Source organism: Sinohyriopsis cumingii, chromosome 2 (assembly GCF_028554795.1).
Source record: "Sinohyriopsis cumingii isolate HCF-2022 chromosome 2, ASM2855479v2, whole genome shotgun sequence".
In the NCBI taxonomy this organism is placed as follows: Eukaryota; Metazoa; Mollusca; class Bivalvia; order Unionida; family Unionidae; genus Sinohyriopsis; species Sinohyriopsis cumingii.
In genome coordinates, this window is record NC_142962.1 from 11954257 (window position 1) to 12057202 (window position 102946).

The 102946-nt window shown below is 35.0% G+C and overlaps 1 protein-coding gene across 4 annotated transcripts; it reads right to left on the bottom strand.

Annotated features, from left to right (window-relative positions):
• Positions 1 to 3107: 3107 nt before the first annotated feature.
• LOC149804339 (uncharacterized) lies at positions 3108 to 91149 on the bottom strand. 4 transcript variants are annotated; one of them, XM_089932563.1, is made up of 15 exons: positions 91047 to 91149; positions 80981 to 81072; positions 78144 to 78194; positions 74125 to 74347; positions 71869 to 72192; positions 70713 to 70788; positions 60235 to 60353; positions 47498 to 47551; positions 44283 to 44405; positions 27416 to 27523; positions 25209 to 25354; positions 16750 to 16858; positions 11836 to 11928; positions 10466 to 10858; positions 3108 to 3454 (listed from the first exon to the last, which is right to left on the bottom strand). In XM_089932563.1, the coding sequence occupies exons 3-15, from the start codon at positions 78174 to 78176 to the stop codon at positions 3399 to 3401; spliced, it is 1857 nt and encodes a 618-aa protein (XP_089788689.1). In that variant the 5' UTR covers positions 78177 to 78194; positions 80981 to 81072; positions 91047 to 91149; the 3' UTR covers positions 3108 to 3398. The 4 variants fall into 4 exon arrangements, with proteins under 4 accessions (XP_089788689.1, XP_089788698.1, XP_089788676.1 ...); XM_089932572.1 differs by lacking the exon at positions 91047 to 91149 and adding an exon at positions 90691 to 90926 and having other exon boundaries at positions 11836 to 11925; XM_089932550.1 differs by lacking the exon at positions 91047 to 91149 and adding an exon at positions 90691 to 90926.
• Between the last annotated feature and the right edge of the window lie 11797 nt (positions 91150 to 102946).

Consider the following 102946-nt stretch of genomic DNA (forward strand, 5'->3'; position numbering starts at 1 on the left):
AAGGAATGTTCATTTTGTGCCTTGCAGGGATCAATATTGTTTCTGATAACACAACTCTAGCACATTCCATCAAATTTGATTTAATCACATCATATGACAAAATGGTGTCCCCAATAGTCAAACTGTGATCCAATTTTGCTTCCTACTTTTTCAAGGAAATCCAATCTTAACACTCCTTCTGTTGTCCAGCCCATGTTGCAATGATAACGCAATACTCGTGGCATTCCCCTCTGAACGACAAGGTAAATCTTCCTTTTACAACTGCTTTTAGTGGTTTCCCATCTGCACACAACACTCCCAGTAACCTAATGTAACCTAAGTCGATATTCCTTTGCCATCCTCTCACAGACACCCTTTACTATCATGATAACCATAGCAACTGTGTCTATTAAGGTGACACCCATTCCGTGTACAGATCCAGGAAGGTACAATTCCCAGCATCTTTCATTGTTGCACAACCAGTTATATTCCTTAGGCTCTGGAATAACAGTCCCACCCTTGGCCCATGGGGTAGGCCCAACCTAGTTTTCTGTCTGGGCTTACTTCTTTTGAAATGCCTTATTTCTCTGCACTTGTAACGAGATCTTCGCTTCGTTCTGTTTTTCCCTGCAGATTTTTCCTTCAAATCCTTTGAGTTCTGCTACCTCTCTCTTAAGTTCCTGGATATTACTTAGTCCGGTATCAGACATTGTCACGTTTCATGCATATCTTCCCAAATCTTTTCACTGAAGTTCAACTCTATCAAAGGCCTCTAGTTCTACTCCAATCTGAATTGCTCCATCAACGGTTTTAGGATGTGCCTGTTGTATTCTTAACCTAAATTCACTGTCAGTTAAAGAATTGATAAATTGCTCCTTTGCCAGTATTTTGAGTAATTCTTCTGGCGCCTTGGGTTATGCTTGGGAAGCGAGTCAGTGTATTGCTTGTCCCAATTCTGGGAGTGTTTCATGTTCCCTTCTAAGGCAGCTTTATAGCTGTACTCTGTAAATTTCCATTTTGCTTTTTTGGCATGAACCTTCTTTCTATCAAATCCATGAGCCTGTCATAACCTGAACTTCCAGATAACTTAGCTGTTAGGCCTAACCCTTGAGACTCAATGCCAGATACAGCCCTTTCTCTTCTTGAGTCCATTTGTTTATCCCAGCACACGTACTAATGTGCGCTTGAAAATCCATCGATGGTGTGGTACCATAGAATGTTTGTGGTGTTACCATGTTACCAGTAGCTGTTTCAGTTTATTTTGTTCCTAAAATTCTAATCTTTGTGGAGCTTGATTTCTTTCACGGGATCTTGATGGTGTCATTTGATGTTAAATTCCGAGAGTCCTGCAGACGCTTACTTCAATTTCACGTTCCAGTTCAAGATTTCATGATTTTTTCTTTCTTGTGTATCCATCATTGACGATTGTCTGTGATTGCACCATTTTCGTTGACTTATAAGGTTTCCCAGGGTTTGCGGCTACTTTACAAAAAATAATCCCATCACTGCCACCAAATAATGAAACATGCAACCCAGTCTAGATCTTACCATGGACTCTCTTATACTGACCTAAGGTCTAGATCTTACCGTGGACTCTCTTATAATGACTTAACATCTAGATTTTCTCAGATTTTTCTATCCTCCCTATAACTCTTCCTGACATATTACAATCTTTTTTAAGATCATAAGGTCATTGACCTTTCTTCTTTAGCCTATAACAATATCATTCCCTAAAGAACACCCACCCACCACCCTCTGTTCTTATCAGATTGTTTCTCCATTTTTACTGTGCCATTAGACAAACACTGACCTAGTGTGGTCTCTATCATTTAACAGGCTTAGCTTTGGGAACTATTTATAAAGACAGCAAAGATAACTTGCTACAGTACATATTTTGTAAACCACATTGCTTCACTCTTTTATCCTCGAACAATACATTCATTTATTTGACCCTTTTGGAGCAGTATATTTTGATAATGAGAAGTAAAAGTGATAATTTTTTAAATTAAAAAAAAATTATATTTCTGACTCTGTAAACCACTTGAAAAATTATGTACCAATGATACAAAAATTCTGTAACAATGATACAATAATAAAGCTTATATCTGTAGAATTCACAGACATGGAAAAATGTACTGCCACCATATTTTCAAGGAAAACAATGTACATTTGCCCAGTTTTAGTCATTTAAATCTGAGATGATGTCTCACATATGGTTGGAAATAATACATGTACATCTTTTCACTGAAAGTATCCTCTTGTTTCTATCAGTTTTGACAAAATTATATATGAGGACTGAAACTGGTTGTTCCATTGGTATAAATTTAATTCCAATTTAAAATTTTAACTTAGAATAGGAGTTGAAGAAAATATGTCTCTTGCAGCAGAATACAGTTACAGTCAACTAAAATCTCCAAGGCAGGTACAAGTACAGCTGTAATTTATAACCCATAAATTATGGCCACTTTTCCTTTCCTCTCCAATCACTGGCAGCTTCATTTGGAATTTAATAGGGAATGGGTGATATCTGAGAATTCGGTAGAGTTTCCAATCTTCACTCATAGCTACTTGTAAACACTGATATGAGAGCATATACGCTTTCTGTACAAATGTAAATAATTATGTAAAATACATGGATTGGTCCAGAAACTGGGAAGTCAGCTGCTCAACATATGTCCCAACCTTGCACCATGCAGCACTCTTACACTGTATGTGTCCATTATACATACAACTTTTTGAGCAAAGTATGGATGTTAGAATGATGAATGCTTCAATAGTTGCAAAACAAATTCCCTAAAGGAGCTGCCTTACTAAGCAATGCTCAGACGAACTTGGCTTTCATGCATCTCCAGTTCAAAAAGAAAGTATTTTTCATTCCTCTTCCTCTCTTCCTGTTATCAGACAAGGTAAGTTACAGTAATATCTATTTCCCTTTGTATAATCTTAGAGTTCAAAACTAAAGGCAGATAAAATTAAAAATCCAGTTACAAAAAGGCATGTATATGTGTTTGGGTCAAAATCTGATACTTGTCAATATATGTATATATATATATATATATATATATATATATATATATATATATAGAGAGAGAGAGAGAGAGAGAGAGAGAGAGAGAGAGAGAGAGAGAGAGAGAAAGAGAGAGAGAGAAAGCAGTTCTATCACAATATATCTGAATTTTTTATCACAGGACAGCTGAAAAAATATTACAAATTAAACAATATGAAAAGACAACAAATGGCATCATTAGTCACAATATAAAGTAAACATTGTTAATTACAATCTATAAACAACAGGTACAAGTGTATGCCAAAAAGAATTACGGAAAGATAGATGCAAATTCCCAAGACACATATAAATCAGAATTGCAAAACTAATTCACATGTGATCAAAGTTAGGATGCTAACTACAAAGCTGTCACTCAAATTTCTTTCACTTTTGTTTCCTCATCATCTGCTTCACTGGAATTTTCTGATTCTGAAACAAAGAGTAAACTCTTTTTGCATAATAACAATAACAAAAACTTGTGGAATACACATAACATCAAAAATATGCATAACCATAGCAAAAAGATCATGTGGGATATGCATAACCACAAGAAAAATCCTGTGGAATATGCATAACCACAAGAAAAATCCTGTGGAATATAAATAACCACAAGAAAAATCCTGTGGAATATACATAACAACAACAAATATCATGTAGAATATGCATAACCACATGATCAATCATGTAGAATATGCATAACCACAAGACAAATAATGTGGAATATACATAACAACAACAAATATCATGTAGAATATGCATAACCACAAGAAAAATCCTGTGGAATATACATAACCACAAGAAAAATCATGTGGAATATACAGAACAACAAGAAAAATCCTGTGGAATATACATAACAACAACAAATATCATGTAGAATATGCATAACCACAAGAACAATCATGTAGAATATGCATAACCACTAGACAAATAATGTGGAATATACATAACAACAACAAATATCATGAAGAATATGCATAACCACGAGAACAATCATGTGGAATATAAATAACCACAAGACAAATAATGTGGAAATATACATAACAATAATAAAAAATCATGTAGAATATGCATAAACAAGAAAAATCCTGTGGAATATGCATAAACAAGAAAAATCCTGTGGAATATGCATAATCACAAAAAATCATGTAGAATATGCATAACCACAAGAAACATCCTTTGAAATATACATAATCACAAGAAAAATCATGTAGAATAAGAATAATCACAAGAAAAATCATGTGGAATATGCATAATCACAAGAAAAATCCTGTGGAATATGCATAAACACAAGAAAAATAATGTGGAATATGCATAATCACAAGAAAAATCATGTGGGATATGCAATAAACACATGAACAATCATGTGGGATATGCATAAACACAAGAAAAATCATGTGAAATATACATAACCACAAGAACAATCATGTGGAATATGCATAACCACAAGAAAAATCATGTGAAATATACATAATCACAAGAACAATCATGTGAAATATACATAACCACAAGAAAAATCATGTGGAATACGCATAATCACAAGAAAAATCATGTGGGATATGCATAAACACAAGAACAATCATGTGGGATATACATAAACACAAGAAAAATCCTGTGAAATATACATAACCACAAGCAAAATCATGTGGAATATGCATAATCACAAGAAAAATCATGTGGGATATGCATAAACACAAGAACAATCATGTGAAATATGCATAACCACAAGAATAATCATGTGGAATATGCATAACCTTAAGAAAAATCCTGTGGAATATACATAACCACAAGAAAAATCCTATGGAATATACATAACTGCAAGAATTATCCTGTGGAATATGCATAACAAGAAAAATCCTGTGAAATATGCATAAACAACAAAGTCCTGTGGAATATGCATAACCACAAGAAAAATCATGTACAATATGCATAACCACAAGAAAAATCCTGTGAAATATGCATAACCACAAGACAAATCCTGTGAAATATGCATAACCACAAGACAAATCCCATGGAATATACATAACAGCAAGAAAAATCATGTAGAATATGCATAAACACAAGACAAATCCTGTGGAATATACATAACCACAAGAAAAATCCTGTGAAATATGCATAACCACAAGAAAAATCACATGGAATATACATAACAACAAGAAAAATCATGTAGAATATGCATAAACACAAGACAAATCCTGTGGAATATACATAATCACAAGAAAAATCATGTGGAATATGCATAATCACAAGAAAAATCATGTGGAATATGCATAATCACAAGGAAAATCATGTGGGATATGCATAATCACAAGAAACATCCTGTGAAATATACATAACCACAAGAAAAATCATGTGGGATATGCATAATCACAAGAAACATCCTGTGAAATATACATAACCACAACAAAAATCATGTGGAATATGCATAATCCCAAGAATAATCATGTGGGATATGCATAATCACAAGAAAAATCATGTGGGATATGCATAACCACAAGAAACATCCTGTGAAATATACATAACCACAAGAAACATCATGTGAAATATGCATAATCACAAGAAACATCCTGTGAAATATACATAACCACAACAAAAATCATGTGGAATATGCATAATCCCAAGAATAATCATGTGGGATATGCATAATCACAAGAAAAATCATGTGGGATATGCATAACCACAAGAAACATCCTGTGAAATATACATAACCACAAGAAACATCATGTGAAATATGCATAATCACAAGAAAAATCATGTGGAATATGCATAATCACAAGAAAAATCACATGGGATATGCAAAATTGAAAGAAAAATCTTGTGGAATATACATAACCACAAGAAAAATCATGTGGGATATGCATAATCACAAGAAAAATCCTGTGGAATATGCATAAACACAAGTAAAATCCTGTGGAATATGCATAATCACAAGAAAAATCATGTGGGATATGCATAATCACAAGAAAAATCCTGTGGAATATGCATAAACACAAGAAAAATCCTTTGGAATATGCATAACCACAAGAAAAATCGTGTGAAATATACATAACCACAAGAAAAATCATGTGGAATACACATGATCATAGAAAAATCATGTGGGATATGCATAACCACAAGAACAATCATGTGAAATATACATAACTACAAGAAAAATCATGTGGAATATGCATAATCACAAGAAAAATCATGTGAGATATGCATAAACACAAGAAAAATCATGTAAAATATGCATAAGCACAAGAAAAATCATGTGAAATATACATAACCACAAGAAAAATCATGTGGAATATATATAACCACAAGAAAAATCATGTGGAATATGCATAATCACAAGAACAATCATGTAGAATATGCATAATCACAAGAAAAATCATGTGGAATATAAATAACCACAAGAAAGTTCCTGTGGAACATGCATAACCACAAGAATAATCATGTGGAATATGCATAACCACAAGAACAATCTTGTGGAATATGCATAACTGCAAGAACAATCATGTGGAATATGCATAACAATAGGATTATAATGTGGAATATGCATAACCACAAGAATAATCCTGTGCAATATGCATAATCACAAGAAAAATCATGTGGAATATGCATAACCACAAGAACAATAATGTGGAATATGCATAACCACAAGAAAAATCATGCAGAATATGCATAACAATAGGATTGTAATGTGGAATATGCATAATCACAAGAACAATTCTGTGGAATATGCATAACCGCAAGAATAATCCTGTGGAATATGCATATTCTTAAGAAAAATCCTGTGAAATATACATAACCACAAGAAAAATCCTGTGGAATATGCATAACCACTAGAAAAATCATGTATAATATACATAACCACAAAAAATTCTCAACATCATATGCATAACCATTTTTTAAAAAATCCTGTGGTATATGCATAACCACAAAAAAGTCTTGTCGATGAATGTTTGTCTCAGTATAAAATGATCCACATGTAAAGACGATAGAATCTCATGTTTGCCACCCATTATTCCATTTAGTTCAATAATGGTTAGAAAACATGATTCATCAATTTATTTGATTGATAAACACATAACCTTTGTATCTTTCTTGGGCTTGGGAAGTAAAATGCCTATTATCTTTATTAAAAAGAGGGGAATATTCTTGTAACAAGATGCCCTAGTGGGCCCTAGACCTGCCGATTTTGCCTAACAACAAAATACAAGATCAGTTGACCAAGAAATCTGGGTCAGAAAGGTACTTTTTTTCAAAAGTTTTTAAAAATCTTCATCCATATTTGATAGCAAATTAGCATAATTTGCCTTATACTAAAAGTCCTTTATGCGAGAATGTTAAGTTGGTGTAATTCTGTCATGTTTATTTCTTCATTTTAATCTTGGCATCCATCCGTCTATGGGAGACGATGGCGTAGCTCCAAAGTAAGCTTCATTTTAATATAAAGTTCTTTTGGTGTTTTCTATTTTAGTAATGGCAGCTATATTTGACATTAGATTGGCATCATTTGTCTAAATTTGGAAATGTCTTCTGCTAAGCAGTTTTGAAGAAGTTATGTTATGCTTTTCTATTTTTAGACTCTTATCAACCATATTTGATACACATAATTTGTACCAGTTTGAAAGTCCTTTGTGACCAAATGCTATCTGTAAAATGTGGTCAAATTCAGTTGATTGGTGTTTGAGAACAAGTTCATTAAACGGTTGATTATTTTAGTATATTTCATTTGTGTCAAGAGAAATTGTGCAAATACGTGAAAGTCCTTCAGCTAAGAATGTTTTGTGTCAAATTTGGACAAATTCTGATAAGTAATTTTTCATAAGTCATTTCAAGTTGAATTTTTTTCTGTTTTTAGTAACATTGGCAATATTTTATTGCAGACTGGCATAATTTCGATTCAGTTCAAAAGCCTTTATGCCAAGATATGTTCTGCCAATATTGTTTAAATTTGGTAAAGCAGTTTTTAATAAGTCATTTCATAGTTTTCCTCTTTTTTAATGATGGTGCCATATCTGATTGCAAGTCAGCACCATTTATACAAATTTGAAATAGCAAATCAGGATGCATTCAGTCAAATTTAAATAATGTTTTAAATAATTTTCCAGTATTAATAAATGCATCAAGTTTAATGGTACATCAGCATAGTCCTAGCTATATAGTGCCCAGGAAGTTTAGCTATCCCTATTAAGGCACACAAAACAGGCACATCAGCACAGTCCTAGCTATATAGTGCCCAGGAAATATCCCTATTAAGGCACACAAAACAGGCACATCAGCACAGTCCTAGCTATATAGTGCCCAGGAAATATCCCTATTAAGGCACACAAAACAGGCACATCAGCACAGTCCTAGCTATATAGTGCCCAGGAAATATCCCTATTAAGGCACACAAAACAGGCAAATCAGCACAATCTTAGCTATATAGTGCCCAGGAAGTTTAGCCATCCCTATTAAGGCACACAAAAAACAGGCACATCAGCACAGTCTTAGCTATATAGTGTCCAGGAAGTTTAGCTATCCCTATTAAGGCACACAAAACAGGCACATCAGCACAGTCTTAGCTATATAGTGCCCAGGAAGTTTAGCTATCCCTATTAAGGCACACAAAAAACAGGCACATCAGCACAGTCCTAGCTATATAGTGCCCAGGAAATATCCCTATTAAGGCACACAAAAAACAGGCACATCAGCACAGTCTTAGCTATATAGTGTCCAGGAAGTTTAGCTATCCCTATTAAGGCAAACAAAACAAAGCTCAAGACAAAAATGGATACAATCCTTCAAATAACATTTTACAAACTCCAAGAGCTATTCAACTGGAACATTAGAATGGGATGCAGCTCACAGCAAAAAGGGCTATCAGATGCCTCCATCAGTTGCCCCTTAAGACATGCAGGTTGGCATATGGGGCAATATTAGCCACATTTAACCCATAACCTCATGCAAGCACCTTTTGACGCTTCTACTCCATTCTCATGGAAATGCCTTTTGAACCCCTATACCATTCTCATGGAAGCACCTTTTAATGCCTGCAGTAAACATCAGCCATTTTGAGTATGTTTTCATAGTGCCACCTTTGTGGAAAACCCCCTATTAGATACCACATTCATTGGTGTGAATAACCATTATGTCAGATCACGTGGTCGCTGTGTAAGATCTGGTAGAAATCTGCTATTTAAAGTAACTGGGTTGTATTCTCAACGTGGATTTCATTCAGTATTTACTTGAGTTTTCATGATTAGAATCACAACTATGAAAGCTTTAATAACTTAGGTAAAAGCTCTGATATTGATGTAGGCAGCAATTATGTTTTATAAATTATCAAATTCAGATGATCTAGTGATGTAGACGCAGACAGAGAACTTGTAAATTTCAGGTATGAGAAACAGCTACGGTTGGTCACTTGACTTCACAGATATAACGTTGAATGAGTTCTCTCAAGATTTAAAAGCCCATAAAAAATTCATCCATGAAAAATAATTATGCAGTTATAATGATCAGATATTACTCTTAAATCTTTCTATATGTAATATATGTGTACTGAAAATGTAAAATGGTCAGAATTGAAGTTAAACATAATATAGTATACTGCTTAACAGTGACTAGGCAGGCCTATGTGTATGGAGTCGAATATGTAACAGGTGTTCTATTTATAGTGCACTGCACTGTGTAACTTGGCTACATGTATATCGAAGGGCTAAAAAGCCATACACTCTATGAGGTAATGGGGTAAAGGCAGAGTGGCATCTTTTTGTACCAATCTTAAAGCCCTCCATGCAAGGATACTGTCACATTTAGTTTGCGTAGATGTTTATAGGCTTTTGTAATTTCTGTAATGCAGTCATATCTGTTTGTTGATTAGCATCACCTATCAAAACTTGAAAAGCCTTCATTCCAGGATGCTTCCTACCAAGTTTGGCTGAAATCTGTCCTGTGGTTTTTGAGAAGTAGAAAATATAAAATTGTTGATGGATACATGATGGACAATGCATGAAAGATGAAGGGTCATACCATAAGCATCCTTGGATTTATGGTCAGGTGAGTTAAAACTGTTAATACAGCTAATCCCTGACTTATGCAATCCCAAGAGTGGATGCATAACTCGAAATCACATAACCTGAAATGTTTGGTTTCACTGCTTTGAATCATCGAAAAATACCATTCATTATAGCTGTTTATGAATTCTAAATTTTTGGACAAATAATTTCATTTTTATTTCTTCACTAAAAAAAGAGATTAAATTTAAAAAATTCATATGAAATCAAATTATTGCAAAATTGCGCAAATCAGGGGGTACCTGTACTTGATAATTCTCTTCAGAGGATACCTATAAATCCATATATTAATGACCAAGGATTTAAGTTGTAATAATCCAGCTTTCCATTTTTTGACATCATTCATATTTTAAAGCTGACAATAGTTTCTTAAATACACATTACATATGCTATATACCTCCTTGTTCATCTGGCTGATGTGCTTCTGTCGATGTATATATCTCTGTTTCTTTCAAACTCATGTTGCCACCTGCTGGTAGAGACATATCTTTTCCCTTAATCTCCTCTGTGAATGACTCCGGGGTCCATACTTCCTTTTTCTTTGTTTGGTCATCTGCAACATCTTCTTCTAGGCTGCATAACTCCTTTGACTTTGTTGGATCATTTGCAACCACTTCTTGTGGACTCCATACTTCCTTTTTCTTTGTTTGGTCATCTGCAACATCTTCTTCTAGGCTGCATAACTCCTTTGACTTTGTTGGATCATTTGCAACCACTTCTTGTGGGCTCCATACTTCTTTTTTCTTTGTTTGGTTATCTGCAACCACCTCTTGTGGGTCCCACACCTCATCTAGGGAAAGGATATATTATTTGTCATGAGTTGCATTGAGATAAAATTCATGGCCTGAACACAAACAGTTCTCACAATGGCAGATTCCCTGGTTTGTGATTCCCTTTATCTTTAAGCATGATCATGTCAATGATTAGAAACTTCCATAGACTCTTCACTACTAAAATTATTCACCAGTCCAAGCCTTTCACATACTACATTTCTAATACTACCAGTAACCTTTCACATACTAATATACTACTACTGTGCCTTTCACATACCACATTTATACTACTACAGAGCCCTTCACATACTACATTTATAATACTACCACTAGCCTTTCACATACTACATTTATACTACTACCACTAGCCTTTCATATACTACATTTATACTTCTACTGAGCCTTTCACATACTACATTTATACTACTCAGGTACACCAACATGGTCTTCTACCATAACATTCACTTTGAAAATTTTAATTATTGACAACAATTTCTTCAAACACATACTACTATCTCAATTGACAAGATTAATTCATAAAATAAACTTTAGTTAAAATGTCTACAATTTCTGAGTTCTCAAAAACAGGAGAGCAGCACTGGGAGATACCTCGAAACTTACTGCAAACTTAAATATAATTTCAATAAAGAGACCTATTTGGAGACTTGAGATAAAACATTTAAAGGAACAACATGCTTTTCTATGAATTAGTATACATCCACTTCACATAGAAACAGGTAGGTATTCCAAAATATTTACTTACATAAATAAATAAGGCAGCAATTAGTTTTTATAAATTATCAATATACTGAAATATAAATTGGTTATCAATACTGGGTTCATTATTTGAAATATAGGTTGTTTATCAATACTGGGCTTATTATTTGAAATATAGGTTGGTTATCAATATTTGAAATATAGGTTGTTTATCAATACTGGGCTTATTACCTGAAATATAGGTTAGTTATCAATACTGATGCTAACATGTTCATACCTAGATGTATGTCCTCATGTTCCACTGGCTTTTTTGGTATTGTGACCATGCTTGTTTCATCAGTCAGAATGCTCTCCTCCTGCCTGGATTCTGCTACAAAGAAACCTAGATTTGTGTAATTTGTAAAACACTACCTGCCCCCATATAAACTATTGCCATTGATTACATAATTTATAATGTATTTAATGCACTGTACTAAAACTAAATTATAATAATAAAAATAATAATTTATAATAATAATAATAATAATAATAATAATAATAATAATAAAAATAATAATAAGTTGTTAGCAATAGGTATATTGCAAGGGTTCACACTCACTACAATTTTCTCAATGGCAAACTTGTGTTGGGAATACAAAGTCTAGAGATGAGTATTCAGCAGAGGTACTATTAAACTGGAGTTGATGAAAACCAGAGATTAATTTTGTTTTTCTCCTATTTAAAAAAAGATTCAGTCATTTTAAAATCTCTTTCTGTAGCTATTATTGTTGTACACCCCTAGAAACCAAAAGACTGTTGTGCAGTTATTAATATGGAAGGTTTACTGCTGAATAAACATTCCTACTTCCAACTTCTGTGTAAGCTTGGATGTATATAGAATGGAAACTTTAAGGGGTCAGGGACAACATACAAATACTTAACATACATTAGCACAGCGCTAAATATAGGTCACAGTGATTTTCTTAAGTTTTAAGGGTGTAATACTAACAGATATGCATCAAATTATCAAGTTTAATGAATAAAAAATAAATAGCACCTAAGAATGAGCTTTAAACTCAACATCTCAAGAAAGTCACTATGCATAAAGTGTTGGTCATAGCAACCTCATTTTATAATCAGGGTCTTGTACTTATCAAAATGCAGCACCACACCAAGTTTCTCATTTTAAGAAGGATAGTATATTATTAAAAAATCTCATCTGGTCATGAGCTAAATTTAATCAAAGACAGTACAAGATGAAAAGTAGGTCACAATAACCTTCTATTTGTTGTATGGGTATGGTACTAACAGAGATGCAACTGTTCTCATGAGCTAAATGTAAAATATAAACTTGAGCTAGTAAAATGCAAAATGTTGGTCACAGTGACCTTTTTAATATAGTTGTGGTATTAACAGATCTGTATTCAGCAACTAGATTAATGATTCTAATATCAACAGTTAAAATACAAAAAGTAGGCAAAATCAATGGTTCAAGAAATATGAGTCACTTTTGTGTTGGTATTGTATTCCTAAAGATGCAGTCCCTCACAGAGTTTCATGATTTTAGGTATAATAGTATATATACAGGTATAATATTATATATACAGGTATAATGGTATATATACAGGTATAATAGTATGTATACAGGTATAATAGTATATATACAGGTATAATGGTATATATACAGGTATAATAGTATGTATACAGGTATAATAGTATATATATACCAGTATATATATATATATATATATATATATATATATATATATATATATATATATATATATATATATATATATACACACACACACACAGAGGTATAGTAGTATATATACAGGTAATATATACAGGTATAATAGTATATATACAGGTATAATAGTATATATCCAGATATAATAGTATATATACAGATATAATCGTATATATACAGGTAATATATATAGGTATAATAGTATATATACAGGTATAATAGTATATATACAAGTATAATAGTATATATACAGGTATAATAGTATATATATACAGGTATAATAGTATATATACAGGTATAATAGTATATATACAGGTATAATAGTATATATATAGAAGTATAATAGTACAGATACAGGTATAATAGTATATGTACAGGCTGCAATAAATGATATATGGTGAATGAGTTAAATGCAAAAACTTAAGAGCCAGCAAAATGTGAAATGAAGGTCATGGTGTCCATCATTTGTTTTTAGAGTGTGGCACTGAATGATTCTTACATGAACATGTCTTTATAAATAAACTGAAAGCACAAAATTTAACCAAAGTCAGTAAATCATGAGATATAGGTCACAATAAACCACTTTTATTCTGAGGGTGTAGTACTTGTCAAGACCTATGACCAAATTTCATGGTTCCAGGTATAAAACAGGTGTATAGGATGCAAATAAGAGTACCATTTTGTGCCCACCCTGTGCTTAACAGTACTCTCTGTCAGCACTAGTATGGGATGGATTACTCTTGAGATTATTGACCAATAGGCCTCAATGACCACAACCTTTGGTCAAGGTGCAATGTCCTAAACTGAACTTTATGTGTAGAAGCTATTATTTTTTTATTACACTTACTATGACCATGACCTCTAACCTTAGACTCTAAAATCTATTCATCATTTCTTTATTATCCTAAGTGCTTGCCATCAACAAAGACTGATCAAAGAACTTATTTAAGAACACAAATTACTTTGCCAAACCAATTTCTGAGTCACAATTATCCAGATCTTTGACCCCCAAAATCAACAGGCCTGTTCAAATACCATAAGTACAAGCCCATAATAAACATTGGTCATGCAAAGTTATTATGTAAAAATTGTTCTCCTTCTCTCAAGTCAGTGACCATGACTTTTTATCTAAAATAATATACTCCTCTATTACTTAAATTGTAATATATGTACACCCACAACTTTTGGTTGAAAATTGAAATTAGTTTGTGTTATGTATATTTGATTTAATTTATATCTGATTTAATTTACTTGTTTGTAAGTTTTAAAATCTTTTTATTTTTAATTTCATTACATGACAAAGTAATGTAATTTTGTTTACTAGGAATTTGATATTTTCCAGAAAATTCAGTTTGACCTGAATCTTTTCATAAATACTTAATAATAGAAATACTGTTTCTATTTTTGACTTAGTTCCCAATCTTGATTCAGAAATCACTGAGACAAGTAAAAAACTTTCTATTTTTATTTTATTCTTGGAGTAAAATGATTGGTTTGTATCAAGGTCATACTGGGAGTATGTGACTTTAGATTGTAAACAGCCCTATTTCACAATTCTGGGTTTTCCGAAATTGTGCAGTAGTTAGATTTATTAGCGATGTTTAGAGAGATATTTCTCAGTTTGGGCTTTTACCTCGGACACTGGAAAAGTGTTTGTTTGTGACCAGTTTGGAGATACATTTTAATTTTATTTCAAATTATTTAGATTTTAAAAGATTAATTCTTTTTCATATATTTTTAAATATTTTTAATCCTGATTGGTTACACTAAATAAGGGAAGTGGTTCCCACATGAAAAATGCTTGGGGTTAAATTGTCTCATCAAAAGAAATCTAGCCATTCTGCAATTTTCCTTCAAGAGTGAAAATATAAGGGACTCCGAGACTAAATTTGGAAGAAATTCTCTCATATTACATTGGTCAAAGAAACCGGATGTCTGGAAAGTCATTGGACACAATTTTGGCAGTAGAAGCGAACAAAGCTTGAAAGCACAAGGTATTTGCATACATTTCATGTAGTTCATTGATACCAATATAATGATTTGCTTGAATTTAATTGTTTATATTTGCATGATTTGTTTAAATTCATAGACCAATATTCTTGATATGCATATAACAGTGTTGAGTCCAGATATATGAATTCGTAAAATGATCTTCTTTATATTAGTTGAGAAATTGTTTGAATTTGTTGTCTTTTTTGTATAGGAATTTGGTATTCTAAGATTTCATGCATTACTTTAGTTGATATGAATTACGAGAATCCATTTGAATTCACTGATCTTAGATGATTTCATGTATGATAAAGACTTGAATGTGTGTATTCACTGGAAATAACATAGTTAAACCGTGTAATGAATTTCATTCATTCATTTGTGCATTTGAGACGAGAACAGAACTGTTATGTCATGTGTAATGTTAATGGAAATTAGTAATGAAATAGCCATTAAGAAGTGCATTAACTTTGTGAAAATAGGTTTGTTTATGGTCTGCCATGTTTAGCTTGACCAGATAGCCTTTGGTCTGTTCAAATTCTGATAGAATGATATCTGACATGACAAGCGGGGAGTAATGATCTGTTCCCAGTAGGACAACTGATATATTTAGGTTGCTTTTGCTTATTTTGAAAGGGGAAATAGCTCCATGGATGTATCCACCGACCTATCCACTGATGTATCCACAGACATATCCACTGAAGTATCTACTTATGTATCCACCTACCCACACAAAGTTTGAGGGCCAAAAAGAGGCAAGACAGTAGGAGGTCAGAAAAGGGAAAAAGGGAAAGGAACTGGCAGAACCACCACAGTGAAGTTGGAGAGGAGTGGAATAAACAGGTTATGAAGTTGTACAACGCAATGACATCAATCGTTCACTTGATTATATTATGAACTAATTCTATCATTTAAACAGATCAGCTATTTAGATAAATATATTTGTGTTTGAAATTCAGTGAAAGATTTATTCCAAAATGAAGTGTTTCTTCCTAATGTAATGTATTATCACAGTTGTTTATGTAATTGATTAAATTTTTGTTTTCCATATACGGGGGCTCGTGTCATTCTGTTCTATACATCTGCTCAGATCTCTGTTTATTCCAGCTATAATTTCACACTATATTTTAATATTTACTTGATCCAGGCAACATCAATACTGAGGGTGATCACCCTCTAGATAATGATAACAAAATAAAGCGAACACTTTGTAAGAGGGTACAACCTCATAATACCACACCATCAGTAGCAACTGCTACAGGAATTTTGGAAACATGTGCAAATAAAAAAAATTGGAAAGAATAAACCTTAATAAAAAATGATGTTGCAGTTACATGTGCCAGAAATGTGCATGCTAATTTGCTTCCGAATACAGTGTTTTCAACAGCACATCACAAAACACAAAAACAAAAAATAAATAATGCACCACATGGAAGCATATAAAAAAGTTGATGTAAAATATGAAATACATACTTGGCTGAGGCAGGTTAAAACCAGGTCTATGTGGATTTGGGTTTTCAGGATTTTCTGCTATCAATCTTCTCTGATCTGAGCTCTCCATGGATTCAGAATTGTCAGTATCCTGTGATTTATTTGATATAAAAAAACAAGACAAATAGCATACAATATAGCAAACCATTTATTTACACTAATTCCCTACAGTTTGAAATCCTATGGTGACTCAAAATACACTTATCACAGTGATCAATGATACAAATTTGCTACCATTTTCTTTCATAGGTGCCTTAGTATATAAACTTTAATCTTGTTGTTATGGGGTTTGATGCCATTTTTCAGCACAATATACATGGTGGCCAATATAACCTATGGAGGAAGAATCTGGGAAAAGCCTGGGAAGAACCACCTACCACGAGAAGCTACTGGCAAGCTTTCTCAATGTACCCACATCGGCCGAGCCTGAGACTTGAACCCGTGCAAGCGGAGGTGAGATGGCAGTGATCCGAAATAGTTAGTGCTTTGGACCACTTGGCCACTTGGGGCCCCCTAGAACTTTAATAACCTGCAGATAGTTTGGAGATGTCCAATTAAAGATCAGTCCTTTAATTAAATCAACCCTATGCTAAACAGTGCCACCTACTAAGTGATTTCAACAATTAGGTGCCAGACAGTTGTCCAACTTTAGAGATGCCCCTCACATGAGGCTGACATCCTGATGAGAAGCTACCTTGTCTTACACTGTAAAAGAATTTTTTGTCCAAAACTCCTTGAAAACCCTCCCCCTCCATTATCAGACCACCTTGTTAATTAAAACAGAATGGTTTGCCTAATACAAGGATAATTTTAACTTGAACATGCTGGACTATTCTTGTGAGGTTTGTATGGCTTTACATTTGTAACATAGTCACATATAGTTCATATTTTGAAGCAAAAACAAGAATATAATGGATGTAAAAATTTTAAGTTCAAAGTCCAAAAGCTCTTTGCCACATGTAAATATACAAAAATGTCCCCACACTTGAGGTATCACACCAGCACTGTGTTTTACCTCATGTTACAAATATAATCTAACATTCACAACAATTTTTGAGATAATAATTTAAACAGTCTGATTTATTGGCTTGAAAGTTACAGCAAGTTTAAATTCAGATGACATTATATAAAGAATAACTTGTACACATTTTTAGGCAGATTCTGCCTGGATTTTAGGTGGATTCCAGGCGTATTCTGCTTAAAACCCCCAAATACCAGACAGACTTTAGGCAGATTCTGCCTGGATTTTAGGTGGATTCCAGGCGTATTCTGCTTTAAAAACCCAAATTCCAAACAGATTTTAGGCAGATTCTGCCTGGATTTTAGGTGGATTCCAGGCGTATTCTGCTTAAAACCCCCAAATTCTAGACAGACTTTAGGCAGATTCTGCCTGGATTTTAGGTGGATTCCAGGTGTAGTCTGCTTTATAAACCCAAATTCCAAACAAACTTTAGGCAGATTCTGCCTGGATTTTAGATGGATTCCAGGCATATTCTGCTTAAAACCCCCAAATTCCAGACAGACTTTAGGCAGACTGAAACTAAGGCTAAGGTGACTGACCGAATCAGTCTAATAGTTAAAAATAATATTTTTCATATTCTCCTCATGAATAACTGTTAGAAATCTTCTGATTGTCAAGTTCATTTTCCTACTGTAAGTCGGATTTTGGACTTAAGACTGTTTTTAGAAGAAATGTTAGGTGTAATTATGAACTTTATCAAAAGGACGACAAGCACAGATGGATTTTGGACTTAGAAAATTTGGTGTAAGGCGGATTCGGACTTGATCTGATTTTTCCTATGAGAAATATTTATTTTTTGCTTCCTATCAAAATATGCTCTACAAAAATCATTCCCTAGTGAAAATGACCGAATTAAATTTTATTGAAATCTCAGAGAAATTTCACTGAAATTCACTAAAATGTCCTTTTTCACCAAAAGTATTGTAATTCACATTCAGTTTAAATATCAGTGAGATTTTGCCAAAACTTCTGTCAGAAAATATCAGTGAGAATTTGTGAATGAAATTTCGCAAAGATTTGCCAAAATTTCTGAAAATATATCAGTAAGATTTTGTGATTGTAATATCACTGAATTTCAGTGAAAAATAACAATAAGAAACATTACTTTACTGATATAAAAACAAACTTTTGTCCCATTTTAATAAATTTACCTTTTGTTTCTCACACATTTTGAATGATTTTCAGTAAAATTTATATTTCCCACTTCTGATAGCTCTAATTTTATTGTTCATTTTCTTTCTACATCTCTCCTTATTATTATTTTTTTAAAATTCAATTGGATTTAACTTCCCTCAGACAACAAGACTGTTTTCTGCTTTAAAGCAGAATTCCATTTTTTCTGGACCTGAATAAGATTTTCCTCGATATGGACTGTTTTTGTTTTTTTCATGTTGTTCTGAAACTGTTTGTTTGGTTTTTGTAATGATCTGACCAGTCTCAATCTGCAATGATCCTTATAATAAGTATTTGTTCTGTGTATTATTTAAAAGACGATTGCTGTAAAGAGAATTCTGATTAGTCGAAAGTTTGTACTTGTCTAAAGAATCTTCACATGATGGAAACTGATGGGAATGAGCATTCTTGCCAAACATGGCATTTTGAATTTTTGAGCGAGACATGAGTTTAAATAACCATTTGAAAATTGTGTGGAAATGAAAATGGCTTGAATGCAAAGTCCATGGGAATGTAATTGGTCAATCTGTAAGAAAGCTGAATGCCAGGACTAGCATTTTGTGATTTTGCCATAAATATCTGAACTATTTTCTGCTCTACAGCAGCGGCTAACATGTTAAATGAGAAGGAATTGAACAAGGACACGTTTGAAGTTATACAACTCTAAACCGATTCACTTCCAGAATTTTGGAGGGACATCATATAGATCACTGGTGGGAATTGTTCATATTGTTGCCAGATATCACTGTCTATCAAAGAAAGTCAAATCTTTCAAGAATTGTATTATGGCCGACAACTTGTGGCACTGCATGGTAGAATCATCTTTGAATGTCCTGAGTGACATTGTGTTTACATTAGCAAAATATTGTTGTCGTATTAGAATTCTGAGTAAAATCAGTATAATTATATCATAATAAACATTTGTTATGGCTGCTTACTGATCAAGGACACATTCAAGCAATCATAAAAGCAGTCTGTACATTCAAAAGTTGAGTCTGCAGTACAATTCTTATATCTCGTGAATGTCATATCAGCCATATCATTTTGTTTCATGTAACTGAAATCATGGTTCCCACGCTTTTCTAAAGATAAATTTCCAGGTCATTTCCAGGGGTTTTCCAGGATGAAATTAATTTTTTCAAGGTTCACATAATTATGATCATTACTGAATGGAGTTAAAGAACATTTTAAATTATAAAACATGCATTTTCTAAATCTAAGGATCCTTCTCTTTCAAGACTATAAAACATCTAAGCCAGAAAAGAGGATCATGAACAAAACCACAAAATGTACCACACAAATCAAGCCTGATTATATTCCTTTAAATTGGCATGTAAAGTCATTTCAGTGTACAAAATAAATATTATAGCTTTATTTTGATGACTTGCATTATGTTGCTAAGTGGGAACAACATAATGAACATAAATTAGTTTTGTTTCCTTTCAAACATTTAATTCTAAAGAATTCTAAAGGAATATGTATGTGCATCTTCTAGAAAGTAAACATTTCCTATTATAGTATTTTTTTAAAAACCAATAAATGCAAATAATTAGAATCTTGTCTTGTAACAAAGATTGTTTAACCCTGAATTTATCTGGGCCAATAAAATCCCAAGAAGATTTTTCAAACAACTTAATCTTCTTAAGATGATCTGGTTCAAAATCCATCATTTAAAAAAACATTTTCAAAAGAGTCGATTTAAATTTTGACAAAAGACCTTCACAATTATATATTGGTGTATAAACAAGGACTGATTTTTCTGTAAAATCAACTTCTTGTAATTCATTAAACCAGTCCCCAAACCTGTATTGATACAGGGGCTCAAACCATTTTTTAATATATTATAAAAGGGACAACAATTTCTCATTTCAGCTCTGAGATTCAATAAATATGGACTACAAATTTGGTTTAAAACAAATAGCAGTCCATTTTCTAATCCAGATTTCCTCCGAATATTCCCACCCCATTTTTCAAATTGGGACATTTAGGCTGGGATGTGGGGTCATTGCAATTGCTTATCAAAAATTTGGAATTTGCCACCATCATGCAGTAGCAAAATATGGTTAAGTCACTTACCAGCGGGCCTAGAAAATTTAAACTTATGTTATATCGACTTATATCTGCATGAAATCAATAGGAAAATGATTTATTTATAAGATAAACATAGAAAATGTTGTGTTCTTTCGTTTTTGTATTTTTATTACAACCACAGAACTGCCAACCCTCCCGACTCACAATTAGTGAAAATTGGGATAAAATTAGTGAATTTTGAATGCAATTAGTGAACAATTAAAACATGACACTAACTCCATCCACTTCAATGATCAGTACTGCACTATATGAAAATCCCAAAATAAAACATATTGTTTACACTGATTACATGTACTACGTTATTTGCAGCCAAATTTACTGATATACACAAACTTCACGCTATTTGTCATGATATGATGCTGTGGCAGTTTTTAACTCAATCAGGCTTTGGTAAATTTGTTTTCAAAACAGTCCAGGCTTCTTGCCTGCTGGTTAATCTTGGTGACTAAAGTTTGTCTTATTTTTCCTCACAATAGGAAATAATCTTTCACAGTCACTGTTGCTGATCTTCAACTGAGAAAGACAGGTTATGTTCAACAAGAAAACTCACAAACAATGCTTCATCATTGGTGGCATGCAGGACTTGAGTAGGTGTGCTTAAAGTACTCTGAAACTGAAATCTTCTTGGGTGCAATGTGCTTTTTCACATCGTTCTGCCACATGCCCATAAGGGCTCGTATTGTTGCCTATAATTTATGTCATACATGTGCTATATAATAATATTACTACATGGTACATGTATGATAAGCAAATTGCTGATAAGCAAATTGTAAGAAACAATACCAGCCCTTGTGCACATTCCCAATTGTAAAATTTGCAGCACACTACTGTGCAAAAAGCATTATTTTCATTTGGCATATTCCAACCTATACTTCACTTTTTGTGGAATTCAAATCTTTTCCCTTGGAGGTGAAAACATTTTAACTGCAGTGTAGCTTAATTACGAAATGGTATTAATCCAGAAGATGAAATGTTGAACAGTGAACGATTAGTAGTGTCGGTACATATGCACAGAAAACTGAGAACTAGAGCAAGTTACGACATATGCTAATCTTTCAATCTAACAAATTCCAACACTCAAAAAAGCTGTCTTCATGTAGTTTCCCAACCTCTATATGCTTTTAGCTACCTATGTGCTTCCTCATATTGTCTCTGCCACCATGCCCAATGCTAAAATTTGTGGCACACTGTGTGCAAAAAGCATGACGTATATCGGTATTTGATTGCTGAATGCACAGCCAATTTTTGGTATATTCCAAACTAAACTTCATTTTTTGTATAATACATTTCTTTTTCTTTGGTGGTGAAGACGTTTTCAAGATGCGATGCCGAATGGTAATTCAAATCAGTGTTGCATATGTGGAAAGAAATTCTGGTTTCTTTCAAAAGCATTTGTAAAACTACTCTTATATATATATATAGATTAAAATGTGCTAAAATGCTTGCTATAATGGTATAACTGTATGAATCGGCTCTAGTTCTACTAATACCATGACTAACAGAACCAGACGATTTTGGCAACTGTAAATGTCACAACTAGCACTTCATGGGAAAATTTAAAATAATTGAGAATTGGGGAATTTATGACTTTTTGGCATGCGGTGTGATTCTGTGAATCGTTGTAGAAAGTCATGAAATTCACGCCAAAATCGTGAGGGTTGGCAGCTGGTTGAACCAGTATAAGACTTTCATTTAATATCTTTTTTATTTTTTCTCTACAACATTTGAAAATGTGGGTTGTTAGATTTGAGTAGTACTGTACTCATGTGACTAGCAATGCAAATCGCAAGTACCAGGTCACATTTCATCAACGCCGTAGTTTTATCTTGTCTTTGAGCAGATTAAAGACGTAACAATTTTAATACTCACAATTTCTGAGAAAATAAGTAATTTTCATATCAAATTTCATGCATGTATCACTCTATCTAACAATGTTTAAAGTTTGCTAGGCCAGCCGGTAAGCGGCTACACTATGCCTCCACAATGTTTGCCTCTTGTGATACTAGAGTGGTTTTCATACCTTCCACATAAGGAAAGATACGGATATCGAGCTGACTTTGAAAATAAAAGTCTAATAGATGAATCTAATCCACTGAGCATTTGGATTGACTCAGCATAGATGTTTATTGCAAGCACCAAAATGATCCATACTGCACCCTCCAAATATTCTGGTCAGAACTTGATAAATTAACTTTCATTAATATTTGCAAAATTCCAGGATTTTTCATGGTCGGGAAAAAAATTATCATTTCTCCTGACTTTTTCCCATATTTCCCGGTAGCGTGGTATCGAACCCTGTGAAATATTACAGTGGTTAATAAAGTGCTGAACAATTTGTATCCTTTATTTCATTTGAAACCTTTTAAAATGTCTGTGAAAAATTACTTCAGTAAAATATTAACAAAACTTCAGTAAAATCTCACCAAAATTTTGAGTAAAGTCTCACCAAACTTTCAATGAAATTTTAGTGAGACCTTGCCAAAATTTCAGTCAAAGTTTTGGCCAATTTTTGTGTGAAATCTTGCCAAATTTTCAGTGAAATTTCAAAGACCTCACCAGAATTTCAGTGCAAGTTGTTATCAAAATTTTTGTGAAACCTCAACAAATTCAGTGAAAGTTTAGTGAGATCTAACCAAAATTTCAATGAAAGGTTTTGGTCAAACTTTTTCTGAAATTTCACCAAAATCTCAATGAAATGAAATAGACAAATGATGACATTACAGAACAGGCTTTGTAAGCAAGAAAGAAAATGAGGACAAGAAAAACCTAAATCTTGTTTGATGTCTGTCCCCTCCAAAAATTATGATCCACGGTAAAAATTACTGTATTTATCATTGATTCACAATAATTCCTAAGCATCATTAGGTTCTTGAATAGACATTGGAAGAAGATTTTTCTTAGGATGATTTTTAAGTGGACATTTTATTCAGTTTTTATTTTAGGCAGAAATTTCATGCGGATTTTTTTTTTCAGTTGGAAATCTCAGGCGGGATTTAATTTCAGGCTGAAATCTCACAGAGGGATTTTATTTCTGGTGGATTTTTATTTCTGGAGGAAATCTTAGATGAATATTTTTGTTTAACCCATTACCTCATACAACCGTCTTTGGACGCCTCTACAAAAGTTACATTGAAGCGACTTTTGATGCTTCTACAAAAGTCCCATAGAAGCGCCTTTTGATGTCTGCTGTAAACATCAGCCATTTTAAGCCGGTTTTCGTAGCGCCACCTTCGGGGAAAACCCCTTATTAGATACTACATTCATTTCTGTTAATGACAATTACGTCAGATCACGTGGTCACTGTTTATGTACTGGTCGATATCTGCTATTTAAAGTAACTGGGTCGTAATCTCCACTCTCCAAAATGGCGGTCGCGGATTTCATTCAGTACTTACGAAGTTTTCATGATTAGAATCACAACTATGAAAGATTCAATAACCTAGGTAAAGGCTCTGATATTGATATAGGCTGCAATTAGTTTTTATAAATTATCAAATTTAGATGACTTAGTGATGTAGACACAGATGAAAAACTTGTAAATTTCGAGTATGAGAAATGGCAGCTCTACGGTTGGTCACACGGCCTCACTGACATGATGGTGAACGAATTCTCTCCAGATTTTAAAGCACATAGCAAATTCTTCCGTGATAAATAATTACACAGCTATAACAATCGGACTTTACTCTTAAATTGTTCCACATGTAATAGATGTGTACCAAAAATGTAAAATGGTTAAAATTGCTGTTAAACATAACATACACTACATTGCTTAATAGTTCACAGGCAAGCTATGCGTATGTGGTCGACTAGGTAACCTGTGTTCTATGTATAGCGAGCTGCACTTTGTCACTATGCTCTATGAGGTAAAGGGTTAAGGGGAATCTTAGGTCAACTAATTTGCATATTTCACCAAAAATTCTGTCCTAAATCCAACTAAAGTCCGCTTGAAATTCGCCTAAACTTCTTTAGTGAGTTGCTTATGGTTTAGGTAGAAAATGCTTAAAAATCCCATCAGAAATCTGCATTAAGCCCGCCTGGAAAATTTTCTATGGGAAGCATTAAAAATATGCAAACATTACTCAGTTTTAGTTGGATTTATAAACAAAGCTCTCTGGATTTTTGAGACTTTCAGGTCAAAGAAGTGAAAAAAGATTACCTCAGTGCCATTTGTATGGTTTTCATTGGTAGTCTGTGTTCTGTTTTTCTCTCCTGTAATGATAGTGTACCCTGTTCCACCCTGAACTTTGGTTATTTTGTCTTTATTTATATTAAATGTACAGTTATTATATATGGCTGGTCCCACTGTAAAATAAAAGGTTAAATCAATTAATATGTGAATCATACTGTTCTACCTGGCTTACCTGCTGACTCTGACTGTGATTGGATGAATAACTTGGGAGGTTTAAAAAAAAATTAACTTACTGGTATTATCAATATAACCATGCTGAAATAATGATATAGTAATATAAATTTTTGAAAAACCCTTGTAGTGGACACAGGCAAAATTGCCACAAATTTCAAAGATGTTATAAATATGTCCAAAATATGAGATCCAGTCATGTAAAACATATTTACATACCCACATACTATACATGTATTTATCACAATTATTGAACATGTGAAACATGAGTATTCTTTAACATATGCAAAACATATATATGTGCCAACTATTATCTGGACAATCTTGTTTTCCATGTTTTATACATATAATATTCAACATGTTTAACATGTGTGGAAACCTGTTCATGATTTACCATATATACTCCTAGATAAATCAAACTTTTTATCATTAAAAAAGTCAACAGAAAATGGTTGCAACCTACCTATTTGATACAGCCAAAAATCCCTTATGTTTTCATATAGGGACAGCAACATTAATAAATTTTTCTCACAAGTGGTCTATCATGATGCTAAGTGTATACTAACAATGAATTAATAAATACACTTTCAACATAAATTGCATTCACCTATGAATTTATCAATACTGTAATGATTATAATAAATGATGTTATGAAATATAACTTCCAAATATTAGACATGAATCTGTCTTCTTTTATCTTTTAATCACACTGAGTGCATTCAAGTTGTTTCACCCACCATACCTATATTTCTAAAACAAGGTTTTCAAGATGACAATGGTGGCCATATTGGAGGTAAGATCATTTTTTGGGGGACCAACTAGACCATGGGATGAAAGTTTGTGCAAAGTATGATAATAATTCTGAGAATTGTGTGGATTTATCTGTCTTAATTTATATGAATCATGTAGGTTAGGAATTGATTTTACTCTGTCTGGAAATGTTATGTCAAAGAATTACTAGTTAGCGAGTAATGTATTTAGGACAAGACATGAAGTCCATTAATCAGTTCATGTAATTCAGTTGTGAATTCTTTTCAAGAAATCAGCACATACTGACCAACACATAGCCCATTTAAAGAGTTATATATCTCAGAGGGGCATAATATGGTTTACTGTGTCCAGGTTAGGTCATAGTAAAATAAGGAATGTGGCTATCTCCTAGGGAAGACATTACTTTTATGGTAAACAGGGTTATGTGTATCAGCTGCGAACTGACCCATATTAGCTTTAGTTCTGTTGAATTATGATAAGATGATAAATGACATAACAAGAGTGGGGATTACTGTTTGATCCCAGAAGTAAAAAGGCCTGACAAATATTTAGGTTGCATATTTTTGTATTTATCTTAAATTGGAAAACAGCTCCATGTCTGCACCATGTAGTTGGAAAAGAGAGCAGACAACCAAATTATAATTATTGACTTGAAGAGGCTGGAGAGATAGAAAGAAGAGGAAAAGGAATACAGCAATTCTGACCTGTCACCAAAATTGAATTTGGAAGGACTGGAAACAACCAGATTTTGCAGACATGCTGGGCAAATGAGTATGGTTATTCACTCAATTCATTATGAAATTTGTTTTATCAGTATATGAGAATGGCTTATTTCATTTCTTTTAAATTTTGTGATTTTATTTCAGTGAGAAAGTGTATCATTCAAATGTCAGATTCAATTTCATACTGTTTATGTAATCGATTAAATTGTTATATTTTATATATGTGGGCTCGTGTTATTTTCTTCTATATCTCTGCTCAGATCTCTGTTATTCTATTCATTAATTTAATATTTTATGTTATTATTTACTTAATACAGGCAATAACACCATGGTATCTCCTAGATAATGACAAAGAAACAAAAGTGTTTCATAACAAGGGGGCATCCAAACAATTTCTAAATTTAAAATATGTAGAATGTTGTTTGCCTATGAAACTGTAAGTTTGTTTTCACAGGTATCTTTTTTTCTAAAGAAAGTGAACAGATGCAAATAGCTTTGTCAATGAAATACCTTCAGTTGAAATTTCTTTATCTCTCAAATCTCTTCCGCCTTTTGTTGATGACCCTGCTTCTGCACATGATGACTGAAGTAACTGGTCTTTCTCTGTAGCTTCCTCTTCTGAACAGACACCAAAAAATGTGTTAAAATATTAAAATGCATAGAATTCATAGTCAACAGGCAGGCCTGTGTGCATGTAATCAAATAGGTAACAGGTGTTCTATTTATAGCACACTGCACTGTGTAATTGTGGTACAATCAACTGCCTACACTCTCTGAGGCTACGGGTTAAGATAACAACTGGCTTCAAGTATAATACCATGAAAATATTTTAGTTGTGAAAGCAAGCTTGTAAAATAATGCCTGACAGGCAACCTGGAAACAATATTGAGACAATGGATACTTTTTAAAGAAAACCTTTTCAAGAATGACTTCACTTCAAACAGCCAAAATGATGCATATAGTTTCTAATACATCTGCCCCATGGTAATTTACAAATAGGTTTCAATGCAGAGAAATAGCAAACCATAACCTACTATCAATGACAGCCAAATCTCCCAAATAAAAAGCAAAGAAAGAATTATTTAAAAACAGTTTTTGATACTCTGTGGGGATTATCAAGAATAATATCCCAAAAGAAATCAAGGAATCCTCTAGCGTATCAGCTTTTCACTGCGGGTATATTAAATGGATGAAATCGAAACTTTAATTAATAGCAATATGCCTAACCACTTCCTCCAATTACTTTTTACAGGCATCCCCCAACTTATGCAATAGTTGTATTCCCAAGACTGGTTATGTAACTCAAAATCATGTAACTCAAAATGTTTAGTTTCAATACCTTTAATTTTCATTGAAAATATGTTAATTCAAATAACTTTTAACACCATTCATTTTAGCCATTCACAAATACTAATTTTCTTTTGTTTTATGCCAAATAATTTCATTATTTTGTAGTCTTCCCCCAAAAAAATTTTTCATATGAAATTGTTAATGTGAAATTTGCACATCAAAATCAGATAAGTCTTGAGATACCCGTGTAAATACATGTTGGTGTGGCTATACATGAATTTAACTTTGAATAGCGAACAGTCTGATAGTAATTTCATTTTTCAATATGTATACAATAATGATTGATTGCACTGTGTATATATTTGTACATGTATTTTAAAGGGCCTCAAGGTAGATTAGGTCTTTTATGTAAACTGAGTTACCGTTGTTAAATAACACCTATATTATGATTATGATTATTATTATTATTGGATGTCTAAACCAGAACTATGTCAAAGAAATGCTTTTTCAATGTCCTGGTCAGATAATGTTCGATATTTTCAAACATTTGGGTATAGGTACTTTAATCTCCAAGCATACTATTGTAGGAAATTTCATTTGTCTCCCTAGAAAATAGGAAGGCGTAAACCACCAATCATTGATATGAAGACCACTTGGTCTCTGCCTGGAATGGAAATAGTTCAGGTTAAATAGAGATTTCAATAAGATTTCAGGTTCAGTTGTACCTCTCATCTGAGGTGCAATTCTACATTTTTCCACCTGGCTATGCCATAGCAGCAAACAGTGAGTCATATTTTGAGATGTTATTTTTCTTTTCTGAAATAAGTACAAGGCAGAAATTTGGGTTAGAATGAGGGTGTACTGGACTTATTTGCAGAAGGTGGAAATTTGAACTTAGAATTCAGAGAGGAGGTTTTGTTTATGAGTTAATAACACAGAGAACTTTTGCTAGAAATAAAAAGGAGCTTTAATAGATGGTTTTCCAGTTCTATAGACCATACATTGAAATACATTCATTGAATTTTTCAGGCAAAATGAAATATGTGCAGTAATAATGAAATTACAATTGTGATCATTTTAAATTTTCTAATTGTACTGTAAATACAAAAGTTTGAAATTCATGCATTCAGGACTGTTTTGACATTCTCATCTGACAATAGTGTGTTTAGGTTTTTATATATAAAAAATTACTTAATAAAAATTAATCTGAATAGCAGAACTGTAGAAATAAATGCGACATGAGTAGGCTAACCAGAGCCTAGATATGTGGTAATTATATATTACTAAATTTTTTTGAAGCCTAGATGTGTGGTAATTATATATTACTCAATTTGTGTGAAGCCTAGATGTGCAGTAATTATATTACTCAATTTGTGTGAAGCCCAGATGTGAGGTAATTATATATTACTCAATTTGTGTGACTCCTAGATGTGTGGTAATTATATATTACTCAATTTGTGAGAAGCCTAGATGTGTGGTAATTATATATCACTCAATCTGTGAGAAGCCTAGATGTGTGGTAATTATATATTAGTCAATTTGTGTGAAGCCTAGATGTGTGGTAATTATATATTAATCAATTTGTGAGAAGCCTAATGTGTAGTAATTATATATTAGTCAATTTGTGTGAAGCCTAATGTGTGGTAATTATATGATACTCAATTTGTGTGAAGCATGGATGTGTGGCAATTATATATTACTCAATTTGTGTGAAGCATACATTTTCACTCTCAATACTTCACATGATACATGTAGATTATCCTTTGATTTCGAGTAACTTCCATTTTGTTAAATACTTCATATTATTGCCAGATTTATACTACATTTTTTAAAGGGGTAAATATGAAAATTGTAATAATAATAATAATAATCAACAAGTCCATCATATTCATAGAATCATCATCATCATCATAAGTCCCGTAGTCTGGTAGACCATCAGGGCACAGCACAAGACCAAACAACCAGCTTCCTCCATTCCTCTTGATTCTGTCTTTCTCAGTGAATCGCTCAATGTCAAGTCTGTCCCCTCTAGAATGTTATCTTCCCGCCTCTTTCTTAGCCTGCCTCTCTTTCTTCTTCCTTGTACAGTGCCTTGCTGGATTGTCTTGGCAGGTCCTCATGATCATGAGACATGCCCATACCACTGCAGTTTACATTTGTTCACTGCGATCAGGAGGTCATCATGAGGCCCAATGGCTTGTCTTATCCTTTCTGTATTTCTTCATTGGTGACATGGTCTTTGAATGTGATGCCAAGGATCTTTCAGAAAGATCTCATCTCTATGGCCTGTATCCTTTTCTCCAAGTCTGCTGTTATGGTCCATGATTCGCAGGCGTAAAGAAATATGGAGATCACCAGTGAGTGCATCAGTCTGACTTTTGAACTGAGTGCAATGTTCTTGTCCTTCCAGGTGGGCTTCAGTTTTGTCAGTGCTGCTGTTGCCTGTGCAATATGGGAGAGTACTTCAGGCTTCGATCCGTCATCTGTCACAGTTGCTCCCAAATACTTGAAGCTGTGGACTGTTTCTAGCTTTGTACCTTAGACCCTGATGTCAGTGTTGATGCCCTTGCTGTTGTTGGTCATCATTTTGGTCTTCTCTGCAATGGCTTCCATGTCGTAGGCTGCAGAGGATTTGTTGAGGCTCTCTACTAAACTAGCTAATTCTTGCTCATTTCCTGCTTGTCCATCAATGTCATCGGCAAAACGTAAGTTGGTAATTGTTCTGCCTCCAATGTTGACCATCCCTTCATGACTTTCAAGCACATCTGTTATGATTCTCTCCAGAAAGATGTTGAATAGTGTGGGAGAGAGCAGACAGCCTTGTCTGACTCTGACTGTCATTCTGAATCAGTCCCCTATGCTGCTGTTTAAGTATACTGCACTGGTGACCTTGTCATAGAGGTGCTCTATTACTGTGATGAGGTTGGCATTGATGTTGTACAGTTTCAAAGTAGCCAACAAGGCTGCATGCCCTACCCTGTCAAATGCCTTTTTGAAATCAATGAAGACGTGGTACAGGTCTTGCTGGTGTTGGAGGTACTTCTCACACAATATCATGAGGTTGAAGATCTGCTCTATTGTGCTGCGCTCTGCTCTGAACCCTGCCTGCTCCTCGGCAATGATCTTTTCAGCCTGTGGCTTTAGTCTGTTCAGGTGTATCCTTAACATGACTTCGCTTGGATGGCTTATAAGACTGATTGTACAGTGGTTTTGACACTGTTGCAAGTTGTCTTTCTTGGGGAGAGTGATGATTAGTGATTGGGTCTACAGCAATGGCTATACTACTGTTTGCCAGATCTTGTTGCAGATGTTTGTGAAGGCTCTAATCATTGCTTTCCCCCCAGCTTGGATCAGTTCTGCTGGGATGTTGTCCACTCCTGATGACTTCCTCTTTTTCAGTGATCTCACTGTGGCTTCTACTTCATTATTTTGTGCTTGTTAGAACTTGGACCAGTTGGTATGCTTTCCAGCTGTTGTTTCTTTTCAAGTTTCTGCTCAATGTCTTTGGACTGTTCTTCTATCCAGTTCTCTTAAGCTTTTTTCATGCTTTTCTTAACTTTCCGGTTTACTGCCTTGTACTGCTCTGCCCCTTCTCTATCATTCTTTTTCTTTTACAGTTCCCTCCTCTTGTCACACAGGTTCAGGACCTCAGCTGTGACCCAGGGCTTCTTGACTGGGCAATGTCTACCAAGGATCTCACTGGCTGTTTTGGTCATTGCTGCATATTGAAGGTGGTAATCAATGTGTCCATGTTGGTATTGTCAGCATCAAGGTTGGTGAGTGGTGCAAATTTCCCACCAATCACTGCCTGGACGGCTTTTGCTTCTTCGGGATCCTTCAGTATCTCAAGATCAAATTTATTCTTGTGTCGCTCTCTTTCTTGACCTTCTTTAGATGTAGCCTGAAGGTCATCATCACCAGATCATGGCTGCTTCCTATGTTTGCTCTGGGAAAGCTTCTAGTCTTGATGATGTTTACACTTGACTGTATGCGCCTCTGTACCATGATGTAATTGATCTGACTGTGATGGTCTCCGCTTGGGCTGTGCTATGTCCATCTTCTGGATACTTTGTGTTGGCCAAAGGTGTCTGCCAGTTTGAGGTCATTGTAACTAGCAAATTTCAGAAGTCTCAGTCCTCTCTTGTTTGTCTGTGCATTGCAGCAGCGCCCACATGTTACTTTCCAGTTCATGCAAGCATCCTCACCTATCTTGGTATTCCAATCATCTTGCACAACTTGAATGTCTTTCTTCTGTGTTTTATCCACAACTTCTTGTAGCTGGTCGTAAAAGTCTTCCACAAACGCATCATCATAGTCTGATGTTGGGGCATATGCCTGTATTATGGTGATGTTGAATGGAGTTGCCCTGAGGTGGATGGTGATGAGCCGGCTGGAGATTGGCCGACATCCTGTGACATTACTCATGCTGTCCTTGTGTACAAGGAGCCCAACTCCCTTCTCATGTTTGTCTTCTCTGCCACTGAAGTACAGTTTGTGGCCTTCCAAAGTAGTTGTTTCTCCAACATTCTTGATGATGTTGTTCCTGACATGAATCTTTCTGCTCTGAGCACCAGTCATATACTTTCCACCTCCATCCTGGTGCACGATGGAAGGCACAGCCATTGTTGAACCGGGTGACAACTGAGCCAGTATGGGATGGGTAATGGCTGTCATTTTTCATATGGTGTGACTAGGGCGGCTGCCGCCTGGTGGAGCCCAACCCTCTCCAAGTCTGATCACAGCTGATTTCCTCCAACTTGGTGGCTTGCCGTTGGTCACAAACACATAGCCATTGAGCTGTTTGGCAACCTTTCTGCTTGGCCATTGACTTTGTCTCAAAAGTTATTCTGCCCAGTGATGCCGTGTTAACATCACACTATTTATCCATAGCTGGAAGACTCATGGAGAACAGGAGTGTCTACCTTCCCGTGCAAGTCTGGATGACTTACCCATTGCCCATTCACAGAATAAAAAAAAGCGAATGCATATGATTTTACATCCTGAGTTATAAATTTCCATGTAATTTCAATGATAAAATAAATGACTATTTGTTTAATCCCAAAGGAAGAAAGATTTCACCTTATTTATAAAACTTAATTCTTCCAAATCTTCTCTTTTGTTTCATTCTATTCAGATGTTTTATACCTGTTTCTATTAATGTAACTGTAATTGTTGTTGTTGTAGGGTTTAACGCGATTTTTCAGCACATGATAGGCTATACATGGTGGTCAGTATTAATGGTGGAGGAAGAACCCGGGAAAACCCCGGAAAGAACCACCAACCCACGAGAAGCTACTGGCAAGCTTTCTCACATACCCACACTGGCTGAATCTGAGATTTGAACCCACGCAGACAGAGGTGAGATGGCAGTGATCCATAATGGAGAACGCTTTAGACCACTCGGCCACTCTGGGCCCCTACTGTAATTGTTATTGTTGTTTTCATTGTTCTTTTTTTTCTTCTACTTCTTCCATTATTATTATTATTAGTAGGAGTAGTAGTATCTGCTGCCAGAAGAAAAAAATAAGTTCTTTTTATAATGAATACAAACTTTAAAATGTATTTAACCTGGATTAATTATTATTTTCTGAGAGAAAGGAGGTAGGGACATTCTGCCTGCAGTCTATAAAGGATTATGCTACACATATTTGGGTTTCAAAAAAGTCAAATATAATAAAATCACATAACATGAAATATGGTTTTCAGTGATTGACATCAGATTAAAATAGTAATAGAAGTTATTTACCTTACTGACAGTCTGGAGACTGGGTACTACATAAGCATAGAGACTGGGTACTACATAAGTATAGCTACTGCAGCTGACTTGTTTTCAAACAGGCTCCATTTTTTGAGTTAAAATGATCACATTTTTACTTTTGCTTTGAGAAATTTCTTTTTAAGTACCAATGAATATAACAAGTATAATGGATAGAAGTATAACAAGTATAATGGACAGAAGTATAACAAGTATAATGGATAGAAGTATAACAAGTATAATGGATAGAAGTATAACAAGTATAATGGATAGAAGTATAACAAGTATAATGGACAGAAGTATAACAAGTATAATGGATAGAAGTATAACAAGTATAATGGACAGAAGTATAACAAGTATAACAAGTATAATGGATAGAAGTATAACAAGTATAATGGACAGAAGTATAACAAGTATAATGGATAGAAGTATAACAAGTATAATGGACAGAAGTATAACAAGTATAATGGACAGAAGTATAACAAGTATAATGGATAGAAGTATAACAAGTATAATGGACAGAAGTATAACAAGTATAATGGATAGAAGTATAACAAGTATAATGGACAGAAGTATAACAAGTATAATGGATAGAAGTATAACAAGTATAATGGATAGAAGTATAACAAGTATAATGGATAGAAGATTGCTTTTGTTTTCATGAATTAGAGCAAGAATATTTGAAGCTATCCGAGGACTGGTGTTCCAGACCCCTCCCCTGCATGGTAAAAAAAAAATGAAATGCTAACACTCTTTTGCTAAAAAAAAGAAAATAGTCATATTTTGTGTCCATGTTATGTAGTATATGCTAATGTAATCTATATTTAGTGGTTGGTACATGTGCCATACAAGAAGCAGGGGAGGATTCAGGATTTGTTTTTTTGAGAATATGTTTAGAAGAAGTTGTTGCTGTGGTTGTTTCTAAAGTTTAACACCATTTTTCAGCACAAGATAGGCTATACATGGTGGCCTGTATAACTGGTGGAGGAAGAACCCTGGGAAGAATCAATGACCTACGAGAAGCTACTGGCAAGCTTTCTCATGTACCATGTTAATCGGCCCTTTTGCATTGTGCTTCAAATGGCTAACATTCTTGTATTTGACCTAAAAGTAAACTGTTGGGTAGGGATGGTAAAAAACTATCTGAAAACATCCACCATGCTCCTTATGTGAATTCACAATGGAAGCAAAGGAAAGTTTCTATAGCAATAAGGAAAAAAATGAAGATTTTAATTCATATTGGAAATAAATGGCTGTGAGATTCCTTTTACATTTTATATATTATGATAGAAACTACTAAAACAACTGTATGAAAAATGTTTAACTTTGATAAATGCTGTTTCAAGCAATTATGATAAATAGTTTTAATCAATTATGAATTGTCTTCATTCCTTAAACTTTGTTTCCTTTGTTTAACTGCAAATGGTCCATCATGATAGAGTACTTGGTGTTTTTGTAGATAATGGTCTGTCATGATAGAGTACTTGGTGTTTTTGTAGATAATGGTCTGTCATAATAAAGTACCTAGTGTTTGTTGATAATGGTCTGTCATGTTAGAGTACCTGGTGTTTTTGTAGATAATGGTCTGTCATAATAAAGTACCTAGTGTTTGTTGATAATGGTCTGTCATGTTAGAGTACTTGGTGTTTTTGTAGATAATGGTCTGTCATAATAAAGTACCTAGTGTTTGTTGATAATGGTCTGTCATGATAGAGTACTTGGTGTTTTTGTAGATAATGGTCTGTCATGATAGAGTACTTAGTGTTTTTGTAGATAATGGTCTGTCATGATAGAGTGCTTGGTGTATTTGTAGATAATGGTCTGTCATAATAAAGTACCTAGTGTTTGTTGATAATGGTCTGTCATGTTAGAGTACTTGGTGTTTTTGTAGATAATGGTCTGTCATAATAAAGTACCTAGTGTTTGTTGATAATGGTCTGTCATGATAGAGTACTTGGTGTTTTTGTAGATAATGGTCTGTCATGATAGAGTACTTAGTGTTTTTGTAGATAATGGTCTGTCATGATAGAGTACTTGGTGTATTTGTAGATAATGGTCTGTCATAATAAAGTACCTAGTGGTTGTTGATAATGGTCTGTCATGGGCCAGACATATAGGATTATCAATGAAAATGTTAATTCAAGTTTATGGCTTCTTAGTAAGATAAAACTGTTTTCTCCCAGATAGGGACAGGAAACTAATTTATAGCAGTTACATACAACACTTTTTATTTTATTCATAAGTATAATACCTGTGATAGACAAAACACCTGGAAAGTTCAAGAAAGATTGAGATTTCCAAATCTGGTCAGAAGTTTTGACCTCAAATGAGGGTGGATTTTCATCAACCCAATTTTTAGCATGCAAATGGACAAAAATTACATCTAATTAGCATATTAAAATTTTTAAAAAATTAAAATATGCACATCATCTCATCAAATTAGTCCTTTCACAGTGACGTGTTGCGATTCAAATTTGTCCTTTCACATTAATGTGTTGCCATTCAAATTAGTCCTTTCACAGTAATGTGTTGCCATTCAAATTAGTCTGTTCACAGTAACGTGTTGCCATTCAAATTAGTCCTTTCACAGTAAGGTGTTGCCATTCAAATTAGTCCTTTCACAGTAACGTGCTGCCATTCAAATTAGTCCTTTCACAGTAACATGTTGCCATTCAAATTAATCCTTTCACAGTAACATGTTGCCATTCAAATTAATCCTTTCACAGTAATGTGTTGCCATTCACATTAGTCCTTCCACAGTAACGTGTTGCCATTCAAATTAGTCCTTTCACAGTAACGTGTTGCCATTCATACTCTTCTTACATGTATTACAAATATTTTTGGCATTTTTTGGGAGATCACCGCTGGATTATATTGGTGTAAGTCCTCATCTAATGTACTGTTTACTGGATCCAGGTAAATTCATCTAGAGTCAGCCTGAATTTTCCTCTGAACAAAATATTTCCTTTTTAATGTGGAATTAATTGGAATGTGGCAATGTCAGTACACCTCTACTGAGGCCACCAAGAAATTTAAATTGTTTTCTGCCTGTGGGTAGAAATTCAGACTGCTGACTGCTGGCTAGAACTACTCAAGATGGGCACAGTCTGGGTCTAATGTAGTTTTAATATCAGTAAGATTCTCCACATGAAGCTGCCTACAATATGCACCATCACATCCTCTGTGAATTTAAGCTAATTTCCATACACCTGTCTTGTCATCATTATCTTCACTATCACCTCATTAATAATGACAATCAAATCCAAAACACAATTATCGCTTACTAGCATTATACATGGAGACAAACACTCAATTCATCCCCTGCATAATGGATTACAATGGCAGTTAGTGACATGTACTTTTCATTCATGTTATACAAAGGACTAAATCAAGGACTATGGTGTTTATATCCAACTTTCTGAGGCAGTGTACATAGTAGAGTTGTACAAATATTTTGCCTGAAGATTACAGTCACTGGTCATGTTCTGCAGATGGTCACTAATGACAGTGAGTTTATATAATAAATTATTATTGTCATTATCATTATTAATATTAAGATTATAATTTCATATAAACAATAAAATAGTCACTACAGTAATACCTTGTGCATTTGCGTTTCTGGATTCGTGAATTCACAGATTCACGAAATTTTCATTGCTACCCTCTACGTACATGTTTTCTTTATTTTATTGAATTGTACCTTCATTATATGACTTCTGTGACATATGAAGTTTACCTAGTTTACCTTCCTGACAATGACAAAGAAAACGTCAGTCATTAAGTTTACAGTCCCATTTGTTACTTGGTTTTACCTTGCTGTGAGTGCAAAAGAAAACGGCAGTCAATGAATTAGTATAGGGGTAATATTAGCATACATGTACCGTACTGTAAATGCGTTAGTGTGGCAAATACCCATTAGGCAATACTGTACTCTATTTTTACGTCAACCATTTATTTCTCTTTTTAAGGGTAATGTATTAAGATAACTTTTAAATGAAATTAAAGTGCTTTGGGAGCATGATTTGGGTCATATTTAGGGTTTAAACCCTAGAAATAAGCATTTATTAGCATTTTTAGTGACTCGTACCAAACAGTCGCGATTCCTCCTGATCCGCGACTGGTTCTGGAACCTAACCTCGTGAATCTTCGAGGTATTACTGAGTAGTATTTTTCCATTTGCAAAAGATCTTTAGTGCAATTTCCATGTCATGGATCATTATCTTGACTAGATCTGAAAAATTTATTTTGACTAGATCTGAAAAGTTTTTTCTTTTACCATGTGAGATTATGTTTGGGTATAAAATGGCAAATAGCATCTTTGCATGTGTGGCTTTATTAACATTGGATGCTGATTCTGCAAACATGGATTTCAGTTATGGCATAAATTTTGTTGTAGTTAATAAACTTTCACGAGATGGGGTTTCAGCATGGTGCTTGATGTTATTTTTGCCACCATAACAGACTGTACATAAAGAACACAATGCATGTGCCTTTTAACTTGATTGCGGATATTGAAACTCCTGTTTCCAACCATCACTGAATTTCATGTGATATTTTAGTTGCTTAGATTTTGGCATTTTGGCATTGTCACACTTTGACATCTCCCTTGAACAAACTTTAAACACCAAACTGACCCAGTTATTGCCATTTGAGTTCTTGAGTAATCCAACCTTAATTAATTAACAAGTTTAATCCTGTCCAAATTACTCTGATCATACTTGGTATAGACTCAAAGTCATCTCTACAACTTCTGAAGCAGAACATACCTTGTGGAGAGAATCGTTTATTGTTTTATGCTGACTGAGCCCTTCAAGTCAATAATTAATTAATGGTTTTAATCTTTTTAGAATCATTTCTGTTCACATATACTGTAGCGTAATCAACCTAAACAAACTTTGAACAATGAAGTCAGTTGACAGGACCAAAGGGTGAAATTAGCTACTGCACTGTCTTACACAGTTCAGCATCATATGATCACAGGCAGTATCACCATAAATATACTACAATGGAATCAAAATGTGAAAGAAAAATGAAAAATATTAATTTTTCATTTTCACTAATTTTGCAAATGTGGGAAATTTCAGTGAAAAACAGTAGATACCAGAAAAACCCTCCTATGCATGAGGTTCACAAATACGTCATATTTGAGACATGCATGTAGAATATGCATTGAGTTTAACAGAATGAAAAGGAACATTGGTAACTCAGCTTGAAGATAACGGATCCAAGATAAAATTCTTTTAAAAGATATGTAAAACAAATTAAAAATTACAAAATATTATATTCAGTAATACTAATATTAATAATAATACATAATGATTTTATTTAAATAAGCTCATTTGGTCAAGTGACCCAGGTTCCATGAGGCCTTCTACAATGACATTTGTAACAAACATATATATATATATATATATATATATATATATATATATATATATATATATATATATATATATATATATATATATATATATATATATATATAATACACAATTTGTACAAGATGAGGTGACTTTAGCTGACAAATGTAATTAAAACTGGACAACTGATCTACTGCTACAATAAAATATGCACACTGAGGCTTTAAGGATGAGTACATTCCTGATTCATACAAATAGCAATTATGTTTCTGTAGATGTTCACTAAGAAGCTGTTTGAAAGCTTGGCATGTGTCAGCTGACTTTAATTAAGATGGTATGGAATTCTATAGTATGGCTGCAGAAAAAATCAAAATTCTTCTTATAAAACCCTGAATTTGGCATAGGTAAATATAACTTGCTGTTTGAGATGTTCTTAGTTCATACATGTACATTTTCAAACCATTGAAAACTGCATGTTAGATAATTAGGCTTCAATCCATCTAAGGATTTAGAGTTAGTAAACCCTTTTCAAACTGAGTTTTCTGCTCAAATGGAAGCCACTTTAGGGTTTTATAAAGATTTTTTGATGGTGTATATAAATCAGCATCAAGAATAACTTCAACTGCTCTATTTTGAAATTTCAGTAATCTTCTGTGAAAAGTATGGTCAAAATTTGTTTTATGAACTGCATATTTTTAAACAGATTTTCTCTGGTGATACATCATCTAAATGTTTCTTAACCGAGTTCGCATAAAAAAACTGTCTCATGAGGTGTCAAGTTGAAATACAGGACAGAGTATGCATTTTGGTCATGGTTCATGCTACAGAAGGTATGCATTTGGTCATAGTACATCCTTCAGGTATGCACTTTGATCATAGTACATCCTTCAGGTATGCATTTGGTCATAGTACATCCTTCAGGTATGCACTTTGGTCATAGTACATCCTTCAGGTATGCACTTTGGTCATAGTACATCCTTCAGGTATGCACTTTGATCATAGTACATCCTTCAGGTATGCACTTTGGTCATAGTACATCTTTCAGGTATGCACTCTGGTCATAGTACATCCTTCAGGTATGCACTTTGGTCATAGTACATCCTTCAGGTATGCACTTTGGTCATAGTGCATCCTTCATGTATGCACTTTGATCATAGTACATCTTTCAGGTATGCACTTTGGTCATAGTACATCCTTCATGTATGCACTTTGGTCATAGTACATCATTCAAGGATGCACTTTGGTCATAGTACATCCTTCAGGTATGCATTTGGTCATAGTTCATCCTTCAGGTATGCACTTTGGTCATAGTACATCTTTTAGGTATGCACTTTAGTCACTGTTCACCCTTCAGGAGGTGTAAATGGGTTAAAGAGAAGTTCTATATGCCAGCAGCACAATACAGTCAAACCCACTTATCTCGACCTCGGTTATCTCGACAACCCGCTTATGTCGAGCGTTTTGGTCCGGTCCCGAAAAAATTCTTCTTTGTTATGCTATTTTTTACCCGCTTATCTCGACCTCTGTTAAGTCGATAACCCGGTTATGTCGGGCATAAGTTTCGGTCCGAAGTAACATGTGGACCCGCTTAATTCGACGAAATGCAACTTTTTAACGTCAATCTCACAGAAATTGTACAAGAAATAGTCAGCAAAAGCGATCGATTTTCAGGCACAATTTTGGTCCGTTACGGCAGTAGTCACATGTTTATTTCATATTCTTTCTATTTTTGGTTCGTAAGAGTAGCTTAATCGATTAGTTTATTAAGAATATATCATGTTCACTACATAAAATATTCAAGGATTCACAAAGACAAGAGTGTGTACAAATTACAATGTAACTTTATTTTACGAAAACGCAGAATCTTAGATGTCAGCTACATGTGTATTTTATCATTTCCCTTTTATTTCTTAAGGTACATTTCAGATATGAATTATGTTCCGAAGTACATGTATACAAGAAACAACAATCAAGGAGATACAAGTAATGAAATATTATGTACATGTACACATTAATAATCAATGTGCAGACGGAAAAGTGCTGATCGGCTGAATATTCAGGTCATGAAATTGCTCCATATGCACGTAATATCATGACGATTTATTGTATAGCATTTTATGACAAAATAGCCAAACATGTCAGCAATATTTTCAAAATATCTAGGAATTATAAACTGAACATAATGTAGTGGAAATACAAAAATATACGGTAAAATTACCTACACGTACATGTACAATAAACGCATACTATATATGAATAAAAAAATGAATACATGTACTTTTTTCATTTTGAATCTATACATCTATAAAACACACAAGTACATAAACATATCATAATGTGCACTACATTATTTTTGTAGAAAATATGAAGTAATATCAGTCTGCTTTTGTTTACTCCGGTGCTGATTTGTAACGAACGATTCAAAAGCACTTACGTTTTCATACATATGCTCGGCACCGTCGACACTTGCCACAAACAATTTCATTTTTTTAATGCATTCAGCCATTTCACTGTAGCTTGGGATAGTGATAGGCTGATCATCATCATCATCTTGCTTGCATGATTGTATCTGCTTCGTTGTCACCGATTGGATTATTTCCTTAACAGCCACATCTGAAACAGATGCACTCTCTCCACACACGGTTTTAAAACATATATTATTGCGCTGTTTGAAACGATCTAACCAGCCATGTGATGCTTTCCATGTTTCGTGTCCCAAGTCTTTTGCTAATTTCTCAGCCTGTTGCTGGATACGAGGGCCATCTACTGGGATATTTTCGGCACGGACGTTTTTAAACCATTTTGGTGTTGCCTCGTCGACATCATCGAACTTTGCGGAACGCATTTTCTTTCTATCGGGACCAAATTGTCCAAGTTCATAAGTAGTTTTGATTTTATCAGCATTTTTCTTCCAGCCTGAAATAGTGTTTGATGGAATGTTGTACTTGTTTGCCAAATCAGCACACTTTTCGCCTTTTTCAAGTTGTAGCAAAATTTCATACTTCAGTTCAATGTTTTGGTTTGAAAGCTTTCTCTTTTGGAACATTTTTTTCTCTCTCATGAAACAGCATATACTGTACATGTACTTGTCAACAGAAAATAAACAGAACAGATATATTTCTAGGCAGAATATCACCTTATATATATGCTCGTATATATGCACGCGAATGGATAATCTCAGGCACTTGGCTTCTATACAATGGCAGTCGAGGCCCCATAATTTAGTTCTCATGCTTGAGGTCTTCTTAATTTTGTTTTGTTTTCTTATTTGTAATATATCTTATTTAGGTCTGGCAGAAAAATTGGCTTCCATTGTTTTAATTTATTTTCAAAATTCCTGTGAATACCAGTAAAGGGGAACCCAAGTCGGCAAAAAGAAAAACAGAAAAGAAAATAAGAATCGGCACACTTGAAAGAATCAAAAGTCAGTTTCCAGTTTCCGGTTTGCTTTGCAATAAAATAACCTTTGTATTTGATATCCTGCCGGTAAGTTCAAAGAATTAGTTTACTGCTCGCTACCGGATGTGTTTATTCACCACCCGCGCATCTATTTATTTGCCATCTGGAATCATAATTGATACAAACTCGCATTGATGCCTGCGGGGTAAGTAGTCTACTCAACATTAACTTGCTTTAATAAATACTCTTTGTAACCTATGCTAGCGAAAGGAGTGTCATTTGCACTCACAGTCAATGTACATGTACATGTACATGTATTTTCAAAAACATTTATTGATCTTTATCTGCGAGATACTGTCATATATTAACCTGGATATAATACAATCTTGGTTATTTTGCACCTAACACCGCGTTATGCGTGAATGGCGGGTGCCTGAAAGCAATCGGTGGATGTTTCTCTCTCACTCTCTCGTTTGTGATTTTCTTTGATCCATTTTTCAATCTCATAACATATTCAAACCTCTGAGTACAACCAAACATGATTTGTTTTTCAATATTCACATCAATTATAAAAATGCGTCGTGTGTTATCTGACATAAGTGATGCACACTACAGTAATGGATGCATACGCTACATGTGATATAAAGAGTTCATAGATATATTTTTTCTTTAATAAATTACTTATGATGATAAAAAAGGAATAAATGATAACAACACCAGGTTAGTTCATTTCATTTTATTATCAATTAAGCGTTTTGTTTATTTTATTGTAACATGCAGTGGGAGGGGATTCCAGTAAACACCAGCAAGAGACAGGAGTAATGCTCAAGGACATTTTTAAAATTACCGGTTTTTATGAACCCGGATATCTCGGGACCCGGTTATGTCGACGATTTTTTTACACCCCCGACGTAATCGAGATAACCGGGTTTGACTGTACTAGCTAATATCAATAGTTTTTTTCTGTATAAGTGATGCCAATCTCTATTTATAGATTTCATATTCCAAAGCTTGTTTGTTGAATGTTCATTTCCCATGTAATAATTTTGCCAAGTATATAGAACATGCAATTTATACACTGGAGTCATTTTTTCTATTTCTGTTTCTGAGTAGAAATGAACGTTGTAAATCATTAAAAAAAACAACTGACCTGAATGACATGAGCTTTGGTACAGACGATGTACATACATGAGACATTTCCCACTGACACAATAATTCCAAGTCAGACAACTGAAGGTTGATAGTATTAATATTTTTATAATTAAACCACCTAAAATTATGTAAGGAAATGAGAGAAGGAATTAAAAAATTCCATTTTACAGATGAAATTCTTGTAGCCATTGTGAGCTGATAACCTCATTTACTCAAACTACTAATCTCTTAGCAGTTCAACTGTTTCATTTGAACTGAAAATACTTAAGTTCAATTTTATGGTCTTTACAAAAATATGTAACAATTTTTGAACCATCTAATTTTTAATTATAGATTGCTTGCCATGAGGAAATTAGTCATTTTGAATAACCTCAGTACAATACAGCAATAGAATTTCCATGAAAGTATACTGGTACTGTACCTGGTTCTTGGAGTTCAATAGCGACCTGATCAGGCCTTACTGTATCCTCTGGTCCACCATTTGGAATATGACCATTGCTATGACCATTGCTACGACCACTGCTATGACATTCTCCCCTTTGACCTATACAAATACAATGTTATATGGATTACAATTTATACCGTGATTTCATTTTTTTCATGAGTATCATATTTTGAACAGTTATTTCATTAGCAGTTAAATTCATGGATTGGGGAATGCGTCCTATTGTTTTCACAGAAGGATAATTTTTTATTGGGTATATAAAATGTATAGAGAGGGGGTAAAACTAATTTTAATAATTTTAATAATAATAATTTTAAGTAACCTTTCACTATTGCCTTGCTTATTTCTTCCAGGGCAGATTTACCCTTGTCCATATTACAAAATCTCATCCTCCCATAGACTGAACATTAAACAAAGTCTAGATAAAAAAGACCAGTCTGACTTCCATATCATAGGCCCATACAAAGTAGCTGTCCATTACTGAATTATTCTTAGCCCTCCACCCAAAAAGCTATAAAAGTTTGATTTACGCACACTTATGATTTGAGTGACCATTTCTGTATCATGGTGGCAGACTGAGCCAATTTTTGGGTTATAATTAATGGATCAGTTATACCAAAGATTGAAGGTAGAATTGAGACAAAAGTAATATAACTCCCAAAATGTGTCTCTCATGACATCCTTTCCTGTACTCTGACTGGAGGTCCATCCTCTGAGGGAATGACCTGAGTAAGTCTACTAACAGGTTAAGTAGATTGTTGAACCATGATTGTGGGGGCCATGGAGTATTTTTGGAATCATTCAGTACCCTAGTCTGAATGTATCCACTATCCAAGCCCTCTTTTTGTGGTACTGGGGAGACATAAAAGAGTAACTGTTGTTTGAATAAGTCTACCAATAGCCTTCCCCATAGTCTGAACAGGAACTCTGCTACATAAGTGTGCAGAGACCACTCCACAAGAATTGTCCTGCAGTCTCTTAGACTATCTGCCAGAATATTTATCTCTAATTGCCTTGAAAATGGCAAACCCAGAGGGTTATCCATTCCAAGCTGTCCACTGATGGAGGTTCCAAACCTTCATGCAAATAGAAAGAGCAGCTTTGCCTATTTTGTTACCTGATATATACATACATGTCAACCCCTCAGCTGTCAAGGAAAAAGTGTAATCCATGTGCGCAAAAAGAGTAATCCGAGCAGAAAAAGAGTAATCCACATATACCATGATAAAAATTCAATAAGCATATGTACAAAATGATTTATTTACCTCTTCTGGTCTTTTAACACCAATTACTGCTTCAAGTTTTCATATGTAGCACTTTAGCTTTAAAAAGCAACAAACTCTCAAAACACTTTGTACCAGCTGAAATTATGAATGTTTTGCACACCAGTAGAACACTAAGTGCTGGGTTACAGAGCCTGGATCTGAATTCAGTTTTATTTTTGTTAATAATACTGAACAATCTCTCGCAGTCAGCATTAGAATGGTAAAGAACCAATATTCCTTTCATAACCTGACAAAGAGGAAATATATATCTTCCAGTTATTGGATCTTTTAGCTGGAAAATAAGGTGCCATTGCTCTTCAACTCTGTCTGCATGCAGTATTTTGTCAGGCAGAATGCCAACTTGATACTTCAGTTCTCCTTCTAATTTATTGGCAGCCTTTCCTGCAGTAAGGTGCATTAAATGGCAGGGACAACCTGATATGTACAGTGATGGAGACATTTTTCAAAATATAGAATGCAACTCCTTTATTAATTCCAGTCATCACTGATGCATTTTCAGCTGAAAACCTTGCACAGTTCAGCCAACTTATGTTTATTCAGAGCATTATCAAGCAAATCAAAAATGTTTTCTCCAGTGGAATCTACTGTTAATTCCGGTAATGAAAGAAGAGCACTCTGACTTTGCCGTTTTCATTGTTGAAGTCTCTTACACAGACTGAGTATCATAATCACTACTCCTGTCCGTGGCAATAGTAAACGACCCAATTTTCATGGCTTGTGCAATTTTAAGTGAAGTACCTTCTTCTAAACACCAAACAATATTTAGATGATTTTGTTCTAGCACATGAATATTTTCTGCAATTTTGGAATCAAGAAATATTTGTCTGAACAAACGACCAACGTAGTCTTCTACAGCTATGGCACTTGGGGTAGTCCGTGTTCTATTAAGAACTAGGTATATAACACCTCTGCATTTATAAAGTTCATGTCCACAATTTAATTCTGCTGTAAAAATGAAGTTACCTTAGTATTTGAATTAGTAAAAAGAGCTAATTCAAGTTGTTTTTTTGTATTACTACCATGAATATCCTTTCCAACACAGCCTGCAATGGGTGTGAAGCTGCCCTAGAATGGAATGCTGTGTATGATCTTTGAATTGGTTTTTCATCTTTTTCTAATCCATCTGTGAAATTATTTGAAAAACCGTTTTGCTGTTGCATCGACTATAATAAATCTGACAACTTTTAGCGCCAAATACCTCCAGACTGTTTCTGTACCAGATATGAATTAGAACAAAGAATCTGCAAGCAAAGATTAAAATAAGAAAACCAGTTTGTTCTCTCCTAACTAAGCCATACAGCTGCTATAAATAGAAACTGAGATCAAAAGTTTAAATTGAAAGTAGAAACCAGCATGTCTCTTGGAAATAGGGCAGCTGCTATAAATAGACCATAATACTGTTAGGAAAGTGCATGCAAGTCTATGGACAAGAGTACTCTTATGTTGTAGTTATGTAGAAGCCGCCTTTTCTAGAATACAGTCTGAATGATTAATGGGATGTTAATAAAAACTGAGAAAATAAATTATTAAAGGGGGATATACTGAAAATGCATAGTCTGAATATGTTTACACGTAATGCATAATTTTGTGGAAAAAAGTGTAATGATTATGCCAAAAGCGTAATGGTTGGCATGTATGTGTATACTATTATTGACATGTCAGCCAAACTTACAGCAGGCTTGGATTCATCTATGTATATTGAAATATTATCAAAAACATGAAACCAAGGTCCTGCTTGTTGAACCCATGATCTAAACAGGATCCAAAGATTGCCGTAAAAACATTAACAAAAATCTTAAAAAATCTGTTGATGCCTACACAGACAGCAGAAAGTGTTATGTCACTTACACAACTGTGGGCTCAACAAAAAGAAAAAGATTTGCTAGGAATAATACATGTACATACGTGTCTGTAGGCAGAGTCCTCTTGGCTCTCTACATTTTATACAGTAGACTATGGCTGAAGAGAAAAAAAATGTAACAATCAAATATAGTTCCAACTAGTTTAGTTGATACATCTTTAACAGGCTTTAAGTCAATTATATTAGGAAATGTTAAGTTCAAATTTTCAAGTGCTATTCAACTCTCATAGGGAAAAGAGAACTACATCAATAAATGTATTATCATGACATTGCCAATTATTACCTCAAAGCGGGATTCTACATTTCTTGTCCTTATATAAGAGTTTATTCATTTTTGCCAATGTGGAAATCTATTCAGATTATTGCTGGTTGAAGGGCTAGCAATAATTAAAAAAATGCATAGCCTAACACACTGGCTTAATACAATGAGTATGTATGCACATTTTTCACCAGCTTTAAACTTCAAATATGAGTTTTTAATTTGTTTGCTAGCTTAATCAGTTAGAACCTTATTTTGGTGACCAGGTTATTGCAAGTTCAACTCAAAGTCAAGGGAAAAAATTTTTTTTCTTAATAACTGAAGAAAGAACAATGTTTGAGTTGGTTGTACATGAGAAATGAAAATTAATTTGATCAATTGTAAGGTTCATATAAACTACAAAGTATGAGGCACAGATAATTCTATGAGACTTAGTTTGTGGTCTGGATCAAGCTTATGGTCCTTCTAGTCTGTCATGCAAATCCACATAACTGACATTGGCTACACATGTCAGATTGATCGTAAAAACTTTAGAAGCAACAGCTTACATATGATGCTGATAATGTAAAAAATACCAATTCACAAGTATGACTAAAAATTGAGCAGAGAAGTTTCCTTTCATATTAAACAATTGCCATGGTCTATATATCAATGGCCACAGAATTACTGATTGATGTGCATGGTAATTTTAAAGAATTTGTGAGTGTTTCTAATGCTGGAATTAAATTACCAGGGTAATGGAGTGTTTCTAACATAACTGAAGAATTTAAATCACTATTTTGATTAAATGCATCATAAAATTTATTAAAGAGGTTCAACAGATGATGCATGATATTCCAATAAAACACATTCTGAGCATCTTGAAAAATTAACTGACTTGGGATTATCTTGGAGGAACAAAGACTCAAACTTGGTGAAGAATATAATAAAAGCAAAAAAAGTCATTTTTCATTTAAAAAAATGAAGTCACTGGCACTGAGTAGACCACCCAGCATAGATAATGGATATTCTAATAATGATGACCATCAGGTAATTTGTCAATTTAGTACTGGTAGTCTAGATCATTAATTAGAATTCTTTTAGTTAATATAACAATAGCACCCAAGTTCCATGAGGTATATTATTATTAGGAATCGATCTACAGTGCCACAGAAGCAAAGCAGCAAAAAAAATGGGAAATTTTTTAAACATCTGTTGACAAAAACAATGAAACCAAAACTATCAATGAAATTTACAAACACTCCAAGAAATTTTATATTGCTGGATACAAACATAAAAAGTCTGGTCATTTTGGAGTTGGAACAATACTCAGTCAAGGGTCATTTGAGCTTCAAAATCACCAGTTGATACAGTACAATTAACACTGACAAATAAAAATTCATTCATCAATGTCTTGAGAAGATAAGATTCACATTTGGGTGTAATTATTTTGGTGATTTTCATGATCTTTATTTGCGCACAAATGTGCTTTTGGTTGTGAATGTATTTGAGACGTTTCATGTACAAGATAGACCACATCCATTACTTGGAATAGCTTGGGATGTATCACTATCAAAAGACAAAAGTAGAATTGGAACCGCCCACTGTTTTTTGAGCACGGTATTCATGGTGGTATATCAATGGTGAGCCAGTGCTACATGCATGCCAGCAACTCAGATGTGGATGGATATGACCCCACTGTCCCAGACAGTTATATCATGTATCTCGACATCCATCAACAATCTTTGAAGCTGGTCAATAATGCAGCCCATGCCTGTTGTGGGTTTGAATGGATTGATAAAACAACTCTGTATGTCCACGAGTACGACAGCAACAGCAACGTTAGATATTTTTATGAAGTCAAGTATCAAGACTACAGTCACAATGATTGTCCAGTCAGGATTGGTTGTCCCCATATCATCATGTGCTAGTGGATAATTCTGCATGCATGCAAAAAGAATGTACAAAGCAAATATCAAACCTGAGAATAAAAAACAACATATAGTTGACGTGTGTAATGTACAATTATATCTGTGATTGGATATGCAAGTCTTTAAGGTCCATGGATGCGACCCTGCAGTCAAATGAATATGGATCTGTGCACAACAAAAAGAATTTTAAGACTTCTTCAAATTTCTGAACAATACAGTGTTCAGTAAGACCATGGAGAATCTATGGAAACATATCTGCATCAACCTTGTCCATGACTGTGAACAAGATAGGTTTCAAAAGCTCATTGCAAACCCAGCATTTGAGTCTCAGATCTCTGAAGGTGGCCTTGTTGCCAAGTACTGTTAAAACAAAAGAAACTGAAGCTGAAAAAAAACTATCTATATATCTGTGTTGAATTTGTCCCAACTGCTCATTTTCAAGGTTTATTATGATCAACTACAGTACAGTGACAATGTAAAAATGCTATACAAGGACTCGGACTTGTTGATGTACATTACTATCAATCATGTGAATATGGGCATGGGTGAGGCATGTTTGGAAAATGAATTTGATACCAGTGAGTAACCAAATGATTATCCACTATTTAGTAACACTAACAAAAATGACATAGGAGAATTCAAAGATGCATGTTCATGTAAAGCTATTGAGGAGTATATGGCACTGTGCCCCAAAATGTATTTGGCTGTTTTCAGCTATGGCGAAAATATCAAAAAAGTGACTTACATTCCATATGTGATTGTGCAAAAGGATCTCTAGCACAACATGTGTAATTTTTGCAAGAGTGTGTATCATTGCACCAAGGTGACATTGTCATCATCTGACACCAAAATGATGGATATTTAATGGGATTGGTGGTTGGACTGCAGAGGAGTCATCTACAGGTGTTAAATGTTAATGTGTGGGTTGTCCTGGCAAATCAAACTTGTCTGAAATTCTAAATACATCAACAGACCACACCAGGCCAGAAGTATCATGTTGCCCACCTTCTAACAACTGCAGTGCATACAGATACCTAACAAAAGTGTTTCCAAGTGGGTCTATTGGCAGTGTTTGTGAAATCATTTTATGGTTGTGGTGAATCACATCAATGAGTTTTAATCCAATCATGCATTTGGTTTCACTATTTAGTGCTTGTATGGCTGATGGAAGTCATGATACCCATTCAGGTATTTAGTGCTTGTATGGCTGATGGAAGTCGTGATACCCATTCAGGTATTTAGTGCTTGCATGGCTAATGGAAGTCGTGATACCCATTCAGGTATTTAGTGCTTGCATGGCTGATGGAAGTCATGATACCCATTCAGGTATTTTTGCTTGTATGGCTGATGGAAGTCATGGAAGTCATGATACCCATTCAGGTATTTAGTGCTTGCATGGCTGATGGAAGTCATGATACCCATTCAGGTATTTATTGCTTGTATGGCTGATGGAAGTCGTGATACCCATTCAGGTATTTAGTGCTTGCATGGCTGATGGAAGTCATGATACCCATTCAGGTATTTATTGCTTGTATGGCTGATGGAAGTCGTGATACCCATTCAGGTATTTAGTGCTTGCATGGCTGATGGAAGTCATGATACCCATTCAGGTATTTATTGCTTGTATGGCTGATGGAAGTCATGATACCCATTCAGGTATTTATTGCTTGTATGGTTGATGGAAGTCATGATACCCATTCAGGTATTTATTGCTTGTATGGCTGATGGAAGTCATGATACCCATTCAGGTATTTAGTGCTTGCATGGCTGATGGAAGTCGTGATACCCATTCAGGTATTTAGTGCTTGCATGGCTGATGGAAGTCGTGATACCCATTCAGGTATTTATTGCTTGCATGGCTGATGGAAGTCATGATACCCATTCAGGTATTTATTGCTTGTATGGCTGATGGAAGTCGTGATACCCATTCAGGTATTTATTGCTTGTATGGCTGATGGAAGTCGTGATACCCATTCAGGTATTTAGTGCTTGTATGGCTAATGGAAGTCATGATACCCATTCAGGTATTTATTGCTTGTATGGCTGATGGAAGTCGTGATACCCATTCAGGTATTTATTGCTTGTATGGCTGATGGAAGTCATGATACCCATTCAGGTATTTAGTGCTTGCATGGCTGATGGAAGTCGTGATACCCATTCAGGTATTTAGTGCTTGCATGGCTGATGGAAGTCGTGATACCCATTCAGGTATTTATTGCTTGTATGGCTGATGGAAGTCATGATACCCATTCAGGTATTTTTGCTTGCATGGCTGATGGAAGTCGTGATACCCATTCAGGTATTTAGTGCTTGCATGGCTGATGGAAGTCGTGATACCCATTCAGGTATTTATTGCTTGCATGGCTGATGGAAGTCATGATACCCATTCAGGTATTTAGTGCTTGCATAGCTGATGGAAGTCATGATACCCATTTAGGTATTTTTGCTTGTATGGCTGATGGAAGTCGTGATACCCATTCAGGTATTTAGTGCTTGCATGGCTGATGGAAGTCGTGATACCCATTCAGGTATTTTTGCTTGCATGGCTGATGGAAGTCGTGATACCCATTCAGGTATTTATTGCTTGCATGGCTGATGGAAGTCATGATACCCATTCAGGTATTTAGTGCTTGTATGGCTGATGGAAGTCGTGATACCCATTCAGGTATTTATTGCTTGTATGGCTGATGGAAGTCATGATACCCATTCAGGTATTTTTGCTTGCATGGCTGATGGAAGTCGTGATACCCATTCAGGTATTTAGTGCTTGCATGGCTGATGGAAGTCGTGATACCCATTCAGGTATTTATTGCTTGTATGGCTGATGGAAGTCGTGATACCCATTCAGGTATTTTTGCTTGCATGGCTGATGGAAGTCGTGATACCCATTCAGGTATTTAGTGCTTGCATGGCTGATGGAAGTCGTGATACCCATTCAGGTATTTATTGCTTGCATGGCTGATGGAAGTCATGATACCCATTCAGGTATTTAGTGCTTGTATGGCTGATGGAAGTCGTGATACCCATTCAGGTATTTATTGCTTGTATGGCTGATGGAAGTCGTGATACCCATTCAGGTATTTATTGCTTGCATGGCTGATGGAAGTCATGATACCCATTCAGGTATTTAGTGCTTGCATGGCTGATGGAAGTCATGATACCCATTCAGGTATTTTTGCTTGCATGGCTGATGGAAGTCGTGATACCCATTCAGGTATTTAGTGCTTGTATGGCTGATGGAAGTCGTGATACCCATTCAGGTATTTAGTGCTTGTATGGCTGATGGAAGTCATGATACCCATTCAGGTATTTAGTGCTTGTATGGCTGATGGAAGTCATGATACCCATTCAGGTATTTAGTGCTTGTATGGCTGATGGAAGTCATGATACCCATTCAGGTATTTAGTGCTTGTATGGCTGATGGAAGTCATGATACCCATTCAGGTATTTTTGCTTGCATGGCTGATGGAAGTCGTGATACCCATTCAGGTATTTAGTGCTTGCATGGCTGATGGAAGTCGTGATACCCATTCAGGTATTTATTGCTTGTATGGCTAATGGAAGTCATGATACCCATTCAGGTATTTAGTGCTTGCATGGCTAATGGAAGTCGTGATACCCATTCAGGTATTTAGTGCTTGCATGGCTAATGGAAGTCGTGATACCCATTCAGGTATTTAGTGCTTGCATGGCTAATGGAAGTCGTGATACCCATTCAGGTATTTAGTGCTTGCATGGCTAATGGAAGTCATGATACCCATTCAGGTATTTAGTGCTTGTATGGCTGATGGAAGTCATGATACCCATTCAGGTATTTTTGCTTGTATGGCTGATGGAAGTCATGATACCCATTCAGGTATTTAGTGCTTGCATGGCTGATGGAAGTCGTGATACCCATTCAGGTATTTAGTGCTTGCATGGCTGATGGAAGTCGTGATACCCATTCAGGTATTTAGTGCTTGCATGGCTGATGGAAGTCATGATACCCATTCAGGTATTTAGTGCTTGCATGGCTGATGGAAGTCGTGATACCCATTCAGGTATTTAGTGCTTGCATGGCTGATGGAAGTCGTGATACCCATTCAGGTATTTATTGCTTGTATGGCTGATGGAAGTCGTGATACCCATTCAGGTATTTAGTGCTTGCATGGCTGATGGAAGTCGTGATACCCATTCAGGTATTTAGTACTTGCATGGCTGATGGAAGTCATGATACCCATTCAGGTATTTAGTGCTTGCATGGCTGATGGAAGTCGTGATACCCATTCAGGTATTTAGTGCTTGCATGGCTGATGGAAGTCGTGATACCCATTCAGGTATTTATTGCTTGCATGGCTGATGGAAGTCGTGATACCCATTCAGGTATTTAGTGCTTGCATGGCTGATGGAAGTCGTGATACCCATTCAGGTATTTAGTGCTTGCATGGCTGATGGAAGTCGTGATACCCATTCAGGTATTTATTGCTTGCATGGCTGATGGAAGTCGTGATACCCATTCAGGTATTTATTGCTTGTATGGCTGATGGAAGTCATGATACCCATTCAGGTATTTAGTGCTTGCATGGCTGATGGAAGTCGTGATACCCATTCAGGTATTTATTGCTTGTATGGCTGAATCAGAAGTCGTGATACCCATTCAGGTATTTAGTGCTTGCATGGCTGATGGAAGTCGTGATACCCATTCAGGTATTTATTGCTTGTATGGCTGATGGAAGTCGTGATACCCATTCAGGTATTTAGTGCTTGCATGGCTGATGGAAGTCGTGATACCCATTCAGGTATTTAGTGCTTGCATGGCTGATGGAAGTCGTGATACCCATTCAGGTATTTAGTGCTTGCATGGCTGATGGAAGTCGTGATACCCATTCAGGTATTTAGTGCTTGTATGGCTGAATCAGAAGTCGTGATACCCATTCAGGTATTTAGTGCTTGTATGGCTGATGGAAGTCGTGATACCCATTCAGGTATTTATTGCTTGTATGGCTGAATCAGAAGTCGTGATACCCATTCAGGTATTTAGTGCTTGCATGGCTGATGGAAGTCGTGATACCCATTCAGGTATTTAGTGCTTGCATGGCTGATGGAAGTCGTGATACCCATTCAGGTATTTATTGCTTGTATGGCTGATGGAAGTCGTGATACCCATTCAGGTATTTATTGCTTGTATGGCTGAATCAGAAGTCGTGATACCCATTCAGGTATTTAGTGCTTGTATGGCTGATGGAAGTCGTGATACCCATTCAGGTATTTAGTGCTTGCATGGCTGATGGAAGTAAAAGATCAGGCTACATAAACTTTGTTAGGTGTTTTCACATCAAACAATCCATGGGATATCTTTCTTGGGGCAGGTATACACATCATATATTTGCCACTTTCACAATCCATGTTTGAACAATCACATGGGTAGTTTTTATTCATTTGCTAATCTTTTAAAAATTTTTTCACCCTTCCAATGAAAGCGAGGACTGTAGTATATATATTGTACTGAAAAGCATAGGATTAATTGTGTTCAAGTCATGGGTAAGATCTGTATCATCACAATGCACAGATATCATCTGATGCTGTATAAGCATGATCCACATTGATATCATGTAGCATCAACATGGTTTATAGGTGCTTCCCCTGGGTTTGTTGGGTTGCATGAATCAAGTCATATATCTAGCCATGTTCCAGGCCCACAGTAATTATATCCAGGAATATGTTTATCACATGGATGTTTACTCCACAGAATTCCTGGTAGCTTTGTTAATACAGCAGCCACATTGCCACCAGAAACCTTTTTTAATAAATGTGTACTTCTTTGCAAAGGAATTTGTTTGGTGGCACTCCAGTTTTTGCCAAGAAGTAAAAATCATGCACTGATGATTTATCTTCGCAAGGCAATGAAGCTCCAAGATAAAATGACCCTGACTCAGATAATCTTGTGGTGTATGAGGATGATGCTTGAATACTAAGACAATCCCCGCAAAAATATTTTCCTGAGGTCAACACAAAAAGAAAGATGTGATCTATGTGACACAATGATCACATACCTGCCTAAAGTAATCTGAGACATCTGCAACAAGTCGACACTATTTTGTGGTACTGACATGCATGGCCTTGCAACAGTCATTGGATGAGTTTCAGAGTAATATGTTTGTGGCAATCACCCATGAGCCACATAGTATCCTCACTACTGACTTGACCAGAACTTCTAGTTCCAGTCCAGGGGTCATGAATGCATCTCAAGTGCTAGACCTTATGGCTCCATGCTTATATTGAGCAGGTTTTAATGTTAATGCATCTGACACCTCAATTTGATAACCATGATAAATATATAAAATGTCAAGCCCCAAAACCTGATGTCATAGCAGACTATGGGAAGCAATGTCATGCATGTACATCATCAGCTGGAGCTTCTTTGTTTATACATGGATGCACACAAATGTGTCAAAGATAAGTTACAGTCACAACAATATGCATGGAAAGATCTCACAGAGGGCTCTGAACAATCGTTTGTGGTGCTTATTAAACCAACAAACAGATTGCAGCTTTGGCACTAAAAATTGCAGTGTGAACAAATCTTACCACAGTGGCAGCTATGGGTAAAGCACAAGAGTTTCAGAATTGCAAAGGCCAGAGAGCAAAACAGCAAGGCCAAAGCCTGATGTCATACTAAGACCCAAGAGACAGCAAGGCCAAAGCTTGTTGTCATACTTAGACCCAAGAGAAAGCAAGGTTAAAGCCTGTTGTCATCCTAAGACCCAAGAGACAGCAAGGTCAAAGCCTGTTGTCATCCTAAGACCCAAGAGACAGCAAGGTCAAAGCCTGTTGTCATACTAAGACCCAAGAGACAGCAAGGCCAAAGCCTGTTGTCATACTAAGACCCAAGAGAAAAAAATCTGAGTTAAAGAAACCCAAAGCAACTGAACCAGACACAGCATATGAATCAACTGGCATGACTGAGTCCAAACTAATGTTGCAAAAAGAAAAAAGAATTGAAACTGTACCAGAAGAGCCCAGTTACATGAAACTGCTACTCAATTCTTTATTGAGAAAGCTCAAGAGGCAATTCTTAATGATCCCAAACATGTTGCTATAACATACCTTCCAAATGGAAAACTATGTTGTGGAAGCCAGTCTTGAGTCTCAGAAGTTCTTTGCGTGAATGATGTGAATTCTTAAAACATTGTTAGGAAACATTAGTGGGGTCTATTCACATGGCCAACAATGCACCAGAAGTTATTAATGAGGATGCAATGATTTGCCAGCACTTGCTCATTAATGACATTATAGACTCAGGAATGTTTCACATATTGACGCATAAACTTGTTGAGATATTTATGATTTATGCAAGACTGATGATAATTACTTATTGCTTTACATGTCAATGTGGCAATGCAGCATGTCATGAGATATGATTTATGCAAGACTGATGATAATTACTGATTGCTTTACATGTCAATGTGGCAATGCAGCACGTCATGAGATATGATTTATGCAAGACTGATGATAATTACTAATTGCTTTACATGTCAATGTGGAAATGCAGTATGTCATTGCAAATACAACCTCAATAATCATAATGATGTATATGAATTTAATGTGACTTTTTCCACAATGATCACCACAGGGGAAGATTGCAAACTGGTGATTGCATCTGACATTATTGTATGTGTATTACAGTAGGTCTAATATCTGATCATCTTTAGGGGTCTTCCTGCAAACAAATTACATTTGTGTTTTTCGATGGGTCATAGCAAAAAATGGAAAAGTTCAACTTCCCACATATGTATGAAATAGAATTGATCAGAATCAAGAATTTCATTGCTGACTAGCAAAGACTACACAATTTGTATGTGTAAACATACTCACATACCCACACAATTTGTATATGTAAACATACTCACATACCCACACAATTTGTATATGTAAACATACTCACATACCCACACAATTTGTATATGTAAACATACTCATATACCCACACAATTTGTATATGTAAACATACTCACATACCCACACAATTTGTACAGGTAAACATACTCACATACCCACACAATTTGTATATGTAAACATACTCACATACCCACACAATTTGTACATGTATACATACTCACATACCCACACAATTTGTACATGTAAACATACTCACATACCCACACAATTTGTACATGTAAACATACTCACATACCCACACAATTTGTACATGTAAACATACTCGCATACCCACACAATTTGTATATGTAAACATACTCACATACCCATACAATTTGTATATGTAAACATACTCACATACCCATACAATTTGTACATGTAAACATACTCGCATACCCACACAATTTGTACATGTAAACATACTCACATACCCATACAATTTGTATATGTAAACATACTTGCATACCCACACAATTTGTATATGTAAACATACTCACATACCCACACAATTTGTACATGTAAACATACTCCCATACCCACACAATTTGTACATGTAAACATACTCGCATACCCACACAATTTGTATATGTAAACATACTCACATACACATACAATTTGTATATGTAAACATACTCACATACCCATACAATTTGTACATGTAAACATACTTGCATACCCACACAATTTGTACATGTAAACATACTCACATACCCATACAATTTGTATATGTAAACATACTCGCATACCCACACAATTTGTATATGTAAACATACTCACATACCCACACAATTTGTACATGTAAACATACTCACATACCCATACAATTTGTATATGTAAACATGAGTCAGCACACACACAGCTCTGTCATCTTAATTAAATTTGAACAATTGCATGGTTGTCAATCAGAACATGTCTTGGTTGGCCCAAAAACATTAATGAAATTTCAGAGAACAAACAAATCTTTCACATCTGGATACTGTATTGTGCCAGACATTGTCAGAATTATCTCAATGATTCAGATCAATTTAAGTTGTGATGCTATCAGTGGCAATTATGAAAGGGAAATCTCCACCACACATGCATCACAGGGTTACATCTATTGTTTTTGTTTTTACCAACTATGGAACCTAATGATCTGCTGCTGATTATATTTTCTATATCACAATCCCCATTTGACATTATCACAATGCCCATTTGACATACATTTGTTTTACCCTTGTGGATCAAGACGGGCATATGATAGATCTCTGTGGGAAGATCTTGGCAATACAGCTGTATATTAGAGATTGACCTGTCATTTAAATATAATGACGCGACATACATGGTTGTGTAAGACCTGTGCATGATGTTCTTAAGAGGTTGTTACATGTGTACCAAATTTACATGCTGTCTTTTATTCATGCATTCCACTGATTACTAAACAAATTGCAATGTGAGTCACTGATAACATAAAAACCATTGCTGTGGATTGGTTATAAAAATCTGTGATCCGAGGCAGTTTGATTCAAAATCAACTATGATGATTAGTGACTCAAGCACAAAGGTAGTTACCATACATTACCATCAACAGAATCAATACCTGTTCTGGTGTGTGTTTGTGTGTGTGTGTGTGTGTGTGTGATTTGGATTTTTCACATAGCTTTAACAATTTTCCAGTCATATTGCTACAATGTATAGAGTAAGGCAGTTCATAGTGATGTCAAGCACTGGTACATCATGCTGCAGACATGTAGCATGATGTCCCAACCAGTCACATTATCCTGACACAAGGCTAACCAGTCCAAACACTATCCTCTAAAAGCTGAGTGCCAAATGAGACAACTGCTAGTACCATTTTCAAACACCTATGGTATGACTTGGCTGGGGTTTGAGTATGTTATCTGAGGAGGATGCTCTAACCACTTAGGCACTGTAGCGGTACTGGTCCAATTATGTGGAGCAGTTTTTGTGAAGAAGTTCTAAATAACTATTACGAATGGACAATGCAAAACAGATAAAAGACAATACCATAAGCGCACATGACCTGATGGCCAAGTGAGCTAAAAAGTTTTGATCTCAAGATTCTGAGAAGCAGCTGCATGAATCCACTAACATGTCAATGCATACATTTCCATATAATGACCATAACGGTTATCAAGTTTTCATCTGAAACTTTGGAACTAGTTGCAGTAACAAGATTGTGTCAGATAACAAGATTGTGTCAGATAACAAGACTGTGTCAGATACTGCATCCAGCTGAAAGTAAAAATGGGCAATAACTCTAACAAAAATCAAGAAAACATAGTCACTGGCCATTATGCACATCTTTGGACAACGTCCCTAATCTCTACCAAGTTACACAGCAATCCATCATGGCTGTGAACTTGTTGTCCTGAAAACATTTTGTGATGGACACATGAATATAAGGAATTATATGTATTTCCATATCCTATTTGCAGTGGGGTGGGGTGGGGGTGGGGCTTCAAAAGGACAGTAAAAACATGTTCTTATTATTTCATATATATAATCTTCTTTTTATGTACTAAAACCCCTCATGCTGATAATCTGCGTCCACAGTGATAAATATGGAAGGAAGTAATCGATCTGACATGAACTGTGAACAACAGAACAAATAGACATTCCTATTTGATGTTAACAATAAAAGGCAAATGGATAACAGTAGAAGAATAATGAGCTCATTAGCATGTATGCTTACCCCCAACTGCAGCAAGTATGATTACTGGTAAGAACACCAGTACAATTATGACACCTGCAGAAATAGGAGGATCCTGAAGTGGTATCTGCTGAGTCACTGTGTCATTTTTGTGGCTTGAACTGAAAGAGTTAGTCATATAGTCATTCGCAAGTTATCTTCATTTCTACAAAGACCAGTTCAAGAAAAATTAGAGCTAAAAATTAGAGTGATTCAAACTATAAGACAAACTTTCCCATATGTTTATTTTATTTTCTAATAAATCTAATATCCCTTGTAGGTATGTGGATCTATCACAGGCATGATGCACCCTCTTGCATGATGTAATTGGTAAATAGTGGAGATAGCATGTTTGCCATGAGATTACTTCAGAAAGATGTTCTATCACAGAGGTCTTTAAAGAGTGTGTTTTATACAGAAAACTTCCAACTATTTCCAGTACAAGAGCGAAATAATAAAATACCCTCCTACATAGTTTATTACAGTACCTTAAAAATAACTGAATTTAAGGAAAATGTGAACAAAATGTAATAGAAGTATTAGGAATGCACTTTTTTGGCTGCAACTTTATTGATATGAAACTTTCCAGGTACTAGTAAAGTGCACAAATGAAAATTTAAAGGAACTTACAGTACTGTGAATCAAATCCCAAATAAAATTCTAACTGTGAAGTGGCAAATTTTATGTCGATCTAACAAGAATACATTAGCTGAGACCAGGCAACCATTAATTAGATTTATGGAGACAAGCGCATATCATATCGCCATACTACCGTGTACGGTAATGTCCTTTAGAGGGATAATTCTGTTCCTAATTAAACATTTGTTTATACAGCAGCCAGGCGGACAATTTAGGACAAGGAAAACTTCATTTTCATGGTAAAGTTGTCACAATTGAGAGAACGCAGAAACTCTGTTACTCAAACTACCAGGGTCAAGTTGACCCTAACTTTGGTGCCTCTGGAAAAAGGGCAGCAGAGATATTTGATTCTGATTGGTACGTTAAATTAGAGGGCGTGTTCCAACACAAAATTTCATAGGTTTTAATATCGCCCGCATCGAATTTTAATCAGTCTAAGCTTTTCCTACAAGAGGAGACCCAAAGGTTACGACTCCGGGAATTTGCAAGAAATTTCCATAAAACTGTTGTCCAAAAAGGGGACAATTGTCGAAAGGAACCGACGAACTAATTTACCGATTAGAGGGAGAAACGTTGACAGCAAAGGTAGTGTGACAATTCCATGTAATTTGTTGATGCCTATCTGCATGAATCTTTTTTCTACATTCGTGTAATAATTTGCTTTATGAAGTATAACTGTGTTGAGTTTATGCGTAGGAAGTTGTATATTAATCTTCTTTAGATAAGTTTGACGAATTGTTTGAATTTGTTGTCTTGTTTGCATAAGGATTATGTTCTAAGAATTTAATGCATTACATTAGTTAATATGATTTCAAGAATCCGTGTGAATTCGCTGAATTTAGAAGATTTCACGTATGATTAAGAATAAGTATGTATTGACGGAAATGATCTAGTAATTGATTGACGTGATGGATCCTATTTATTCGCTGTGTATGTGGTAATGTGTAAGGTCAAGGCGTAACAAATTAGCCATTTGACTAACTAGGGTCATTATAGGACATGTGGAGTCGATTGATAGCCTTAGCATCTGTTTAGCACCGATAGTGAAATCTGATAACGAGGGAGAATAATGAAGAATTAACCGTTTCATAAATAACAGGAAATTTAGGTTGTCTCTATTTATATTTATTTAAAAGGGAGAAAATAGCTCCAGAGACGTATGAATGAATGAGGTGATGTTATTCTGAGACCTATATGGAGAAGCATAGAGAAGAGTGCAGTGAGACGTATAATCCTGTGATGCAACCCTGCGACGTATTAATCTCTGAAGAAGTATTTTGAGAGTGTCCTGAGACGGGTGGTAGAAAGTATCATCCTGAGATCCAAGAGTCTGAACAGCGACAGAGGAAGCAAAAACAGACTGAGGACGAGCAGGTTATGAAACCGTACAAGACGTTGACTTTGATTGTTCACTCGATCCTATGATGAACTAAATCTATCAGTAACAGATCGACTATCTTACTTTAATCTATTTGTGTTTTCTTTGTATTTCGGTGAAAGTTAAATTTCTAAAAGCAGAGTACATTCCTGATATAATGAATTTTCACAGTGTTTGTATGTAATTGATTAAATTGTTTGTTTACATGTACGGGGGCTTGTGTTGGTTTGTTCTATATACCTGCTCAGATCTCTATCTATCCCACCTATAAGTTTCACCCCTTATATTTATATTTACTCGAACCGGGCAATAACATCGAGGGCAGTCAACCCCTAGATAACGAAAACCAAATACAGAGGGATATTCACTCCCCCCGTGTAACACTAACATAAGGCCAAAAGTATTTAGATTGTTTGAAATGAATTCCAGGCTTTGAATGTGCTGATGTACAATACACTGAATGAGCTGATATGCCCACAGTCTTGATGTATCACAATGATATAATCCAAAAAATGTCTTTGAATCAATTCTAATAATCCCATAATAGTGTTTGAGTCCAAACAATTAGTACTTTGTAATTCCAATGAATAATTTAAATAAATTATACCAATCAAATTATAACTGAACACAACTAAAAAACAGGAATAATAATAATAATAATAATATTTATAATTTATTTTAAAGAAGGTGATACAGTTAACTTCATGGAATTAATCCTTCTTGTGCCCCTCTATAATATGCATATTTACATTCAGAATACGTGTCCATAGTTAGCAACAAGCAAAACAAACATTGACAATAAGCTACATATATATGTGGACAAAATAAACAGAAAATTAAAATGAACATGCTCCAACTAGGTACATTGTGTATATACAGTACAAAAATAGTGAGACAACAAAGTGGAAGCTTTGTGAATATATACTTTAAGTTGTAATATATTTGTCAAACAATTTCACATTTCATCCATTGAATTAGATTATAATTAAATACATAAAACTTTATTTTCCTCTGGGATTCTGTTCCAAATTAGTGACCCTGAATACTGAAAACTTTTCTTAAAGATTTCTTTATTTGGTTTTGGAATGGAAAAGTGGTTAGCTGAATTTGATCTTAAATTGGGAGTGTTTCCCTTGTTTTCTAGCATATAGTTTGTTGAGATATAATGGGGCCATATTGTTTGTAACTTTGTGCATAAGTCTAGCCTTTCTCAAAAATATTCATTCACTTACTATTAAAATTTTAATATCATTTGCAAGTGGAATAATTTGTAAATATTCTATTCACCAGATAACATTACAGTATTCTAGGCATTATTGTCAGCCATCACCCCCAAGGATTTTGTCATGGGCAACCATTTGTAGACAGATTTCATTCAACCTAAGATTCAAATTGTTATTTTACGACAGAAACAGCAACGTTAGACATTTTTATGAAGTCAAGTATCCAGACTGCAGTCACAATGATTGCCCACTGTCAGGATTGGTTGTCCTCACATCATCATGTGCTAGTGGATAATTCTGCATGCATGCCTACAGAATGTACAAAGCAAATATCAAACCTGAGAATAAAAAACAACTATATACTTATTTTCCACTTTTGCTCTCTTTTGTTGGTAGTAATCATTAATTCTTTAGTCTTCTTTGTGTCTACTTCCATGCCACTTTCCTTATATGATGAATCTGTTCTAAGTAAGGCTGTCTGAAAGGAAACCTTTAAGTCTTATTAAGCTGTTTGTGATTAGATTTGATAATGGGTTCCTTAATTCATCCTCATCAAGAATCTGGTCTTCCTGGCCATGTTGTTGGATTTTAATCTGGCCTTCCTGGCTGAGTTGATGGATTTTAATCTGGCCTTCCTGGCCATGTTGGATTTTAATCTGGCCTTCCTGGCCATGTTGTTGGATTTTAATCTGGCCTTCCTGGCCATGTTGTTGGAATTTAATCTGGCCTTCCTGGCCATGTTGTTGGAATTTAATCTGGCCTTCCTGGCCATGTTGTTGGATTTTAATCTGGCCTTCCTGGCCATGTTGGATTTTAATCTGGCCTTCCTGGCCATGTTGTTGGATTTTAATCTGGCCTTCCTGGCCACATTGTTGGAATTTAATCTGGCCTTCCTGGCCACGTTGTTGGAATTTAATCTGGCCTTCCTGGCCATGTTGTTGGATTTTAATTTGGCCTTCCTGGCCATGTTGTTGGATTTTAATCTGGCCTTCCTGGCCATGTTGTTAGATTTTAAACTGGCCTTCCTGGCCATGTTGTTGGATTTTAATCTGGCCTTCCTGGCCATGTTGTTGGATTTTAAACTGGCCTTCCTGGCCATGTTGTTGGATTTTGGATGACCTTGTGGAACCTGCACCTAGTTTGTTATAAAGTTTCCACAGAATTCTTACTGCAACTATTTCAGAGGCCGACTGACAGTAATTCTTCTTTGCCCAAAATAAAGTTGGGTCCATATATCAAGAGCAATATCCACATCATCAAACATAGATACTTTACTCTAAAGAACATTACTGAGATTTTCCTGAATTTGTCTTCATCATAATGTTTAAATGACTTATATGTTATGGTTTTGTGACTTTTGGATTTTACAGCTGTTTTTAAGCTAGATTTTCTGGTTAGAAAAATAGGGAAATGATCACTAAAATCTATCCTTGGAATGTGTATTTTTGTCACATTTTCATCAATTTTGTATAGATCTATTATAGTTTTTGAGTGACAGGTTGTTGTTGTTGTAGGGTTTAACGCCATTTTTGAGCACACAATAGGCTATACATGGCAGCCAGTATTAATGGTGGAGGAAGAACCCGGGAAAACCCTGGAAAGAACCACCTACCCATGAGAAGCTACTGGCAAGCTTTCTCACATACCCACATTAGCTGAATCCAAGACTCAAACCCACGCAGACAGAGGTGAGATGGCAGCGATCCATAACGGAGAGTGCTTTAGACCACTCAGCTACTTGGGCCCCCCTTGAGAGACGAGTCAGATTCTCATGTTGGTTCATCCACTAACTGGCTTAGACCAAACATTTATGTGAAACTGAACCAATTATGTTAATTAGGTTATTCATAAAATCTCTGCTTAAGTCACCTAAAACATATACTTCATTTTGGACATCAGTCACTGTATCAGGTTGCTTTCCAAGACGCTCATTCCATTCAACCTTTGGTGATGGGGACCTATAGACAAATCCCACTAGGAATGGCTTTGCATTTGATTGATTTACCTGGATCCATATTGCTTCTATTTCATCTGATTCTAGATCATTTCTCCTTTCAACTGATAAACCATTACTTACATAAACAACACTCCCACCCCCTTAACCTCTATAAAGTGTGAAAGGTGTGCCAATGCCATCAATAAACAACACTCCCACCCCCTTAACCTCTATAAAGTGTGACAGGTGTGCCAAAGCCATCAATAAACAACACTCCCACCCCCTTAACCTCTATAAAGTGTGAAATGTGTGCCAAATCCCTCAATAAACAACACTCCCATCCCCTTAACCTCTATAAAGTGTGAAAGGTGTTCCATAGCCATCAATAAACAACACTCCCACCCCCTTAACCTCTATAAAGTGTGAAAGGTGTGCCAAAGCCATCAATAAACAACACTCCCACCCCCTTAACCTCTATAAAGTGTGAAAGGTGTTCCATAGCCATCAATAAACAACACTCCCACCCCCTTAACCTCTATAAAGTGTGAAAGGTGTTCCATAGCCATCAATAAACAACACTCCCACCCCCTTAACCTCTATAAAGTGTGAAAGGTGTTCCATAGCCATCAATAAACAACACTCCCACCCCCTTAACCTCTATAAAGTGTGACAGGTGTGCCAAAGCCATCAATAAACAACACTCCCACCCCCTTAACCTCTATAAAGTGTGACAGGTGTGCCAAAGCCATCAATAAACAACACTCCCACCCCCTTAACCTCTATAAAGTGTGACAGGTGTGCCAAAGCCATCAATAAACAACACTCCCACCCCCTTAACCTCTATAAAGTGTGACAGGTGTGCCAAAGCCATCAATAAACAACAAGGCATTTGCATTATTATCCTCTAAAAAAAATTATGTTACGCCCAGATACTGGACATTAGTAACCTTAGAGGAAAATAATACAGTCAACAGGTCTAGCTTATTATATATACATTGTCTATTTATATGCCAGATGTGTAGAACTTTTCATTGAATCCCTATATTTAATATGTCCTTAAAGTAAATATTGCTAGGAGGTTCCAACAAGGAATTTAAATAGTATTTTGCAGTATTATTGTTAGTTGCAGAGACAATATACCAAAGCCTCAATCTGATTTATTTCTTCTGCTGGTTCAAAACATACATGGAGTCAAGATTAAGTGATACTGAATAAAAAAGTTGACTAATTCCATGTGGCAACTGGTGCAGACACAGACTACCTATACTTCAAAACAGAATACCAGTACCAAATTTATCCCAATTTGGGTGCCATCCTGGCATATTTCCATTTTGAATTTGTTAACATTTATTTTTATACAGGGAATTTGAAAAATCTGTAGCTAAATTGGAAAAAGTGTAAAAAAATAATGAAGCAATATATTGGTAAATCTCTGCTGAGGAAGACCATTTAGAAGGTTTTTATTCAATCAGTTCTTTTTTAGGAGTATGTATGATTTTCATATTGAAATGTGGCATCACTAGGACAAAGCTGTAGTTGACAAGAATTGCAACATGGTAGTGAAAATATCATTAAAAGCCTCAGCAAGTAGAAGTAGCAAAGTTGTCATCAAATGGTAAATAAAATAAGTAGGTTTCACAACAGGGTCTCTCATTAATTACGATTTATGTTTCTTTATTTCTTAAATAACTTGCCAATGGTAATTTTCTTGCTTTGTTTATTAACATTTTGGTTGTATTTCTCCATTATCTGTACCCAAGCCAGTCCTTTAATAATAATAATAATAATAATGCTTTTATTTATAGAGGGTGACTCATTAGTCAAGGACTATTCTCCCTTGAGGCCCTCTTAAGGAGAGCATAACAATGCACATTATATGAAGATAGCAATAATTAGTGTTTATTTTAACATGTTTAGTATTAAAATACTAAATTCCATTATCTATTAGAAATACATACATGCTCATGATATCTTTTTTTAAATACTCTAATATTTTCAGCAGATTTTACATGTAGTGGAAGCTTATTCCACAGAATTGTACCAGAGTATTGAAAACTCTTTTTAAATTGCTCTGTTCTTGGTTTTGGTGCTAGAAGGATTCCATGTGATACCGATCTCAACTGGTAATGTGTTGAAAAAGGCCTTAATAAGTCCTGAAGACAATCTGGTGCAGTTCCATGTAGACATTTATATAAAAGAACTGCCTTGTGAAAATCTATCCTGTCATATATTGTGAACCATCTGAGTTCTGTAAATAATGCTTTTGAGGGATGATCAACAGATGCATCTAAAATTACATGTGCTGCTCATTTCTGAAGTTTATAAATCTGTTCAAGCTCAGATTTAGCAGTTTCCCCATACATTTGAACAATAATCCATTGTTGGAAGAATATATGACTTGTAGTATAGATTTCAAGTTTCCATAGGTAAATATTTCTTGATTCTGCTGAGAAGTGCAATTTTGAATGACAGTGTTTTACAAAGCTTATCAATATGGTCATTCCATAAATTATTATATATGGACAAACCTACAAGCCTTTCATGCTTGACATTTTCTAATGGACGATTATTTATTGCAAGAGATAGTTTTGGGTTCCCTGACTTGTGTAGCTTTTGTGATGTCCCCAAAATCATACATTTTGTTTTACCTTCATTAATTACCATCCTATTTTGTTGTGCCCAATTCATTTATACATAAACACATTTACTAAGTTATGTCTTATCCCTCTTGTGCTTTCAGTTTCACTGTTTTCAAGATCATGACAGTATTGGTATGTAAATTAATTTGAAATATAAAGAATAACATTGCTTCTGCATCTATATAACATATTCATTATCTCTAACAAGTAGCCTTTAATGTCAAGTACACTTTACCAGCATCTAACACTCAAGAATGTTTCACAAAACTGCCAACTGACTTTGTGTGAGAAAGTAACAATATCAGGCTATATCTAATTTTGGCAATATGTGTTTAAGGTGTAGATTTGTAATATGAAATCTTTCTTGACCAAATGAAATATAAACCTATTGGCACCGGGTTCATCTAATGTGATATCTAATATCTATGCTATTCTGGTACTTATCTTAAAAATGGCAACTGTTTACATGTACTGCTGTATTTTGGCAACTGATAGGCTCCAGGGATTATCATGTAAATGTAATGAAAATTGTGGGATCATGTAAATGTAATGAAAACTGTGGGATCATGTAAATGTAATGAAAATTGTGGGATCATGTAAATGTAATGAAAAGTGTGGGATCATGTAAATGTAATGAAAAGTGTGGGATCATGTAAATGTAATGAAAACTGTGGGATGATGAAAATGTAATAAAAATTGTGGGATCATGTAAATGTAATGAAAATTGTGGGATCATGTAAATGTAATGAAAAGTATGGGATCAGGTAAATATAATGAAAATTGTGGGATCAGGTAAATTTAATCAAAAGTGTGGGAATAGCATATCATGACAAGACTTGTTAGATCAAAACTTTCGAACAGAAGGGAAAGGGTGTATCAGCAAATAGGAGTTTATCACCAGAGAAATACAACTGTACCTGAAACATTTAAAAAATAAAGTGACAAAAGTGATTATGTATAACTCACCCATCATTAACTCAGCATGGATTGCATAATGGAAAGATAAAGTTAGATTAATCAACAGACCTAGGAAAAACCCTGTAACCAGAACAGTCTATGTGAAATACCATTTCAAATATTGAAATACATATTATCAAAATAAAACTTAATTTATATGTATATTGCCAGTGTTAATAATAATTTATAATAAAACAATACAGATGCAGCTGAACACTTCATTACATATTTCCCTCTAACTGATCATATTACTGTACAACTTTCTCTCCCTCCCTCTCTCTCTCTCTCACTGATACCTGTTCTCAGCTTGTCAGCTTATTAGTTGACATTGTTCTTCATCAGCAACCGATTCAATCAAAATTTAATTATTTGCTTTTGGACACTTATAAAGTATTAATGATGTTTAAGTTACGTCAATTTACGGTATCACGGTACCATTTTTTTTTCCATAGACCTCAATGCTAATGTTTTGTGAAATAAATATACTTTCTATCCTACCTCAGCATGCTTGTCACACACTGTCATAGAGAACAATGCTAGATTGTCAATTTGACAAGGACAAAACCAGGTACTCCACTGCATTTAAGAGAGATAACTCTGTAGGAACTAGACAGGGGTAAGAGTTATCTAGTCACAACATTTTCAGCCATGTGTACCACATTTTTAAAAAATCATAAAAAATACAAAATATGATCTAGATATAAATTAACATCATCTCACATGGTGCCAAGAGGATCAACTTTTAAGCCTTACAGAAAGTACAACTCTTACATAATGCACCAATCACAGCTAGTGTTGTTCTTTATTTCTGAATAGAATGTTCCCTACACCTTAAGCTCCGCCCACCTGGGATTGTACAATTGGTACCATTATACCTTATAGGATCTTAAGATCAACAAACATTTCAATGGTGTGGCAATGTTACTGCTTTGTGGCAATAACTGTTAACACAGACATAAACATGAAACTCATGGAATTCCATTCATGTATTCATCATCAAGAATGCTCATCAGAAGCAAAAGGATGTCACAATGATCAATTTTTCATACTCTGTGACTTTTTGCAGAAGACAGAGCATTAAGTTACATAAGCTTTAAAAATTTTAGTTGTTTAAATTTTTTTAAAGGAATATTCAACACTAGTAATCCTATAAGCTTCATGGCCCTAAATTTGAGATTATTAAGATTGAATAAAATGCCAACCTTCCAAGCACAGTTTTCAAAATTATATAGGGACTTTACTGGACATTTGATGTAAAGATATACAGGGAAGAAGAATGGGGATTTTTAGAGGAAAATCCTAAAGAAATGTATGGATCAAGATGCTAATGTTGCAATTTTAATATCAATTTTTTTAAAGTACAGGAACACATAAATAAAGAGGTATATAAGGATTTTCTTAAAATATAAGCATGTGGAATTTATAAAAAATATAGGGAAAAAAAGATTTATATAAAATAGGGATACATGGATTTATATAAAACATAGGGATAGAAGGAATTATATAAAATATAGGGATACAGGGATTTATATAAAATATAGGCATAAGGGATTTATATAAAATAAAGAGATACATGGATATATTTAACAAAAGGGATAGAGGGATTGAACTGCATTGTCTTAGAACACAGCAAAGATAAAAACAAAAGTTTAAATTATTGATTTAATTAAAATTCATTGTCACAAAAAATATATCACAATTTACAGTACCTATTCTGCGAAATACACTCTTCGGATTCAAACTGTCGGTAAAAATTTGTAGGACAATCTTCAAGACACATGTAATCTAAAATAAAGACAGTGACATCATATATTCATTAATCAGCTTGAACAAAACATGTATCATTTAAAGTCCATACAGAAAAAAAAAATCTCCATATCTAAGAAGAACTATTTCTTTTGGGGACAATTAAAAGACTGAATATTCTCATAAATGGATGAAATGTTTTGAGTTATTCTTCTAATCTGAAATATTAAATTTGTATTTAAATCATGATCCAATGATGATGTGGATTTTTACAATATTTATTGGTAATATCCAATATGAAAAATGATCATGTCCCTCAAGGACTTTAGCTAGAGATTGAATCCGGTGTAAGCATTATGTAAGTGTGCTAGCTGTTGAAGAGCAATAATTTTGTATAATATGGTCAGAATACTTCTTATCATTAAAATCATACAAAAGCATGCTGATATCAGGGTCTATTTAATTGAAATGAAACAGAAATATGAATGCCAGACATTTGTAACTAATTAGGATATGCTGAATAAAGTAAGGGATATAAGTCTGAAAAATATTGTCCAAATTTACAGATTATCTAACCTATTTGACAGCTGATAAGAATATAGTTTATTTTCAAAACATCTGCTCCTGAGTTAAATGTAAAAACAAAATCTGTGTCTGCTCAAGTGTTTAAAAGCTACTGAAATGCCTATTCTAAAGGCTATTGGATCGCCTATTCTAAAGGCAGTTGGATTGCCTATTCTAAAGGCAGTTGGATTGCCTATTCTGAAGACTGATGGATTACCTATTCCAAATCCATCAAGGCTCATACAGATCTGAAATGATTTGTATTGAATTGCTCCAGTGGATTACACTTTAAACACTCATTACCTCTTTCAGTAGCTCACAAAACTGTCCGTAGAAATCCTCCAAAATTAACATAGTTCCAATGCCAGACTCACAAAATCGTCAGTAGAAATCCACCAAAATTAACATAGTTCCAATGCCAGACTCACAAAATCATCAGTAGAAATCCATCAAAATTAACACAGTTCCAAAAATGAATAAATTACTGAAAACAGCAATCTTTCATCTAATCATGCAGAAATGTATATTAAAAAACCGTTGTTAATGAATACTTACTAAAGTGCCTAACTTTTCCTGGAGGACACTGATCTTTGAATGGTATACAGTAACACTCCTGATCATAGTCTTTTGAACAACATGTCCTCTTATTGTACGCATATCCCTGGAGTGCAAGGTTTTTTCGTATATCACATCTACATGTCCTGTCCTCAGTTGGTGTACCGGGATGGCATTCGATCTCACCTTCACCGTCACATTTTGTTTTTGCATAGTCACAATCCTGTTGCTCATTAGACCAAAATGGACGTCTCTGGTATTCTTCTGCTGGGCAAGTCTGGCACATTGCTGTATCTTTAGTGAGATCTAGTACTGGTTGATGTCCTATGAAGAGAAAACAGAAAAAAATCCATACCAACGGAGTCAAACTTACTTTATCATCATCTAAAATACTGTTACAGGGGTCATGTTACCAGGCGAAGTGGGTGACTAAGTCGCCTAAATAAATTTAAAATTTGCATTCCTCTTTTAGGAAAGCAAAAATGATATGAGGACGAACAGTATGATCTGATGACACGTGTGCATTTGCAAAAATTTACCTGGTAAAGGGGTTGTTTCTAATGTGTTTAGAAGTCTTTGAAAGTACTATTATTGTGAACTTTTTGGAAATATTATAAAAAATGTATTAAGGGTAGTGGATTAAGCATTTATACTAACTTGCAATTACAATAATATAACTGGTTACTCAGTTAAAATTTGTTATGATGTAGTTTCTATTATTCTCTTTCAGAGTCATATGGCCAAAATTGTCTACTTGAAAATAAAATATTGCTTAAATCCAATTTTAAATGCAAATATGAATACTGAGCAACAAAGGGCATAATTGAGATAAGAGAACATACATTATATATATATATATATATATATATATATATATGTGTGTGTGTGATGCCATCAGTAAGAACACTAACACATGGGTCAAGCTAGACTTGAATTTTAGGGAAAAGTGACTTCTTTTGAACAGAACAGGGAGAAGTGAGAGCTTATCAGGAAGAAGTGGATGCAAAGCAAGAAATGCAATATGTGTGTGTGTGTGTGTGTGTGTGATGGGCAGTTAATATGTACAGGATTACTATATTTTTTTTACACATTCATGGATTCACACTTTTAGATTAATTCTGTTTCCTTTTGTACATTAATGAGGAATTTAGCACTGTGTCTAAATTTGAATACGGCACAAATGTACTGAAATACTGGTAAAACCACTACTGAAATCACTGCACTTACGGAACCTCATATTGAGAAATGCTTGCATAATATAAATACAGCTATACAAACACAAGTGTTGTAAGCTAATGATTTTTTAAAACGTTTTTGAGATTATCAGCAAGAGAGGGCAGAGACTAATGGCCAATGAAGTGATTACCAGTACTGCCTCAAATAGTGTTATTCAAGTTCAAGAAGATTTATGATCGTTTTATTTTAAATGTTGGCAACCTTAATGATTGTTGTACATATCAATTAGGTCACAGCTGTTCAACACGTCATACTCTAAGCTGTCTTTATTAACTGTGTGCTTCATGGGATTTCAACACGTCATACTCTAAACTGTCTATATTAACTGTGTGCTTCGTGGGATTTCAACACATCATACTCTAAACTGTCTATATTAACTGTGTGCTTCATGGGATTTCTTTTTGTGGATGAAGTGCATAAAATTTGTATGTTGGTATTTAGTTTGAAAGTAAATCTTCTTACAAGATGCCATATTTCTTCTCTGACTATATAGTTCTCTGGAATTCTTTGTCAGGTCTTCTTAACGTTCGGCAAGGAAATTTTAGATGTAAGGTAGCTGGAGACAATTCCCATTATGGACTGCTGTTAATGATTTTACATTTTCAAGTGCAGTGTTTTTAATATATGGTATATGAAATAGGTCTTCCTTCTCTAATTTTTAAAACATTCTGAGATGTATCCATGAATGTATATTTTGATTTTGGTTGGTTACCATTTTATCTTTGTTTGCACAATTCACAACTGACTCAAAGTCGAAGCTTCACTTGCACTAAGTTTGCTTGCCAATGTATACACATAATGTTACGGTACATAGAGAAATGAAAGTTGCATCATCAGCAAACAGCTGAAGGGTTAAATTGTTGTGGAGTGACATCTCATTCTTAGGATACTGTATAATTCTTAACTACTTTGTGCCAAACAATCAGTGCAACTTTGGAGGTAACCAAAAAAAAATTTTTTCTTGCCTGGAATTTAATAAATGACTCATACTGACTTGAAACCCTAAGTAAATTTATGTACCTGGATTACAATAGACCCTTTTGGCACAGTGGTGCACATAGCAGCCATTTACACCTCTGGCACAATGGTAGTATCTACCATTATTCTCATTACAATTCATGGTGCTTTTTAAGCAATTCCAGTCCGTGGAATCTGGATGTGGGCAGTATCTGATGTCTCCACAAGGTCCACCTGAACTGAGGTTGGAGCAGTTATCCCCTGTCACTGTCTCTGCAATTCCAGTCTTAAAAGAAGCCATTAGACTTGTTAGTAAGCAAGTAAGAAAATAATTAACTTTTTATGATATAAATAAGATGGCCAAATTGGGTGTCAATAGACTACTATATATTAAGATGGCCATATGGGTGTCAACAGACTACTACTATTAAGATGTCCACATGTGTGTCAATAGACTACTATATATAAAGATGGCCAAATGGGTGTCAACAGACTACTATATATTAAGATGGCCAAATGGGTGTCAATAGACTACTATATATAAAGACATCCACATGGGTGTCAATAGACTACTATATAAAAAGATGGCCAAATGGGTGTCAATAAACTATTATATATTAAGATGGCCACATGGGTGTCAATAGACTGCTATATATAAAGATGGCCACATGGGTGTCAACATACTACTACTATTAAGACGTCCACATATGTGTCAATAGACTACTATATATAAAGATGGCCAAATGGGTGTCAATAAACTATTATATATTAAGATGGCCACATGGGTGTCAATAGATTATTATATATTAAGATGGCCACATGGGTGTCAACATGCTACTACTATTAAGATGTCCATGTGTGTCAATAGACTACTATATATAAAGATGGCCAAATGGATGTCAATAAACTATTATATATTAAGATGGCCACATGGGTGTCAACAGACTACTATATATCAAAATGGCCAAATAGGTGTCAATATTATATATTAAGATGGCCACATGGGTGTCAATAGACTACTATATATAAAGATGGCCAAATGGGTGTCAATAAACTATTATATATTAAGATGGCCACATGGGTGTCAACAGACTACTATATATCAAAATGGCCAAACAGGTGTCAATATTATATATTAAGATGGCCACATGGGTGTCAATAGACTATTATATACTGGAATCTGAGCCCAGAGCATCAGGTCATGAAATACTAAACAAAACTGGGAAAATACCATATTTCTTTGCTTACATGTGCAAGACAGCTTCATATATTTGTATGCATGTATGTATTTGTAAGGTTTAATGGCATATCAGTACAATCATGACTATATCAGCAGTCAGCTTAAAATAAATTATATCAATGGCCAGCATGGCCATGTAGAAAATCAACTGGTCCTCCCAATCCAAAAATAAAAAATAAAAATACTTTGTAAAATTTAGTTGCAGGCCTGTGACTGTCAGTATTAACTTGCCCTCATCAAAATCTACAGGCCTGTGGCTGTCAGTATTAACTTGCCCTCATCAAAATCTACAGGCCTGTGGCTGTCAGTATTAACTTGCCCTCATCAAAATCTACAGGCCTGTGACTGTCAGTATTAACTTGCTCTCGTCAAAATCTACAGGCCTGTGGCTGTCAGTATTAACTTGCCCTCGTCAAAATCTACAGGCTGTGGGTCAGTAGCTAAATCAACCCCTGCCATGTAGGGTCAATAAAAGTCAACCCCTGCCATGTAGGGTCAATAAAAGTCAACCCCTGCCATGTAGGGTCAATAAAAGTCAATAAAAATGTAAATGCATAAATTTAAAAACAACTTTAAAAACATTAATTTTCTTTCACTGTACATTGTCCAACAATATTTTAACTGAGTTCACACAATATCATGTTCTGCTATCAGTAAACACCAGCAAGGTGTGCAGTCTTCTGGAAGTATGAATGGGTTAGGTATATGTGTCGAATATGTGGGGAACTGGTTGAAGTCAATCTACAGTTAAAGTGATCAAGTCTGTGAAACATAAACTATAGGTCATAACAACCTACTTTTCTTAAAAAAGTGTTTTTCTGACCAAGATGCAGACAATTACCAAGTACCACAATATGTTCCTGAAATGTGCCAGACATTTTATAACATTCATAGTGACCTACTTTTTGTGTTAAGTGGTTTATGTGTTCAATCATCAAGTTTCATTTTTGTACTAGTATGATACTGTATTGTTACCATGCTCCTTTTCTATAACATTGGGGTTGTAAAAAGTATTTGTTAAAGTGAGACAGCATTATAGTATGCAATTTTCCATCAGGAAAGAGGATACATCGTGGTAGTGTATTAAAACATAAAAATACTAACATATCCTATTACTATGGATTTTACGATATTACTTGTAACATGGCTATGGATTTTACCATATTGCTTGTAACATGGCTATGGATTTTACCATATTGCTTGTAACATGGCTATGGATTTGGCCATACTGCTTATAACATGGCTATGGATTTTACCATACTGCTTGTAACATGGCTATGGATTTTAACATATTGCTTGTAACATGGCTATGGATTTTAACATATTGCTTGGAATATGGCTATGGATTTTACCATATTGCTTGTAACATGGCTATAGATTTTAACATATTGCTTGTAACATGGCTATGGATTTTACAGTATTACTTGTAACATGGCTATGGATTTTACCATATTGCTTGTAACATGGCTATGGATTTTACCATACTGCTTATAACATGGCTATGGATTTTACCATATTGCTTGTAACATGGCTATGGATTTTACCATATTGCTTGTAACATGGCTATGGATTTTAACATATTGCTTGTAACATGGCTATGGATTTTACCATATTGCTTGTAACATGGCTATGGATTTTACCATATTGCTTGTAACATGGCATGGATTTTACCATATTGCTTGTAACATGGCTATGGATTTTACCATATTGCTTGTAACATGGCTTTGGATTTGGCCTTATTGCTTGTAACATGGCTATGGATTTTACCATATTGCTTGTAACATGGCTGCAGATTTTACCATATTGCTTGTAACATAGCTATGGATTTGGACATACTGCTTATAACATGGTTTTGGATTTGGCCTTATTGCTTGCAACATGGCTATGGATTTTACCATATTGCTTGTAACATGGCTGCAGATTTTACCATATTGCTTGTAACATGGCTATGGATTTTACCTTATTGTTTGTAACATGGCTATGGATTTAACCATATTGCTTGTAACATGGCTGCAGATTTTACCATATTGCTTGTAACATGGCTTTGGATTTGGCCTTATTGCTTGTAACATGGCTATGGATTTTACCACATTGCTTGTAACATGGCTGCAGATTTTACCATATTGCTTATAACATGGCTGCTTTCAACATGGTTATGGATTCTGCTATATTGCCTATAACATGGTTATGGATTTAACCATATTGCTTGTAACATGGCTGCAGATTTTACCATATTGCTTGTAACATGGCTGCAGATTTTACCATATTGCTTGTAACATGGCTTTGGATTTGGCCTTATTGCTTGTAACATGGCTTTAGATTTGGCCATACTGCTTATAACATGGCTGCTTTCAACATGGTTATGGATTCTGCTATATTGCCTATAACATGGTTATGGATTTTTTCATATTGCATGTAACATGGCTGCTTGTAAATGGTTATGGATTTTGTCATATTGATTGTAACATTTGTTTTTAGATTTTGCCATACTGCCTGTAACATGGCTATGGATTTTGTCATATTGATTGTAACATGCTTATGGATTTTGCCTTATTACCGGTACCTGTAACATGACTATGGATTCTGCAATATTGCTTGTAACATGGCAATAGATTGCCATATTGCCTGTATCATAGCTATGGGTAGATACAGTTAGCCATGTGTCACTCAAACTGCATTAGCAAGTGTTATAAATAATACACGACATTTGCAATTGGAACTTTGATACTTTTTTCTGGTCCTAAAGTACCTTGCTTAAAGAATGACAAGAATTTGGCTTAAAGGAGAAAGGTCAAGAAACATATTGAGGTCAAGAGATTTAGTCATGCAAAACAAAACTCACCAGAGCAATTAGCACTACAAATCTGCTCATCATTCTGATTTTTTTTTCTTCCTTCAATTAAAAAAAGAAAATAAATTATCAGAAAATGTGTTCTGACAACTTTGTGTATGCATTGTATAGCACAATAACTTCACACTACCAAAAGCATGCCACCAAAAGCTTGGTCCATCAACACTGCCAACAGCATGGCACTAAACTCAGTCCTACATGCTTGAGAAACATATTTATTGCATAAAAATAATTTACTGCAGAAATGTGTCAGTAAAATAGATAGGAAAACTTCAAACAATCAGAGTGATGTGGGCCCAGACATTTGTTTCAGCTTTCTAGTCATGTTGATAATACTAACATATGCAAATACTGTATGAAACAGACCTGCTTCAGCCAAGATAATCTTACAAATTCCATTTAGGGTAATAAAAGATCATATGGACTTCATAAAATGACAATTAATTAAACAAAATGACAGTCTGCTTTATTTACCTATAATGATGCATTTTCTGAATGTCTTAATTATGGATAATACAGCAGCAATTAGAGAACCTTACATGTATTCAATTTTCAGAAATTCAACTTGGACATAGAATGCAATATCACAGAGTCAATACGTAGTAAGATTTCTTTTACAGTGGTGCAAATGGAAATGTTTGTCATTGAATAGAACATAATAATTAGAGCCATAAAGAAAATGCTTGTACCAACAATACTTAAGTCAAAACCATTCAGCCCAGGATATACTGTTAAAACCAACAATTCTAAATTTAAGTAAAACTAAAGCTGTTTTAGCATCTAACTGTGAAGTGTTTTGTTGCTTTTAAAAACCTTAAAGAGTTTTGGGTAACATTATTCCCAAAACTTTACAGCCATTCACAATTTATGTGAATTCATTTCTCAATTCAAACTGAACATTTTCATGTTCCTTGAAGCCTCAGAACTTTACTTTAGTTTCCCTGTATTTACATTCAATTTCTACTGATTACAATAGTTAAAGAATTCCTATATACATGTACTACTTTGCATTTAAATTTTTTAACTTTCTAAAAATATTTTGTCATCAGCAAAATGTAAAAATAATTATATCAATTACAATAATCCTTTTTAAATGATATAAATCAGGAACTCTTCATGACATTATACAATGTTGGTAAAAAAACCCAAGGGAATGCTTTCTACATTTATTTGGCATAGGTCATGCATACACCTAAATAAAACAATACAGTGAATGGCATGTTATACATCAGCCCAGTATTTAATAGAACCAGAGACCAGAAAAGCTTAAAGGGTGGCCCATTATACATTGTCTCTGTCACACAGCAGCTGTTGACATAAGCTTGTTATCTTTACAGCTCCTAAACTACTTGGAGGATTATCATGAAACTTTAGAAAAAAATCCTCAAAATTGCTTTAGTATTGTGTTATCCATAGAATTCTAACAGTTAATGAATTTTTGTATAAAATACAATCATGCCAATGATACTGATAAATGTACATTTTGCAATGGCTCAACAGTAACAATGGTGCTTTTGTTTTGGGAATTTAGTATCATCAATAGATTATGGAGAGGAGTTTCTCAGTAGATTAGAGATGCACTAAAAATACTACTTACTCTAAGAAGCAAAATGGTTTTATTTGGAGAAATAGATGTAAAGGTATTCAAGAGGTCTCTCAAAACTCACTTATTTCGACTGCAAGAACAAACTTAAAGACCTAATAATGTTTCCTACCTGAAATATTCTCAGCTTGTTTTTTATTTTTTAATGTTTTTCTAACTTCATGGTGTTTGTTTTTTTCGTAATAATATTATTATATGTTTTTTATCTTATAGGTGTTGTATAATGTTGTAAAGTGCTTAGAGCTTCTAAAGATTAGGCGCTATACAAAGTCCTCATTATTATTATTATTATTATTATTAAAGCAATTAAATGACAAATGTTATAGTTTATTCTACAATTACTACATGTATACATACAAGATGAAAAGAAAAGAAACAAACCTACATTAAATGGCTTTAAATGCTTCTCAGAAGAATATTATATGTTAGAACAAATACATAATCTGCAGTTCAAGTTTACAGAAAAAATATTTCATGAAAATTTGGGAACAATGGCAACTATTACTTCTTTCCAAGCATAGTTAATTTTTGTATTATACTCTGTAATACACTAGAGGTGCGTGATATTACTGGTATACTGGTTTACCAAGGTATTTTTACCAGTTAGGTGCATACACCCATGATACTTTACCACTGTACTAGTATGTTATTAGTTTCCATCAGCAAGACATGGAGAGAAATTCCTAAGATTCATCTTGTTACGGCATGACTTTAATGAGATTAATAACGACTTTAATGAGATTAATAACGACTTTAATGAGATTAATAATGACTTTAATGAGATTAATAATGACTTTAATGAGATTAATAATGGCTTTAATGAGATTAATAATGACTTTAATGAGATTAATAACGACTTTAATGAGATTAACAGTGTGTTTTCATTATTCATGGCACAATAGTTCAAAATTATCTTTTTTACATAATGGTTGTATCTATCACAATTTAATGGTAAATATTATTAATATAATTATATTTATGATCCATAAAGTACATATTCGATGCATGTCACATATGCCAACATGGTGGGTAATGGAATGTTGAGAAAAATATTCTGGACAAATCCAACTTTTGGAAAAATTCTGCTTTAAGAAAAGCACATTTCCTGTTTTAGTTATTTACTTGGATATATGAATGTGTTAATCACATTTATATCCTTGTGAGACTGCAAATCATCTTACAATGATGATGATGAAGATGATGATGACGATGGTGATGTTGTTACCTGATATCTTGTCTAAAGAGTGGAAAGTGATAGTATTTGTATGCAGTCACTATGCTATCCTCTTCACCTTGTTGCCACTTCATGGATGCATACTAATAAAAAAATAGACACAATTCAACATATGTGGGTGTAAACCATTCAATGGAATGGGTAAATCATGTGCACAGTGTCAAAGCCTGTACCGCTACGTCATTTTCACAATAATCTGTGTGCCTGTCAATAAACAATGTATCTGATTTTTTCTAAATTTGGTATAACTTTTTGTCCTTTTTCCAAAAACAGACTGCCATCACCAATGGAAAATAAAACATTGCATAGACCATATTGATAAGCTTTCATCCAAATTTGCCCTACTCAGCAGAATCAAGAAATATTTACCTATGGAAACTCGAAATCTATACTACAAGTCATATATTCTTCCAACATTGGATTATTGTTCAAATGTATGGGGAAACTTTGCTAAATCTGAGAGGATTTATAAACTTAAGAAACGGGCAGCATGCATAATTTTAGATGCATCTAATGATCATCCCTCAAAAGCATTATTTACAGAATTCAAATGGTTCACAATTTCACAATATATGACAGGATAGATTTTCACAAGGCAGTTATTTTATATAAATGTATACATACACCAGAGTATCTTCAGGATTTATTCAGACCTTTTTCAACACAATACCATGAACAGAGCAATTTAAAAAGAGCTTCCAATACTCTGGTACAGTTCTGTGGAACAGATTTCCATTATATGTAAAATCTGCTGAAAATATTAGAGTATTTAAAAAGAGATATCATGAGCATGTATGTGTTTCTAATAGACAATGGAATTTAGTATTTTAATATTAAACATGTTAAAATAAACAGTAATTATTGCTATCTTCATATAATGTGCATTGTTATACTCTCCTTAAGAGGACCTCAAGGGAGAATAGTCCTTGACTAATGAGTTGCCCTCTATAAATAAAGCATTATTATTATTATTATTATTATTATTATTATTGTATACAATATGGAATGAAACAAATCATATGAGTACTTGCCTATAACATGATTACTTCTAAATTTACATTGCAAAACAAAATTTGAAACAGCTGCACATTCATGTAAGTAATGCCAAAGTAAAGCAATTTTTTAAACTTTTATCTTAGCTATAAAGGAATACTGTAAAGGTTTATACATACAAAAATATGCATAGAATCAACTTCAGGAGTATGCAACTTGAACTTCTTTCTTCATACAATTTGTTTTAAGCAACATGAAAACCTCACTGTATACAGATATACAATAGCTCAGTGAATGGGACCCTATTTAAATAAATAAGTTATCTTTATTATTATTATTATTGTTATTATTATTATTATTAGTAGTAGTAGAATTATTATTATTATTATTATTATTATTATTATTATTAGTTTATTAATCTGTGTAAATTGCATGTCATAAAATATCATACACAGAAATGTTATAAACATCTTTTTGAAATAAAGTTGCATAATAAGCTTATTACAACTTAATGGTCTTAAACTTAATAGCAGACAAGAGTGAAAACAAGATTTTATAAAATTCAACAAACAGTTTATTTTCCTAGAATACAAACTGAAAATTTAAAAAGAACTTACAGTAATGCAAATTAAATCTCAAATAGTCCTAAAAGATTTAACCAAATGTTACAAGTTCCTCCTGAATTCCAGTGATATTCCAAAAAGTTCCAATATTGAATGTGTTGATGTGCCTGTAGTCTTGAATATGCTAATGTGCCAGTAACCTGTAGTGTAGTGATGTACTAAGTTGTTTGATGTATCACAATAATAAAATCCAAAAATGTTCTTGTTGGAAATCACTATAATTCCAAATTAATGTTCCAGTCCAAGAATATTACAGATGAGCACTTTAGATTTCCAGTGAATAATAATCGAAGTAAATAATTCCACCCAAAGGAAATACTAAACACAACATTAAGACTGATTCTGCCTCAGGTGTTAAATGCAGAATCCAAAGTCCATTTCTAATATATTCTAAGTTGTTAACAAGATAAAATCTGTCACTAAATTTATAATAAAAAATATGGGAAACATCAGGTGCAACAGATTTATCTATGGGAAATACCAGTTTCCTAGATCCAGACACAAATAAACATGTTTACATCCATTGATAATGTTCCTAATATTTAACCCACTCTATTAGATAATAACTATGTAGTATTTACTTATAAAAGTTACTGGTCAGTTACACAATGAGCTTGATTTTGGACAAGGTCAAGTCCAAAATACAATTATACATAACATATAATCAGAGAAAAAAAATAAAAAAATACAAACTAAAGCTTTCTAGGAAAGTTTATTAGGTATCTGACATAGCCTGTTATAAGATATATTAAATAAGATAACTAATACATTTTTGCAAGATATATTTTTGAACAATGTTAAAATGTCTGCTAAAATAAATAAGATTGCTTATTAACCTTTTATAATATCTTGATATGGGGGGGTTGTTATAAGATATATTTATAGACTTAATAAGATAACTATTAATTAAATTACATTAATTAATTAAATTAATTAATTGTGGTCTAAGGTTGACATTGCCCGGGGTGGGAGTGGGAGACAAGCGCCCCAATCCTCCAAAATGCCCCATACGGCCTGCGTCTCTTACTGCCTCTGTCAACTAAAATCCAGCTCCTGGCCTTCGCGAGTGGCTTAGATTTGAAGCCCGGCAGACCATGTTTTCTACTAACAGGAGAAGGGGTGAAGGCGGCCCACTGGCGCCTTAAAACCAGTTGCTTCGGGTAGATGGGACTCGTAAACCTTGGATGGTAGCTCATCTAGGAGAAGGAAAACTCCGATTCCAAACCTCTGCTGCCTTGTGGCTATACCCACTCATGGGAAAGGCTAAGGGAGTAAACCCCGACAGAAAATCCGGAGATGGAGTCCCTAAGGCGGTATGACATTGACTTCAACTGCATTCCGGCAACTCCTGCGATGCCGTTGGTGCCAAGCTGTATCGGCATTCGTCGTTCCCTTGGGCACACCAGCTGCGTGGAGAGGGGGGATCTGCTGCATGGGCAACAGCTGATTCTCCATACCACCCTGCCCAGGCTTCATAGCTCCACTGGAGAGGACACTCCAGCGTCGTCGTACGGCGTCGGCACAACACGAGAAGTAGCAGTTTACCGGTTGTAAGTCAAAGCTCGATTGGCGTAGAGCTTGGCGCCAGGGGTTACTTCTGACAGTGGGAGAGATCATCAGGTCTCACTGGACAGCTACCGCCCGCCTCAAGCTGGGCAGCCCCCAGTCAGTAAGGTGCTGCCCGCCATGGCCTGCCTGCTTCACTGGGTGCGTGGAGCTTAGAGAACCATCTCGACAAGTGGGCCACAAAACTCTGCACCAGGAAAGACTAAAAGAAGAAATAAAAAGACTCCAACTCTTCGTTTTGCAACCTGGAACATCAGGACCATGTGTCCTGGATTGACCACTGACCTACAGCAGATCGACGATGCACGGAAGACTGCCGTCATTGACAGAGAACTCTCCCGACTGAACATCGACATTGCCTGCCTCCAGGAGACCCGACTGGCTGACAGCGGCACCATCAGGGAAGCCAATTACACATTCTTTTGGCAGGGGAAGCCCTTGGATGAACCTAGGCAGCATGGTGTAGGCTTTGCCGTCAAGAACACGCTAATCGCCTTCATTGAACCTCCATCATCAGGTACTGAGAGCAACAGTATACAGACAGCTGCTGACACCGGGGATACAAGAGGAATGTATGAGGGTATCAAAAAAGCGACAGGCCCCCCCAGCTACAAGACCGCCCCCCTCAAGTCCAAGATGGGCGAAGTCATCACAGACCAGGGGAAACAACTGCAGCGATGGGTTGAGCACTATCTTGAGCTATATGCAACCCAAAACAATGTCACTGGAACTGCCCTGGACGCCATTCCAGACCTGCCTGTCATGGAGGAGCTAGACACACAGCCCACCATGGAAGAGCTCGGAAAAGCCATCGATTGCCTTGCCTGTGGGAAGGCTCCTGGAAGCGACGGCATTCCGCCTGAAGTCCTCAAGAGCGGAAAACCAGCACTGCTCCAGCCCCTACACACACTCCTCTGCCTTTGCTGGGAACAGGGATACATCCCACAGGACATGCGTGATGCCAACATCGTCACTTTGTACAAAAACAAAGGAGACCGTAGCAACTGCAACAACTATCGGGGCATCTCCCTCCTCAGCATCGTTGGAAAGGCCTTCGCCCGTGTTGCCTTGGCACGCTTGCAGATCCTAGCCTCCCGCGTCTACCCAGAATCCCAGTGTGGATTTCGAGCCGGCAGGTCAACTGTAGACATGATCTTCTCACTACGTCAGCTGCAGGAGAAGTGTCGCGAGCAGCGGATGCCCCTCTACATTGCCTTCATAGACCTGACGAAGGCGTTTGACATGGTTAGTCGGAGTGGACTCTTCAGACTCCTGCAGAAGATCGGCTGCCCCCCACGTCTGCTTGCTGTCATTATGTCGTTCCACGAGAACATGCACAGCACAGTGTGCTTCAATGGCGCAACATCTGAAGCATTCCCAGTCGTTAGCGGAGTCAAACAAGGCTGTGTCCTTGCACCGACGCTCTTTGCCATCTTCTTCTCCATGCTTCTCCAGTACGCATTCAAGGACTGCAGCGAGGGAGTGTACATCCATACCAGGGCTGACGGCAAGCTGTTCAACATCGCCCGTCTCCGTGCTAAGACTAAAGTCACAGAGGTACTCATCCGTGAATTGCTCTTTGCCGACGATGCAGCCTTGACATCACACACGGAAGATGGACTTCAGCAGCTGGTATGCTGCCTCTCCCATGCATGTAAGGAATTTGGACTGACCATCAGTTTGAAGAAAACAAATGTCATGGCACAGGACACAGACTCCCCTCCCTCTGTCTCCATCGATGGGTACAATTTGGAAGTTGTCGAGAACTTCACATACCTCGGGTCTAACATCTCCAGCTCACTCTCCATTGATTCTGAGGTGGGCGGCAGGATTGCCAAGGCAGCAGCAGTGATGGCCAGACTTAACCAGAGGGTCTGGAACAACCCCAACCTCACAGAGAAGACCAAACTGCGTGTCTACCAAGCGTGCGTGCTCAGCTCACTTCTCTACAGCAGCGAAACATGGACCACCTATGCAAGACACGAGAGGAAACTCAACAGCTTCCACCTGAGATGTCTGCGGCGCATTCTGCACATCCAGTGGCAGGACAAAGTACCCAACACAGAGGTTCTAGAACGCGCCAACATGAACAGCATGTTCTCCATACTCAGCGAGAGGCGCCTTCGCTGGCTCGGCCATGTCAAGAGAATGGACCCAGGTCGCATTCCCAAGGACCTGTTATATGGGGAGTTAGCAGAAGGTGCACGACCAACTGGACGACCACATCTGCGCTACAAAGATGTTTGCAAGAAGGATATGAAGACAGCAAACATCAACGTCAACGACTGGGAGAGCTGTGCAAACAACCGTTCCAGCTGGCGTCTAGCTGTCAGGCAGGGAGTTCAAAACGCAGAGGAAAAGAGAAGAATAAAGCAAGCTGAAAAGAGAGCTAAAAAGAAGGATAAGCAAAAGCGTACCTTGGAGCTATGCCATCGTCTCTCGTAGACGGACGGATGCCAAGAGAATTAAATTACACATAATGTTTAAAAATATATTATAAAGCTTACAAAAATATATAATACATCTGATCAAGATTACAAATTATCTTGTAAAATATCACATTTCTTATATAGATAACAACTTTATGAGAAAGCATGTCATATTTTTATTTAATTTTTTTTTTATATCTATAGTTTTTGGAACAAACATCAATATGATTTGGCATATGTCAGGGTGCATTTTGTCAAATTTGGTCAAATTCTGTTCTGAGATTTTTCTAATTTTAGTAAAATCAGCCATGTTTGATGGCAGCATCAACACAATTTATACAAACTTTGAAGATCTTCAGGCAAGAATGCTTCTTATTAAATTTTCCTATTCTGTTTAGTGGATTCTTTTATAAATAAAGTTTAGTAATGGCAATCATATTTGATTGTAGATGGTCATCTGTTAAATTTGACCAAATTATGTAAAGTGGTTTTAATACAAGCAGTAATTCCAAGATTTTTCTATTTCAGCAGCCAAATTTTATTTTTTTCTTCTTAATAATGGTGGCCATGAGATGGCAGATCAGTTATCTGCTGGAGAAATGTGAATGTTTTCTGTCACATTAAGTCAAGTTCTATACAGCAGGTTTTGAGATGCTGTCTAAAGGCTTTCATTTTTGACAATGGAAAGATAAAGGATGACAGAATGGAGTTAATTGATCATATATAAAACAATGTGCAAATCGGTCAGGTAGTTTTTAAGTTAAAGTTGTACATAACAATTGTGAGAATTACACTTACTTGGACTTTCATTGTCCAAGTGAGTTAAAACTATCACTGATCAGGGATCATACTATTAAGTCGGGGCCCCAAGTCGCCGAGTGGTCTAAAGCGCTCTCCGTTACGGATCAATGCCATCTCACCTCTGTCTGTGTGGGTATGAGTCTCGGATTCGGCCAATGTGGGTATGTGAGAAAGCTTGCCAGTAGCTTCTCGAGGGTCGGTGGTTCTTTCCGGGGATTTTCCGGGTTCTTCCTCCACCATTAATACTGGCCGCCATGTATAGCCTATCATGTGCTGAAAAATGGCGTTAAACCCTACAACAACAACAACAACTATTAAGTCCCTCAGGCTTTTGAGATATTCCCTTAAAACAGCCAAGTAGTGTCATAGCCCCATGTGAACAATAATGCATATAGCATTTGAAGGTGTTCATATCAATTGCATTGACAAAACAAACCCTTGCACCTTCACAGGCATGTATTTTAATAGCTGACTGAGCATAAATATCTCTACTGCGTTCTGCAGTTATCATTTGATGATGAAAACTGACCAACTTGTGTTCTGAAACTAAAACATATTTATCTAAATAAAAAAATTTGAAGAATAGAATTGAAGAAAGCACTTTAATATATATATATTTAGAAGATTTTAACTGACATGTTTGCATTATTTTCTTCATAAAATCAGTTTGAGAACATAAGTAAACATGTCATGGGGTAATAATAGCACTATCAGGTGACATCGCTGTGTTTTGGAAGTAGATCTTCAATTGGACTCTGTTTTCGTAATTCACTGGGCATGTAAATTGTGGAAAATATATGATTCATAGAGAGTGAAGTCTAACTATTAAGTGGTCTGATTGGATCTCTCATCATACATTCTTAGTATGATCTGTGGGATTAACCTTGAAAATGTGAATGAAATGCTGGTAGTCATTTGTAACTTCAATCGTATGGATCATAACTTATATGTATATCAATAGTTCTCTTTCACACCAATCTGGCTATTTACAAAACAAGAATTGACCAAGAAGTTATAAATGTTAAATCTAATTTTTTATTGTAACATTTCAGTCAATCCTACAGTCAATCTAATGACAGGAATAACTATGATAGTCCTAATAAATGAAAGATTCTTTTTAGCAAATAAATTTTCAACTTAGAAACTGTAGGATATATTTCTGTAAATTACTGTGCCCATATATATGATATCTAGTCTTGTTCCATATGTGTGGGGCCTAACTTTATTGAAAAGTATAACAGGGGACCAGTCAAAATTTCTACCTCTCATATTGTGGGGTTACAAGAGTTAGATTTAGGCATTCTTGGTGTTGACTTAAAGGTAATTGTTTTATTCTTTAGAATTTTAGCATTTTGATGTGGTTGTCTGTGTGTATTCGGCAACAGTGCACAGTGAATTATGAGGCATTGATGATCGGAAGTGAAATCTGTTACGAATTACATGATGCTTTGTTTACAGTCCAGCATCTCAAAAAAATACAGGATAACCTATCATAAGAACTTCATCCTGAGTTCATCTTTGAATGTATTTTATATTAACATATGATTTATCATGATTTGGACACAGTGGCAAGTTCAGTACTAAGAAACAAATGTAGAGACCATATAGGAAAAATAATTGTGATTTGAGTCCTTGTGTGAAAATATGACAGGAGACCAATCTTGTCTAAAGTAGATAAAGAGTGTAGAATGAAAGTTAAATAAGAGCAGATGCAATGAAAAATTCCATGGTGAAGCTCATTTTAAACAAACCACATTGTAAAACATTTTAATGTTTCAGGAGTTACTTGAGCACAACAAAACTTTTATTGCAAAAATGAAAGTGTCCAAGGAAAATATGCCAGTATGGTACAGACTACAAAGTATCGGTGGCAAAACTGTTGAAGCAAATAAGATTATCTCATTTTTAACGCACCATTAGTGCATTATTCCCCATTGTCCCTCTAAAACGTTGGCTTTCCCCCAATTTTAGCATTTGGGGACAGTGCCTTTGCCCTTGAGATCCTATTTGCAACAATGTATGTATGTATGTATGTACGTATGTGTATGTGTGTGTGTGTGTGTGTGTGTGCAATAAAGTTGCTGTTTGTGATATATAATATGTGCTGTAACTATATTTTATACCTGGTGCTGTTAATTATAGGATCTCTATTTCTATGTGATCCCCCACCCCCATTTCTCTATAGACTTTAAACAACAACGGCAACATATTCTCAAGGAAAACAAAATTAAAATGGGGGCATGAGCAAGAATGGACAGATGTTGAGATGTTATTTGTAGAGGTTCCATGAATCTCCAAAAATTCGAATTTGCAAAGACTTAAAACTTTGTTTCATTGGGATTAAATTCACTATCATAGATATGAAAATTTATTAATCTTAGAAATTGACATATTTACCAATGGGGAATTTAAAAAGGTTGCCATATTCATATTAAACAAAATTAAGATGAAGTGTGTTGTTAAATAAAATGCCTCTCTACAATTTTTGAATTTTTTAGGAAACATCAATGAAAATGATCAGTAAAAAAATTAAGAAAATATGACAATACTTACGTTGTGAATGGTTGTGATCCTAATGTGAGATAATACTCATTATACTGTACACATGACGTAATAATGACCATAAATAGAGCATAAACCCCAAGTCTCACTGGATAGTTTATATTTTAACACCGCCACCCCATTAATTTTAACAGTAAAAGGCATGAAGTTGATAAATTCACATAGAAACTAAATCTATAATTTGGTTTACATTTGCTTTTGGTTAAGCTTTAAAATGGATTGGCTTATTTGGTAATTTTCGGTGATAGTATTCGCAAACTCGCCCCTTTGTTTTGACACCCACCCCCACTACCACCCCGAATTAAAAAACAAAAAGCATAAAGGATATAAGAAATGCAAAATAACTTCCTTTCATTCGTCAATAATTTATAACCAGATTTTCGCCAGGAGGTCATTAACACTGTACACGTATTCGTGTTTCAAACTAAACGTAAACTCTCAAAGTAAACAAGTAAACAGACTGCTCACTGTCCTTTTCTGGTTTCGATTTAGGCCGATAATTAAGCCCCGCACCTGTAATGATATCGACTGGCAGTTTTGTGTGGTCATCACTAATTATTGTTTTAAAAATTGTCTGTTCCTTGTATCCATAATTAGCACTGAATGATTGTAATATAATATCTGGTGAATAATAAAAAGTAATTATTACCGACATGCTCTCTCTCTCTCTCTCTGTCTGTCTCTCTCTCTCCTTTTTTCCCCTTCTTATTAAGCAAGAAGTACTTACCTATTGATGACTACTGGGCAAATCTACATAGTTCATTACCAACGACGAACTAGACAATCTTGCTATTGTACGGGTATTTAATACGGTTATTCCAAACCGCAAGAAAGTATACATTCACCGTGACGATTGACCTGATAGTGAGATATTTTGTATGTTAAAAATTAAAATATTAAAGCGTTAGTGTAAGTACGTGACGTGAATAGTAACACAGCAATTGCCATACGTCAAACTAAAATCTTGATTACACTGGTAAATAACAGCGTCATAAGATAACAGAAGCAAATCTAAATATATTGCTTAGAACACGTTTTGGGATTTTCCTGGAATATCGTGCCATAAACAGAAGCATTACATACCCAAATAAAATATTACATGTAGAATCCGTAATTCCGTATCGTTCACCCAGCACCCAGCCTAGAACTACTTGTACAACTTGAGATACCTGATAAGGGTCCACTCATAAAATATCGGGAATGATTTAATTATTGCTATCAATTTTAAATTATTCAAAAATCTCAACACACATATAGGGTGAAAACGACCGCTTGTACCGCTGAGGAGGATATACCGGAGTAACATAAATAGCGACGAGCAGTTTATGGGCATTTCGCGGTATTTATCGCCGACAAATTAGAGTTTGATAAGGTTCACAGCAATATTTTGGACAGTATGTTTGACAGTGAGTTCTCAAATGAAACTTGTGTGTAAAGTGACAACATACGTGTGTGTGTGTGTGCAGGACCAATATGGGGGGGGGGGGACCGGGAAAAACATGGACCTAATGATCAACATCACTTTGGTTCGGCACGGGGACGTGAAGGAAAACATTACCAAAGTCTATAGAGTAATGAGAAAGAGCATATTCATATAATTTTGCTTGTTTTCGCTAATGAATAAAAAAACCATGACTACACTATTTCCGTTTTTCAAGCATCAAAATGTTTAATAATAATAAGCTTCTCAAGCACAAATACAAACAAACCAACCAGAAAACACTATTCACATATTAATACATTTACAAGGTTAACAACGTTGTAGAGTCAAAGTGGATTTCATGTGATCTAAGGCACTGTCATCTACGTTTCTGAGCTAAAGACGAGAGATGACTGTACTGTTCACAAAACCAAACCATTCCAAGTTACACAGAATACATTAGTTACAATTAACTGGACAGTAGTATTCAAAAATGTTGTTTCACCGTGACATTTCCTTTCGAGAAAAGAATATTTTATCCCAACTTTCCTTTTTATATCAAATTTGATCCTGTCAAAATACGATTTGCAAACAGAAATGATACTGAAAATGTACAAATTCACAAATCAGCTGTTTCCCACCATTTTGTACCCCACCTAATGAGAGTACACAAATGTCAAATTCATTCCTTCGTTCAATTCGATAGAAAACAAAAATACTTGCAAAATCGGTCTTTGTTGTTGATGACTTCTGAATGCAGTGCTGTGTATGTTTCCATCCAGATTAGCAAACAAACTTTGACAAAAAGTGATTGACAGCATTTTGCCATCAGATAATTCCATTTGCGACGATGAGATACGGCACGATATTCGTTCTGTACACTTTTGTGTAGGTCTTTGCCAAATTGAAAATAGTGGCAATCTGACTAATTAAATTAAAGTGGCTTTCACACATTGTGCACGTGCCACATCCTGAATGATGACTATACGGAATGAATGAACGTAATAGCCAGGAATATGTTGGTCCATGTGTTCTTAAATTTGTTAGTTGAGGATTTTGAGGACAAAAGCGATTTGATTTCCATGAACATTCCAAACTTGAGTAGGATGAACGATTTATACCAGGGCTACTTCCCATTGAGATTTGTAATCAAATTGTATGGCTTGCTATATATTTGGCCATGAAATAACATAAATTGTTGACAAACAAATCCATACAAGTGTCACTCGAGAAAGTTAATAAAATTGGTTATTCATAATTGGATCTTTTCTTTTTGAGGAATTACTCGATGTCAAAGAAGAATGATTTTCCAGACCTTCCAAAAGAGGGTTTTGCTGCTGTTGTTGTGGCTGACAGTGTTCGTAAGGCTACTGTTGTCATTGCCTGTGGTATATTTGAAGGAAGGATTGGGAAGATAACCAATACATTTGAGGGAAGGATTGGGAAGATAACCAATACATTTGAGGGAAGGATTGGGAAGATAACCAATACATTTGAGGGAAGGATTGGGAAAGATAACCAATACATTTGAGGGAAGGATTGGGAAGATAGCCAATGCAACTGCTGAGTAACATTGTCCACAACTATTTGTCTCCTTCTTGCAGACTCAAATTGGCTGTAGCTGCTCAGAATGACAATATACAGCAAAAACTTGGCAGATAAAGAGATTTTAGTTTTTCCACACTTCCTCCTCACCACATCCACTAAGGTTGCTTTTGATGTTCTTGCAGAAAAGAACCACAAGAATGAGAAGGCACTGCTGTGTTTAATGGCATAATGATTACTTCTTTTTTATTGTCGATAACTTGTGAAGTGGCAATCCAAGAAACAAAACTAGCTGGATATCCTTTCCAACGCACATTCACTTTTTCGAGACATTGGCGTTTGCTTACTTTACATGTTCTTCAGCTGAGAATGCCTTAAATATCTTACACGTCTTTTTTTCTTTGGTCACTCTTTTTAACTAACGCAAGTAAAGGGTCCTTTTAACATTTCTCTATTTATGTCTTTAATTCATAGACTGGAGAATCACTTCCATGTACACATCCAATGACACAAAACAATTCGGTTGTCCATTTACGTAAATAACCTTTGTCACGGTGTGATTGGTTTATCCAATGTGAACCTTATGTTGCATCATTGACATCTATTGTTTTGTTGGGGAAGCAGCTGATGATCCAAACAAGTGATCAAACACCATCACATCATTTTTGAGGTTTATATCCTTGGGTGCACATCCAATGTTACAAATGATTGTAAGCTTTGACGAGACGACGTAACACATTAAAGTACTTGAGAGTGTGTTGATGTGTAAAATATTTCCACTTATGTTCTTTCAAAATTCTTTGAAAACATTGCACAACACTGGTTTTCGTTTCATTATTTTTGGTTTTGAAACAAACGAATCTCTTTTCAAGTCTTTTTGAAAAGCTTAGTTTAAACAATTGGATGCCTTTGTATACTTGCCATCATAAAGGGTAACGATGCATTGTTTCAAAAACAGATTTGAAAGCTTGTACTAACTCTGAACTAATTGTTTTTGAAGTTAGCGGAACTGCCTAAGCTGATTTTGAAAGCATGTCAATGCCACAAAATATATAGTTGTAACCTGAATGGTATGCTGCCAAATAAGAGACATCTGCTACATCTGCTTACTACTGATGGTTGATGCCTGCTCCTTTCATTTGAAATCCGGAAAATATGGGCATGTGTAAATTGTACGTGAATTGTTCTTATAACCATCTTCATACCTCAGGTAAATGTATACCTTTAAGATTGGTTTTATCAACATGATATAGGTTTGTTGTTTTTTTTTTTTAAAACTCCTCAGTAACCAGCATCATTTGAAGTATTATAGTAAATGCTGGCTAAAAGTGTCTATATAAGTAGGGTCTGCCTGTGGTTGCTCTTCAATAAGTTACCCAGGATTCACTGATACTACTCTGAGATTCATGTGGTATTGGTCTGGACAAGGCTTGATATGTCCTGCGATATGTAGGAGTTGGAACATGTTGTTGTGAAGCGGTGGCTTTTTTCTTGATGGCTTTTTTTCCACTTCTGTTATAATGTATATCTATATTTTTGTTCTCCTGGTACGAGACATTTTATCTAATTTTTAGAATTTGTATTCAAGGTTGCAAATTGTAAAGAATAACCGTAGTTGTATTTTGCATACATGACCGGAGTCTGTTAAGAGCATAATATTACATATGATCTATAAATAGATGCTTACTTATGTGTTGATAATTATTAATAATAATCTTAATAATAAGAATTATTGATGCCTTTGGCTTATGTTATCATGGGCTGATGGTTTTTCATTGTTTCTGGAAGAATTCAATAACTTCCCATTTTCCGGGCTAGGTCACATAAAAACTTGAGTAAAATCTGTAGTAAGATCTGTCACATTGCGTCTGTTGCGAAATATAGACACTGAAAACAGTGCATATAAAGAGAGAACTGAGTGATTAGTTTCATTCCAATGGAGTCATCCTTACATCTTGTATTCCTGCTCTAAGTATGCAAACATGTTTTATGCTGTACTTAGATATATTTTTGAGAGGAAATTTTTTTGTTTGGACTGTTCAGCTGAAATTGAATGTGCATATAATTTGGACCATAATATTATTCTGGAACTGTTATAAATCATTCAAAGGAATTCTGAACAATGCCATTTGATAACATCATGGTTCCTTGATGACCATTACATTTCCAGGTTTTGAAATGTATTAGGAACGTTTCATTCATTTAGGACTTTCATAGACTTTTTTAAGGATTAGTTTTGGATTCACTTTGTAATAATGTATGTTCTTCTCACATTTTCCTATATGACACAACATCATAAAAATTGAATGCATATACTCGAATAAATACACATACATATATATGGGAGGTTGTGTAGGGGTGGCGGTGGGAGTTAAAACTTAAAATTCCACACCAAATATTTTCAGAATCTAGGATTACGTCTCTGCTCCTCTGCTGTTCAATTGAAAGTGATGCTAATTACCATTTAGTAACTGTGTGCAGTTGCAAGCCTTGACTAATGATTGGCCAGTGAAACCCATGTGACTACTACGGGGCAATTTAATTGGCTTTTCTGGGCTATGTTCACTGTCATAATAGAGAAAGGAAAAAGGTAGACCCAACCTCCTCACACCACCCATAAATGGGCTTACACAGGCATAAGTAGTTATATGACTATCATAATCAAATTCTTTTTGAGTTTTACAAAACGTTTTTGTTACTTAATTTTTCACCATAGAGTTGTAACACTGTCTTTCCTTCTTTTATTTTCAACTGCTGAAGAAAGTGTTGACATGCTTTGACACAATCTTGTATTTCTCCTTGTCTGGGAGTAGGGAAAGTCTTCAGCAAGGAAGCTGTAACCTGACTTGGTACTAGAGCACATAGTCTTTTCTTCTTTCATCTGTCTTGGTCCTTTTTCATGATCATTTTGAAATCTCTCAAAGTAGGTTTAGCTGTCACATTTAAAGTTGTCTGGTGAAAGTGATGAAGACATTGCAATACCTGGCCGTACCACTGAGATTTTTCTGTTTTTGACTAATTGGTTTTGCTCCATCAACAATTGTAATTCTTGTTGTAACTGTGACATGTCGTGCGACTACGAGGTAAATGAGTATCCAATGATAGAGTTCCACCCATCATTTGTATATAACTAAAGTGAGTTTTTGTCCATCCATAGGATTCAAATGTACATATATGATGTCTTACCAGAAGAGTCATTTGTATCCTTCTTTGTTTCTCTTTATCTCATGACACCTCCTCAACGTTCTCCAGCAATTGATCTTAACAAAGGAACAGACACTTTTAACAATGTACCTATCAGTATGGATGGAAATCCTCTGCATTGAACCAGCATTTGTTTTTCTTTTACTGATGGGTACTTTCTTTTTTACAATTTGGTGAAGAACATTGTGATGTTTTCCTAATCGTTGTTTCTGTACTTTTCTCAAAGGTGTTCCTTTTAACACAATTAAATGACATTCACACACAGTATCAATGATTTCTTTGATTGCTTTTTAAATGATTGGTCTTTTTTGTATCAGAGGAATTGATTTAGTCAGAACAAATAAACATCCTTAAAATTAGCTAAACGAATAGGGAGTCACTTTCTTTTTCCTTTTGGAAAGAAGGTTATGTCTTGGGATGATGATGATGAGGGTGGTGTGCACTTCATTTGGGTAGCATCTTTTGTTTCAGAACCAAACACACTTAACTGAATCGTATCACACACTTCTTTTTATACTGGAATTCATCTCCACTGATTGCCAACACATCATATCAACTTCGTGTTGGACACCACTTGACAATATTATGTTTTCATCGAGTTAAATTGCATCAGTACTTGTTTGGATAAATCCACTAAGAACCAACATAAAATCTTGTAATATTTCTTCCTCTGTGTCAGGTTCTTCTTCCACTTTTTTTAGCATTGTTTTAATTTCATGTTCACCTCTCTGGATCTAGTTCTCAGTGAATTTCTTTTCTTGGACTAGTGACACACACTGTCTTTTGCAAAGTCAGCCAAGTCTTTTGTCCAAACATCAAAGCCAAGGCTTCTTCAGTCACTTACATCTTTCCATTGTGAATCTTTTGATGTAACCAATTAATTATACACCTTTTGAGGTAAATATCGGGCATCAATAATGTCCGATGAATGTCTTGTATACCCGGAGGTACAAAACTTGTTTTCATGACTATTCTCAACACTCTTAACACAAACATTGTCTCAAGACTCTTAACACAAATATTGTCTCAAGGCTCTTAACACAAACATTGTCTCAACACTCTTACCACAAACACTGTCTCAACACTCTTAACACAAACATTGTCTCAATACTCTTAACACAAACATTGTCTCAACACTCTTAACACATTGTCTCAACACTCTTAACAAACTGTCTCAACACTCTTAACACAAACATTGTCTCAACACTCTTAACACATTGTCTCAACACTCTTAACACAAACATTGTCTCAACACTCTTAACACAAGCACTGTCTCAATACTCTTAACATAAACATTGTCTCAACAATCTAAACACAAACATTGTCTCAACACTCTCAACACAAACATTGTCTTTTGTGCACAGATGGTAGTTTAGATGGTTATAATGTCTTTGCATGTATTGCTCATAAATATTCCACAATGAATCAGCTGGGAGAAGAAATCAGAGAAAGGGAGTCACACACACACACATACACACTTCATTGGAATGGTAGGTGTTGGAAGCAATAGTTGTAATAGGTTTTGGTAATCATTTAATCTATGAATGCTATCACTGACTTCCTTCTATGGAATTTGTTGCAACACCAAAGACAAATTTTATGGCATTGATAAGCCTTTATATTAGTTCTTCACAGCAATGTGTTTCTTTTGGAGGAAATAGTGATACTTTCTACACAGGGTATATACTAGTAAAGTGTCAAACAATTTTATTAGGCACACACACACACACACACACCATATCTTGAAGAAGTCTCATACTCAGGTAACACTCATTGCACACAGCTGTTGTAATCCCCTAAGTCTTCTTCCCTGGAAAGGTATCTTTGTAATATTACAACCTTTTGGTAGATGTCATGGCATCAAAAATCTTCAGATTTGTTGGTAGTTGATCAATGCCTGACCATTTGAACACTTTCAAAGAAATCAACCATCTAATAGCATTCAGGTACCAGTAGCTAAAACATCTATAACACAAAGAATCTAATTGTTCTTTGATTTTCATGTGCAACTGTACAAACTTTGTGTGTTCTCTTAGCTCAAGAGGCAAAGTGCGACTCTTGTATCCATGATAATGCTAATCATACTCCACTAAAGGAAGGTAATCACAGCACGAGACCATCCGGTGTGCTTTTCATATTCCCATTCGTGGATCTTAAAATGATGACTGAAATGCTGCACTTGTTCTCCTCATCCCAAATAGACCAGTACAACTCTGGCTAACATTTTCTTACTTGGCATTCGATCTAGCTCTTTGGGTTATTGTTTAAACTACTTTTTTTCAACTTTCAAAGTCATAATAGTGTTATTTATTTTTAATTTGTTAGTTTTCTCTCCATGATTATATTTTATATAAAATTGTATTTCAGACTAGATCTAGTCCAAAATCTAGTTCATAGGGTACTTGAGCAGTAACATTTATTTTACAAACAAAATAATACATAGTTAATATTTCTCTATGAGTGTGGATTAAATATTAGAATCATTATCAATGGAAGAAAACATGTTAATCTTAATCCAAGTCTAGGACATTGGTATTCCCCTATAATAAACCTGACCTACCTGATCTTTCCCTGTTCTTTATTATAATTTTAGTAACAGGCCTTATCTTGTTGACAACTTAAGAATTTTGTAGAAATTACTCTTGACCCTCATCCTGGTTCATTTGTTTGTCTCTTAACTGTTTATATACTATTGTTTACTTGAGAAATTATTCATTCTTGCACAAACATCTTTAGCAGAATCATTCTTACTGTTGTGCTCATTATTTCATTTGGGTTGAATTATTTATTCAAATTATTATTCACTGGAAATACAAAGTGCTCATCTAAAATATTCTTGGGCTGGAACATTAATTTGGAATTATACAGTAGTGATTTCAGACAAGAACATTTCTGGATTATATTATTGTGATACATAAAAAGACTTAGCACATCACCACACTACAGGACATGGACACATTAGCATATTCAATATTCAAATTTAATTGGAATACCACTGGAATTCAATTGGAACTTTATACATTTGGACTTTTGACAAATCTTTTAGGACTATTTGGAATTTAATTCACATTACTTTAAGTTCTTTTAAATTTTCAGTTTGTATTCTAGGGAAATAAATTATTTGTTGAATGTTACAAAACTCACTCTTTTCTGTTACTTAGTTTAAGACCATAGAGTGGTAACAATAGCCAGGCAAGCAACAGGTGACATGTCATTCTTTGTTGATTGGCATATTTTGATGAGCTAGTGGCATCCAGGGTACATGGATGAGATCCATAGGTACAACCATATTCCTAGTTAGGTCCACACATACTCCTAGTTAGGTGCACCCATACTCCTAGTTAGGTGCACCCATATTCCTAGTTAGGTCCACCCATAATCCTAGTTAGGTTCACCCATACTCCTAGTTAGGTGCACACATACTCCTAGTTTAGGTGCACCCATATTCCTAGTTAGGTCCACCCATACTCCTAGTTAGGTACACCTATATTCCTAGTTAGGTTCACCCATATTCCTAGTTAGGTACACTCATGGTATAACTTTTACCAGTAAAGGAGACAGGTCATTCTGCATCGTTACACCATTATTTTGAAGATCTGGAAGTTTACAATTCATCCACCTTCTAACATGAATGTTGAAGTACTCTGTAAGCAAATTATTCAAGTTTACAACTGATGCCTGAAGAGGACTCTTGATCTTCCTTGACAAAAAATTAAGTAATTAAACAGAGCATGCCATAAAATGATCTTGCTAGACATAATAATTAAGTAATTAAACAGAACATGCCATAAAATGATTACTAGCATTATAACCTAATGATTATCACATTTCAATGTTGTGATATTTAATTATACATCAGAACCGATTTGGCTCAAATCCTTTTTGCTATAGATGGCAATGAAATTACCTACTGCAACACATTGTGCCCGACAGTGATATTGATTTCAGGTTACAGATTAAAAGCAAAATTATAAATGGTTTTGTTTATGGGAACAAACATTATGAAGGTGCTGGAAACAAGTAGAAAGTAAAGTATTTAAACTCTAGGTGTTAGCTAGATACCACCTCAAGTAAGATGGGTGTAGCAGCTGCTAGTTTATGAAACCCATGAATAGCTACAGGATTGTCAATCATCTGGCTTTAAGCTTGTTTGACATTAAACCTTTGCTTGAAATGTATCGTGTAAGAGTGACTCATCAAACCTTTGCTTGAAATGTATTGTGCAAGAGTGACTCATCAAACCTTTGCTTGAAATGTATTGTGTAAGAGTGACTCATAACCGAAAACTGGGGGTTGATCTCCTGGTTAGGTCCAAACAGCAATGAAGAAATAAACATTTTGCTAGACAGAAAGCATCTTGAAAAGCATAAGATAAGAGATTATACAAACAAAAAAAGTAGAAGCAAAGAGAGTCAAGTGATGAGCATATTGAAGTTAACATAACATTTAATTTCATTGAATTAAACAGATACATGCCAGCACAAAAAGTAATGGAATGGAATGGTATGGTATAGCAAGCTGCCTGGGTTGCAACCCTCAGGGACCAATGAAATTTTTACTCTGGAGTCGATGTACAGAGTAAATATCTATAACCAGCAATATCAGTCAGTTTTTACCCAGGAAGATGAGAGTAACATTCACAAAACCCTCTGGGACCACATTTCTCTCCATGTCTGAAATAACTATCCATACTGAAGAGTCAGAACAGACTAGAAGAAAGTAAACATCTCTGAAATTTTAAAAAAAGGATTACAATGCTTGCATTTACAGACAAGTATCTCTTGTCTGCAAGGTACAAGACATCTTGTATGCAGCATCATGAAACATGTTGACCAGTACCATTATCCTTACTGATTGCCAGCCTTGATTCTGAGCCTAGCACAGCTGCAAAACTCAGCTATTACCTTGTTAGGCATTTGACTGGGTACCATTGAATGTCTCATAGCCAAACTAAACCACTAGAGAATAAGAGGTCAGATACTGAAATGGATTAAAGCATTAAAATCAGTCAGGAAACAGCAGGTACACCTTAGAATACAAAGATGTGAATCAGTCAAGATCCTAACTTATTATTACCATTTCAAACCCTATAACCACCAGTTACTCTTTATTTACCTGCACAATTCTCTTTTTTTCCCCTAAACTGCATCGTTAAGTAATAATCAGTTTTGACTGCACTGTTGAAATAGTCTACTGCTTTGGTTGGCTAGTGATAAAAAGTCTTGACTTTAAATTTGAATGACTCTACAGTGAAGTTTCTGCACCCATCATAGGCTTGCAAATTTTTTCTTATTTTGGTACATTTGCTTGTTTAGCACTTAACATAGGATTATGGCATAATTTGAGACAATGGAACAGGAACAGGTACAAAATGTAAAAATGATGAAACTAACAGGTTAAAGGTTAAGACAGTTATGGTCATAAAAACAGCTGGAATTATACAATGGATGTCTAACAATTTTTTTCAATTAAACAAAATAAATTCATAAAATTTAATATTTTACGTTGACATATCATCTTGAAGTGGAAACAAAACCAGCAGAACTTTAACTTTTAATACCTTACATTGTCTCTTTACTCATTACAGTCCTATAAATGATTTCATTTTCTGAATTTTGCTTTTTACTAATATTGAAGTGTTAGAGGCAATTTAGAAATTAATGTTCCTGAGACTGTTATGTAACTGTGCTTTAGTTATATTCAGCTCCTTCTTTGTCAAGTTGTTGAAGTGTGATACTGAAAATTTTAAAGTCATCATATGATTGCATTATAACATTGCTTTCTATTTTGAATAGGTGTGCCATACTAGAAAAATAAATGTAAAAAATCAACATATATAAATAGATTATTATCTTGGGACTATTATGACAGAATCATATACATGGTAGAATGATGTTTAGTTTTATGATGACCTCTCAAAATTTACTTGGTTATTGACAAATGAAACCACCGACATTTTGCTAAAGTTTATCCATGTTTACTGAAACTTATACTAAGAAGGGTGGGAAAAAAATAACAGTGACCTGAAGTCATCTTCTTTTTGTTGATTCATTTTGGTTTTCTTTTTAACTTGTGCATCTTTTTATTTTTAATGATTACCAATCAAAATTAATGATCTTTTATTCTTTTTAAAAAATCTGATTCATGTGAAGTATTGATTAGTGATTATTTTTTTCAAATTTAAATTTAAAACATTTAAAAGGGGTGGAAGCATCATCAGGTCTGTTAATTTTGTTAATAGCTCTCCCCTAAATCCTCCATTATATATATATAACCAAATTAATGACATTTGCAAGTAGGGATGGGGATTATTCCTCTCTATCATGTAACAATGATGAACACATTTTAAATTATGGGCCTTAATGACATTGTCATACCTCTGTAGCCATCAGATGTATAATCTATTTTTTCATTACAATCATCGATACTTGTTTTCCTAACTCAGAGAAAAGTCGGATTATTTCCTGTGCCTTTGAGATCACTTCAAATTATATTTATAGCTTTTCCAATGAATTTTAATATTTTCCTGTGCAATACAGTCAAGCATGAGAGAGAGAGAGAGAGAGAAAGATCTTCCCCTGTAATTGTCTCCTCAACAAGTAATACCTACCAATCCACCAGCTTTTTTACCTTTGTAGTCATTACCATATGCCTCGCTGACTAAACCACTTTAGTAACTGTTATCTTGTAACAATTAGTAATGATTATGGTAACTGTTATTGTTCTTTCATCCTATACTGTGTTTTTCTAACAGGGCCATTGTGTGTGTGTGTGTGTGTGTGTGTGTGTGTGTGTGTGTGTGTAACAAATAATG

Excerpts from the sequence above, each read along its gene's own strand:
- LOC149804339 (XM_089932563.1), bottom strand. The coding sequence starts at position 78,176 with ATGATGAGCAGATTTGTAGTGCTAATTGCTCTG. Across the intron at positions 44,406-47,497 it reads AGGACTCTGCCTACAGACAC|GTCAAAGGGGAGAATGTCAT; the intron begins GTATGTACATGT and ends GTATTTGTATAG. Across the intron at positions 11,929-16,749 it reads TTTTAACCTGCCTCAGCCAA|CAGAATCCAGGCAGGAGGAG; the intron begins GTATGTATTTCA and ends GTTTCTTTGTAG.